The 144,179-nt window shown below is 39.2% G+C and overlaps 2 protein-coding genes across 2 annotated transcripts; both read left to right on the top strand.

The window, feature by feature from the left end:
• The first annotated feature begins 14,690 nt into the window (after positions 1-14,690).
• On the top strand, positions 14,691-58,225 carry ZNF507 (zinc finger protein 507). The gene is made up of 6 exons (XM_065899484.1): positions 14,691-14,812; positions 22,173-24,307; positions 25,955-26,072; positions 29,690-29,804; positions 57,588-57,722; positions 57,859-58,225. The coding sequence occupies exons 2-6, from the start codon at positions 22,175-22,177 to the stop codon at positions 58,223-58,225; spliced, it is 2,868 nt and encodes a 955-aa protein (XP_065755556.1). The 5' UTR covers positions 14,691-14,812; positions 22,173-22,174.
• Positions 58,226-74,995: 16,770 nt separating this feature from the next.
• On the top strand, positions 74,996-143,815 carry DPY19L3 (dpy-19 like C-mannosyltransferase 3). The gene is made up of 18 exons (XM_065899249.1): positions 74,996-75,098; positions 77,340-77,473; positions 97,990-98,080; positions 104,462-104,583; positions 105,565-105,710; positions 107,896-108,019; positions 108,562-108,696; positions 118,257-118,388; positions 119,759-119,860; positions 122,316-122,389; positions 122,553-122,711; positions 126,403-126,525; positions 127,123-127,234; positions 127,854-127,910; positions 131,851-131,933; positions 139,241-139,373; positions 142,010-142,168; positions 143,654-143,815. The coding sequence occupies exons 1-18, from the start codon at positions 74,996-74,998 to the stop codon at positions 143,813-143,815; spliced, it is 2,151 nt and encodes a 716-aa protein (XP_065755321.1).
• Positions 143,816-144,179: the final 364 nt, after the last annotated feature.

The raw sequence follows: 144,179 nt of genomic DNA, 5'->3' as shown, positions 1-144,179 counted from the left end.
TTTTTCTTTCATAAAGCTCACTTGGCTCTTTTCCTCTCCTTCTTAAATCTTTCCCAGTTGGTGACCTCTCTGAACCTGACTCTCTTCCAAATGGATTTATCGAAACTACCCTTAACACGAACGAACAGTTTACAGAGAAGGAAATGCCAAGGAGCCGACTCACTCAAAGAGTTACATGTTTTGCCTAACAGATTGTCAAAGATCAACTTTTGATCCCACTGGTTTGGCAAGGTGGTACTGTAAATTAGAAAAGAGGGAAATGTGGTGATATTTTTCAAATTTTAAAATGCATATACCCTCTGACCAGCAATCTCATATCTAAAGATTTGTTTTTCAGATATATACATACAAGTGCACCAAATGTCTGTACAGGGAAATTTATTACAGCCAAAGATTGGAAACAAAATAAATGTCCATCAACAGAAGACTTGTAAATTACAGTAAGTGCATAAAATGGAATACTGTGCAGCCTTTGAAATCAACAAGGCAGCTTTCTACGAACCAATATGGCACAATCTCCAAGATCATGTGGGGAAGTAGGGAAAAAAAAGCAATGTGCAAAACAGTGTATATAGTATGCTTTGTATGTATGTATTTGCATAGAATCTCTTTGCAAAAATTACAATAAACCATTAACAATGGTTCCTTTGTAGAAGAACTGGGGGACTAGCAATCTAGGTGGGGGAGACAGTTTTCCCTGTATAACCACTTTTGTCTTGAATTTTATACTGTATGTATGTGTTAACTACTTGAAATGTGTAAATAAAAATAAAACATTAGACTGTAATTCAAGGGGAAAGCCAAAATTATGAAGAGATAAAGAAGTTCCTGAGGGGGGAAGGGAGGAGGGACAGAGGAGGAAGGGTAGTCAAGGGAAGGTGCTAGAGGCACACCACCCCCTGGATGCTTCCTCTGCTCTGATCCAGCCTGAGCTTGTATTTCTTTTCTGGTCTCCACATTCCTTTCATTCTCCTCTGACTCTTTCCCTCGCTATCAATTATCATTTCAATTCCTCTGCAACTCCATGTGTTCCGTCTCTCTCTCTCTAGGGATCCTCAATCCCCATAGTCCCCAGTGTGAGGAGGACGAGAGCCAGCCCTCCTGTTCCTGGTGCCAGCACATGGCCAGGCTAGCCAGGGACACGCCGAGTGCACTCTGGACATACACAGCATGGCGGTGGACATCCCCATCGGCCATTGGCCATCTGCCCTCGACTGGAACTCAAAGTTTGGCAGAGATGGTGTGCATTTCGCTTCTTCTCTAAGCCTAGATACCACAAGGATGACCACTACATCTGCCCACTGAACAGCACTAGCCACGATGCAGAAAAATACATTTGGAACAGAATCTAGAAACCTGGAGCTATTCACAGTTTGGGAGCAGGTGATGGGTGAGCAGTCCTCCCACCATTTCTCAGAAATGGACCAGGGTCACCGGGCACTCATGGGCTGCCTGTGCGGAATACCTCAGTAGGGGTGGTGAGGGGCACCCAGCAGAGAGAAAAGGTAGGTGAAGAAAGGAAATGGATGCTTCCAGCTGCCCATCTTCATTGGTTTACTGGATTTCATTTGACTTTCTGTTTTCCCTTTTATTAAAACAAATCTCTTGCTATTTTTATAGCTCTTTCAATGACACATCATTAACAGCGAAGCCAAAATTCTGTTTGACATTGCTTAATAGTTCAAATTCCATCAAACATCCACCAAAATACTAAGACACGGATAGGCAGCATTTTAAAAGCACATGCATTTTGAAAACTGTAAAGCAAAATTTAAAGAATCTTTCATTCAATAAAAAAATTTTAATAAAAAAAATTAAAAATGGGAAATAAAAGCACATGCATTTCCCACTGAACCCACACTTGGGCTGGTTAGTTTCCTCTTGGTTATTAATTTGAAATGTTACGGCTGAAAAGATTGGGTGTTCCTACACTGACCCAGGGAATTTTACAAACTTTGTCCATTTGGAAAACAGACACCATCATTTTTATTATATTTGGAGGTCATGGAAAAAGTCAGAGGCAAAACAATAAATTGGAACTATTTAGTCTTAGAGGGATAACTTTGTAGATTTCTGACGTAAACTCCTCTCCTTTTTTCTCATAGAAAGGCACCAAGTGAAGGTAACGTGCTAAGCCCTGCCTCACCATGTGAGGGGGACCCCCCAGAAAGGAGGGTGGTGCAGAAACTGGGCACATGGCAGGACTGCTGAGTCCCTGCCTCTGCTCTCCGGGCCCCTCGGTCGCACAACCTCACTGATCTTCCCATTCCCTAAGATCCTTCCAGCCTTAAAATCCTATGACATTCATTCTGAGATAAACAGTGAAGGAAGAGAAAGAAGGTAAAAATGGGGAGCAACGAAAATGCAGTTTGGAAAACTTAAATCAAGCCTTGCACCTAGCCAGAGTCAGGCAATAAGCTTCCATTGTCTTTCCTCCCCCCACCCAGGGTTTTACACAGATATAAGTTAAGATAGATTATATTACCGAGTACTTCTGCTCCCAGGTCCCTTCTTCTACCTTCTGTGTAATTACCTGCAATCATCCCAAACATATAAATAGACACATTTAAAAATACCCCCACCTCGTTAGGTGTTCCCAACTTGGTTTTGAAATAGCAGCCTAGAAATCCAAGATCTCCTGAAACACTAGGCCTGCCACGAGTTGAGGAGGAAAAGGGCCAGATCGGGTCTCTGAAGTAGTGGCTGGAGCCTTAGAAATCCAAGCCCTTAACCAAACAAGCCAACATGGTGGCTGCAGAATAATGGCCCACAGGAGAAGGGAAAGGCCCCTAAAGACAGAACTTGGGGCTGGGGGAAGGAATTCTCTAGAAGAGAGGCACTGAAGACAAGGACTCCATGGTGAGGTTCTGACCTCGTCAGCAGGGATGTTGAGGTGAGGCTCGCCGTGAATAATACCCGTGATCACAGATCTGACGGGTGGTCTCCTGCTAACTACATCCCAGCATTGTACAAAAGTGGGTTGGGCAGGATTAATTACTACAACTGTTGACGTTATAGAGTTTCAAAGATTTTTATTTTGCATTTAAAAGATTTACAGGAAATCTCCAAGCAGTTAAGGCAAGGGGCTGAGCTTGTCTCTCAGCTGGCTTGAAGCCAGTCATTCGGAGGGTAACTTTAATTCCTGGGATAGGAGTCATACAGTCAGGAAGCAGCCCTGACCCCTGTAAGGTCAGTGTCGTGGCCAACTACCCCGGGCTCAATTTAGAGACATAACTATGGCAACAACTGTGCCCAATCGGTTATTAGAGGAGATTTATTGACGGATATGCTTGAATAGCAGAGCCATTAATTGCAATTACCAGACAAGACACTTTGTTCATCTCGGGGAACTAGATGCCAAAATGCCCTAACAACTTTAAAATCCCATTTGCTCTTGAGCTCCCAGCTGGCCTCACTGCACCTGCCTCAGCTTCCCAGTACTGGGAGGGAGAGGAGAAGGGGTTCAGCTTGACCTGGCACCAGCCGCAGAAAATGGCAAGTGCTGGGCTATGGGGCACAAGCTACAGGAACCTCACAGAGTCCCAACACCCTTCACAACAGTGAGGGAGGAATAAGCAGCACTTCTCCTGCTGGTGCCCCTTCTCTGGGTCCCACCAACAGAATAGAGAAATGCCTTCCTCCTTCACTCCCCTGGTCCCTGCCCATCATTTTCTTCAAGACTCTCTGGGTCGCCTCTTGGCCTTCCTGTGCCTGGTGTAGCTCAGCCCAGGCTCTGTCCACCTTGTGGTCCCCCGAGCCTGAAACAATCAATTCCCAGATTTCATCCTTCTGGTCTACCTCCAGGCAGCCTCTCCTGAACACTCCATTTCTCTACAACAGCGACTGACTCTTACCTCCTCCTGTACTTTCTAGCCTCTCATTTGCTCTTGTTTTTTCATAGATTGCAGTCATGCTATTTATTGGTCGGCCTGTTTACATGTTTATTTCTATCTTCCCTCACTAGATTCTAAGGTCCACGAGGGCAGAAATTTGGTCTGTTCTTTCCACCGCAGTACTCCTCGTGCCTACAATAACACCTGGCATACAGTAGGTGCTCAAGAAATATTTGTTGACTGAATAAATGGATTCGGTACATTCTGCAATTGTGCTTAAAGGGCTCTTCTCTCTCCAACTAGGTCATAACTTTCCTGAAAGCAGGGATGCTCCCTATAGCATCTTATTTAGCACCGCACATACCTTAGGTGCTTTAAAACAAAGCAAGTGGATGAGAGAGGTTGCAAACCACAAATTCTATCGGTGCATTGAAATAGGCAAAAGCACATCTCCCTCCACTTCTCATGGAAGAATAATAGCTAAGGCTGAAATATGCTTTCTACAGGGGCATGCTCGAAGCACTCTCTAGAGTATTCAGTCATAAAACCCACATGATACGACTGACTGTGAGATCTGGAATGTTATTCTCTGCATGTTAGAGGCAAGGAATTAGGATACAATGAAGCAAAGTGATGTGCCCAAGATTATACAGCTAGTGAGTGATGGAGCCAGGAAATAAACCCAGGCATGGCCCAGAATCTGTGCCCTTAACCTCTGTGCTTGCCATTTTTCTTGACTTAGAAATCTAGGATAAATACAAAAACAATTAGAAAATGCCCCAAGAAAAGCCTTTGGGCGCTAACACTACGTCCCCTTGAGTTTACTCCTATTTTTTTCAAAGTAGATTATAAGCAACAAATCTCTGCTCCAAATTAAGATTGCCTGATCATCTTTCCCTTATAAATAACACATCAAGACTATATCTACCTGAGCTTAGTGAGGCAAAGGATTTTTAGAAAATTCTTTCCAAGAGAGAGTGGAATGTATTATAGTTCTTCCCTAGAGCTGTGAGAATGCAACTCCCATTCTTGGACTCTGCCTGGGTTTGGGTCACAAGAATTCTCAGCTAACATAGATGAACTTCATCAATGCAAAACTGGCCATACCAGGTGCCTCTTTATTCTACAGCATCTCAGTGTTAATAAACAGGAGGACCTTTGATCAATGAGGCTACTCAAGTAATTGGAATTTTCTATACTCAACACTGAGACCCCATGATGTGAAGCATTCATTTAAATCAAATTTTCCTCAGTGGGTCTTAGAACTCACATAAATTTAACCCATATGGTCTACCATCTAGTTCTCTATTTTGCACAACCAAATCGAGTGCTATAGACTGAATATAACGTTCCCCCAACATTCATATGCTGAAACCTATCCCCAGTGTGATGGTATTTGGAGGTGGGATTCTTGGGAGGTACTTAGATTATGTGGGTGGAACCCTCGTGAATGGAATTAGTGCTCTTATAAAAGAGACCCCAGAGAGCTCCCTCGACCCTTCTGCAGTGTGAGGACACAGCAAGAAGATGGCTGTCTACGAACCAGGAAGTGGGTACTCACTAGATACCGAATCTGCTGGCACCTTGATCTTTGACCTCCCAGCGTGTAGAACTGTGAGAAATCAATCTCGATTGTTTATAAGTCCCCAGTCTATGGTTTTCTGTGATAATAGTCCGGATGGACTAAATCAGAGTGATTTGATATTGGACTGATGAATCTGAAGCACTACAAGAATCTCAGTCACTCAAGACAAACTCCAGCATGTTTATCATTCATTCATTCATTCATTCAATGTTTGTTTCTTCATCAGCATCTACTAGTCCCAGGCACTACACTAACACAACATGTTGGCTGACATCACAGTATCTGCCATTTATGAAGGGCGGTTGACATGGATGCTATAACCATACAGATAAACTACAGTGATGGCAAGAGCTGTGACCAAAGGCTCTAAGAAAGGGTAAAGGGATTTAACCTGGTCGTGAAAGTCAGGGAAGGACTCCCTGAGAAGACAGTACTTTGCTGAGACCTAAGGAAGAGTAAGAGATAATCACGTGGAGAGGAGTGGGAGGAGGTAGGAGGACACCAGGCTCGGTGCAGCTGGGAAACAAAAAAAAAAACACACCTAAGGGTGGGCGGTTGTGATGGGGTCGACGCTGGAGCAGTGGCCAGGGACATCAGGCCAGACATTGAAGGCTGGGTAAAGGTCTGGATCTTTATTAGAAGCGTTGGAGATTTTTAAGCACCACCAGAAAGGGAAAGATTTGAGGATTATTTGGAAGGTGAAACTGACAGCCTGGTGATGCATTGGTTCTATACACTCAGCTTGCTATGGCAGAAAACTGGACAAAGAGAGAAAAGGCAAGGTCAACGGCAAGGGTTGGAACAAAAGGATTTCCAGGCCCATCTTAAGATAATTGAAAAGTTAAACGATCAGGGTGTGCATTCCCAGAGTGGTACACTTGGGCCAGATCTCCCAACACTCAGCTTATTCTGTACAGTTCTGCAAACCAGAAATGAGCCTCACAGCTTGATAACGCTGAGGGTCAACTCATACTCACCAACGGAGATGAGTCCTATTTTGCATTGCTCTCACTAGAACATAAAAAAAAAAATTCTGTAATTCTTGTGCTGCTACCAACATCATTATGCATCAGTATAACAGAGTACTAATTTTAATCTGCACAAAAATCAGAGAATTTTCATGCTGTGAGGAACCTTAAACATTATCTGAATATTTGTGAATTTTTGCAGTATGTTCATAGATGTTTTCATGTATAATTTATTTCCTATTAACATGTATGTTTGGTGTCCTCTAAATAAACTATGTTTTTCATAGACTTAACCTAGGTGTATTGCCTTTGGGGCCCCTATCAATCCCACCTGAACCCCATGGGACACACACACACACACACACACACACACACACACACACAATGCACACATGCACATAGATAGGACTGTACCCAGAAGATGCTCAGTCACCACTGTTAGTTGACTATCTGACAACAGACCAAAAGCTCCCTCTGAGTCTGACAGTCAAAGCCGCAAAGCCAAGAGAATGGTCCATTTAAAAGAATCTGGTAAAATCATGGGGTAGACAAGAGGTGAACAGTCAGACTCCCTCCACTGGCTCATCAAAGAATGGAAAAACCTGGAAGGAGCTAGAACCTTGGTCCCAGCCCTTCTCCATGCAGGGAAGACAGTTCTGTCACCCATAGGAAGAGTGGTTGAGGCTCAAACAGGAGAGCTGAGAAGGATGCCATATCTCTGGTTAAAAAGTCGGGGGGAAATGAGTATATTCAGCAAACTGAGAAGTGCTGCAATTTTAGAAGGAAAGTCGCTTTCTTAGATGACAGCAGAAGTTACTTCCAGCTTTTTCCTTACTGTGATCCATCAGTGTTGCCCTGGCCACCGACCAAGTTCACATGGTCCAGACATTTTAAGTGGAATCAATGTGTTAGCACCCCTATTTTTCAAAACGTAGAGGACATATATCTAAGATTAAACCTGTACAAACCAACCCCTAGATGTCATTGTTGCTGCTAAAATATCAAATCTTGAGTCTTTGAAATTCTAAATCTGAAGAGATAGCAGTGTTAATCTGAATAAACCACTTAAATAATGCAAATTCAATTCACTTTCAATTTTTCAAAGCCAAGTCCAAAGTCTTCTGGACTTCTTAACCAAAATGTAACTACATCTTAGGGTGTTAGCACGCATTCTGATGCCAAAAAAATCCACATTTAGGAAAAATAGGCTGGAAACGCACATAGTCATATGTAACGTGACTAACTGGGCTCACATCAAATTCCACGACTGATGAGCTGATTGGAGCGTAGCTGGGTGATCCTGGCCTCTTCTTTTCCGTGTGTCCTCTGACTTCTGTGCTTGCCTCTGCCTTTGGTGTTGGAGCCCAGAGCTGTCTGTCCTTCCCACCCAGGACACACTGAAATAACAGAGGTGCTCATTGGCTCTCCACTGCACACCCTAGTTCCAATTAGCCTCAAATGCTACTTGTTCTCTGATCACAGTCTCACCTCCATCTCTTCCTTCCATTTCATATCATTCCAGTCTGAATCTTTGCAATAATAATACTTGTTGTTTATCGATCGGGTATATCAGTGCTTCCTTTAAATTTTTCAGTAGCCCTGCAAGATAGGTATCACTATCCCCATTTTACAGATGAAGTAGCAGAGGCACAGAGAGGTTAAGTACCTTGCCCCAGATCACATAGCCAGTGAGTGCTAATAGGTTTTGAAGCTCAGGGTGAGACCCAGTCCACAGCCTGGATTCTTAGAGCCTCTCTGAAGTCAACTCCCGGGTCCCTAACCGGACACCGTCTTTATTCTCTCTCCCAAGCCCCCAGCTCTCAATCAAATTGCTGCGATTCCCCAAAATGGCTTTCAAGTAGCTCCTCAAATAAAGCCCAGATCTGGGAGCACGTCTGCTGAATGAAATCACTTCTTCATTCAATCAACGAGTGTTTACTGAGTGTAACTGCATTCAGGGTCCTATTCTAGGCCAGGGGGAATATTGATGCATAAAACTGCCAAGCTCCCTGGGCTCTTGGAGCTCATTCTCTGCCAGGGTAGACAGTTGCTGAGGCAGGGATTACACACATAATTAATGACTGCAGAGCCGAGTCCACAAAGATGTGTGAAACAAGATAAGCAGAGCCCCTAACACAGGGCCCTGCACCACGAGGGCCCCCAATAGATGCTTGCTGCCTGTCTCTGCTCGGCCAGCCTCAGCCCCAGTGTGCCTTTCAGGGCAAAGCTCTCCCTACTCCCCACTCCAAGCCCTCCATGCCAGACAGAAGCATCTTCACACTCCAGACAAATGCCTTGTGTTCACTCTCACCGCACACTTCCGTTCATGTTGGTCCATATTCTTCCACATACCAAGCTGATTTATTCAAGACCTTAGCTCAGGCTTCTCCCCTCCGCTGGGCACAGGGTTCTCCCTCCATGGGGCCCAGAGGTGTGAGCTGAGGGAGAGGTGCTAGTGCTAGAGGGGTAGATGACATGGGAGCCTGGCCACCTGCTCATGAAGCTCACATGTGCCCTGCAGCAGGCCCACGCATGCCTGATTCTGGATATACCACTGCCATCTCACAACAGACCTAAGCTGGATCCTCCCAATCTTATGTCTTGCTGGAGCCAGTGAAGACTAGTTTCGGCCTCATGACCAGAAAAGGCATGACAATTACAGTGCAGACCGTCTCTGGGTGTCATATGCATTTTCCCTTCCCTTTCTCACTCATGTCTCTTTCTCAATGAAAGAAACACCCCAGAAGATCAAACAATGTTCCTCATGCCTGGTCTTCCATAGTATATGAAGAGCTCAGACTGGAGGACCTTAGAAGGTAGTCTACTTACTGTCTGTGGTTATCCATTTACTGATGTCTTAAGGAAGCAAGAGGTGGAACTCCCAGCCGGCTGATGGTGATGCTAGCAGCTTCTCCTAGTCTATCACCTCAAGAGGAGCTGTCAAAATAACAAACGACACATTTGGAGGTCACAGGATTACCCTTTAGCCAGGCCCTCTTGGTTTGATTAGCAGTTACTTTTCCTCTTAGTGTTTTTCTTCATCTTCTCCTTCTTCTTTTCATTTTCTTCCTCTGCCCTTCTCATCAATAAAGGTCACTGCGTTAAGGAAACCGTTTCTGTGAGAAGAATTTAACGGTACCCTATTAGAATCACACTGTCTTGTTCAGAAGCAGGTGGTATTACCTGTCAACGGGATTTTGGACATAGCAAATAGCTGACACCCAACTCAGCTGAGGCTCCTGGGCAGATAAAGTGGCCCAAGGAGACAGCTCTCTGGCGGCCTCAAAATCTCATTTTCATTGCCCTAGTAGAAAAGAGACTGACTTTATTGACAAAGACGACTGAAAATTGCTTGAGCGCTCCAATAACCAGTCTGCGTTGAAGCAGAGAGACAGTCTGGCGGAGACCAGCTCCCTGCTCCCCCGTGCAGCTCTGCCCAGCCCTGAGTCTGTGGCACATGCAGACCAGACTGAAGGGAGCCTGCCGACACCCTCACGGGCAGCCCCACTCCACCTCCACACCCAGCCTGCTGGTGCCTTTCCTGGACCCCAACCATAAATCAACATGAATTCAGGACAGCTCTGCCAGAAAGCAAACTCTTAGACTGATTCAGGGACCCGGGGGTCAGGCCTGAGTTAGCTGGAGAAGGCAAATGTCCTGCTTCCCACTGGAGTGTTCTGTGGCTTGACTGCACATCCCAGGTCGGCCACTAGATGTCACCACCATTGATTCTTGTCCTTACTCCCAGGTGCTGGTATGAGACAGAGTCCAGGGACCAAGGGAACTCTACAGAATTCCATCACCGCCAGGACTGCAGGGCTGCTTTAGGTCCTCTGACAGTCTGAGCTCCTCGTGGGCCTCTCCTAAACCAGTTAGCAGCTCAGACCCAAAACAGCTGAGCTGAAAGTTAAGCAAACCCCAACTCTGAGAATAGACACCCCTTGCTCTTTCTCCAATTCTTCCTGGTCACTATCAGTTGTGTATCCTTCTAGTTTATTCTGGCCCTCAATAAGAAACAAATTAGTATGTGTGCCTCGTAGTACCAGAGATTTTAGATGTCAATGTGCTGCTGAAATGATGTAGGTCTGTGGCTTTTAGCAGAGAATGAATGACAAATGGATAATTTATGATGATTCTTGAGACCTGAACTATAATTATGAAGTATTTCTAGGTGTACATTCAGATGCAAAGTGTAAGGAACCTAGCGCTAATATTAATTTATTACTGACAGCAGTATATATAATAATATATCATGTCTTTTAATCTTACATTCCTTCTAACTTACATCAAGCAATCTTTTCATTCATTAATAAAATCAAGCCTTGCCATTATTGTTAATGATGAAGTCCCCTTTTGAACCCAGAGGACTCCTATAATTAAACTCTGTACTTCCATGTACCAGACATTTGAAGCTAAAAAAAGAGGATAAATTGAACTTCTTGTCTTACAGGCAGGATGAAAACGTCAGAAAGATGCAGCCTACCTGCCCACAGTCCCACAGGAGCTAAATAGAAAGTCAGGAAAAATTTTTGTGTTTATCTTCTCCACTCACACCATCACATCCTTTTCTTTTCCCCTTTTAGTCCACTGCCTTCTCTGACCCTTCCACAATCTTTCCTTTCTTGTGTTTTTTTTTTAATTGATGTATAGTTGATTTACAATGTCATGTTAGTCTCAGGTGTACAGCACAGTGATTCAGTTATACATATATACATACATATATTCTTTTTCAGATTCTTTTCACTTATAAGTTATTACAAAATATTGAGTATAGTTTGCTGTGCTATACAGTAGGTCCTTGATGGTTATCTACGCTATATATAGTAGTGAGTATATGTTAATCCCATCCTCCTGATTTATCTCTCCCCTCCCCCCTTCTTCTTTGGGAACTATAAGTTTGTTTTCTATGTCTGTGGGTGTATTAATCTTTCCTTTTTTGAGGCAGTATATCCAAAGAATATTTTTTAAAGGTCACGATAAAAATTACAACTAAAAGAAATGCAGGTTAACATGTCTCCTCCAATTCTCTGTGCTGTGCCAAAAACCTACATGATTAATCCCTTCAAAAGAAATCTAACCTAATCCTATTACACCAAAGACGAGGTGTCCTTCATGAGTATCATGTCCGGGAACAAGTTGGTCTTCTCCACAAGTTTCAACAGGTTAATGTCTCATTCAGTTTATAACCAGTCATTGCCTTGGCAACTTATTCACTGCACTGTACTGAATGTTCCCCAAATTTAAACAGTGCTATGGTTTAAGCTGTCAAGCACACATCATGTATTATCAGGCAACCTGGTCACTTTAGAAGATACAAACCTGTGACAGTTGTAGAAGTGAAACCTTTAAGCTCATCAGCTAATTACTGATCCCAAAATAGAATAATGAGATGTGTGGAAGTAAGCATTCAGTTATCTGGGTCATCTCTCATCTGGAGACAAAATCTGATTCCACTGAGTAGGTACTAGATAACTGAGTAAGCAAGTTTCCTATCTATAATGCTAAATCTTAATATGATTGGTTAATTAAATCATGACAAATGACATTCTGTGGCAAGTGGAAGGTGCTTAAAAGAGATTCGGTGAGATATCCACAAGTTCAGTGGAACTATACCTGAATGTCTTTGTATTCCCCTGACCTAAAAACGTTTACTGCAATTTTCTGGAGACCTTCTGTGTAGGAAAGAGAAATACTGAAGTTTTGCTCCACTGGCTTTTTGAAGTTGCCTAGGTTTTTCTATTGGATTCTGTGTCTTATACCTTCTCTGTCTTCAGGTTTTTGTATTGGATTCTGTGTCTTATACCTTCTCTGTCTTCAGGAATGAAGGTCTTAATTCTTTTATTAACATTCCTATCTGCCTGTAATGGTTTCTTCTTATTGATTCTGTCTCTTCCAGTTACTTCAGTATAGGGAAGAGGAGTGTCAGTCAGCAGTGGTTATGTCATGGTGCGGTAACAAACAGCTCCAAAACCTCAGTGAGGTTTATATATATTCATTGTGGGTCAGCTAGGGGCTCAGCTCATCACCACCACTCTAAAATGTGGGCTGACAGGGTGGCCACCATTTCAAACATTGCTGGTTATCAAGCCAGCAGGGAAAGGGCACTCTGGAGGGCACTGCCCTGGCAAATAACCGTTCCAGGATGGAAGTGGCACCCCTCACTTCTTCACACAATTCATTAGCCAACACCAGTCAGAGGCCACACCTCTGAGCCAGGAAGAGGGCCAGGAAGTTTTGTCTAACCTTGTGCTGGAAGAGGTACATTGCAAAATAGCTGGTGAATATTAGAAAAGACAACCACAGGAAGTTCAGACAGAGATATACTTAACCTCTCACTTGTTTTAGAATTCCCTTATTTTCCCTAGATTATAGTTTCTCCACTTTGTTTTTGCACTCTGCTCTGGTAAAATAATTCTCTGATTCCTGTTCTGTCAACTTTCATATACATGGACATTACAGTTAAGACAGTACTAAAGAAAAGCCTCTCTTCAGGTAGCTTTAAACAAGGATTGTTTGTGTCAGTAGCTCAAGAAGAAAAAAGAAATTTGCACATTGTTTGTTCTCACATTCTTCCTTTTATGTATTTCTGGTTTTCCTCAATTTTTTTCCTTCCACCCTTCCATGCTAGTCTCCTGTTCAGTCTCTTTTATTGAAAAAAATTATTCAATCCTTTATTTTTCCTTCTTCTTAGCTATTTGGTCCAATTGGCAAAGAATTCTGTGGAATAGCAGAATTCTAAATTTGCTGGTTTCCCAACCCCCCAAATTCAGGTGAATTTGTATCCTGAGATATTTACTGTATCTCAGGAATTACTGACCTCTCTGAACAATGACAAGGTTTTGTTGGATCTTTCTCCCACTTGATAATTGAGAGTCCAGCCTGCTGCAAAGGTCTCTAAGTACACCTGGAAGTCCCCAAGAGATACAGGCATAACTCATTTTATTGTGCTTCATTTTTTCTTTTTAATGAATTTGCAGTTATTGCATTTTTTGCAAATTGAAGGTTTGTGACAACCCTGCATCAAGCCAGTCTATCAGTGCCATTTTTTTCAACAGCATTTGCTCATTTCATGTCTCTGCATCCCATTTTGGTAGTTCTCAAAATATTTCAAACCTTTTCATTATTATTATGTTCGTTATAGTGACCTATGACCTTTGATGTTATTATTGCAAAAAGATTATGAATGTGAAGGCTCAGATGATGGTTAGCATATTTTAGCAATGAAGTATTTTTTAATTAAGGCATGTATGCTGTTTTTTAGACATAATGCTATTACACACTTAAGAGATTACAGTATGGTGTAAACAAAACTTTTATATGCACTGGGTAACCAATTGATGTCAAATTCATGTGACTCGCTTTATGGCAGTGGTCGAGAACCAAATCCACAATCTCTCCCAGGTATGCCCGTATCTCAATGAACAAGTCCATTACTATGACTGGAATCTTCAGTTTTACTCCCTTCCTACTGTTCACGGCCCACATGTTCAGCCCGGATCCAAGCACCCTGCTGTGTAGTTCCCAATACACCAAACCTGTCCAGCATTCCTGAAGTTGGGTGGAACGCTTAACTAACATTGCATTTTACTCTGTCAGCAGGGGGATGGAAACAGGACTGCTTATAAAGCTGGCATGTATGTCATAAAACAGATCCAAATGACCAACACCATGGTGCCCTCAGAGGACTGAGGTTGTGCTACCAGGTGAAGCAAGCTACCAAGTCTGGTCCTACAACTCTCAGGATGACTTCTTTCCCTCAAAATCCTCAATCTCTCCAGCAAATAGATTTCCCAGGGCCAGCTCTGCCCCTCACCAGGCACACTTGAAGTCCAGCCATGAACTTAGGTAGCACCTCTACATTTTAGCCAAGAACCCCACAAAAAAGTATAGCCCAACCAAAAGCTGTAACAAATTCAGAAGCATAGGGCTGTAAAGAATGTCAACGCCCACTGCTGAGAGCCAATGAGGGAAAGGAAACCTAGCCCACAGCAGGTTTGGGAGACGTGGGGAGACTCCAAAGTGAGCACTCACTGACTTCTAGACCCAACGACCACTCAGAAGGCCACGCTTGGGCCGTGGCAGCCCAACAACCCGCGCCTTAACCTCACCCAGGAGCCGGGGATTGCAGTGAGCTGGCAGGGTATCCTCTTTGCGCCCGCCCAGCCGGCGTCCCGAGATGCCCATGGGCGGGGCCTGAGCATCGCCCCGCCCCCTCCGCCCGCCACTCGGGTCACCTGACCTGCCCGCGGCTCACGTGATCCGTCCCAAGCGCCGCCATTTTGGAGCTCCGGATGAGGAGGGAAAAGCGGGGGTAAAGAGGGAGAAGAGCAGGGAGAGAGGTGGGCGAGGACGAGGGTGAGGGCACGGCCGGGCTCCTGGCCAGCCAAAGGAGGCTCGCGGAAGCAGCAGCCGCCGCCCGACCGCAGGTACCGCGCCCCGGGGCCGCCCCTCCGCCTGCTGTTAGCGCCGCCGCCGGCCATGTGCGTCCTCCCCTCAGGCCTCTACCGGCGCCGGCTTCCTCCTCAGCCGGCAGACACCCGCCCGATGCTGGCCACATGCCCCAAGTTCCTTGTCCCTTTTCAGTCCTCTGTGCCGCCCACAGCAAGGCCTGTGGAGACGCCGGGCTTGCCCTGCACCTTGGGGGTGGGGGGGTGGGGGGGAACCTGCCGCTGCCCGCGTACTCACCAGCCTGGCCCGCAGGCAGGCCCGCCGGGTGTCGCTTCTCTACCCTTTGCACGTGTGAAACCGCGTAGGCCTGTTGGAATGGAGCGAACGACGGTGTCCTCACCGCGTCTGTTGATTACTTTTCTCAACCCGCATCTCCCAAGCCACTGATGGGTGTAGGAAAAGCTAGTACATAGACGCCGTTCTGGTGTTCTGCACCTATTTCGAACCTCCTCCATGAAGTGGTCTCCCCAGAGATCACGGAGATCATTGGGAAAAGCTCCCACCGTGTAAGACCTGGGGGCATCCGTAGTGAATGGTTTGTGTGTGGAAGGCCTGGACGATTAATTAGACAGAGGCCACCATCCCACCCCGTAGGCGATCTTTTTAGTACTGCAGTGGGCTGTAATTTGCTGCCAGTCTGCATCTCTCCTATCCGGCAATTACTGGATTTATCAGTAATTGAATTTGTTCTTTGAGTTTGTACTTTCTTCAGTACTCTGCTCTGATTCAGTGTATGGGTTGCATTACTGATTAAAAGAGAAAGCCTGGCCCTTCATTTCTTTACTTCACTAACTCGTTTAAAATTAATTTCAGGGGAAAGCCAAATACGTGCTTTCTGCCCTGGCAGTAAACTATTTACTTAACCATAATCGATAAAGTTGCATTCTAGGTGAAATGAATACCATTCTTTGATCTTTTAGATTCATTCTAGGTTAAGAAACAGTAGCAAAGAAATGTAGGACCAGGGCAGGAAAGTGCCTTAGAAGATACATAGGTCAGTCCACTGTGCTTTATCTTTCATGATGCCGTTCAGTTGTAGAACTGCTGGAAGTTTGCAGTCACCCTTTAGATTGTAGTTCTGGTTAAGATTAAAATGGCAATATACAATTTATTATTTATTAGAAAGTGTTATCAGTAAAACCAATAGTATTTTGAGTTAATTAGATAAATTCTGAGCTAAAACATAAAATGCACAATTATTGGAGAAGTTTCCAGAGCTATTTTTTCTAACTGGTGCAAAATCCTGAAATCTGCTTGTTAGGTAAATTATGTAAATTTGCGTCACGTAATGGGTTGCGTGGACATTCCTCTGAATTTCTTTTTGACATGCAATATTGGGCAGTTTTTCACTGTCAGAAAAAAAAAATCATTACTTTGTTTCACCAAGAAAGAGAAATGTTTGATACTATATACTTTCGTTCTTGGCCACAGCTGGATTTTGAAGATCGATCCAGGGGACTGTATTAATTTCAGGAATTGACTTGAAAGACACAGGCTCTGCCACTTAACAGCCATGTAACCTTGGGTAAGTCACTTAAACTGCACTGAGTGTTTCCTTATTTGTAGAATTGTGTAACACCCACCTAGCCTGTCCCAAAGACTTAATGAAGCTCAAACATACATGTTTGATACTGCCTAGCTGTAAGAGGCTGTTGCTCTTTTCATTATTTATACTTTATACATTTTTTTGTTCACACTGAGAATTAAGAGGAGAATTGGTGTATTGAGAAAGGATGGATTTAGAATCAGATAGGCTTGGATTCCAGTTCTTAAACTAGCTATTACTTTGCATCTGTGAACCTCAGATTCCTTATCTGCAAATAAAGAGGCCAGTATTACCAGGAATTTCATGAGTAATACACAGAATCTACACTGGCACTACTCTCTGGTCTGTGAGCACCTCAAGGGCAAGGGTTCCCTCTTCCTTATTTTGGTAGTCTCTCGCACATTGCTTGGCACGTTATAGGTGCTCAGTAAATGTTAAATCTGAATATTGGTTAACATTAGTTAGACCTTGTGTCTTAATTGCAGCTGCGAAATTCAAATATTCTCTCAGGCTAGATGCCAGCTAAGAATTTTATACTGTGAAATTCATATACTTTGATATTTGCACTTGGTTTTTTCTTGGTGGGCAATTAATAATTAAGCTAAGGAGATTTTAATTCAAGTAAATTACAGCTGACGTTAGTAAGATAAATCTATAAATAACGTGTAAGCAGTTTCAAGGTAACTTTTTATAGACAGTTTATAGGACAGGAACATGAAAGTTCATCCAGCACAACTCTTGTTTTACATCTGTAGAATGTAAAACGCTCAGAAACAGTGACTTGCCTAAGGTCACACAGCTGAGGTTCCTCTAGAAGAGGGACCCATGAGCTATGTCCCCTGCCTTCTTTTGGCTGGAGCAAAATGAACATTTTATATTTTACAATTACGATAATATGGAAGAACGAGGAATTGGCCGTTACTTCTATAGCACAATTTTTTTCTAATTGGAAAGAACAAATTCTTAGTCTGAAAGAAAAGGTTCTTTATATAACATACTGAACTGTCTTTGTACGTTCACAGAAAATTACGGCCTTTCTCTAGTTCTACCCAAGCCCCCATGAATTGTTCAACTTGATTTTACATATGATAACCATACTGCTATAACTGAAAGGAACTAATTAGATGTACAAATAAACCAAATAGCAAATTGTAAGGAAATAAAGACAACTGAAATAATTTGGCTCTATTTTTGGGAAAGACATTAATTATAAGCTTTTGCCTATGGGATTCCGTTGTTTAGGGAAGACTTGAGACTCAGTGGAGAAGGTTGTAGAACTTTTCTGGCTTGGGATACAACTTTTATTTATTTATTTATTTATAACAATTTGATATATTTGGTCAAATGTTATGTCTAAAGATCCCAAACGAGAAAACCCGTGTTTTGCTGATGCCTATAGTCTTTCCTCATCCTAGTAAACCTCATTGTTCAGCCATACTGATCTTTTCACTAATCCCTAGATAGCATGCTTATTCTCGCTTCTGAAAATCTAATGTTATGGCTGCTTTCTTGTCAGCAAATTCCAAGAAAGCAAAATGGCACTCTCAGATTAGGATAATTCAGAGAGGATGTATTTACAAAGATACTTATAAAGGTGTAGGATTTGTATAGGCAAACCACAGGAATAATTCTGTCATCTGGAGCTAGCAGCATCAGGAGAAGGGAGAGTCCTGTAGAATAACCTGCCTGGAGAGAATGGCCTTTTGTTGAGGAACACAGCCACTTCAAGGTGACCTAGAGGGAGGAAACCAGGGAAATGAATGTCGTGATCTCCCTTTGCTGCCTTCGTATCTCCTGTCATGGCTCCCCATTGGCATAACTCAACTAGAGGGCATGGGAGCGTAGTGATGTAATCCCTCCTGGGATAGAGAGCAGAGTGGAAAAGAGGAGACAGCCCAGAGGGGCAAACGGGTGACGTCCAGCATGCTCTTCTTTTGGAATACAGTGTGCATCTTACCTCTTCAAAAAGCCTTTTCTTCCCTCCCTAGACCAAAATGAGCTCTTCAGTCTCTGTTAGGATTTGGTCATTGGATGTTGCCTTCTGACTACTTCACCTTGTGTACAGCTGGGTTATTTTAAAACTGTTAATTCTTTTTAACTTCTAAATATGTTATTCTTATCCACTTAACTCAGTTTTAAACTCTGTGAGTATTATAAATTTAAAATTTTTTCAATTCTTCTTGGTACTTGGCTTGGTGCCTTGTAAAAAATGTTTTTTTTTTAATAAATTTATTTGGGCTTCCCTGGTGACGCGGTGGTTGAGAGTCCGCCTGCCAATGCAGGGGACACGGGTTCGTGCCCTAGTCCGGGAAGATCCCACGTGCCACAGAGCGGCTGGGCCTGTGAGCCATGGCCGCTGAGCCTGCACGTCCAGAGCCTGTGCTTCGCAATGGGAGAGGCCACAACAGTGAAAGGATCGCGTACCGCAAAAAAAAATAATAATAATTAATAAATAAATAAATTTATTTGTTTATTTTTGGCTGCATTGGTTCTGCGTTGATGCACGGGGGCATTCTCTAGTTGCAGCGAGCAGGGGCTACTCTTCATTGCGGTGCACAGACTTCTCATCACGGTGGCTTCCCTTGTTGTGGAGCATGGGCTCTAGGTGCACGAGCTTCAGTGGTTGTGGCATGCAGACTCAGCAGTTGTGGCTCGCGGGCTCAGTAGCTGTGGCGCACGGGCTTAGTTGCTCTGCAGCGTGTGGGATCTTCCCGGACCAGGGATCAAACCCATGTCCCCTGCATTGGCAGGCAGATTCTTAACCACTGTGCCACAAGGGAAGTCCTTTAACTTTTTATTTTTAAAATTTTTAAACATTTACACAAGTAGAAAGAATAATATAATGAACTCCTAGATGCTCATGATTCCAGCTAGAAAATTTGCTGTTCTTATTTTATATCCTGAACCTGTTCACTCGCCCCCCACTCCCCCTTGGTAATTTTTTTTTTTTTTTTTTAGGTTTCATTCACCTTGATCTCTTCTTGGAGGTCATGGATAGTATGCAGATTATCATAATCCAGGTTGTCGGCAATCTTGAGCCACTAGGATTGAATCTGTACTCCTTATTTTTATCTCTTTTATTATTCAAATTTTACTTCACAGCATGTAATCCCATATGTATTCAACACACACACACATACACGCACACGCACATTGGTGGCCTAAGTGAAATTTTGGTGAAAAATTTGAGTTGGCCAATATTCAACTTAACTTCCTCTCTGTGTATACTTTATTGTGAGCTGTTTATCTAACCTTTTTTAACAGTCTTTTGTTTTAATGAGACTTGTGCATTGACTTTGCCACATGGACCCCAAATGGTTTTTCAGGTGTTTCTTGATGTATTTTATGTTGTCATATGTGTTTTATAGGTGCCGTTTTCGTACTTATCCTCAAATGTATGCAGCCTCTAAAATGAGATACTTACATAAATGTTCAGGGAAAATTGGAGCATCTGCTGCAGATTTCCATTAGCTCTTAATGCCTGAGCAGACACAGCTTTAAAATCTGAATGTTTTGTCAGATTCTTTTGTATTAGTCTTTTTCTTGAGATAAGATGAACTCCTCTTCTTCATTTTGCTTTCTTTTTAAGGTACACACTGAAATATCCACGGGGAGCAAATTTGCACTGCTCTGACTTCCTCCTATTATGTCATTAAATAGAAGAAGGATAATGAGTCACCTTTGTAACCCTGTGGGTGTGCAAAGTCTGTTGAGCAAATATTCACTGGTTAACCTCCAGATTATCAGTCAGCCTGCGTGGATGTCACATTTCATGGGAAGGAGACCTTCCATCTATAGTAGTGCACCAAATCTTATGTAAGAAATTAAATGTTCAGGGATTCCTATTAGCTCTTAAATATGTAAGAAATTTGCATTTAACAATTGAAAGAAATAAAGCCTTAAGTGAATGACCCTAGAGGGAAATCAGTAATCACAAGAAGAGCCAAAGCTTCCCTTGGCCTAAAAATGTGGAATTCTCGGGCAGTAAGGTGACTTATGAAGTCACAAAGGGTTTTTCTAAAGAAACAAATTGTTTCCCCCACTGGTCCCTTCTTTAGTAACTTAAGGTTGAGTGTAGAGATTTAAAAACATTTCTGTACTTCGTACTTGAGAAAGGTGTAAAGGAGCTAGTCTTTTGAGGTAATGCCCTCAGGTTGTTTAGGGGAGACAGTGGCTAAAGGGCCACTGGCATTGGGGAGCTGGCACAGCTGTCATTGTTGTAATGGCTGTGGAATGCATTCCCTGCTGGGAGTGCAGCTACAAGTGGAAGAGAAAAAAGCTGATCGCACAGAGCAGGGTATCAGGACAGTGGGAAGAAGTAGTACTAAAGAAGCTGAGAGTAAAATGTTTACCTTTTTGCATGACATGGATCTGGGTATAGAAAAGTTAGTGTGCCACAAAGAGTAGAAAATAAGAGAGGAAAATCCATAACTGCTGTCAGTTGATGTGGGAGAACTGGGCCTGCAGCTGGCCAGAGCACTGGTGAGGTCTTGCAGGAGTTTAGGTATGATCTTGGCAGTGGCTAAAGGGCCCCTATATGTTGATTCAGCCATTTGAGGGAAGAGGAGCCATGATTCGCCTCCTGAAGAGAATTCCGAGCCTGTGACTGAGGTTTAAGAACAGTATGATCTTTGGTCTATAGCTGGTGCCACTAGAAATTTTGCTGGCATTTATTGAATGTTGTGAGTAAGATTCCAGAATGCACCTAAAATGTGGAAAAACAAAACTTGTTGCTGGAAAAAAGCCTAAACTTAAAAACGTGATCCAGGTCAACAAATGAATCTCACTTTAAGCCAAAGGAAATGTTTGCAGTGAAAGTACTGCCAAGAAATAGAGTGTTCAAGATTTAGGCTGAAAGATAAGCATTTTATGTTAATGACTTCCTCGGCCATAACACATTACTACAACCTACAGATAACCTGTAGGAAATGACTTTTTTAAGGCCTCTGTGCTTTTTTAGACCTATAACACGACCAGGATATCAATTTTTTCCTTCTCCGATACCCCTTTCCCTTTCAGAAAAGAAAAATGTATGTGTGTATGAGTAATAGTTGACCACTAATATGACCTCTAGAAAAAACCACAGCATAGTTTGTGGTTTATCTTCAGGAAAATAAATCAAAGGAAGTAAAAGAAGGAACTGGATCATTGCTTTTATTTAGTTTCATTTGCATAATACTTCTCAAAATACACTGTTCCCTTTACAATAGGTTACATGCCCATATTTTCACAATTCCAAAGATCTAGGGAGAAAAAAAAAACACATGCTTTTAGTAATAAAACCACAATTATATTTGGTGCAAGAAGTTGTCTCCCAAGAATTGTATCAGTCATGTGTTGGCTTTACAGAATAGTATTTCATAATAACTTGAGGTGGTTCCACATGCCCTGGGAATGGCTGTATTCCTTTGATAATGGAATAGCAGTCTTTTTTCTTTTCTTTTCTGGCATTGTGCAAAAGTGAAGGAGTACTGATTAGGTCCAGCTAGATGTCTAGGGGAAAGAAAGTGAAGAAAAAAGGAGATGTAGATTGTTAAAAGTCATTTCCAAAGAAAGAAATGAAGGATGGAAACACCTCAATCATCAGTCTTGATAGGGGACAGCATTCCAAAGAAAAATTGTGAGCAATTTAAGTCTCTGTTGAGGATAGTCAGGTGTGTTGATATGGAACTCCCAGGTTAGAAAATACTTAGATTAGCTTAAATCTAAGAGTAGTTTAGATTTCCTGAATTATATGCCTGTAATGATACTGTAACCTGGTGATTCTTTCTGTCATATATTCTCCTTTTTAGATATGGAAGAAAGCAGCAGTGTCGCCATGTTGGTGCCAGGTATTGGGAAACAGGAAGCTATGTTGACTGCCAAAACTGTCATCAGTCCATCACTGGAAGTTGATGAAAAAAGAAAAGCTAAAACAGATCCATTAATCCATGTTATTCAGAAGTTAAGCAAGATAGTGGAACATGAAAAGTCACAAAAATGTCTTTTAATTGGCAAAAAACGGTCACGTTCAAGTGCTGCAACACACTCTCTTGAAAGTCAAGAATCTTGTGAGATTCCAGCTAAAGTAACCCAGTCACCTGCTGCTGATAATAGAAGGGCTGAGATGTCACAAATACATTTTACCCCTGACTCTCTCGCCCAGAACGATGGGAAGGCTATGTCTTACCAGTGTAGCCTTTGTAAGTTTCTGTCATCATCTTTTTCTGTGTTAAAAGATCATATCAAGCAGCACGGTCAGCAGAATGAAGTGATACTAATGTGCGCAGAGTGCCATATTACATCTAAAAGCCAAGAGGAACTTGAAGCTCATGTGGTAAATGACCACGAAAACGATGCCAACAGTCACACTCAATCCAAAGCCCAGCAGTGCGTAAGCCCCACCAACTCTTTGTGTCAGAGAACCTCAGGAAGAAATAATGAAACCGTTCCTGACATCCCAGTCAGTGTGGACAGCCCACAGACTCATACCATCCAAACGGCATCTGTGGCAGAAATGGGTAGGAGGAAGTGGTATGCCTATGAACAGTATGGCATGTATCGATGCTTGTTTTGTAGTTACACTTGTGGCCAGCAGAGAATGTTGAAAACACATGCTTGGAAACATGCTGGGGAGGTTGATTGCTCCTATCCAATATTTGAAAATGAAAATGAGCCCCTAGGCTTGCTGGATTCTTCAGTGGCCGCTGCACCTGGTGGGGTCCACGCAGTAGTCATTGCAATTGGAGACAGTGAACTGAGTATCCACAACGGGCCGACAGTACAAGTGCAGATTTGCAGCTCAGAGTCATTATCATCTTCATCTCCTTTAGAACAGAGTGTGGAAGGGGGTGTTCATCTAAGTCAGTCAGTTACCCTTGACCCTAATGAGGAAGAAGTGCTGGAGGTGATTTCGGATGCAGAGGAGAACCTGGTTGCTGATAGCCTACTTTCGTCAGCACAGAAAATCATTAGCAGTAGCCCAAATAAGAAAGGTCATGTTAACGTGATAGTGGAGCGTCTGCCAAGTGCTGAAGAGACTCTTCCGCAGAAACATTTCCTCATGAATGCTGAAATTGAAGAGGGGAAAAACCTGAGCCAGACAGAAGCCAAGATTGCATGTGAAGGAAGAGATGAAGTCTATCATGCTGATAAATGCACTGTCGATATTGGGGGGCTGATCATAGGCTGGAGCAATACAGAGAAGAAAGACAGTGAGTTAATAAATAAAGGACTGGCTACTGATGAGAATGCCCCACCAGGCCGAAGAAGGACAAATTCTGAGTCTCTCAGACTACACTCATTAGCTGCAGAAGCCCTGGTCACCATGCCTATAAGAGCTGCAGAGCTAACGCGAGCCAACCTTGGGCACTACGGGAATATAAAGCTTTTAGATCCAGACACCGGACAAAGGCAAGTAGATGGTACATTGGCAGCGTATTCTAAAATGATGTCACCACTTAAAAGCTCTTCGGAGGGATTGACTAGTTTCAACCAAAGCAACTCTACCTTAGTAGCACTCCCAGAGGGTAGGCAGGAATTGTCAGATGGGCAAGTTAAGACAGGTATCAGCATGTCCTTACTCACGGTGATTGAAAAATTAAGGGAAAGGACAGACCAAAACGCTTCTGATGATGACATTTTGAAAGAATTGCAGGATAATGCCCAGTGCCAACCCAGCAGTGATACAAGTTTGTCAGGAAGCAACGTCGTGGAGTACATCCCAAACGCTGACCGGCCCTACCGCTGCCGCCTGTGTCACTACGCCAGCGGTAACAAGGGCTACATCAAGCAGCACTTGCGAGTCCATCGACAGAGACAGCCCTATCAGTGTCCTATCTGTGAGCACATAGCTGACAACAGCAAAGACCTGGAGAGCCACATGATCAACCACTGTAAAACAAGAATATACCAGTGCAAGCAGTGTGAAGAATCTTTCCATTATAAGGTAAACATTGGTTCATGAAATCATTCGGAGAACCTTAGAATTTTAGAGCATGGAGGGAGCTTTGTAGATACAGTCCACCCACCTCATTTTATAGGTAAGGAAACTGAGCCCCAGAAAAGTTTGGTAATCTGCCCATGGGATCCCAACTAATTAGTATTAAAGTTGGGACTGAAGGCTGGGTCGTCTGGTGTAGGACTTTTTCCCCCTGCCTGCCGCCTCCTTAACAGGCCCTGTTTTTATTGGTTTAGTGTTTCCAAGTGTATATCTTTTTTAAAGTGTGTTGATTTTAAAGTGCAAGGGAATTACAAGGGATGTACAGTGGAGGAACATTGTACACTCATTTGACTTACACAAAGTTAACCCTATGTGATCGATGCAAAAAAATACCTATTTTTCATCTTATGTGGCCCCAGAATGCAAGTCATTCACTTCAGCTGCTACACAACCAACCAACAGTGATTTATATCCTTGCACAAGCAAAAATGGACTGTATGGGACTTAATGAAAGACAGCACAGTGGAAATAGAGCCATGTATGTTATATTTTATGGGAAGTTTACAGTACCTTCAAGTATCGTGATTTTCATTTTAAGTGCTACCTAAAACCAACAACCAGTATGAAAATACTGTTTTTGTAAAGGCAACTTGTGTTCATTGAATCATTGGTTTAGAACTTTTCTTCAATATGCCAGTTGACTGTTTGCGGGGGAAAAAAGTGTATTGTAAAGGGCTGACTGGGATGTCGACTTTTTTCTCAGTTTAGCCAGAGTTGGGGTCCAGCTGGTAGTAAACAGGTAAGCAGGAATCAAAAAGCCTTTGATTCTGAGATTCACTGCCTCTTGGATTGCTCTCATGAAATTCTGAAATGGCCTCTGGCCACTGGACAAGTAGCCATTCAAATGGGCTGCAAAGGCAAGTTCCAGGAGCTGCTTTTGCTGCTGCACTCTTTTTTTTTTTTGCGGTACGCGGGCCTCTCACTGTTGTGGCCTCTCCCGTTGTGGAGCACAGGCTCCAGACGCGCAGCCTCAGCGGCTATGGCTCACGGGCCCAGCCGCCCTGTGGCATGTAGGATCTTCCTGGACCCGGGCACGAACCCATGTCTCCTGCACCGGCAGGCGGACTCTCAACCACTGCGCCACCAGGGAAGCCCGCTGCTGCACTCTTGATTCATGGGGGTGGGCGTAAGGGGGAAGATGTCCTTGGAGTCGCAGTTCCAACTAAGTTTCTTTTACAAATTTCGTTGATATTTAAAGGCAGAAATCATCTGAAGTGCAGAAGTTAACTGATTGGATTTATTTTTGTGAAAGTACTGAGTTATTCTGAACACTCTGCTCTTTCCTCTGGGCTCACCAGTGTTTCAGGAAGCATACACATGCCATGCGTAAGCACTCCCTAAGACAGTGGTGGCTTCCTTTCAGAGAATGTGAAAAGAGGAATTGCCTTTTTGATAAGATTGTGTTTTCCTTAGTGTATTTCTTTCCATAAGCTGTCAAACGTTTCAAGTAATCTTTTAACACGTTTGATTTTTAAATATTGGTAGTGTGTTCTAGGTACTAGGTGACAAAAGCAGTTAACTCCTTCTACAGCCTCCTAGTAACCGTAAATATGTTTATTGAAAATTACATATTAATTTCTCTCAATTTTTTAGAGTCAACTGAGGAACCATGAGAGAGAGCAACACAGTCTTCCAGATACCTTGTCAATAGCAACTTCTAATGAGTCAAGAATTTCCAGTGATAAAACTGATGGAAAATGTGTTCAGGAAGGTATCTGCATTTTCTTGTATAGATGATATTGATTAGCACATGAAGTAAAAAATGCCCTTCGTTGTCATGTGGGTTATTTTCAGGACTAAAGCTCCATCTATTTGCCTCTATTTTTAAGCTGTGTGAGTGAATTTTATCTCTGAGTACTAAATGAAGTACTGTATTAGTAAGTACTCAGCCTCAACCGTATAGGTAGATATACTCTGCAATGTATGCCGTCCTATAGGAGCCAGGTACAGCAGAAACCCTGAGATGACACGCCGGCAAGCCAGGGAAGCTGCAGCACAGAAAGAAAGCCTCCTTTCCCTTTCCTTTCTCAGTACCAGCTGACCCACTGAGAACGTAGCTTTTGCAGATGGTAGGCCCCCACCTCAATCTTTAACTGAGGCTTCCTGCTGTGATCTTATTCTTATCCAAGTGTAACTGCCAGATTTCATCTGCATTATTTAAAAAAACAACACAGGCTGTTTTTATGTACTGGTTAGGTACCAGTCAGCCGAGTTTCTGCTAATAGGAATATTAGAATCAAAAGATTTAATTAGAGTTCCATGAAAAGGCGGTTGCCACATCCGGAGAATTAAAGTGTAATAAGCTGTGCTTCCTTGCATCATCTCACTTAAATTGATATACTTTAAATGTCTCAAGTGTAGTACATAGTGTTTATGGGAAGTAAAATATACTGGAGTGACTTTCCTTTTTAGATTTCCTAAGAATTAAAGTTAGGAACAACTGCAGAGTAAAGTGTTTTACCATAATGTTTCATTAAACTGACCCCAGAAAGCAAAACTGGTTCTAGAATGTTTCTGAAAGAACTGATTTTGATACCGCTGCAGCACCAAAATTCCCTTGTCAAACAGATGTCATCCCTGTAAAACTATCCAAAACAAAAGGAGTTTATGACATAGCATCTGTTCCTGCCATAGATGGCTGAGCTAAAACTGTTTTGTTTCCTTTTTACAAAATAGCCCTAAATGCCTCCTTTTATGTTAATTCATTATGTTTCCGTATCCCATTTAAGGGAGACATTAAAACATTTGATATCTTTGGGCCATAAATCCCTAATGAAGGAATAAAGTAAGTACTACTCACTCAGTGGCACCAACTGTGGTTACCACCAGCGGTAGAATATGTCTTTTCTAGCACCATCTCTAAAAACAATTTTAAACTGGCCAAATGGGTTAACAAATTAAAACGCACAATTTGAATTAAAAATATTGAAATGTCAGCTCAAAATTAAAATAACCAATTTGAGCTTCATGGCGTTAGCATCTATCCACCACATTCCATTTTGCATCCTCTCTGTGGCGCATGCTCTGTTTCTTAGGGCTACACGTATGGATTTTAAATTGCTTGCCATGCCTCTCCTCCCCACCCCCACACCTCCACTTGGCTCTATCTGCTGTTCTCTGTCATGGTAGTGTAACAATTCAGACGGCTGATAACCTCCAGCGTACTTACATCTATACTGATACTTTATTGATTCGGTATTAGATCTCTCAAAATCTAGTTTTCAGGCCAAAGAACAAGTTTTTAGCTCACAAAGAAGATAAAAATAATTCATGTTTATCAAAACTTTTTTAACCCTTTAATAAACTAATTAAACAAGAGGTGAGATGCATGCTTCTGTGGCTTCCAGCCTTCATCCATCACAATAGGACAGATAACTTGTGGCACGTTTTTGACTCAGAGATCCAATGTAATAGTACCTCAGACATTTGTTCTGCCAGAAGGCGTGGAGTGCCCATCCTGAGCTGGATACTGTGCTAGGTGCTTGGAGTGCGGTGGAGGTGTCACTGCCTTCGAGGTACCCAGCCCAGTGAGGAACCCAAAACTGTACTGACAGGTATGTCAGCAAACACCACAGGTGCTCTGAGAGCTCTGGGCAAAGCACTTTCATATGCTGTTTCTTCATGAAATTTAATTAAATTGTTCTTTATTGTAAATCTGTAATTTGCCAAGTCCTGGGGATTCTGTGTAAGCAAAACAGGCAGATACCTACCCTCAGGGAGTCTGCAGCTAGTGATGGGTCAGACTTGACCCAGACATGCAGGTAACGTACAGACTGCGGTGAAGGAGGAGTACAACATGCTCCTGGGCTTACCAAACCATGCTGGGAGGTTCAAGTATTTCCGTTTCGTAGATGAATAAACTGAGTCCTTAAGAGGTGAAATAATTTGCCCATGATCACATTGGTACTAAGTGGCAGAGCAGAGACTAAGCCCAAGTTTTTGAAATTTAAATCCAATATTCTTTCCATTGGAAACAGTTGCTTGAAGTAGCACAGGCTCTCATTCTGTGCTATATTAAGTTTTTCCATCTGTCATTTTTATTAGTTGTCGTTGATCTGTAATATTTCTCACACAAAACCATTATCCAATATTTCACACTTCAGTTTTTCAGAGTTTGTTTTTTTTTTAACTGTATCTGGAGCAGTGCCACTTATCAAGCCCAAGTTTTTAACCTACCAATTAAGAGCAATACTTAGATTATAATTATGATTAGTGTGTGTATTAATGTTATAGATTTATACCAGGAAATCAGGACATTTTGTTCTGCCTGGCAAAAATAGTTACTAGCAAAAGAAATTTTAATTTTAGAAAGCTTAAATTTAACCTACGGATTTTCTTTGTTTTGCTAAAATTTCCATGTGGGTTTTCTTTTGTATCACCACTTTTACTTTTATGCAGTGTGTGCTGTGTTCTACCTAAGCTTTCTTCCTGTCGTGTCTTGTTCTTCAGCTTCTATGCTTGCTTTGTTTCTGAATATAAAGCAGTCAGGCTGTGAATAGGCTGTGGACCTTGTGCTGACAGAAGCGTAAATAAATCACTGAATATCTTCAGGAACAGTTTCCTATGACCAACTCATTCTGCTTGTATTGCCTCAAGCTTACCCTGATTTGAATTCCCCAGCCCTGTTGTTGCAGAGTGAGTTTAGTGACAAGGCCTGTTCCCATGGATCCATGTTTCCTGGATTTCGGAGAGCTGCATATTCATGTTAGTCCTTGTAAGCTGTCAGCTTACTAGGTATAATTATACTACATTAAATAGCACTTAATACTTTGCCATTGCTTTCCCTTCTGTTGTTGCTTTGATAGCTGACAGTTATAAACACAGGAAACCTACAGAGTGAAAAAGCTTTGGGCTTTTTATATTGAGTTTGTTAGATATGCTTTGTAGCCATACTTTATAATGTTGTATTATAGTATTAAATTACAGCTTGTTGGCAAATCAACGTTTCCTTAAGACAATATATCCAATATTGATTAGACTAACACCTTTCAAATTTACAGTGTATCTCTGGTTAATTCACCTGCTACACAATCAGCAGGGCAGCTGGCATCAGGTTCATTATATTTTAGAATTTTGTACAAGGTTATGTAGAAGCTAACCCAATGTATCTGTGTTTACAGATCAGATGATATTCACTTTATATCCACTGATAGTGCAGATGTAGGAGAACCTGTAAAGCTACATTCAAACTTGTTAACTTTATTAGAGAAAGCCTTCATTGAAATGTTAGTACTGTATGGTATAAATACTCGTTTATAGTGGAATGTAAATGCTGTCATTTTAATCTAATCAAAGCACGTCACTAAAACTGTGAAATACTTTGTCCAGGGAATAAGTCGTCGGTCCAGAAACAGTATAGATGTGATGTATGTGATTATACAAGTACAACGTACGTTGGTGTCAGAAACCACAGACGAATCCATAATTCTGATAAGCCTTATAGGTAAGTGTGATGATCCTAGAGTTTTAATACTTGTGTTACAATACTCTATAGTAAAGAAAAAAGTAGAAGTAATTAAAAATTCATAGCAGTTGTTTAAACATAGGTTAAGCACGAAGAAACTTTCACTTCCTGGTTTCATGAGTATTGCTGACTTTGTTAAAGAATGTGAATTTTAAGCTTGAGTCTTAGGATGATAGGCTTTTTTTTTTTTGCGGTACACGGGCCTCTCACTGTTGCGGCCTCTCCCGTTGCGGAGCACAGGCTCCGGATGCGCAGGCTCAGCAGCCATGGCTCACGGGCCCAGCCGCTCCGCAGCATGTGGGATCTTCCCGGACCGGGGCACAAACCCGTGTCACCTGCATTGGCAGGCGGACTCTCAACCACTGCGCCACCAGGGAAGCCCTAGGCTTATTTTTGACTAGATTTTGTCTAGTTGCAATATAAGAAGATGTCTATATCTGTCAGTTTCATGTGGGTATAAACTCATAGCAGTTTTCAGTGCTTAGAGTACATTTCAATAATTTGGCAGTTAAGTACTCAATATTCCAGCAAAAGATTCTTAAAAGTAATAAAATTCCCTATGAAAGATTCTGTTTCCGAAAATAAATCTATCGTGTAGAGTAAGGTCATTTAATTTAATTTTGTCACTTGATTTTTTACAAAAGCCAATTCTAATACGTATTCAGAAAATATAGGCATTCTCAGTTGATCAAGATAGGCTGATAAATAGAAATAATTACTTCTTAAATAAACTTTGCCCCTTGAGAATAAACTGCTTGTTGTTTAAGTATAGTAAAGATGCAGATATTTTTGCATAGTTTGTCCAGCTGTCACAGAGCAATTTGTTCTACTTGCAGCTGTGAGGGAACATCAAGCTTCCACTCAGAGTTAAGCCAGTCACCATAACCAATAGTGAGTGCTAGGCAGTGGCATGAGCTCTTTTAACCCCTTAACAAAACTTGATTCGTGTTTTAACACTCTCCCCAGGTTTTATACGTATGACACAGGTCACTGTGGTAAAGTTACTGTATTAATGTCTAAATGAAAACCTGACAGACTATGCCTTAAAATGCCATTGTTTGATCCCATAGTGTGGCTCTCTCTATATATATATGTATACGGTTTTAAATATTTAATACACACTTAATTCGCTAACCAGCAGACTTATTTATAATCACTTTGCAGGCAGTGTATCTCTTTGCAAAAAGTTTTGTAGCTCCATGGAAGCTGTTTGATGTTGTGTCATTGTCTCTATTTTTATTTCAAATATTTTTAAAACTGGGATTGCTAAGAAAGATTTTTCCCCTGAGTATTATTAAGGCCATTAACCATTATTAACAATAGCTCAATGCCATACATTGTAGATGAAGCATGCTAGGTAGTATTTAACATGTATCATTTATCATTTACACTAGGAAATATTTAGGAGAGCATGATGGAAATGGAGGACACTAGTTCATCTGATATGAGGAGAAAGCCTTATCTTTATATTTCAGGTGTCTGTTCTTAAATTTAATGACATACCATGTAATCCAGGCAAGAATAAGATAACGTTCTCTGGGTCTAGAACTAGACTGTTCGTTGAAATTCACTGAGAAATATTTATTGAGCAAATATTATGTTCCAGGGGCTGTGTTAGACTCTTAGACTGTTGTCACAATAAAAAGGTATCATCCCATCCTGATGGTGGCCCAGATTTCACAGAGGACAAAAAGGAAAAAAAAGGTATCATCCCTGCCATCTTGAAGCTTTAGACAATGAACAAGTAAACTCTCAAATATACAATTATGATAGATTTATGAAAGAGGTTAATGATTGATTCTGGTTCTGTAGAAGAGAGTTTCACATCCACCTGAATAGATTAGTCTTAAGCTAAAAGACTCATTTTGATAGCTTTTGCTATTTTAGGGATTATGTTTTCTCATGTTCTTAAAATACTCACACTCATAGGATTGGTTGCAAGTTGTCCTAGGGACTTCCTTCCAGTGGGCAACATCCTGTGAGAATCTTCTTCCTGTTACATCAGAGAAGTCTCAGTATGTTATTTTCCAGATTTGTTCACACCGTCTCACTGGGTTTGGCCTGAGTGCCTCAGAAAAAATGTTGTCATACCAACCCCTCCATGTAATTATTACCTTTCACGTAAGACGTATTTTCCAACTTTCGAACCTTGTGACTCTTCTTTTAACCTTCTTTAAATACTTATCCTTCTTTGTCTTCGTGGGATTTGCCGTCTACAGAGCATTATGGATTAACATGTTCTATTCCAGTATGTTTCTGGGACTTTCTCTTCATTGTCACATACTGTTTGCCTTAAGCTTAGCTAGGAAGCACAGCCTTCTTGATATCTAATTTAATCTCAGTAGTTTTTCTGGCTTATTTCATTTGTGCTTCACTCAGTTCTGCTGCCTAGTACACTTATGGTCAGAGTTGAGACTTGTTTTCTCAGGGTGCCTACCCTGTGCATTTTTCATTCCCTACTTTTTGTAAAGAAACGTGCTCACAAGTAGCAGTGATAAATTTCTTACAGAGTGAGAGTGCATCGCTACACCACATGTAGTCTTTGCATGAGGGCAGAACAGGTTGATTGTGTGTGTTTAGTGTGCCTGTTATATGTGCCTGTTTCTGCAGTATTGATAACTATTCTTTTCCCTTGCCTTTGCTTTTATGTTGCCATACTGGTCCTTCACTGAGCCCATTCGTGTGATCTGGGCAGTATAGCTTCATGTATCAGAGCCCTGGCTCTGGGAGCACATAGTCCTGGGACTGAATCTGAGCTCTCTGACTTATGGCATTTGTCCCCTTGGGCAAACTATCTCACTTCTCTATGCTTGGCCTTGTCATTTCTAAAATGAGGATAATTAAGACACCTGCTTTACAGGACTGTTGTAAGGACTAAATTAAATACCATATGTAAGATCCTGGCACATCATAAGCACCCCATAAATGGTAGCTGTCTAATAGTTATTGGGCCCAGTTTTTATCCTTATCTCTTCTCACTGATTCATTGTCTAACCATACACACAAAAAAACGTTGACCTCTCATCATTTGGGAAACAGAGTAATTCTGTTCGTGGACAGGAAGCTTACGAGTTTTTTTTTGTTTGTTTTTTTTAACAAGAGAGATGCTGTACCCAGGCAGAAATACTGTCACAGCTGAGGTCCCCATGCTGTGTTGACTGCCTTGGAGGCGACTCAGTGTCTTGGGGAGCACTCGTGCTCTAGTCTCAGGCCTGGACCATACACCACCTCTGCCCAGCCGGGTGACCCTGGGGATGTTATTCTAAGCTAACCCTCCTTTCCCATATGAACCTGGTGAGAATATTGCCCAGCTCATAAATTTTGGGGAGGATTGAATGAGATTATATGTATTAAGCGCCGATCATGTTACTTGGAGCATTGAAGGGCCTGGTTCCTTTCTTCTGCTCATCAAGTCATGAGGTCATCTCAGAAACCCTGTCCTCATTGCAGAAGGAAGAGAGCTGTTTTTCATTCCTATGTTAGGACAGGGAAAGATGAAAAAAGCATCATCCCATCCCAGTCCTACCAAATGCAGCAGACTTTGTTTTTCAGTGCTTTATTAAGGAACATTCTGAGTAAGCCACATACCAGTTATTGTTATACTTGATATTTATAACACTGACCCCAAAAGTTACTAAAAGGTCCATTCAGAATTTTCAGGTATTGGATCGTCTTCAGTTTAGTTTAATATCGCAGTACTAGAGTTCCCCCTGCTTTCCTTCCCCCAGTACCACCTTTGTGAATGACTGGCTAGAGATGGAAGATGGGACAACAAAACGTCTTCCTCAGGTTCCCAAGTTTCCTCCTGACTATGTGGCATTGAACCCATTTTCCCTTAGAAACATAATTGTATTGGAACTTAGGTTCCAAAACTACATGGCAAGGCGGAGGGTAGGAGGGACAACATGACAGAGGGAAGTACATGGTCTTTGGACTGAAGTACTCAGTACACTCCCTGGCACATAGTAGGTACTCAGTAAATGACGTAGTTATGTGTATACCTCAGTTTTTTTAATCTATAAAATGGCTCTGGTTGTATAAGTTTATTATATTTTGAAAATAAATATGTAGTAATATTCTTCCTTAAGTAGAAGAGCTACCCAGATATGTATGTTGATTTTTTAATACAAATCTTATTTTAATACCCAGCCCCAAAATACCCAATATTTCCTTAAATGTTTCAAAAGTATCCTTTTAGAGTTATTTTGTTTATATTAGGAGGTCTAAACATTGCATTTGATTGATAAGTCTCTGTCTCTTTAAAATAGACTTTATAACTTACGGCAGTGTATATCATGAAAATTGCATAAGTTAAAAACATACAGTTTGATGCATAAATTAAAAGCATACAGCTTGATGAATGGTCACAAAGTAAACCCATCCTTGTAACTCCTCAGACCAGGAAATAAACCATTGCCAATTCCTCAGCAGCACCCTCTTCTTGGCCCTTCCACTCACTAAATTCCCCCTATTCCCCACCAGGTAATCACCATCTTGACTTCTAACATCATAAATTAGTTTTGCCTGTTTGTGAACTTGATATAAATGAAACCATACAGTACATATTCTTTTATGTCTACCTTCTTTTTTTTTATGAATTTATTTTTGGCTACATTGGGTCTTCATTGATGCGTGCAGGCTCTCTCTAGTTGCGGTGAGCAGGGGCTACTCATTGCGGTGGCTTCTCTTTTGGCGGAGCACGGGTTCTAGGCGAGTGGGCTTCAGTAGTTGTGGCACGTGTGCTCAGTAGTTGTGGCTCGCGGGCTTCAGTAGTTGCGGCTCGCAGGCTTCAGTAGTTGCCACATGTGGGCTCAGTAGTTGTAGCGCATGGGCTTAGTTGCTCTGTGACATGTGGGATCTTCCCGGACCAGGGATCGAACCCGTGTCCCCCGCATTGGCAGGCGGATTCTTAACCACTGCTCTACCAGGCAAGTCCCTATTTCTAGCTTCTTTCACTCAACATCATTGTGTGTAATTCAGTGTAGAACTAATGCATTCCTTTTTATTACTGTATAGTATTCCATTGTAAGATTATACCACAATTTATTTTTTTATTGTACTACTGATGGATATTTGGATTATTGCCAGATGTTCCCCCATTGTGAGTAACACCATTTTGAATACTCTTTTACGTATGTTTTGGTGCATATATGAAATGGTTCCTTTTCCATTGGTTTATACCTAGGAGTGTAATAATATGTGGGTAATAAGGGTGTGCTATGTTCAGGTTTGGTGGATATTGTCAACAGTTATCCAAAATGGTTATACCAGTTTACAGTGGTTGTACCAGTTCATACCCTCATCAACACTTTGTATTATCAGTCTTGAATTTTGATCATTCTGGTAGGTGTGTATGTTGTTGTGGTTCTCATTTGCATTTTCTGATGATTTGTGAGGTTGAGCATCTTTTCATTTGTTAATTGCACATTTCTTTATTGGGTGGTCTGCCTTTTACTGACTGATTTGCAGCGGTTCTTTATGTGTTCTGAATACAAGTTTTTTTGTCTATTATGTATATTGCACATATCTTCTAAACTGTGGCTTGCCTTTCTACTCTCAGTGGTGTCTTTTGAAGAACACAGATTTCTAGTTTTAATGTAATCAAATTTATTAATCTTTTTCTTTGTAGTTAGGGCTTCTATGTCTTTATACTCTGAAGTTGATGCTGATTTTTCTGAATAGCCTTGTGAGTAAGGTAGACGATGGAGGGAGGGGTAAAAATGTGTGCTTATAAAATAATGACCCTGATTTTCAGGGATTCACATCAACTGGGTCAAAAAACCTGTGTGCTTATGTGTTAATGACTCTGATTTTCTAATATGACACAAAAAGTAAAAGAAAAATCTTTAAAAAAAAAAAAAAAATCCAGGGACTTCCCTGGTGGTCCAGTGGTTAAGACTTTGCCTTCCAGTGCAGGGGATGTGGGTTCGAGCCCTGGTCGGGGAACTAAGATCCCCCATGCCTCGCAGCCAAAAAACCAAAACATAAAACAGAAGCGATATTGTAACAGATTCAATAGACTTTAAAAAATGGTCCACATCAAAAGAAAAAAAAAATCCAGAAAGGTTTTAAGCAATGGAAATGACATTTGGAATGACAGGGTTGCCTCCTGTGTGTGGTCAGTCATTATAAAAAGTCTGGTCTTTATATAAATATAAACATATTACAAACAGTAATAATAATAGCTAACTTTTTTTTAGAACATTTTTCATGGACCAGGCAATGTGCTAAGTACTCAATATGTGTCAGCTCACTTAATCCTCATGACAGCCCAGTACTTAGGGATATTACTACCCCAGTGTTGTAGATATGGAAACAGAGGCTGGAAGGACTGAACAATTTTCCATTGTCTCAGAAATGGCAGAGCCAGGGCTTGAACCCTTGCTCCTGTCAGCTATGCTGTTCTGCCTGTACCTGCTTGGCCAGAGAGAACTCTTCGTGAGCCGCACTGCCGCTGCATGCCAAACCACCTCCAACTTAGTGGTGTGAAACAACAGCTCTTTTATTTTGCTCAGGGATTCTGTGGGTCAGGAATTCAGAAAGGGCACTATAGGGGTGGCTTGTGTCTGCTCCGTGAGGTCTGGGGCTCGGGAGGGAAGGCTTGAAGGCTGGAGGTGACTGAGACGGCTGGGGTTGCAGGCATCTGAAGGCTCCCTCACCAGTCTGGGGGTTGATGCTGGCTGTCAGCTGGGGCCTCAGCTGGGGCCTCAGCTGGAACACGTACATGATTTCTCCACGTGGACTTTCCAGATGTGCTAGTTCCAAAAGTGAATGCTTAGGTAAGAAGTAGACAAAAGCTGTATTACCTTTTATGACCTACCCTTGGAAGTCACATACCATCACTTCCACCATACTTGCAGACTTCTTAAATCTCTTTTAATCTGAAGGCATGTTGAATCGTTAGTCAATTGTGTTGGCTTGGGGAAAATCTCAAGTCTTTGAAAAACTTCAGTTTGTTTTAAGGAAAACAGTTTAGCTGATAGTTTAATTTGGAGGGAAAATACATGCTTTGTTCGGAAGGAATGAACTAAAGGAGTTTGTTTTTCTCAGTGGTATAAAGAGTTCTTGGGTTCCTCACAAAATTTGAAGTGGCTACTTCTCTGGGCCTTAGTTATTTATTCCTTTAAAAGCATAGAAAACTAATTGAATGTGGTAAGACAAACCCTATTGCAGAATTTCTCCTGCAGTCTTTTCATGTATGTTCAAGTCACACCTCGAATATTGCAGGACATCCACATTCTGCTTTCCTCTGCCTAACCTCTCAAGACAGTTGTTCCTAATTGAATCAGACCTGGAGTAATGTCCAAGTAAGGCCTCAGGCCAAGGAAATAGGGTAGTTTAACCACATCCTTATCTCTGTGGGGTTCTGGGACTAAAGTAACTGACTCTTTATCGATGGGAGAAAGCCTGTAGAAAAATTCAGTCCGTTTTTTAGCCAGATTGAGAAACCTTGGGTTTTCCAATGTCAGATGTTTTCCACACCACCAAGCAACTCAATTCTCAGCAGATATTAGCTGAGTGTTCTGGAAATTTAATTCAATTCTGACACTTTTCTACCTGGAGGTAGTATCAGATCCCACCAGTTAAGGGCCCAGTCCCACAAGACTGCCGTTACTTCAGATGCCAATCACAAGTCTAGGTTGTTACCTGTGCTTCTGACTGGCTGACTGTAAATCGGGTTTTAAATCAACTGTAAATGAGGTTCTCGTGACTCCCTCCTCAGGTTTGATTAATTTGCTGGAGAGGATATTATAAAGGATACAGATGTACAGCCGGATGAAGACGTACAGAGGGCAAACTCTGGAGAGGTGGAACTTCCATGCCCTCTCTGGACATGCCACTCTGCCAGCCCTTCCATGTGTTCACCAACCCGGAAGCTCTCTGAACCATCCTTTAGGTTTTTATGGAGACTTCATTACATAAGCACCATTGATTAAATCAGTGGCCTTGATGGCTGAACTCAATCTCCAGTCTCTCCTCTGGACTGAAAGTTCCTACCCTCTAATCACATGGTTGGTTCCTCTGGCAGTCAGCCCCAATCCTTAGTTTACCTAGGAGCGTTCCAAAAGTCACCTCATTAACATAACGAAAGAGTTCACTGCTCTCATCACTTAGGCGATTGATTCCAAGGGTTATAGGAGCCCTGTGCCAAGGACTGGGACTAAGACTAAATACATATTATTATAAATCACAGTATCACAGGTTTCTACATTGTTCTTTTTCTGACTCAACAAAACACGTGGTCATGGAATTTACATCTTCATAAAAGAATATAGATAATAAAAAAGTAAACTATACTTTCAGAAAATAAGTGCAGCGAAGTGAATAAAACAAGGTAGTAGTATAATAGTGGTTTGTTCTAATTTTTTTTTAACGAAGAGAATTTGGTTTGCTCCACGGAATTGTATAGGAAAAGTGGAGAAGGAATGAAAATGTGAAAATAATATTTTAGCTAACGGAAATATATTCTTAAGGGAGTAAAAATATATTTTAAGCCACCTTTACATAACTTCAAAGTTGAGGTTCTCTTATAGTATCCCTTCTCTAATCAGTTAAAAATCATTTTAGTAAATGCTTACCCTTATCAGATTGTTCCTACTTTTTTTTTTCATACTTAGATCTTTTAATGAATATTCACCACTATAAGTGTCCCTTCAGAATAACCTTTGTAACCAGGCTAAGGTAGGTACTCATAGAATTAGGACTTAGTTGTTCAGCACACTGCTCTTGCTTTATCTCTCCTTTCCTCTCCTTAAAAAAAAATTTTAAGGACTTCATATTAAGGGATACTGATTAACAGCAAATTTTACAGAAATAAGTCTTTGTCCAACAAAATGAGAGAGAGAAACTTGGAAAGTAAAAAGCTTCATCTATATGCATTGTTTACTTAGGAAAGCTAATGAAAGTGGTAGATTCTAGGTTAGCTCATAGATTACATTGAATTGTTAGAAAAGAGCATTTCTGACCATGCATAATATTTCACTGTAAATTTTAGCTTTTCTCAAACTTTAAGGTGTACTTGTCCTCCACACACTATTCTAAAAATAATTTGAGTGTTTACTTCTGGAATATGTGATTCACGACTTCTATAAATATCCATTATTTATTTATTTATTTTAATTTTTATTTTTGGCCATGCCACACAGCTTGCGGGATCTAGTTCCCCAACCAGGATTGAACCCGTGCCCCCTGCAGTGGAAAGCGCACAGTCCTAACCACTGGACCACCAGGGAATTCCCTCCATCATTAATTTAAATGTGCTTATTTCATCATAACTGGTGTCTCCCTAATGTAGTAAATGCTGACAGGTCAAAAGCCTTAAAAATGGCAATGTCCCACAGTTCAGGAACATTCTTACCTCTCGGAAAGTAAGAGGGGCAATCATTATGGGGCACACAGGGAGTTTCAAAGGTATACTGGTAATATTCTACATCTTAACTATGAGTGTTCATTTTTTCTTTATTATTCTTAAAGATTATGGGGGTTGGGGGATGGACTTTATCCTACAGAATAATCAGCAATAGATATAGAACATATTTGTTACAAGATTGTTTATAATGTTTAAAAGATCAAAAACATTCTCTGTACTAATAGTAGAATGATTAAGTGATGACACTTTCATAGGGTGGAACATTAAACCCCATTGAAAATGTATAACTTTTAACTTGAGAAAGTACTATGGAACATTGTCAAAAGTAGGATTAAAAATCTGTAGTATATTTCCACTTTTGCTTCAGATCTATATATGTACCTTAAAAAGATTGGGAAATTATGCAAGTGATTCTTTAGAATCTGTACTTAACTTGCCTGTATATTTTTTGTATAAGGGATATAGATTATATAATCAGGGAAATGTTTAAATAAAGACCGCATTTGCTGACCAGGTGAGTTAGGACAGAAATTGGCTTAGCAATTTTAACTAAACATCCAAAAGCAGGGGCTCCCGTTTTAGACAATATACCAAAGTAGATAAAGTGAACAACTCTCCCAATGACAATAACTAAAATGCTAGGTAAATATTTAAAACAGTGTTTATATGTATAGTTCATCTATCAGGGAAACTGAGAAACTGCAGAGGTAAAAATCAAAGTAAAGCAGGTAGCCTGTGAGGTAAATGAGCTATACTTATTAACATGAATGAATCTCAGAAACATTGAGCCAAGACAAAGAAGTCACACAAGAATACATAAAGTGTGATTCTATTTATATGCTCAAAAATATGTGAATAAACAATATGTTAGGGATACATATAGGTAAAACTAAGAAAAAGTAAACAAATCATATAATACAAAATTCAGAGAAGTGATGCCTCTTTTGAGGAGGAACAGGTATGAGATGTTGAAGGAACCCACAAAGAGCTCTTTAGAGGTAATGTTCTCCCTTAAGCAAGTGTTATGAACCCAGTGTTTATCATTTTTTTAAATTGCATATACACCTTATACCACTCTTTTACATGTTTCACCAAAAATCATTTTTCCAGTCATAAATGTAAAGTATTACAAATTCTGTGGGACAAATGCTGATAAGGAAATGAAGTTAAGTATGTGGATTTTGTGGGTAGTTCAGTTTCTTGTTTGAGGTTTTGATTGGGTAATACATATGTGCACAGATGAACTTAGCTTGTCATAGTTTTCTCTTAAAATAATTCTGTTGCTGTTTGTATTGGGATCATGTTAAGCTTCTAGATTAATTTAGAAAAAATTAACAACTTTATACAAACAAGGTATGGGCTTTTCCATTTTTTCAGGTCATCTATTCTGTCCCTTTAAAGTTTTTTCCATGTATATTATTGTGTACATTTCTTGTTTTGCCTGTGTGTATATCCACACACACATATATGTATGTATTAAGTACACAGATAGTCCTCGGTTTGTGCAATAGCGTGGGACTTTAAAAATGACCGTGCAAGCTGGAACCATGCAAAGCCATCTTAATTAACGGTGAAAATTACAGTTGTTCGATTACCTTTAAACATTTTTCTTAAAACATTAAAAACTCTTTTCTGTCAGTTATATAGGGAAATTAAAAATACTAAAAGTAATGTTAACCTAGTACACTGTAACTTAAAAACATCAAGAACTAAAGTGTTTTATTTCTTTTTTTTTTTTTTTTTATAAATTTATTTATTTTATTTATTTATTTTTGGTTGTGTTGGGTCTTTGTTGCTGGGCGCCAGCTTTCTCCAGTTGCGGCGAACGAGGTCTACTCTCCGTTGCGGTGCACGGGCCTCTCACTACGATGGCCTCTCCCGTGGCGGAGCAAGGACTCCAGGCACGCGGGCCTCAGTAGTTGTGGCGCATGGGCTTAGTCGCCCTATGGCATGTGGGATCTTCCCGGACCAGGGCTCGAACCCGTGTCCCCTGCATTAGCAGGCGGACTCCCAACCACTGCGCCACCAAGGAAGCCCTTAAAGTGTTTTATTTCTTGTAAGAAACTTCTCAAGAGTAGTTTGCGCGGTGCTTGCCTTCTCGTTGTAGGCCTTACAGCATGGGGTGAGCAGCTTTTCTGTGCATTGGCCAGTTGTCATACTCCTTTCTAAGTATGGATCAACTTTCAAAGACATTTTATCCTTTGCTCGTTAAATATCATGAAACATCTCCGAGAGTTTCTGTAATATGAAATTTTTCACTGGCATAAACTCCCTGGGGAAGAACTTTCCTTATTTATGTCGTTAAGTTCATCTTCATGGAGATCCTCTGGCTGCATATCCCGAGTTTCTTCAGTGGTGGCAGTGTCAGCATTCCTGTGGTCAGCTATTTGTTCTCTAACTCCATTTACATTTGAGTCTAATTTTACTTCCAGTGTTACCACTTTTCTGTTTCTTGCTCTATGTACTTCCATTTTGTTGGCCAGTTCTCTCTTTTGGATTATCCATTTTTGTAAAATGTCACATGGGTTTATCACTGGGATACAAGGAGGCAACGTAACTACATACTTTGCTGTCTGTGAGTGAATTAATAGAAGTGAGTGACTAATCACTGACAGACTTTGAAAGAAACAACATAATTAGTCACTGATCATAAAGCACCTTTGTTTTCATAGTGGACCAAAGAGTTCCCGGTGAAGTTTGTACTCTACAGTTACTCACAGTTAATGTACTATGAAATTTGAACAGTGTTGTTAGGAGACTCATTTAACTAAGCCATAGTAACCAAAATCCATGCATATCAGAACCATACACAGCAAGGACTGCCTACATACACACAAGCACACACATACACACATACTTATTGCTAGGCTTATTCCTATGTATTTTTTTTTTTTCCATTGCTCTTATAACTTGGATCTTTTTGTTCCTTTCCTAGCTTTCAGTATTGTTACTTGGGAAAGCTGTTGATCTATACAGGATGTTAGCTTTACATGCTTATTGAATTATCTTATTACTTGTAAAAGTTTTTAATTCCTGTTGGATTGCCAGGTATATAATTGTATTATCTGCAAATAATTTTCTCAACCTTTCCTTTATGATATTTGTACCTCTTCTTTTTTTTTTTATTTATTTATTTTTTTTTTTTTTTATGCGTTACGCGGGCCTCTCACTGTTGTGGCCTCTCCCGTTGCGGAGGACAGGCTCCGGACGCGCAGGCTCAGCGGCCATGGCTCACGGGCCCAGCCGCTCCGCAGCATGTGGGATCTTCCCAGACCGGGGCACGAACCCGTGTCCCCTGCATCGGCAGGCGGACTCTCAACCACTGCGCCACCAGGGAAGCCCTGTACCTCTTCTTTTATTATCTAATTGTACTGACTAGTAGCTCCACAACACTTAAGTAATAGTGGGGATAGTGACCATCCTTATTTTGTTCTTGGGCTTAATGGGAATGATTCTGGTGTTTCCTCATTAAACTTTATACTAGTTTTGGGGTTAAAAGAGATATATTTTTGAAGATAGATAGGTAGATAATTTGTAGAATTATTCATCTACTGTATTTTGGTGAGAAATTTTATTGAGTGTTAACTGGGTTTAACTGTTGTCAGCCTGATCCAAGTACCTCCTAAAATGTGGTAGGGTACACAGCTGTACCCATGAAGTATATTTGCAAAAAAAAAAATAGAAGTGAAAAAAACTAACGGTGAATCTAATGAAACCTCTACATCAGTAGTTCTCACCAGGTGAGACATTTGGCAGTGTCTGGAGACATTGTTGGTTGTCGCAACAGGGAGAGAAGGTGCTAGTAGCCAGTGATGCTGCTAAAAACATCCTACAATGCCCAGAGCAGCCCCCACAATAAAGAATTATCTAGCCCAATGTCAAGTGCTAAGGTTTAGAACCCTTTTCTAGATCTCACTACCAGTTTACAAAAACTGTGGGGAATACAGGAACATAACACTAACAGAAAGTAATTAGTGCAGTTCATAATATGAGAAATTCTAGAAGGCAGATGACCTGGTTTCTTCAACATATGAATGGCATGAGGGGGATGGGGGAAAGGAAGAAGAATTATTACAGATTAAAAGAGACTTAAGATATATGCCAACCAAATGCAATATAGTACTACACCATTTTATATGAGGGACTTGAGCATCTCAGATTTCGGTATCTGTGGGAGGTCTTGGAACCAGTTCCCTGCATATACCCAGGGACAGCTGTGTAGATCTTGTTTGGATCCTCATTCAAGTAACACATTTCTGCAAAAATCAGGGAAATTTAAGTTGGGGGAATACATGAAACAAGACTGGCAGAATGTCGATAATTATTGGAGCAGGGTGGTGGAGATTCATTATTCTTTCCTACTTTAGTTTTTTGCTTAAAGATTTCCATAATAAAACGTTTTGTTAAGATGGATACTGAATTTCTTTAGATTAACTTTCAGTGACAACAGTGAAAATATGACTTTTCTCTTCTGATCCTTTCAAATAGTGAATTATAATAATACTTTTCCTAATATTAAATTCTCTGTATTCCTAAAATAAGTGTCCCTTCTTCATGGTATTATTATTGTTTTAATGTACTGGAAGATTCTGTTTGCCAGCATTTTATATCTGCATTGGTAGTCATAAGTGAGATTGATGTGTAGTTTTCTTTTTTCTGTTGCCCTTGCCAAATTTTAGTATCAGTGTTATTCTAACTTCATAAAAAGACTTTGAAAGCCTTTTTTAACTCTGGAACTTTTAAAGGTTCAAGCTAATTTAAATACAGAGAAGCTGGCTACTCTATTGACTTCAGCCACTGGAATGGTAGGCCTTTAGAAAAAAAAAATTGGTTATTTCTTTTTCTTCTTTCTCTGTTTCTTAAAAGAATGAACATATACTGGTGCAAACATCACAGCTTATGGGCTGTGTTCTCAGTGACTTTTTTTTTTTGGCCACACCACGAGGCATGCAGGATCTTAGTTCCCTGACCAGGGATCAAACCCTGCAGTGGAAGCGTGGAGTCTTAACCACTGGACCGCCAGGGAAGTCCCAACTGTCAACTCTTTTTAATAGGCTATTTTTAAGAGGCAATTTAGGTTCATTGCAGTATTGAGCAGAAGTACAAAGATTTCCTATATACTCTCTGCCCCACACATCCATAACCTCCCCCATTATCAGCATTCCCCACCAGAGTAGGCCATTTGTTAGAATTGATGAGCGAATATTGACACATCATTATCATCCTAAGTCTATAGTTTATATTAGGGTTCACTCTTGGTGCTGTACACTATATGCATTTGAACAAATTTATAATGACCTGTATCCACCATTACAGTATTATAGTATCATACAGAGTAGTTTCACTGCCCTAAAAATTCCCTGAATCCCACCTTCATTCCCCCTCAGTGGCCCAAACCCTGGTGACCACTGATCTTTTACTGATCCCATGGATGTGTAGAGTCACACTGATCCCATGGATGTGTAGAGTCACACCTTCAACTTTGTCCTTCTCCAATATTGTGTTGGCTATTCTGAATCTTTTGCCTATCCATATAAACTTTATATGGGAATCGTATTGAATCTATAGATCAAGTTGGGAAGAACTGACATCTTGACAATATTAAGTCTTCCTATCCGTGAATATAGAATCTCTCCACATTTATAGTTCTTCTTTGATTTATCAGGGTTTTGTAGTTTTCCTCATATAGACGTTGTACATATTTTATTAGTTTTATACCCAAGTACTTTGTTTTCAGGACTGCTAATGTAAATGGTATTATGTTTTAATTTCAAATACTACTTGTTCATGGCTGGAATATAGGAAAGCAGTTGACTTCTGTATATTAAGCTTGTGTCCTGCAACCCTGCTATAATCGCTTATTAGTTCCAGGAGTGTTTTGGTGTATTCTTTCAGATTTTCTGCATAGACAGTCATATCATCTGTGAACAAAAAAGTGTATATATATTTAGCTAAGACTTCAGTTATGATGTTGAAAAGGAATGGTGAGGGAGGACATCTGTGCTTCGTTCCTAAACTTACCAGGAAAGCTTCTAGTTTCTTATTAAGTATGATGTTACCTATAGATTTACTCTAGATATTCTTTGTCCATTTGAGGAAATTCCCCTCTGTTCCTAGTTTGCTGACAGTTTCTATCATGAACGAGTGTTGGATTTTGTCAGATGCTTTTTCTGCTTCTGTTGATGTGTTTAGTATGTTTTTTCTTTACCTGTTAATGTGATGATTTATGTTGATTGATTTTCAAATGTTGAACCAGCATACCTGGGATAAATTACACTTGGTTATGGTATATAATTCTTTTTATGAATTGTTGGATTCAATTTACTGATACTTTGTTAAGGATTTTGCATCTATGCTCATGAAAGCTATTGGGCTATAGGTTTTTCTTTTTTTTCTTGTAATGTCTTTGTGTAGTTTTGGTATTAGAGTAATGCTGGCCTCATAGAATGAGTTAGGAAGTATTCCCTCTGCTCCTATATTCTGAAAGAAATTGTAGAGAATTGGTATAATTTATTCCTAAATATCTGGTAGAATTCACCAGGGAACCCATCTGGATCTGGAACTTCCTGTTTTGGACCTGATTCAATTTCTTTCATAGATACAGGCCTCTTCAGATTGTCTGTTTTTTCTTGTGTGAGTTTTGGCAGATTGTGTCTTTCAAGGAATTGGTCCATTTCATGTAGGTTATCAAATTTGTGGGCGCAGACTTGTTCATATTATTCCTTGATTATCCTTTTAGTGTCTGTGGGGTTTATAGTGATGTCCCCACTTTCATTTCTGGTACTAGTAATTTTTGTTCCTCTTTTTTCTTAAGTATCCTGTTTACTTTCTGGCTTATTGATTTTATTGTTCTTTTCAAAGAACCAGATTTTGATTTTGTTGATATTCTCTATTGATTTCCTGATTTCAATTTCATTGATTTCTGCTCTAATTTTTATTATTTCTTTTCTTCTACTGACTTAGAATTTAATTTGCTCTTTTTTTCTATTTTACCAAAGTGGAAACTTAGATGATTGATTTTAGATCTTCTTTTCTAATACATGCATTTAATGCTATAAATTTATCTCCAAGAAGAGAGAAAAGTACTGCTTTTACTGCATCCCACACATTTTGGTAAGTTGTATTTTCATTAGTTTAAAATATTGTAAATTTTTTTGTGTGATTTCTTCCTTGACCCATGTGTTATGTATAAGCGTGTTGTTTAATCTCCAAGTATTTTGAGATTCTCCAATTATCCTTCCGTTATGGGTTTCTAGTTTCATTTTGGTCTGAGAGCACATACTACGTGATTTCTATTCTTTTAAATCTGTTAAGGTGTGTTTTTTGGCCCAGAATGAGGTCTGTCTTGGTGAATATTTCATGTGTGTTTGAGAAGAATGTGTATTCTGCTGTTGTTGAATGAAGTAGTCTGTAGATGTCTATTATATCCAATTGATTGATGGGGGTGAGTTCAGCTATGTCCTTACTGATTTTTCTGCCTGCTGGATCTGTCCATTCCTGATAGAGGGGTGTTTACTACTCCAAATACAATAGTAGTTCATTTATTTCTCCTGGCAGTTTTGTCAGTTTTTTGCCTTACATATTTTTACACTCTGTTGTTAGACACATTCATGCTAAGGATCATTATGCCTTCTTGGAGAAATGACCCCTTTGTCGTTATGTAATGCACCTTTTTTCCCCTGATAACTTCCCTTACTCTCAAGTCTGCTCTGTCTGAAATGAATATAGCTATTCCTGCTTTCTTTTGAAGAGTGTTAATTTGGTATATCTATGTCAGTCCATTTACTTTTCATTGATACGTGTCTTTATAAAGTGGGTTTCTTATAGACAACATACAGTTGTGTCTTGTTCTTTATTCACTCTGACAATCTCCATCTTTTAATTGGTGTATTAAGACCATTGACATTTAAAATGATTGATATAGTTGAATTTATAGCTACCATATTTATTACTGTTTTCTATTTGTTTTCTGTTGTTTTGTTGTTGTTTTTTTTTTTTACTCTTTTTCTGCCTTTTGTGGTTTTCACTGAGCATGTTATATGATTCCATTCTCTCCTTTCTTAGCATATCAGGTATACTTCATTTTTTACTTTTTATTAATGGTTTCCCTAGCATTTGGCATATACATTTAAAGCTAATCAAAATCCACCTTCAAGTAACAATATACTGGCTTCATGGGTAGTCCAGGTACATTATAATAAAATAACCTAATTCTTCTCTTCCATCCTTTGCATCACTTCTTTCATTCATTTCACTTATACATAAGCGTGTGTGTGTGCGTGTGCACATACATAATCATACACATAATCGGATACATTGTTGCCATTATTATTTTGAACAAACTGTTACCTCTCAGATCAATTAAAAATAGGGACTTCCCTGGTGGTCCGGTGGTTAAGACTTCACCTTCCAATGCAAGGGGTGCGGGTTCAATCCCTGGTCAGGGAGCTAAGATGCCACATGCCTCCTGGCTAAAAAAACAAAACATAAAACAGAAGCAATATTGTAACAAGTTCAATAAAGACTTTAAAAATGGCCCACATTAAAAAAAAAAAATCTGAAAGAAATGGGAGAGAGGAGCTTCAAGATGACAGAAGAGTAAGATGGAAGATCACCTTCCTCCCCACAAATACATCGGAAATACATCTACATATGGAACAACCCCTAGAGAACACCTACTGAACACTGGCAGAAGACCTCAGACCTCCCAAAAGGCAAGTAACTCCCCACATACCTGGGTAGAGTAAAAGAAAAAGGAAAAAACAGAGACAAAAGAATAGGGATGGGACCTGCACCAGTGTGAGAGAGCTGTGAAGGAGGAAAGGTTTCCACACACTAGGAATCCCCTTCGCAGGCAGAGACTGTGGATGGCGGACGCAGGAAGCTTCAGAGCCACAGAGGAGAGCACAGCAACGGGTGCGGAGGGCAAAGCAGAAAGATTCCCGCACAGAGGATCAGTGCCGGCCAGCTCTCACCAGCCCGAGAGGCTTGTCTGCTCACCCGCCAGGACGGGTGGGGGCTGGGAGCTGAGGCTCCAGCTTCAGAGATCGGATCCCAGGGAGAGGACTGGGGTTGGCTGCGTGAACACAGCCTGAAGGGGGCTGGTGCGCCACAGCTAGCCAGAAGGGAGTCCAGGAAAAGGTCTGGAGCTGCCGAAGAGGCAAGAGACTTTTTCTTGCCTCTTTGTTTCCTGGTGCGCGACGAGAGGGGATTAGGAGCGCCACTTAAACGAGCTCCAGAGACGGGGGCGAGCCGTGGCTATCAGCGCGGACCCCAGAGACGGGCATGAGACAGTAAAGCTGCCGCTGCAGCCACCAAGAAGCCTGTGTGCAAGCACAGGTCACTATCCACACCTCCCCTCCTGGGAGCCTGTGCAGCCTGCCGCTGCCAGGGTCCCATGATCCAGGGACAACTTCCCCAGGAGAACACATGGTGCCTCAGGCTGTTGCAACGTCAGGCTGGCCTCTGCTGCCACAGGCTCACCCCGTACTCCGTACCCCTCCCCCTGGCCTGAGTGAGCCAGAGCCCCCAAATCAGCTGCTCCTTTAACCCCGTCCTCTGAGTGGGAACAGAGGCCCTCAGGCAACCTACACACAGAGGCAGGGCCAAATCCAAAGCTGAACCTCAGGAGCTGTGCGAACAAAGAAGAGAAAGGGAAATCTCTCCCAGCAGCCTCAGGAGCAGCAGATTAAATCTCCACAATCAACTTGATATACCCGGCATCTGTGGAATACCTGAATAGACAACGAATCATCCCAAATTGAGGCAGTGGACTTTGGGAGCAATGATATATTTTTTTTTCCCTTTTTCTCTTTTTGTGAGTGTGTATGTGTATGCTTCTGTGTGTGATTTTGTCTGTATAGCTTTGCCTTTACCATTTGCTGTACAGTTCTGTCTCTCCAGTTTTTTTTTTTGTCTGTTTTATACTTTTTACTGTTTGTTATCATTGGTGAATTTGTTTTTTGGTTTGGCTGCTCTCCTCTTTCTTTCATTTTTTTTTACTTTTAAATTTTTAATTATTTTTTATTTTAATAACTTTATTTTATTTTATTTTATTCTTTCTTTCTTTTTTTTCTCCCTTTTATTCTGAGCCATGTGGATGACAGGGTCTTGGTGCTCCAGCCAGGTGTCAGGGCTGTGCCTCCGAGGCAGGAGAGCCAAGTTCAGGACATTGGTCCACCAGAGACCTCCCAGCTCCACATGATATCAGCCGGTAAAAATCTCCCAGAGATCTCCATGTCAATGCCAAGACCCAGCTCCACTCAGCGACCAGCAAGCTACAGTGCTAGACACCTTATGCCAAACAACCAGCAAGACAGGAACACAGCCCCACCCATTAGCAGAGAGGCTCCCTAAAATCATAATAAGGTTACAGACACCCCAAAACACACCACCAGACGCAGACCTGCCCACCAAAAAGACAAGATCCAGCCTCATCCACCAGAACACAGGCACTAGTCCCTTCCACCAGGAAGCCTACACAACCCACTGAACCAACCTTGGCCACTGGGGGCAGACTCCGAAAACAACGGGAACTACGAACCTGCAGCCTGCAAAAAGGAGACCCCAAACACAGTAAGTTAAGCAAAATGAGAAGACGGAGAAACACACAGCAGATGAAGGAGCAAGGTAAAAACCCACCAGACCTAACAATTGAAGAGGAAATAGTCAGTCTACCTCAAAAAGAATTCAGAATAATGATAGTAAAGATGATCCAGAATCTTGGAAATACAATGGAGAAAATACAAGAAACGTTTAATTAGGACCTGGAAGAACTAAAGAGCAAACAAACTGATGAACAGCACAATAAATTAAATTAAAAATTCTCTAGAAGGCATCAGTAGCAGAATAACTGAGGCAGAAGAACGGATAAGTGACCTGGAAGATAAAATAGTGGAAATAACTACTGCAGAACAGAATAAAGAAAAAAGAATGAAAAGAATTGAGGACAATCTCAGAGACCTCTGGGACAACATTAAATGCACCAACATTTGAATTATAGGGGTTCTAGAAAAAGAAGAGAAGAAAGGGACTGAGAAAATATTTGAAGAGATTATAGTTGAAAACTTCCTTAATATGGGAAAGGAAATAGTTAAGTCCAGGAAGCACAGAGTCCCATACAGGATAAATCCAAGGAGAAACACGCCAAGACACATATTAGTCAAACTATCAAAAATTAAACACAAAGAAAAAAATATTAAAAGCAGCAAGGGAAAAACAACAAATAACATACAAGGGAATCCCCATAAGGTTAACAGCTGATCTTTCAGCAGAAACTCTGCAAGCCAGAAGGGAGTGGCAGGACATATTTAAAGTGATGAAAGGGGAAAAAACTTACAACCTGTAGCCTGTGCTCCGCAACGGGAGAGGCCAAAACAGTGAGAGGCCCGCGAACCGCAAAAAAAAAAAGCTGGAGGAGCACTTCTCATATCAGACAAAATAGACTTTAAAACAAAGACTATTACAGTAGACAAAGAAGGACACTACATAATGATCAAGGGATCAATCCATGAAGAAGATATAACAATTGTAAACATTTATGCACCCAACATAGGAGCACCTCAATACATAAGGCAAATGCTAAGAGCCATAAAAGGGGAAATTGACAGTAACACAGTCAATAGTAGGGGACTTTAACAGCCCACTTTCACCAATGGACAGATCATCCAAAATGAAAATAAATAAGGAAACACAAGCTTTAAATGATACATTAAACAAGATGGACTTAATTAATATTTATAGGACATTCGATCCTAAAACAACAGAATATACTTTCTTCTCAAGTGCTCATGGAATATTCTCCAAGATAGATCATATCTTGGGTCACAAATCAAGCCTTGGTAAATTTAAGAAAATTGAAATCGTATCAAGTATCGTTTCCAGTCACGATGCTATGAGACTGGATATCAATTACAGGAAAAAAATCTGTAAACAAACAGATACACGGAGGCTAAACAATACACTACATAATAACCAAGAGATCACTGAAGAGATCAAAGAGGAAATCGAAAAATACCTATAAACAAGTGACAGTGGAGACAAAACAACCCAAAACCTATGGGATGAAGCAAAAGCAGTCCTAAGAGGGAAGTTTACAGCAATACAATCCTACCTTAAAAAACAAGAAACATCTCAAATAAACAACCTACCCTTACACCTAAAGCAATTAGAGAAAGAAAAACAAAAAAACCCCAAAGTTAGCAGAAGGAAAGAAATCATAAAGATCAGATCAGAAATAAATGAAAAAGAAATGAAGGAAACAATAGCAAAGATCAATAAAACTAAACGCTGGTTCTTTGAGAAGATAAACAAAATTGATAAACCATTAGCCAGCCTCATCAAGAAAAAAAGGGAGAAGACTCAAATAAATAGCATTAGAAGTGAAAACGGAGAAGTAAAAACTGACACTGCAGAAATTCAAAGGATCATGAGAGATTACTACAAGCAATTATATGCCAATAAAATGGACAACCTAGAAGAAATGGAAAAATTCTTAGGAAAGCACAACCTTCCAAGACTGAATCAGGAAGAAATAGAAAATATAAACAGACTAATCACAAGCACTGAAATTGAAACTGTGATTAAAAATCTTCCAACAAACCAAAGCCCGGGGCCAGATGGCTTCACAGGCGAATTCTATCAAACATTTAGAGAAGAGCTAACACCTATCCTTCTCAAACTCTTTCAAAATATAGCAGGGGGAGGAACACTCCCAAACTCATTCTACGAGGCCACCATCACCCTGATACCAAAACCAGACAAAGATGTCACAAAGAAAGAAAACTACAGGCCAATATCACTGATGAACATAGATGCAAAACTCCTCAACAATACTAGCAAAGAGACTCTAACAGCACATTAAAAGGACCCTACACCATGATCAAGTGGGGTTTATCCCAAGAATGCAAGAATTCTTCAATATACGCAAATCAATCATTGTGATACACCATATTAACAAATTGCAGAATAAAAACCATATGATCATCTCAGTAGATGCAGAAAAAGCTTTGGACAAAATTCAACACCCATTTATGATAAAAACCCTCCAGAGTAGGCATAGAGGGAACTTACTTCAGCATAATAAATGCCATATATGATAAACCCATAGCCAACATCGTCCTCAGTGGTGAAAAACTGAAACCATTTCCACTAAGATAAGGAAAAAGACAAGGTTGCCCACTCTCACCACTATTATTCAACATTGTTTTGGAAGTTTTAGCCACAGCAGGCAGAGAAGAAAAAGAAATAAAAGCAATCCAAATCAGAAAAGAAGTAAAGCAGTCACCGTTTGCAGATGACATACTATACATAGACAATCCTAAAGATGCTACCAGAAAACTACTAGAGCTAATCAGTGCATTTGGTAAAGTTGCAGGATACAAAATTAATGCACAGAAATCTCTGGCATTCCTATACACTAATGATGAAAAATCTGAAAGTGAAATTAAGGAAACACTCCCATTTACCACTGCAACAAAAAGAATGACATACCTAGGAATAAACCTACCAAAGGAGACAAAAGACCTGTATGCAGAAAACTATAAGACACTGATGAAAGAAATTGAAGATGATACCAGTAGGTGGAGAGGTATACCATGATCTTGGATTGGAAGAATCAACATTGTGAAAATGACTATACTACCCAAATTAATCTACAGATTCAATGCAGTCCCTCTCAGACTACCACTGGCATTATTCACAGAACTAGAACAAAAAAATTCACAATTTGTGTGGAAACACAAAAGATCCTGAATAGCCAAAGCAATCTTGAGAAAGAAAAATGGAGCTGGAGGAGTCAGGCTCCCTGACTTCAGACTATACTACAAAGCTACAGTAATCGAGACAGTATGGTACTGGCACCAAAACAGAAATATAGATCAATGGAAGAGGATAGAAAGCCCAGAGATGAACCCATGCACATATGGTCACCTTATCTTTGATAAAGGAGGCAGGAATATACAATGGAGAAAAGACAGCCTCTTTAATAAGTGGTGCTGGGAAAACTGGACAGCTACATGTGAAAGAATGAAATTAGAACACTCCCTAACACCATACACAAAAATAAACTCAAACTGAATTAAAGACCTAAATGTAAGGCCAGACACTATCAAACTCTTAGAGGAAAATATAGGCAGAACACCCTATGACATAAATCATAGCAAGATCCTTCTTGACCCACCTCTTAGAGAAATGGAAATAAAAACAAAAATAAACAAATGGGACCTAATGAAACTTCAAAGTTTTTGCACAGCAAAGAAAACTATAAGCAAAACAAAAAGACAACCCTCAGAATGGGAGAAAATATTTGCAAATGAAGCAACTGACAAGGGATTAATCTCCAAAATTTACAAGCAGCTCCTGCAACTCAACATCACAAAAAGAAACAACCCAATCAAAAAAATGGGCAGAAGACTGAAATAGACATTTCTCCAGAGAAGATACACACATTGCCAACAAACACATGAAAGAATGCTCAACGTCACTAATCATCAGAGAAATGCAAGTCAAAACTACATTGAGGTATCACCTCACCAGTCAGAATGGCCATCGTCAAAAAATCTACAAACAGTAAATGCTGGAGAGGGTGTAGAGAAAAAGGCACCCTCTTGCAGTGTTGGTAGGAATGTAAATTGATACAGCCACTATGGAGAACAGTATGGAGGTTCCTTAAAAACTAAATATAGAATTACCGTACGACCCAGCAATCCCACTACTGGACATATACCCTGAGAAAACCATAATTCAAATAGAGTCATGTACCACAATGTTCATTGCAGCTCTGTTTACAATAGTCAGGACATGGAAACAACCTAAGTGTCCATCGAGAGATGAATGGATAAAGAAGATGTGGCACATATATACAATGGAATATTAGTCATAAAAAGAAACAAAATTGCGTTATTTGTAGTGAGGTGGATGGACCTAGAGTCTGTCTTACAAAGTGAAGTAAGTCAGAAAGAGAAAAACAAAGACTGTATGCTAACACATATATATGGAATCTTTAAGAAATAAATAAATAATGGTCATGAAGAACCTAGGGCCAGGATGGCAGTAAAGATGCAGACCTACTAGAGAATGGCCTTGAGGACACGGGGAGGGGGAAGGGTAAGCTGGGACAAAGTGAGAGAGTGGCATGGACATATATACACTACCAAACGTAAAATAGCTAGTGCGAAGCAGCCACATAGCACAGGGAGATCAGCTCTGTGCTTTGTGACCACCTAGAGGGGTGGGATAGGGAGGGTGGAAGGGAGGGAGATGCAAGAGGGAAGAGATACGGGCATATATGTGTATGTATAGCTGATTCACTTTGTTATAAAGCCGAAACTAACATACCATTGTAAAACAATTATACTCCAATAAAGATGTTAAAATAAACTGTATAAATAAAAGCTTTTATCCTTCTTATACCTTATCTGATGTTTTTTCCTTTGCGTGGATCCAAGTTTCTTTTTTTTAAATTAATTTATTTATTTTTGGCTGTGTTGGGTCTTCGTTGCTGCGTGTGGACCTTCTCTAGTTGTGCGAGTGGGGGCTGCTCTTCGTTGCAGTATGTGGGCTTCTCGTTGCAGTGGCTTCTCTGTTGCCGAGCATGGGCTGGAGGTGTGTGGGCTTCAGTAGTTGTGGCTCACGGGCTTAGTTGCTCTATGGTATGTGGGATCTTCCTGGACCAGAGATCAAACCCATGTCCCCTGCATTGGCAGGCAGATTCTTAACCACTGCGCCACCAAGGAAGTCCCCTAGTTTCTTGATCTATATCATTTACCTTCTCTCTAAAGAACTTCTTTAACATTTCTTACAAGACAGATCTATTAGCAACAAATTTCAAGTTTTGTTTGTCTGAGAAGGTCTTTATTTCTGTTTTTTTAATTTTTATTTATGTATTTATTTATTTGGTTGTGCCAGGTGTTAGTTGCAGCACGTGGGCTCCTTGTTGCAGCATGCAGACTCTTAATTGTGTCCTGCATGTGGAATCTAGTCATTATTGTTTAAAGTATTTCTTCTGTTCCTTTCTCTCTTCTAGTATTCCCATTACACATAGATTACACCTTTTGTAATTGTCCCTTTTTTGGTTGTATATTCTTTTCTGTTTTTTCCAGTCGTTTTTTTTTTTTTGTTTGCTTTCTAGTCTTGGAGGTTTCTATCTATTGAGATATCCTCAAGCTTAGAGATTCTTTCCTCAGATGTATCCAGTTCACTAATAGGCCCCATGATAGGCACTCTTCATTTCTGTTATGTATTTTTTATCTCTTTTTGGTTTTGGTCTCTTTTGATTTCTTTTTGGTCCTTTCTTAGAATTTCCATGTCTCTGCTTTCATTGCTCATCTGTTTTCCCAGGCTGTGTATTTTATTCATTGGAGTTCTTAGGATATTAATCACAGTTGTTTTAAATCACCAGTCTGATAATTCCATCATCCTGCTATATCTGACTCTTGTTTCTTTGCTTGCTGTGTCTCTTCAGCTTTGGTTTTTGCCTTTTAGTATGTCTTGTAATTTTTTCTTGATAGTCAGGCATGGTGTACTGGGTAAAAGGCACTGCTGTAGATAGGCCTTTAGAAATGTGGTTGTTAAAAGTGGGGAGAGAGGAAATGTTCTGTAGTCTGTAACTAGGTCTCAGTTTTTTAGTAAGCCTGTGTCTCTGGGCTGTGAACTGTACTTTGCAATCCCCTCCCTCCCCAAACCTTGGTGGACAAGATAGCTGGAGTGGGCTGGAGATGGCTGGAGTTGGGTATTTCCTTCCCTCCGGTCAGATATGCTCTGATAAAACTCCAGTAGGTTAGGCTCTGGTTAAATAATTTCTCCTGAGAATAGACCTTGCTAAGAAGAGAATGTTCTGGGACTTTTGTGACGTCCAGCAGTGAAGACTCCATGCTTCCACTGCAGGGGGCACAGGTTCAATCCCTGGTGGGGGAACTAAGATCCCATATGCCCCCCGCCCCCACCAAAACAAACAAACAAACAAAAGAACAGAATTCTCTGGCATATCCCAAAGTGGTTCTTTTACCCCTCTGCTGACTGTCTTGTTGTGAAGAAGAGTTCGGGTAAGTTACCTGATTTTTGTTAAGTTTGTAATTAAATATTTAATAAAAATGTCTTCTTAAAAGTACGTTTTCATTTTCCTAAAAAGATAAACATAATTCTGCTCTTAGGTATTTACCTAAATGATGAAAACTTATACTCACACGAAAACCACACATAAATGTTTAATAGAAGCTTTATTCATAATTGCCAAAACTTAGAAGCAACTAGAAGATGTCCTTCAGTAGAGAAATGGATAAACAAACTGGTACATACATACAATGTAATATTATTTAGCGATAGGAGGGAGAAAAAAGAGCTCTCAAGCCATGAAAAGACATGGAGGAACTTTAAATGTGAATGGAAAAGGGAAAGAAACCAGTCTGAAAAGGCTATATACTGTATGATTCCAACTATTATGTGACATTCTAGAAAAGGCAAAACTATGGAGACAGTAAAAGAATCGGTGATTCCCAGGGATTGGGGGAAGAGAGGGATGAATAGGTGGAGCACCGAGGATATTTAGGGTTGGGAAATTATTCAGCATGATATTATGATAGATTCATGGCATAATGCATTTATTAAAATACATAGAACTGTACAACACAGTGAGCCCTAATGTAAACTGTAGACTCTAGTTAATAATATATCAATATTGTTTCATCAGATGTAACAAATATTCCACACTGATGCAAGATGTTAATAATAGGAGGAACTGTATGCAGGGGAGAGAGTGGGTAAACCTTAAACATGCTCTAAAAATAGTCCGTTATTTTTTTTTAACTACTTCATTCAGTTCAGATTTTACAAAGTATACCCAATTGTGTGAAACAATTATTATTTTGAATAGAAACTTTAAGATTATTATTTGTTTTACTTATGAAATCTAAATTGTTGAAGCATTTCAGGACTACTTACATTTTCTATGAATCTGTAAGTAAGCACAGAGTTCATGTTGAAAATTACTTAATTCTTTTCTGCTTTCTTAAGAAATAGAGCAGTATAGAGTACTGATTTTGTGTATTTGTGTATGTGGGTGTTGTTAAATAATATAGAGCAAAGATTTTTCATATTACTATATTAAAAATCTTTCCAAATACTGTAATAGCTAAAGTAATTTGGGATGTTTGTCCTGATTCTTATAAATTCTTTATAATGTAAAATACTTTATTTCATTGATTCTGAGATATCCACCCTAGGACATTTTAGCCTCTGAAATCAGTATGTCTCTTATAATCAGTGGCATCTTAGATTCAGTGAAATGTGATGTCTAATAAGTCTTCAGGAGAATAAATTTAATAATTGTTACAGAATCATTGTAATTACTAAAAATGATATGGGATCATCTGATTTACTTCATATCTATCTTTCAGATGCTCTTTGTGTGGGTATGTATGCAGCCATCCTCCTTCTTTGAAGTCTCATATGTGGAAGCATGCCAGTGACCAAAATTATAACTATGAACAAGTAAACAAGGCTATTAATGATGCAATTTCACAAAGTGGCAGGTATTTGATCTTACTGTTATATATAAATAGGTTATTGTTTATAATTATATATGCATTATATATAAAGTTAGGATTAAATCTGCTAGTCTGCATTATAACCAACTCAAGGTTTGATGTGTTTTCTTTTGTTTTTAAGAGTTCAGGGGAAATCTTCCGGAAAGACTGTGTTAAACAGCAGTGAAGAAGGAGCCGATTCTCTCACTGGAAGTTCAGAAAATTTGGTGTCATCCTCAGAGCTGATTTCCCAGGTTCCCAGTGAAGTCGTAGGTACCAACGAGAATGAGAAACTAAACCCTACAAGTAATACCTCATATAGTTTAGAAAAAAACTCCAGTCTGGCCCCTCCTGGCGTGGAGTATTGCGTTTTACTCTTCTGTTGTTGTATTTGTGGTTTTGAGTCTACCAGCAAAGAAAATCTTTTGGATCATATGAAGGAGCATGAGGGTGAAATTGTAAACATCATCCTAAATAAGGACCACAACACAACTCTAAACACAAATTAGGTGGAATAGTTATCTGAAGAGGAAAACAGCAGAAGAGGAAAAGAGCAGAAGAGGAATCCTTTAAACCACAGTTTGCCCTTTGTGCTGTCCAGTAACTTACTAGGCACAGAAGAAACAGTTGGTGTGATTTTTTGAAGAAATGACAGATGTGACTTTGGAACGAAATTTGTAATGTAATAAAAGGAATTCCAAATGGATAAGAGGTAATAATATTTAAGCATTTTGAGTGAGGAGAAGTGGGGTTGAGGCAGCAAAGATGTACTCTTATAATAACCCTCTGTTACCTGTTAGTTTAAGTGTATTTATTATTAAAAGCTTGTTATAGTGTAGAAATGCAAGCAAAAGAGTTAAGAAAGGGCTTTTCAGGAACTATTCTAAAACTTACTGTTATGAAAGTGTCACAATCTTAAGCAGAGCTTAATTTTCTTCTCAATTTTGACATGAGTGACAACCCTCTTGTGAGAAACGGGAGGCACGTGTCTGAGGGTTTTTTGGTATCAACAAAGGAAAGAAAAGATCATTACAGGGCTTTGAGATGATCAACCTAAATCTTTAGCCAGATTGACAGGAACAAATCATATACTCAATCCGAGATATATTACTTTACTCTTTAGAAAGAAAAAAGAAAAGAGACCTCTAAATCCAAATCTAGGTTGTAAATAGGCGTTTACAAAGTAAATTATTGTCTTAAATTTACAGTGGATGTCTTGTGGGCAAAGGAGGAAAGAGGTGAATTCCCACCAGCCTCAAACTAAATCTCAAGGTTCATAAAAATGGTGACTGGTTGAGCACAGTGCACTTCTCAGAGGTTCTTTTCAGAGTGTTGATGGAACACCGCAGCTTCTCAATAGTTACATAGGCCTTCTTATCCACTCTTCTAAACTAGACCAAGCTTGTCTAAAAACAACAAAGTAGGAAAAATTGCATTTGCTTATCAGACCTTGGAAGTAGTTTGAACTGTTAAATAAAAATCATTTGTGGGAAGAGGAATGAAATTCAAAAGCCCCTTAAAAGGAGAACTACTATTGAGATTTTACTTCCTGGAGCTTTTTATTTAGTTATACTTAGCATAAGAGATACAACCAAATGTGGCTAAAATGTAGTAAAAATTCAGGTTGTTTATAAAACGTTTAAAAACAAACAAAAACTATTTGGGTTTCTCCTATCCAGGAAATTGTATTTTGTTGGTGTGCAATAGGACACATGGGAAGCCAACTAAAACTTGCCATCAAATAGATGTAATCTTATCATTAATTACACATTTGTATTACAGTGTATTTCAAAGAGTGAAGAGAACTGGGTTTTTTGGGTTTGCTTTTGTAGTTCTGATCATTTACGTATGCATTGTTCTGTTAATGTCAGTTCTGCCTACAAGTCAAAAGGCGGCCGGTGCACCACGCGGTGCACCGTCTTCACGGTGCTCTTTCTGAACTTGACTCTAACATCTTCTAGAGCTGAGGCTGTGCCTCTCATAAAGCTTAGAAAACATCGAAAACAGAATTTCTTGAATAGGATACTCTGTAGACACATTTTAGGAAAAGAATTCTCTTCCCGAAGTCCAGGTATGAATCGAATGAATTAACATTTTTCAGATAGCATTAGGAACTATTTAAGTGGGGCCAGGTAACTGAAATACTGTCTGATTTGTGTGTTTTTGTTTTGTTTTTTTGATTTGCTTTTTAAAATCTAATTTGATGATATTTGAACAAACAGAGTTGATTGTAACTTTGCAACTCTAATTTACGTAGCTTTAGTTTATTTGTGAAAGTTAATCCATTTCTGATATCTGGTTTTTAAAAGAGAAGATGAATTCATATATACTAAACTATATTCTGCAAATCCACATGCAGTGGGTTTTCTCATTTTCTCCTGTTTTCAGAATTAAAAGTTATATTTCATTTCAAATTCAAAAATAAACTAAAATATTTTAAATGGTTCCATTATTACTATATTGTTCCCACTTAGTTTTTTCATTACTGGTAGCTCTGACTCAATGTTCCTTTATAAAAATCTATTATTCTGAAAATTAACAACCTTAGAAGAGTTTTTGTTTTATAAATTTTCCTTGGCTTTAATTTTATATAATCATTTGGAAAATACTAATAACCAAAAAACATTCCCAAAATTTCAACAGTGTATTTTTAAATTAACTTTCTTCATTTCCTTAAACTACTTCCATTGATTGTTAAATCTGCCATTTGGAATCATGAATTTAAAATTTCCCTAGCTCATGGGAAAAAATTAACCCAGAAGTTCAAAAGTCTTTAAATATTCATCTGCTCCCAGCCTAAAATATCTTCAAAAGCTTTCTCTTGGCCTATAGGAGGAACCATATACCAAGGATGTTGTGCACATTCCCATTATGGTTTTGAGGCAAGCCTTAAGTTAACCCTCCTCACTAAGAACAATTGAATATGATGAAGACTAAATATGCAATTTTAATTATAGAATAGATATTAAAATAATCAGCAGGAATTCCCTTTATAGGAATAACATTTACTGGTACTAGATCTTTTTTTGCCATGTAAAAGCTCAGTATTTGTTTTCCCCTCTGAACACTTACAATTCTAAGATTTGACAGTGAAAATAGTTTTTAAAACACTTACTGGATAAGGCAAAGGTGGGGAGGGGGAAGATGATGCATTCTGATCATTATAAATAATACTTTTTCAGGGCTCTATCATTTTCTCTCTTTCTCTAATAATCCAGAATATGGTTGGTATCCCCAGTATTCTAACAGTACCATGCCTATATTCCACTTGACTTGTAGACTTCAAGTTCTGTGTCCAGCCAGTGCAGTGTAGTGACACTGACTGAAGCCTTTATTCTAGATCTTTCATCTATTTGAGGTAGCTGTCAGTGGCTTTGTTATTATTTTCTTTGTCTTTTCTCACAAAGCAAATGGTGGGCACCTATGTTTACATTGTATCTTCCTGCAGTGTACTTGGCTTGACAAAGACAAGCAGGCTTCTCTTTTGAGACTTATTATATTTTTAGTTTTCATAGACACTTATTTAATCTTTTTTTATTGTACAGCAAGGTGCTCTAAGTAATATTCTATAAAATATATTTAATAGAGATTTGAGTTTGATATTCATGGACATGAATACATGTATTTTTTTAAGAAATAAGTATTGTGTAACACTATGGCATTGCTTCTATAGCCAAAGTCTAAAAATTTCTGGAACACTGACATGTAAAGACTACAGTTAATTCTGACACTGTATCTTATTAAAATAGGATGATTTGCATTTTGTAAAATTATCCTGCACATCAAGCTGCATGCCTTAACGCCTAAAACTCTAGGATTATTTTCATGGTAGAACAGTTTATCTGTTCAACAAACAGTGAAGCAAGGTCTTAGCGCTACTTTAACTACCTTTGGAAATACTGTACAATGTTAGAATAATTTATTTTGCTTTACAGAAGTTTGTCATGTATTGACTTTAATATTGTATTTTGGTAATAAATTTTTTGTTAAAAACACTTGCCTCTAAGTTTTATTAACAAAAAGTTACATCCATTCTTATTTTGGAAATGTTGATTTAATCACTTAGAAATTTGGATTTAAATAATGAAGAACTTCCCCAGGCTTAAACTAAGGCTTATGATTACCCTTTGGTAACATGTTAAACTATTGATGACTAGCATTAAACTGTGTTACACAAAGGTAATTGAAAAAGCATTTAGATTGTTTTAATCTTTTAAAAAATTCAATCTAGGAACTCTCCTGGTGGCGCAGTGGTTACGAATCCACCTGCCAATGCAGGGGACATGGGTTCAACCCCTGGTCCGGGAAGATCCCACGTGCCTCAAAGCAACTAAGCCCACGTGCCACAACTATTGAACCTGCACTCTAGAGCCAACGAGCCACAACTACTGAGCCCGCGCCTAGAGCCCGTGCTCCACAGCAAGAGAAGCCACTGCAATGAGACGCCCACAAACCACAACGAAGAGTAGCCCCCGCTCACTGCAACTGGAGAAAGCCCACGCACAGCAATGAAGACCCAATGCAGTCAAAAATAAATTTTTTTTAAAAATTCAATCTAATTTTGTAGTTTTTCTCCTTGCTACACAGTTCTTCACTTTATCTTGCAAATCACATCCTTATACGCTTTAAATTCTGATGTATTCAAACTGCTAAAGTAGCTCTCTTAAAGGCAGTTAGCATTTTGCACTTGCATTGATCCGTTGCATTGGCAAGTGAAGCTAACATCATCTGACTGTATCATTGGTCTAGTCACACATCTGTGCCCTAGAATCCTGGGCTACCTTGGCTGCAAGTGTCTGAGGCCAAATATTTCTCCCCAAAAGGTTTAATCCCTTGTCGTGTCTCCCCAGGGGCAACATAATTATGTCCTATCTTTTAAGAGCCAGATCCCAACACCCTCACTAACCTCTGGACAGTTGTAGAAATCTCAGCATGAAAGATCCAGAACGTGCAGTTTGGTAGCCACCAGCCACATGCGGCTATTTAGCACTTGCAATACGACTAGGATGCTAAGTGTATAATATACAACAGTTCTGAAGACATCATTTTTTAAAAAAAGTATCGCATTAATGTTTTTTATATTGGTTACTTGTTGAAATGATATTTGAGATGTTTTGGGTTAAATAATATTAAAATTAAGTTCACCTGTTTTTCTGTGTAGCTACTATAAAATTTTAAATTGCATATGTGGCTCATATCGTATTTCTGTTGGACAGTGGTGGTATAGAAGAAGGATTAGTAAACTGACAGCCCTTGTTTCAAATCTGGCCTGCCATCCATTTTTGTAAATAGTTTTATTGGAACACAGCCACACCCAGTCATTTACATACTGTATATGGCTATTTTTGAGGTACAACAGCAGCACTGAGAAGTTGTTACAAAGACTGTATGCACCACAAAGCCCAAATTATTTACTATCTGCTTAATAGTAAATCGTTTGATAGAGTTTGCTGACCTGTGACCTAGAACAATGGTATGATCTGTGCTTTAAAGCTCCCAGGAAAAAAAAGCTTCTTATAAAGAAAGCCTTATATAGCATTATTTTATAAATATATTATTTCGTCTCCTGTTCTTCTACAGCCCTACCCATAATTTATGACTTAACCTATTTCATCATCTCCACTAAAGCCAAACACAATTTGTTTAAAATAACAACATAAATAATAAATAATGCCGCTTTTAAAAAGTATTGTTTTCCTCCTGACAACTTTATGGTGCTGATGGTACCCTCTCTCTGCTTCACCCTTTCTGTGATGTGGTCATGCCACCGGGCATATCTAACTGCGGTTGGGAGGTAACCGTGGCAGCTAATCCACTCAGCTGCGGTGACCATTGACTTGCATAAACCAGGATATAAAGGAAAGTGTTAGACACACCTCTTTATAATGAATAACTTGTCTGAGTCTAAAATCAGATTCTGGGGTTGGGTGGCGGTTGTAGTTGGCTTTGATGTAGAACTGTTGACTAAATTGGCAGATTAAGAAAAAGTCACAGTATTCGCCTACATAGATTCTTCTGAATCAAGCAGCAAAGATGTAAAATGAACATTTTTGGCCCTATAAATTCTCCGAGGAGTTTCTGTTTTTAATTGGTGCCATACAATAGATAGTATGTTTTGGTTTATATCTTAGAATTCAAATGACTGTAAGATGCTTAAACCATTAACAGAGTCCTCGGTGTGCAGCAAAGTCTGGTTTGTGTGTTGTGCTGGGGGCTGTAGACCTCATTTTTCTGGTGGTACATTAATATACTGCATCCAGTTTTCTCATTTAGACCATAAAGTGTAAGATTATGACATACTTGGTTTTTATCGATTTTTTTCCCCAGTATGAGTAATTCCTGTTTAAATTGTTTGCCTTACGAAAGTTGATTCTAGTAGATCTTCCTTTGAATTAAAAGTTTAATTTCAGGCATCTAATATAAAATCTTACCATTATAGAACAAAATCGTAAGATGTTGGTGTTGTTTTGTTTCCTAACTCAACCACGTTTACACCAGTTGTGTCACTTAATCCAGAGAGTAAAGCCACCATTCAGGAACAGTTTGCAAAACAATGTAAGACAGATAACTTCCATGATAATGCTGACGTAGATGGGGCCTTGGTTTGAAAAGGACATGATGTGTTAGGTGGACGGAGTTATATTTACACAAATCAGAAAATAATGAATCCTTGACCATGAGCTGATAAAATAGACCCAACTATTTTATCTTTCTGATTTCTCAGCTTTATCCTCTGTTAAAAGGAAAAATTAAGAATAATTGTCCATGTCATTGCCACTGGTATCAGTAATTGTAAAATGTTGAGTTATTAATAAAGTATGTCATCTTAAATATGTACACAATAGAAAATTATGACCTGAAGAGACCCTCAACAAAATAAAACAAGTTATTCATTTTTCAGGTCTTTTATTAGTACCTAATGTTATTTAAAGGCTTAGGGCACATCTCCAGATTTCTGGGTTTTTTCTACTTGTCATTTTATTAATTTTAGTATCCATACTTCAGCAATAATGTGGCTGCATTTTACTGAAACAGACACCTCAATCTACATCTTGCTTTTTTGTTTACATCTGCAATCCCATTTAAACTTAGTATTTCCAACCACAAAAGGTGTTAGAAAATTCTATTTCAGGCTAGTGAGAAAAAGTACAGCAGGATACAGTTAAGATCATAAGCTGTATTTATTTCTGATCCTCTACAGCTCACATTCTACAAAAAACAGTTATGCTGAAATAATTAAATAATTGCAAGAAACCAGCGGTTTCCAAGTTATCTTCATTTTCCAAGCCCTTCTCCATATGAAGCATGAGAATACAGCTGGTGAGGTCGTGCCTTTCCATAATGCTAAGATTGGAATCCATGCAGGGTATCACCCTGTAGGTTAAAAAACTCTAAAATGAGGCTCTTCAGAATCTGTGCCCAGCTGGAGCACCCCTGCGCTCCGTGTGCAAATGCTGATAAAGAGGCTCCAGTGTACTGTGACACTTTTTAAAACTCACTTTGTAATCACAGGAAAAAAGTGTGGATCTTCCTAACGGGAAAGCGGTCACTGTGTCCCATCTGAAGCAAGGGGAGGACATGGGTGGTGGACGGCCTGCCAGCTGCACACTGAGTGGGTATTTTGCTACCTCAGCTGGTTTGAAATATAGTTTGGCTTTACCTTTTTGAACCTCTTGTAAGTTCAGTTATGTCTTCTATTTTCTGAAATGTGAAATTGATTTTATAATACCAACCTCAGAGAGTTATGTGGACTAAATGAGAAGATCGTCTATAAGATACCTAGTTGAGTTCTGACAGTTCTGGATGGTGTTGGTTCAAAGCCATGTGACCTTGAGTAAAGCATTCAACCCTTTTTTGAGCCTCAGTTTCTTCATCAGTAAAACAGATGGTAATACTTAAACCTTGTAGGGTTGCTGTGAAGATCAGCAACCATGTGTATAAAAGGCCTGGCCATCTGTGAGCTCAAACAGTGGTTCCTATCATGGTTTGAGCACTCACTGTGTGTGCTGGGGGCAGGGACGCATTAAACGCTCTTATAAATCATGGTATCAAAGACTCTAAGAGCCATACTGCTTTGTGTTTTGAGGAAGGATACTCACAACAAAATATCATATCTCTTAAAATATACCCAAAAAAAGACAAACCTGGTACCTAGAATATTGTATACAATTCATGTCACATCTAAAAAGACAACAGCCTGGGAGAAAGTGTCAGAACATTACCCTGTTACCATCACATTAAGTTCATATAATCATTCTGTCACACCTATAAACCGCCATTAAGGACTATGTGGAAATGGCCCTTTCCCTAAATCAGCTGATGAGCGGGCAGCATTGGCAAAACTTAGGCCCAAGGAGAGAGAATGGTATTTCAAATTGTATACGCTCAGTATAATCAGCCACTAACTATACAGGATTGAGTGCCATGCAATGGACCATTAGAGAAAGGTAACAGTTCTTGGAAACAGTGAGAAATGGCCTGGCTCAGACCATGCAAAGCTCTCACACGGAACTCAGTCTTCTAACCATCGCACAAGGACTGTTTCACCTGCAGGACTCGGGTGCAGAGCAATCCTAATTCTGAAGCATACCTGCAGTCCAGCCCTAAAGCCAGCCTCTTCATATGGGGTGCTGTCCTGTGGGCCTGGGATGTAGCTCCCCTAGTTTCACCGAGGAGACTTATGACCAGGTAGGAAAACGGCAGAAGGGGCAAAGATAAAATCCAAACCAGCATTTGCGTTTAACCACTATCCACTGATGTAACTTAACATTATTTCCAGTCTCCCCCCACGCCCCCAACACACACACACATACACTTATGCATAGTGAAAATACAAGAGAAAAGTTAAACTCTAGAATTTTGCCGGTGTTCCAACCACCAAAACTTAACCTGTATCAGCGTTTCAACCTTTTTTTCATTACCACATCCCTAAGGAACTTTTTCTTAGACTTTTCCTGACCACCCCCCTCCATGAAATTTGAATACCTAAGATATACTGTATATCTACACTTTATACATTAAAAGAATAAGGTTTTTTTCAACCCCCAAGAGCCAATTTTCTCCCTGTTGGGGGCGAAGGGGGTAATATCACCACGGAGAATGTATGCTCATATAAATGAACTGGTTGGTGACAGTTGTGAGAGGAAACAAACTTTGTTTCCTGGTACCTTGACTGAAAAAAATTTAAAGCCATCAAGAGACTGTGATTAAAACCTCTCAGAGGTAGCTGTATTCGTTCCTCCATCATGTGGGGAGCACAAAAGGACAGAGCCTACCTACTCCAATCTCCACACAACTCTTGGGGTCGTTTGAGTCCTAGCAGCTTTCAGGCCTGGTGAGATGCAATCAAGCCTGTGAATTCCTAAGCATAAGTCCTTCAGGCTAGTTTATCAACATCCATGGGTGGACTCAGGAAGATCTGGGGACAGCACGTGGTTAAGTGTTAGTGAAAATCCAACCCAGTGCTAGATTAGCCATAATTTAAGGCATGATAAAATATCTGAATTTGAGGGTATTAGAACACATACATTTCTGGCTGAAAGTCCTACTTCGTCCTACAAAAAAAAAAAAAAATCCCAAGCCAGACTGTACACCTTGGCATCTGTTAGTAGGAAATGTCTATTTCTAGGGTTTTTAGACACCTGTTGTATATACCTGTGTTGTATATACCTGTTTTGCAGGGAATGACATTAGAGCAGTCCAAGGGAACAAATTGGAAAGACCAGCCAAGGCTGGTTTGTGGACTAGAAGAGCCAACATCTAGGAATCATCACACTTCGCCAAAAGCTTATTATGTGATAAAGCACCATCATCTGCTTTAATTGGATAACCTGACTATTCGTGTCCTTATTCAAAAACATACAATAGTTATTCTAACCATGGAAATGGAAAAGAAATGCGTAGGTGGAAACAGCAGACAAGTAGAGGGAAGAAGAGTACCAGGTGTTGAAGTAAATGAACCAACCTTGACAATGTTTAAATATTTTGTTAACTTTATTTAATAGAGTCCTTGGATAATTATACACCTATGCTAATCTGCCTATAAATTTCATTCTTCTAAACCATTACAAATCTAGTTAATACGAAGTTGATCAAAGGAAGAGAGAAAAAGTAACTAACAATATTACATAGAGAGAAAAAGTAACTAACAATATTACATAATACCTTTTCTTAAGAATCTCCCAGGGAAGCAGGCAAGTATTTTAAAGGCGGGGGAGGGGGGGGTATGGGGAAGGACTCAGGTGTAATGTTGATTTCTGTGCAACTCTGGAATGATCTGTGAGCACTGAGAAAGGTGATCTCCAGGACTCAGCATGGGTTGCCTAAGACCAAGAGTGTCAAACTAGGCTCGGAAGAATGCCGTAGACACGGCTGATCTCTGAGGTCTCTGACATGGGTCATACGCAAGGAGTGTATAAAACAACCCATGGGATGTAGGAAGAACATATTAGGATTTCCATATATTGCAATACATAATGTGTATATATATGTATACACACACATATACGTGCACACGTTCACACACAGAGCGGACAAACATTTTTGATTGATGAAGTTGTGAGATCAAAAAGTTTGGAGACCACTGTTCTGACTTTTATTAAGGCACTTGAAAAACCAACCCTGTGGACAAGGTGGCAAAATAAGATTGCATGAAACTACTGTTGCAAAAATATGTGTAAGTGGGCCAAACTGTCTTCAACTGAATATGTGCTTCTGTAAAAGAATACTCAGTATTGTAAAGATCTCATTTCTCTCAAAGACTTCTTTACCTTTTATACAATTCCAGTAAAACAATCTCCATGGATTCTTTTTTGGAAACTGGTAAAAGATTATAAAGTTTATATGAGCAAGAAAATATGCAAAACTTGCCAAAACGTGTTTAAAAGAAATACAGTATGTAGAACTGTTGCAAACGAGTTCTTTTTAAAAATCATTTAAACACAAGAAATGAGTTTACAAATATGCCATATACGTACTGGAATTAGTATGTGATACAGATAATTCAAATCAGTAAGGTAAGAATGATGGTGAAACAACTGATTCTCCAGTTAGAAAAAAAATTGTCAGATCTCTCTTATTAAAAAGGTGCAATATTTTTTAGAACTAGGAAAAAGTATTTTTAAAATTTTACAATCTTGGGATGGTAAAGGTTTTCCTAAGTATGTTGGAAAAACCCAGAAGCTTTTATAAAGGGAAGATGATAGATTTGATAACATAAAATGGAAAACCAATGCAAAGCGAAACACACTATATGAAGTACACAACACTGAGAAAATACCTGCAAGGTATACAACAGAAAGTTAATATCCAGGGACTTCCCTGGTGGTCCAATGGTTAAGACTCGCATTTCCATTGCAAGGAGCGCGGGTTCGATCACTGGTCAGGGAACTAAGATCCCACATGCCACGCGGTGCGGCCAAAAAAAAATGTTAAAATCCATAATTTATAACTAATCCCTTTATATAAAGATTAAATCGACGATTGGCCAAAGAACATGAAAACATAAATCACAGAAAAGAAATACAAACAGCCAATAATGTCCTGATATTATCTCCACCTCACTAATACATTTAAAATGATATATCATTTGTCGCCTAAGATTGGCAAAGATTAAAAATATCCATTGTTGACAAGGACACTGAAATAAGCCCCGTAATGCACATTGGTGGAGGTGTAAAGTAATACAATTTTTAACCTTTTGTAATGTAGTTTGCCAATGTTTATCCTAATTTAAATTCTAGCAATTCTATTTCCAGAAATATATCCTAAAGAATTACATAAATATAAGGATATTCTCTATGCACTGCATGTAACAGGGTAAAGCTGGAAACAATCTAAATGTCCAATTAGAGGAGAATATTAAATAAATGATGATACATCCATACAGAGGATGACTACTATATTGAATACCCATCATTGTATAACAAAATTACCCCTAAACTTAGTGGCTTTAAAACAAACATAAACATTTATTATTCTTACCGTATCTGTGCATGAGATATTTGGGAGTGGCATGGATGACATGGAGCTGGCAGATCTTCCTCCTAGGTGGCTCACTCACATGGCAGGCTGGTTGTTGGCCAGAGGCCAGGTGCCGCCCATGTGGCCTTCTCTACACGATGTTTGAGTGTCCTCACAACATGGTGGCTGGCATCCCCCATAAGTGCGCAATCCAAGAGAGGATAAGGCTAAAACTAGGATGTCTTTATGACCTGGCCTCAGAAGTCCCACACTGTCACTTCCACCGTATTCTATGCATCACACAGAAAAGCTATGATTCAGTGGGAGGGGAGTATATAAATATCAAGCAGCAAGGATCATTTAAGCTGAAATTTAAAGGCTGAATAGCAGTTAAGTCAGGCACTTATAAAAACTTGGAAATTTATGAATAGGAAGTAGGGATGAGGCTGGAGAGGTAAATGGAGCCTGACTCACAGCAGTACTTTCAAGCTTGTTAAGGAGCTTTTTATACAAAGCCAGTAAGCCACCGAAAGACTTATATCTTAGTAAGATCAGTATGTTTTTTATATGGAGGGTGGACTGAGTGGACAAGGCCAAAGGGCAGGAATGGAGGTAAGGCAATCGGTTAGCAGACTACTGAAATGATCCAGACAAAAAATTGTGCCTTGGATTACAGTAGTGGCAATGGAGATGGGGAAAAGTTGGGCAAGTTCTGAGATATTTAGGAATAAACCCAATGGGACTCAGTGTTTGACTGGATATATGGGCTACACAATAGGGAGGAATCAAGTTTGGCTCCTAAGTTATTGACAGCAATTAGGAAAAGGGGGCACATGGGATGAAAAGTAGGTTTGGGGATTAGAAAAAGTTTAATTTTTAACGAGTTGAGTTTGAGTGCTCTGCACACATGGAAATTTCCAATAGGCACTACATGTATGGGACCTGGCTGTCAGGAGCTATGCCTGGACATAAACACTTATGAGTGATCAGAATATCACTGGAAATTGGAGCCATGAGCCAGAGAGGCAGAGTTTACATGAGACTGAAAAGGAATGGCAGAAAGGTAGAGAGGAGGAATACTGGGAGCGTCTATTGCCACAGAAGGGAGGAGTGATCCAGACTGTTCATACTAGTAAGCCAAGCTATTGAAAACTGAACAAACATCGTACATCAGACAGGAAAAAGCCAATGGAGAAGGGGAGCTCTCTCCCTTGATCCAACGCAAGATGCTTTTATGGGAAGGATATGACTTCTAGTGCAGTGCTTCTCAAAGTGTGACGTACATACAAATAACCTGGAGATTATATCAAAATGCAGATTCTGATCCAGCAGGCCTTGGGGAGAGCCGGAGAGCCGACATTTCTAAGGTCCTAGGTGATGCCAACACAGCTGGTCCACAGACAATATTTTGAGTAGCAAGGTCCTGCTATGGCTCTCAAACTTTGCTGAACACAGACCCACATGGAGAACTTCTTAAAACCAATTATTTGTCCCTGACCCCTACAGATTATGATGCGGTAGGTATGACTAGAACCTGGTAATTTCCAACAAGCTCCCTTATGATGTTGATAGTGATGCCACAGGTTTCCAGGCCATACTTTTGAGCTGAACTGTTCCAGCACAACTTAACTATTGCTGGCCCCAACAGAGGAAAAGCCAGATCCCACTGGGTTTCAAAACACAATGCAGACAAGTATTCCTGTAGACCTCTGCAGTCACAGCCCATGACCAGAGGTCAACAGGGGCAAAGGTCTACCGCTCATTACCCATCACCCTCATGGTTGCTGTATCAGAATGAATTCATTCTTAATTAACTTATTTATTACCAAGACTTACCCTCAGCAGTGGATGTCTATTTCTCTCAAAGCGTTATTTTGCTTAGTAAAGCCATTTCATATGAAAACAAGCAGCTGCTAACAAGTACTATTTCCTTTACTCAAGGGACGCATGTTTCACAACAGACATTTTTTTCCCCAGTGCGCAAGACAGTTTAAGAAAAAACCCTACATAATAAGGTGGGGAGGAGAGGGGGAATTCTACTTAAGGAGGAATCAATTCACATATGTATTTATTAAACACACAAATGTATTTTATGTAAGGCATCTTAAGGTGAAAGAGAAAGATTATAAATATACAGTCCCTGTTCTCAAGTCCATAACATGAAAAAAGACACCAACAATCATGTTAAACATGACAAATGCCACCTGAAAAAACAGCTGACATTTATTTTTATTAAAACCACCAGCAGATACCTCAACCCATTGGCACAGAATTTGTGTCTGTTATTAAGAGCAACAGACACACAAAGGAGGAGGAAAATATCAAACAGGGGAAACACGGAAAGGCACCTGGCTGAAGTAATTCCTGGAATTAGACAGATGAGCAGTCCTCTTCCCAGGTGGAAGACCCAGAGGACCATTCCTTAATAAAAATCAATTAACATGTGCTCTGAGAATCTGCTAACAAAAGGCTTTACCTACTGTTCATCAAAGTGTGATTAAGAAAGATATCCACGTATACAACACAGCAACTGCCCTCCGAAAAGGCTTACACTCTAGTTTGGAGACGGAGTAACGCAGGAGCCTAAGAAGACAGAGGAACGTATTCTACACAAAATTTGGAAGAAGACAGCGCGCCCTGCCCCCCCTCGCCAAAAAGAGGCGCGTCTTTGGAGATGCGAAAGTACCTCACTGGCAGTCGGTAAAAGACTTCCAAACACAGATCACCGGCAGTTGGGGCCTGGGGGTGTTGCCAAGACCCGAGAAGGGGGCGCGCCAGGCCTTGGCAACGCGGTTAGCTGGGAGATGTCCGAGTGGTCGGACTGCTTCCGTCCACCGGGCCCTTACTGACCCCTCCACATGCACCAGCACAGGAGACAGGAGGGCACCGGCGCAAGAAAGAGTTTTTCGCGGCCCCCGGCCCGTCTCACCCTCCCCACCCGGGGTCCGAAGTGGTGCCACCACCACGCGGTTCGACTTGAGGCCACCCTTACTCGCATCCCGGCCCTCTTCCCCCGAGCAGCGCCGCTCGCTCTGGCCTGGGGGTGGCGGGAGTCTGCGTAGGCGAAGGTGGCCTCGGGCTCCTCGGTCGGTGACGGGGTCCAGTGCTCTTCGAGGGACACAGCGGAACGGAGCAGAACTCAGCCGACATAACAGCCCGGCGGCCGGAAGTGCGCCGCTTCCTTCCGGCCGGCGCCGCACGAGACGGGGCGGGGCGCCCCGAGAGGGGGAGGTGGCCCGTGCTGACGGACGGCTCCCGGGACCTATAGGCGCGGCCTCAGTGGCCCAGCCTCCCCGGCGCGCCCCCTCCCCGGGGCGGTGACTCCCCCAGCCCCCCATTTCCAAGGTGCAGCACAAAGCTCCGCGGCTGCTGGGTTTTAGCTTTCCCCGCGGCGAGTTGCTGGCCGTAGTGCGGCCCCGCCCCCGCGGCCCTCTGCGACCCCGGCCGGCCGGCCGGCTGCCCCCGTTCCCGGTCCGGAGCCGCGCGCGAGGACGGCTGAGGCCGCAGGTCTGTGGCTGCGTGTCGGGCCGCGGGCAGCGAGAGGGGACGCACGGGCGCGAGGCTCCGTCGGCGGCCCCGGACTGTCCGGCGGGCGGGTGGCGCTCCGCCCTTGAGTGGCGGCGTTCGGCTGAATCTGCCGCGAAGACCGAAAGCCCGCGGGCCGCCCCGCTGCGTCGCTCAGGGTGGGGGCGCGAATCCGGCCCTCGCGGCGTCTTCGGAGACCCGGTGTGGGACTGGGCGCCCCCTTGTCCTCCCGACGTGCGGGGCTGGGGGCGGCAGCTTGGGAGAGAGCAAGTTTGCCGAGGGCGGGGCGCCTTCTCGGGCGACTTCTTGCTTTGGCCACGCGGGCGGAGGGAGGGGCTGGGTGGTCTCCGGCCTCGGCGGCCACGCCACTTCCTAGGTGAGCCGGAGCGAGTTACTGAACTTATCCGGCCCCTCAGCGTCTGGCGGGGACTCCTGTGGTGTAGATTGGGGTGCGGAGGTGAGCTGAATAATGTGCCCTGCAGCGCCCCGGGATGCCCAGTACGTGCTGGTTCTTCTAAGCAATGGAGAAAAAACCCACCCGCTCTCATTTCCCTTTTCAAACATTTAAGATGGCTTTCCTTGTAATTTGATGGGGAAACTTTTGTTTCTTGGGTTCATGCAGTTATCACACGTAGTTGGCACTTAAACATTTGTTGCCCTTCTGTCCTAATGTGTTACGTTGTATCAGTTGTGGGATTTTTACAACTCCGCTTGGGGCCCTTAGAAAGGTCATGATTCTAGGATGAGGTAATTTGGGGGTAAGCTCATCTCTAGAGGTACGACTTTGCCCACACTCCTTTTCTCCCTCGTTGCTCCAGAGTCTCCATTTTCGGTGCTTGCACCTTTTTCCTCTCAGATTTTTTTTTTTTTTTTTGTATGAATGAATGAATGGTATAACGTTGATTGGTGTGTTCTTTTCAGTAGAGCAACTTGTTTACCTTTAGGAATTAATAAACTGCCCCGACAGTCGTGTCCGGCAACCGGTCATAGTTAATAAATGGTTAAACGCTGTTCATTCGTCGGAGGAGTGACGCCAGATGTTCCGGGGGACTGTAGCCAGCTTACTCACTGCCACCACTCCCCTGCCTCCCACTTACTGCTTCCAAACCAGGCCCCTGCTCCCTGCCGTCACTCCCACTGTTGCTGCCTGGTGTAGCAGCTGCCCTGATTGGCACACCCCCGCTGCCATCACCACTGAGGCATATTCCTAAAGCTTCCAGTGTGAATTGTTTGAAGGAGCACCAGTATCAAAATCCAGATACCGGAGACAAAACAGTGTTTCAGTTCTTCAAAATCAGACCATCAACAATCAACAAATTTACTACTTAATACCTTTTCCATGGTTGGTACTATAGAAAATAATATAAAACTACCTAATTATGTGACAAAATGCATGGTAACTGCTATGACTCGGGAAGGGGAGAGATCAGTAGGGGTTGGTGCATCCCAAGAAAGAAGGCTTCCTGGAAGAAGGGCAGGGGCTTGTCTGTGATGCTCACCTGTGCTCCTAACTCTTGGCAGTGCCTGCCACAGGACAGGCGTTTCATAAATGTGGTTGTGTTAAAGAAATATTTGTGTTGTGTCTTGAGAGTAGCTTTGAAAGCCGGTTAAGGTTTGGATGGGAAAATGGGAGGGCGTGCTAAGCAAGGGAAAATGGCTCAGGTAAAGTCTCCAAAACACAGATGAGCACAGGCTGTATTTGGCTGAGAAGGTACGGACATATGGATGGTGACTTAATTCTGTGTTGTTTGTAGGAGTGGTTGGAAGAACAATGCATGTGAGTCTTTGACACCATGATATCCATCAGGCAAAGAAAAGGAATACAAACCACAGAAGTTTCAGAGGATTACGTGGCACAAGAAGAAAATGTGAAGTTGGAAAATAAATTGCCATCTAGTAGGTGATTTAAATTAAAGCAGCATTTGGGATTGCTTTTTTGTCTGCATATTGAAATAATCAATCTCCAATAGGATAAAAATTTGGTGAGACCTAATAGGTGAAGAAACTTATTCTATTACCCTGATATTTTAGTTTTACAAATGATTTGATCGCAGTGTGATAATATTTGTTTTACAGTTATGATTAGATAAAAGACCTCTGATTAGAGCCCTTTGCTTCTTAGCTGCCTGTTCAGTACAGTTATGCCAATCTGATCCTTTGACTTTGAGAGTAATACTTTTTCCCACTGTTCAGATTTTAGTCTACTTCTAATTTTTCTGGTTTGTGTATGCTGTTCACAACTAGACAGCCTTACCTTGGGTGAGTTTCTCATTTCATTAAAGTATTGAAAGATGAATCAAACTTTCTTTTATTCTTTATTTTCAGTTAAAGTCCTGAAATTTTCTAATTTGCTTTTTTTTTTGGTGGGAAAAGTGGTCAGAATTTGGTAAATTGTTTAAATAATGTTGAAGACTCTTGCTAAGCCATACATCAAATGGCATTAATTACCAAATTCCTGCTACCCGAGTTGCTTTCTTAGGCTAAGCATGGTCAGGATTTTTTAAAGTAAGCATGAAAAATTCCATGTCTGTCAGCCATTTTGGATATCTGACAGAGTTTACATCAGCTGCAGCTAGAGCTAGTAAAGTAATTTGGGGTAACAGTTTTATTTTTTTTTATTTATTTTTTTGGTGGGGGGGTGACAGTTTTATAAAATAAAAGTAATCTATATTGAGCAGTCATGCCACCCAACTCAACTATTAGCAATTTGGGACAATACAGAGTATTTTCTGAAAATCTTATATAAAAACAAATACAGGTTCAAGTTTGTCCTTTTAAATTAAAACATAACTTTGAGGACTGTTCATTTTACCAAAGTAGTATTTATTCATGTCAGAAAAAAAAGAAGAAAACTAAAGAGAAGCAAAAATGAAGGAAAAAATACTCCTGCAAACCCACTCATCCTGAGATTACCACCTATGACACTTTATCTTGTTGTCTAAATGTTGTTCTCCGTACATGTACACCTACAAGCATTCAGGTGTGTTTTTTCTCAAAATGGAGATCCTACTCGCTGTTGTGTAACTTGCTATCTTTCTCTTGTTGTGTTATGAACATGTGTCAGTCAGTGTATTTTTAAAATTTTGTCAGTGTGTAGTCACTGTGTGACTGTAGCATAATTTATTTAATTTCTTATTGAATATTTAGATGATTTTTAACCTTTTACCTATACAACCTGAACCATAGTGGACAAATGTTTGTTTAAAACTTTATTTCTTTGGGGTGTATGCCTAGATTTGCAATTATTGGTCAAATAGGGTGCTCATTTTGGTGGCTTTTACTTCCTGTTGCCATGTCACATTCCAGAGAGGTATCCATTTATTCTAACACCAGCAGTGTTTAAAAAATGTCTATTTAAAAAAAAAAAAAGGCAATATTTTTGTATCCTTACCAAAACAGAGTACTAAGCATTTTTAAGCTAATAAATTGGCCACTATTGTAAAAGTTATAGCTCTTTGTTTTGGTTTGCATTTCATTAATACTAACTTTTTTTTTCTGTTAAGTTTATTGGCCATTTTTTCTTCTGTGCATTGCCTATTCATGTCCTTAATCAGTTTCCTACTGAAATATTCATTTTTTTATTATCCTGAAAGTATTTATCCTATATTAAGGATATTTAACCTTTCTTATATGTACTATAAATATGTTTCTTAGTTTATATTCCTTTAACTTGTGTGATGGGGTTTAAAATTTTAAGTAATCAAGTTTGGGAGTAGCTTTTAATGAATAAACCACAAATTGTAAGTAGATCATCTAAAAGACTGTTTATATTTTAGATCTGTAACCCATTTATTCCTCTATTTAAGAAACTTAGTAGTTAAACTAGGTCAAGCACAGGTCCTAGGTGTTAAGATGAATAAGATAATATGCTGGTCCTCAAGATGCTTACATTCTAGTTGGCAAAATGGACAAATGAACAGTTAGATACAGTGGGGGAAAAAACTATAATAAAAGTATGAAAAGTATAAAAAGGTCTGTGGAATCACAAAACGGAACCCATAACTGTCTGCTGGAGACACGGAAAGCTTCACCACTAACAGGTAGCTGGAACTTGGCACGTTTGACAGTCTGAAATAGAACTATTAACTGCTAAATCCTTCACTGACTTGGTTTTTCATCTGTTCATTTTTCTAAAAGGTTGTACCAATAGAAGATTATGGACGATTCTTTCAGTTACAGTTGGTGGAACTGTTGCCCTTTGCACTGGACTTCTTACATCTGTCTACCTGGCCACCTTACATGAGAATGATTTGTGGTTTTCTAATATTAAGGTATGAACATTGTATGATTTACCCATCAGTGTCTCCAGTAGTTAGCCATTTAGATGAATGACCAAGACAGTTCCGTTTTGCCATAAAGAATCCAGTCTCTTGAAAAGTTTGGCTATAGAGTAAAATGACTTTTTCTTTGTTAGTTTAAAATAACATCAGAATTTTTATAATCAAGTGAGTTTTCCATTTTCGTTAGTTTATTCATATTATGCATCAGTTACTCTAAACCAGTATTTTTCAAGCTGTAGATTGTGAAATTGGTGTAGTAGGTCATAAGTAGCATTTTTCATAATGAAATCAAATATAAGAGAATACTGTCACATGGTAAGGTTGATAATAATTTGTGAAACTTTTAATTATATGTATGTGTGTACAAACTGGGTCACAGTATAAATTTTTTTTTTCTGTTGGGTACAGTAAAAAAAAAAAAAATGAAAGAAAGAAAAAGAAAGCGAAAGCTACTGTTCTAAACCAGGGAATTTTAATCTGGCTCCATAGATGAGCTTGATGTGGTGTACCGTTCTAATAATATATGCAGAAGATTGAGAGGAAGCCATAACTGTCATCAGATTTTCAAGAGAGTGTATGACTCTTTAAATACCAGTTCCCTTGTTGTCTTTCCCCTCCCTCCCTCCCTCTCTCTCTCTCTTTCTCTCTCTCTCTCTCCCCTCCGACATCCTTTAATTTGGCTTTGGTTCAGAGCAAGTATATCACTTAAAACTTACACATTGCCAGTGGTTTTCATCCAAATATACCTTTCTTTTCATCAGAAATGTCATGATCTTTGACCTTATTTCCCACCATGGCTTTTAATGATTAGTTGCTTACAAAGGTAAAATTGAGTTTCACAGGGCAAAGATTTATCATCTGTGAGAATATTCAAAAGTATCTATGCAGAATGTGAAGACAGTTCCCAAAGAGAATTTTCCAAAATATTTTGAGCTTTGGTTCCGTTATTGGGATGAGTCTCCAAAGGAGACTGCTTTGAATGACAAATTTTATTTTTATGAGTAATTTCTAGTATGTTTATTTTTAAAACCTGTCATATTACTTTATAGGTACAGCATGGATATATCTTTATACAAATAATCATGGTACCAAAAAATAATAATTCTTACCCTTCAGTGACAGTTGGTAGTTTTTCTTGTCAAGAAACATTTTACTCACCTGTCTCTTTAAAATTGAGTACCTATAAACAGATTCCCTGGAATTGAGAAATTTAAAACTTATTTATTAATACAAGTATTCTGAATAAAGCCTGGAATTTCCCCTTTGTGGGCATAAAATCAAAATTAAATGCTAGTAACTCTATAGCAAGGAGACATGGTGAAAGAGATCACATAATTTTAAACTGTAAGTTTAGCTCTTTAATTTAAAGCTTATATGTGGCCCTACTAGCACCCTTAAATAGATATAGCCCATCATCAAGAAACCTGAAGAAAAGGCCAGGTCATGTATGGCTTTGTAGACTGGGCAGGAGTTGGAAGGATGTACTGATTCATCGTTTGTGTGGAGTGCAGTTGAGGGGGAAGAATTATCAGTGATGACCTTCTTTTCTCCCGTTAGTAGAAGGATAGATGGGTAGATCTTCATTCGCTATGATCTTGAACCCTGTGGGAGGAGCAGATCTGAAGGGTACAGTGACTTCCAACCAACTGCCCGGAGTTAAGCCACACTTTATAGGTTGAGGGCACAGTCCTCCCCAAAACTGACCCTTACTTCAGAAGCCAGTCACAACTTTGGGGGACCCCAGGCTACTCTCACTTCTGACCAACTGGCTATCCATTCACTAAAATGACACAGAACTCAGGAAAGCTCTGTACTTATAATTACAATTTTATTATAGAAATAGGATACAAATCAGAACAGCCAAAGGGAGAGGCACAGTGGGAAAAGTCTGGGAGAGTCCCAGACTCCCAAGTTTCCATTGTCCTCTTCCTATAGAGTCAGGATGCATTACCCTCCTGGCACATCAGTGTGCGACAACGTGTAGAGTATTGCCAGCCAGGGAAGCTTACCTGAGCTCTGGTGTTGAGAGTTTTTACTGGTGTTTCGTTATGTATGCATGATTAATTAAATCATGGGCCACAAGGTTGAACTCAATCTCCAGCTGCTCTCCACTTGCCAGAGGTCGGACTGATATCTGTTGGCTCAGAGCGCCAACCCTCTAAGCATACGGTTGGTCTTTCTGGCTTGTCCAGCTCCCATCCTGAGTCATCTCCTTAGCAAAAACCATCTAGGGGCCCGCCCTGAGTCACCTGTTAGCACAAGCTGTCAGATGTGGGCCAAGGAGCCTACCATGAATAACAAAGATACTCTTGTCACAGGGAAATTCAAGGGTTTATTGGCTACCTCTCTGGAACTGGAGACAAAGGCCAATCACATTCTTTTTTATGCAGGAGGCAGCGAGGCAAGAAATGATGAGTTCAGGTTTGGATACATTGTGAGTCACTTTCAAAACAATCCAAGTAAAGATATGGAGTAAGGGGAGCTGGATTTACGGATCTGAAGGCAGGAGTTCCATGTGTGTTGGAAACGGACCTTTTCATGTTACCAGCTTATAGCTGTGTGGGCAGGATTGTTTGAGGAGTATGTAGCGTGAGAAGAAAGAGACCGGAGGCCAGATTCTGTCTCTGCCTCAGACACAGGCTGGGAGAAGCTGTGAGACAGGCGCACCCTCTCACAGGCCTCCCCACACCACCTGCACCCCTTACACTTAAAGCTGAGCTCAGAGTCTTGGTGCGTTTTTCCCTCTCTATTCAAGCTCTCTGGTTTTTTTCACCCCTGTGTCACAAGAGGAATCCTCAGATGTTGTAATCATTTCTCAAACCAGATGATAGGCTGGCTTATTTTTCATCTTAGAATTATCTAGACCCAGTGGTCTCCAACAGAACTCTACTGAAGGAAATGATCTAAATCTACACTGTCCAGTACAGTAGCTGCCAGCCAGATGAAGTGATTGAACACTGGAAATGTGGCTAGTGCATCAGAGGAACTAAATTTTAAATTTTATTTAAATTGAACTTTAATTTTAAAGTGCTTATACATTTTCTGTGAATAAACCAGTGAAATCAGCCATTACTGATCAACGGTATTACTTAGCCAAAGGGAAAGCTCATTTTCAGAGTTTATACGCCTTCCTAAATTTACTCCTTTACATCATTTTCATCTTGGGGGATGATGGGAATATTTGAGAAGTGTAAATCTATTTCCCTTTTTTATTTGAGTTATAACTTATCAAAATTGCCAGGCTAGTTTTTTATGTAAATACTTTGATCTTTTGAATACTTTGAATTAGTTGTAATTATTCAGAGAGTAAAAATATTGCTAATAAAATAGACTAATCATACATTCAGTTTATGCATTCAAAGTAATTTTTTTAAATGTTCATAGCAGTGTTAGTATTTCATATGTGGGAACCCTGGGACAGAGAAACTTGGAGCCGAAAAGAAGAAGATGTTGGTTTAAATGGTCACAGAAAATGTGTATGTAGTATCCTTTCCTAGCATATTTTTTAAATTAAAAAGTTAGTTTCCTGTTGTCTTAACCATTGTGTTATATTGCCCTTGCTGTGAAATTTAAAGTATAAGAGATTTTTTTAAATATCCTTGATTGAATGTCTGCTATGTCCTTGGCACTGTTATAGGTGCATTTTACATTTATTTTATTTAATCTGGTTGTTTCCAAAGCCCAAACATTTAACTCTAACTTGTCCTTTAAATGCAACCTGCTTTTTTTTTGCTGCTCTTTATTACAAACAAAACAAACTAAAGGGTTTAAAGCCCATACTCTTACTTGCTGTGCTTCCCTTACAGTGCCTGGCACATCGTCAGTGCTGAGTAGACAGTGGTCTGTTGGAGTAGAGTTAATCTCTAGTGGGGAGGGAGTGGTGTAGGCAGGGGAGGCAGGGAGACACCTGGCTGCTGTAAAGAACCTGGGTTGGAATTGGAGCAAAAGGATGCAACTTTGGAGCTTGCCTCCAGGGATAGGACATAGTTAGTACTGGCAAGTGGGGAGCCAGTCATTGCATTTTTAATGATTTGTGTTTCGTAGGTGCTGGAGTAAATCTCTGTATGGTCTTGATTGTTTTTCTTTTTGGAACATTGTGTTTTTTATTGCACAGACTATACTGTGACAACAACAAAAACTTCTTTTAATGAAAAACATTACTTAGTATTCATCCCTTAACAAAAAACAGTTTTCATTTTTCCCTTCCATTCTTCATCCTGTACATGTATATATTTTACTTATTTATGACCCCAATATAGATAGTTTTTACAATCATCGTATGCTTTTTCCATATACAATTATATATTTTCACAAACACAGTTATTATATAAATGAATAGCTATATACTTTAATATTTTTGACATTTTTATACTCTTGGTCATTTCACTATTTCCATGCTCCCAACTTGGGGTAGATTGTTTCTAACTGTGTGGTTAGACCCCTAAAATTGCTTACTTAACTTCTTATTTTAAAGCGGTAGGATAAAGATGTCAGTTCCTTCTTTTGTTTAGAATTACCTCAGAGCAATGAAAGAAAATGAAAAACAGTCAGATTCCTTCTTTGATGAAACTAAGAGAGGTCTGTAATCTGGAACCACAATATATGAGGAAGGGCTGCCAAATCCAGTGAAACTCCAAGGAGTGTAGAAAGATGCTGAGAGAGAACTCCTAAAGCTGCAGATTTTAGGTAAAGCTGCTGAAGTTTAGTCCTCCAAAGTCACTGGCATATTCTGAGGGATAAACCAGTGGTCCCCTGTGTGAGACCATGGGACTAGATGTGAGGAGTAATGACAGAAGCTTTCCTGTATACACTTTGGTGTGAAAGAGAAACAAGGTAGACAGGCTGAAAGGAGTAATCACAGAGACAAACCATTCTTGTAAAAGTAGAGTTTAAGCAGACCAGGATAAAGAGAGAAAACTTGCATTTTCAACAGCCCTGAAGCTGCCGATCTCTGAAGACTAAAATGAGGAAAAGACTAAAGAGCTCACTCTTGTAATCCACTCTGTATCAGCAGAAAAATTCTTGCTGGCCTGAGTTATGTCCCAGCCCTCTCCCCTACATGTAGCTGATTTGGTAAGAACTTGCCACATTTAGAAATGACTAGTAATCAGAAAGGAACTAGCACAGGATCTGTACAATAATACTGCAAGAAAAAGGGAAGAGAAAAACAAGAACAAACGATACATGAAGAACCAGAAAACTTTTACAGCAGAGACGTGAAGATTGTGGCCAAACATGTCACATTAAAAAACAAACAATAAAGCATTTGCCACTGTAGAAGGTGAATTCAAAGCAGGAATGTAAGAATGTATATACCATCTTCAAAGAGATTTGTAGGAAGATAAAAGGAAATGAAACATGAGCTGGCAGAACTTAGTCAAGAAATAGAATATTTAAAGATATAACCATAATAGAAATCATGACTATGTTAGAAGCAACACACAGGAGACCAGAATCTGCAAAAAGCACAGAAGAGAAAAGTTGGACAGGACTGATGAAAGTAAACAAAATGAAATAGAATTAGTAAAGTTAAAATATGAGAAGTGACAGCTAAGGAAGACAACAGAAAGATTGCATTATTTGTGTCCCAAAGGAAACAAAACCATGAAACAGGGAAAAAAATGTTTAAATCTGTAATTCAAGAAAACTTTCCAAAAATAAAGGAAAACTTGAATCTACAAACTGAATGGACACGATGGGTCCCAGGAACATTTGGCCTAGAAAAATCATTAGCAGGATATAGCTATGAAATTCCTGTACCTAAATAGTAAGAAACCTTTGGACATCCAGACAAAAGATCAGGTTACCTATATGAGGAAACAAAGATCAGTCTGGCTTCCAAGTTTTCCAAGTAACATATAGTTACCCAAAGACCTTGAATGATGTCTACAAAGGACTCACGTAAAAGAAAGTGATTTATGTATTTTAACCCAGTTATTCCATCATATATAAAGCACCATTCAAATGTTTTTGACTCTGAGAAATACGTATTTTTAAGAACACCTGGAGAAATTGGCAGAGCAAAAACTTTATCCAGTCAAGAGATAAAAGGCAAAACAATGTTAGAAAGATTGTCAAATTTATTTAACTGTGGAACTAAGACTAAATAGATACAGAACAAAATATATATGATATGAATAGTATAATAACATAATGTTATTATGTAATAGTAACACAATAGCAGTGTAATAATTACATAACACAAGTTAGAAGAGGAAGGAAAAGAAAAGGTAAAAAAGTGGTGGAAAGGGCTTCCCTGGTGGCACAGTGGTTGAGAGTCCACCTGCCGATGCATGGGACATGGGTTCGTGCCCCAGTCCAGAAGGATCCCACATGCCGCAGAGCAGCTAGGCCCATGAGCCATGGCCGCTGAGCCTGCGCGTCCGGAGCCTGTGCTCCACAACAGGAGAGGCCACAACAGTGAGAGGCCTGCGTACTGTAAAAAAAAAAAGATGGTGGAAGTATCCTGATGTATCTTCTATAGCTAAAAGTCAAAAAGTTACAACTAAAAGTGATGTCAAGAAACAGACACACAGTATATATAAAGAAAATTCCAAGAAAAATAATATCAAGTAAAATTGGGCAGGGGAGAAGTATAAATTTCATAAGATTGTCATAACTTGTTATAGGAAGTCAGTAGATACTAGCCATAGAAACAAAGAATTAAGTTATTCTCTGAAGTTATAAAGAAAGGTAACCCCTAGAACAAAAACATCAACCTTCCAAATTAAAGAAATGTACACACACATATTGAAACAAGCTGACACAGATCATGTAGTGAAGGATTTGTTCTAAAGAGCAGTAAAAAGCATGATACAATATGTATTAACACAAGTATGTCTAATTATTTTTGATTAAATAAGTATCAGTGGGTTTTACTCACCTAATAAAAACTCTGGATCACAAAGCAAAATCCAAATCACATCATATACGCATAAGATCCTCCCAGAACAGTAAGAATCCTCCTTAGACAGATTAGGCCACAGGTGTGGATAAGGACTTAATAAATGCAGAAAGGGGAGAGAAAGTATCAGACAGAAAGTATTAAATGAGGCAAAGAAGGGCAATATTTCAGTGATAAAGATACAAACTGTGACTATCCATGCATCAGATAATCGCAATATTTACAAAGCAGAAACCACAGGAAATGTAAGAAGAGTATAGAAATACATTAGTATTGAGGAGTTTTAATTCTTTCCCAGTTCATATAAAAGCAAGTGGACAAAAATAAGTAAGGATATAGAAGACCTAGTGAAAATATTGAATATGATAGATCTAATCTGTAAATATCTAAAGATACATTCATTTCCAGTATCCACAGAACATTCACTAAAACATTGATAAATTAAGCCATAAGGAAAAATCTCAGATCCAAAAATACAGAAATTATATGGACAATATTCTCTAATCACAGTGTGATAGCGCATAGTCTTGGCCTGTTCCTGACTTTGGGCATAAAGGTCACAGTATCCTCTTTTGTTAATTTATTCATTCACTTAAATAAAAATTGCAGATAACTAATTAAAAAGAAAAATTGCTTACTATCTAGAAATTTTAAAATATTTAAAAAGTAACTTTTGGGCCACAGGTAATTAAAACTGAATTTATAGAAATTATAAATGAAATCTAGAAAATGATGAAAACCATATTTCAGGATTATGGAATATACCTAAGAGAGTACTCAGAAGAAAATTTGTAGCTGTAAATACTATATTATGAAATAATTAATATATTGTGCAATAAATGAATTATTCCTCTTATGAAATCTCACAACAGAAGGAGCGATAAAGGTAAAAGAAATTGATCACCTAGAAAGTAGGAAAACAGTTCATAAATCAGTGGTCATTTGGGGGGGTGAAAACTAAAGAAACGAAAGAAAGATAAAGATGGGGTAGGAAATGAAAATATCCAAAATAAGAAATAACACAGAAATAATTATGGAGATGGAACTTCCTTGGAGGTCCATTGGTTAAGACTCCGTGCTTCCACTGCAGGGGGCACAGGTTCGATCCCTGGCAGGGAAACTAAGATCCCACATGCCGTGCAGCACGGCCAAAAAAAAGAAGAAATAATTACAGAGGTCATGAAATATGGTAACAGAGAAATAACCATAGAGACCATGAAATAAGAAAGAGCCACATGAGACTATTTTGTTTGATTTTATGCAAATTAGATGAATAGATGAAATGGGTGATTTCCTATAAGAATATATTTTTTAAATATTTATTTATTCTTATGTTTTGGTTGTGCTGGGTCTTAGTGGTGGCACGCACGGGATCTTTGTTGCAGCATGCAGGATCTTTAGTTGTGGCATGTGGACTTCTTAGTTGCAGCATGGGAACTCTTAGTTGTGGCATGCATGCGGGATCTAGTTCCCTGACCAGAGATCAAACCCGGGCCCCCTGCATTGGGAGTGCAGAGTCTTACCCACTGGAACACCAGGGAAGTCCCTAGAAGAACATTAATTACCAAAACGGTCCCAGTAAACACAATTATTTCTGTAGATGTGATAGAGAACACTTGAGAAATATTATACCTACCTATCCCCCAACCCCAAAATACCAGACCCTGTTGATTTTATGGAGGAATTCTACCAAACTTTTAAAGAACCAAAATATTCCAATGCTATTTGAGCCATCCTAGAACACTAAAGAGGAAGAAAACTTCCAAATTATTGCTATAAATCAGGTATTACACACCAAAACTGAGAATCAGACTATAACTACAGTCAGTTCTTATTCCCACCAGTTATGTTATATAAAGTCACTGAGAATAGTGAATTAGTGAATAGTGAACCGTGACTCCTGGGGAAATATGTACATATGTATAGACACACTTATATCACACATAGGTTACAATCTTAAATCCTAAGAACTCCTCCTGGTAGATTCTATTTTCTTTTTTTTCACAAAAGAGAAAGTGAGTTTCAGAAATGTTAAGCGAGTTGCCTGAGGCCATCCACTAACTGGTGCCAGAGCTGGGATGCAAACCCTCTGCGACTGGCCCCAGAGCTAGGGCTCCTCGCGCTGTGCTGCACTGCTGCCCCTTACTGTCTTTATCCTCTGATCATCTCTGTGTGAGAGCTGGAGCAAGAGGCAGACCACAGCTGGGAACTGTGTACATCAGGCAACTCACATGTCTACAAATGACTGCAAAATACAGCAAGTATTGATTTTTGTCATTTTTGTTGTTACAAATAAATTTTAGCTAGTAGGCAAATTTGCAAATAGGAAATCCATGAATAATGAGGATCAACTGCATATAATCCAGATAATATTAAAAAAATGAAACTCAGAGACTAATCCCACTATCTATATTGGACCCAAAATCCTAATTAATGCTAGTAAAGAGAGTCCAGTAGCACATTAAAGCATGCCACACCATGAAAAAGTCATTTTTCTGCCAGGAATGCAAAGGAGATTGTTGGGAAATATATACTTTTTTTTTTTTTGCCATATTAGTACCTCAAGAGATGTAAAAAAAGGTATTTGAAAAAAATTCAACATCAGTTCTTTGTAATGTACATAACTCAAAATAGGAATGGACTAGGTGAGCCCATCACATCAGTAGAATACACAAATAAAAACCATGTGATTATCTCAAAAAACACAGGAAAAGCATTTAACAAAGTTTGACAACCTTTATGATAAAAATGCTCAACCATCTAGAAATAGAACTTTAGCCTCATAAAGGGCATTTGTCCAAAAGGGCATTTGTCAAAAACCCACAGTTAAGAGCATACTTAATGATGAAAGACTAAGAGCTTTCTCCCTGAGATCAGGAACAAGACAAGGATTTCTGCTGTAGCCACTTGTATTCAACATTGTACTAGACAGTTTGTCAGGGAAATAATGGCAAGGAAATGAAATGAAAGGCATGAAGTAAAACTCTCTCTTTGTAGATGACACGTATATAGAATCCACTAAAAAAAACTATTAGAACTAATGAGTTTATCAGGGTTGCAGGATAACAAGATCAATATGCAGAAATTAATTGTATTCCTATACAGTAGCAATGAGCAATCCAAAAGTGAAATTAAGAAAACAGTTCCAGCACTTCCCTGGTGGCGCAGTGGTTAAGAATCCACCTGCCAATGCAGAGGAAATGGGTTTGAGCCCTGGCCCGGGAAGATCCTATATGCTGTGGAGCAACTAAGCCCTTGTGCCACAACTATTGAAGCCCACACGCCTAGCGCCTGTGCTCAGCAACAAGAGGAGCCACTGCAATGAGAAGCCTATACACCGCAACAAAGAGTAGCCCCTGCTCACCACAGCTAGAGAAAGCCCATGCGTGGCAACGAAGACCCAGCACAGCTAAAAATAAATTTATTGAAAAAAAAAAAAGGAAAGCAATTCCACTTACACATCAACAAAAAGTAAAATACTTAGGAATAAATTTAACCAAAAAGTATAAAACTTAAACCATGTCCATGCATTGAAGACAATATTGTTAAGCTGGCAATACTCCCCAAGTTCAACATGATTCCTCTCAGAATCCCAGGTGGATTTTTTGCAGAAATTGACAAACTGATCCTAAAATTTATGTGGAATAAGTGACCCAGAATAGCCAAAACAGAACAAAGTTGGGAGACTCACACTTCCTGATTTCAAAACCTGCAATATCAAGGCTACAATAATCAAGAGAGTGTAGTGCTGTCTTAAGAATGGACATAGAGATCAATGGAATGGAATTGAGAGTACCTTACGTTTATGGTCAATTGATTTTCAACAGAGGTACCAAGACAATTAAATGGAGAAAGAATAGTCTTTTTAACAAATGGTCTGGAGACGACTGGGTATTTACATGCAAAAGAATGAATTTGGGCCCTTTTCTCATACTACATGCAAAAATTAACACAAAATGGATCATAGACCCAAATGTAAGGGTTAAAACTATGAAACTTTTAGAAGAAAACATGAATAAATTTTCATGGCCTTGGGTTGGCTAAGCTTTCTTAGATACAACACCAAAAGCACAAGTGACTAAAGGAAAAATAGTTAAATTGGACTTCATCAAAGTTAGAAACTTTTGTGCTCTAAAGTACACCATTAAGAAAGTGAAAAGACAACACTCAGAGTGGGAGAAAATATTTACAAATCATGTCTGGTAAGGGATTTGTATCTAGAAAATATAAATAACTATTACAACTTAATGATAAAAAAAAACCTAATTTTTGAAATGAGCAAAGGACTTAATAGACATTTCTCCAAAGATGATATACATATGGCCAACAAGCACATGAAAAGATGCTCAGCCCCATTAACTACCAGGGAAATTAAAATCAAAACCCACAGTGAGATAACACTTCACACCTACTAGCAGGGTTATTATAAAAAGACATAATAACAACTGTTGACAAGGATGTGGAGCAGTTGGAACCCATCTACCACTTTGGAAAAAGTCCAGCAGGTCCTCAGTCAGACACAGAGTTATCACATGATCTTAGCAATTCTACTCCTAAGGGTACACCCAAGAAAAAAGAAAACATATCCACAAAAAAATTGTAAACAAATGTACATAACAGCATTTTTCATAATAGCCAAAAAGAGGAAACAACTCTAATGTCATCAGTAGATGAATGGGTAAAGAAAAGGTGGTATATCCATACGATGGAATATTATTCAGCAGTTTTGAAATGAATTACTGATACATGCTACAGCATAGATGAACCTTGAAAACATGCTAATTGAAAGAAGCCAGGCGCAAAGGACATATTCTGTGATTCCAGGAGAGGCCAATCTAAAGAGACAGAAAGTAGATTGGTGATTGCTTAGGGTTAGAGGGCGTGTGGAATTTGCAGGGTGACAGCCCAGGAGTGTGGGTAATGAAAATGTTCCAAAATTGATTGTACTGATGGATTCATAACTCTGTGAATATAGTAAAAGCCACTGACTTGTATACTTTAAAAGGGTAAATTGTATGTGAATTCTATCTCAGTGAAACTTAAAAGACTAGATGCATACTTTTTGTTTAAATATAGCATGCATACGTCTAAGACCAAATGTTAAGACCTTACTGATTAGGGAAACACTAGAAAAATGATGTTCAAAAGAAATTTCTGTTGGCTGAAGAGTTCTTTATCTGTGCTGTGGTAATACTATAGCCATTATCCAAATATGCTCAGGAACTGAGAAAATGAACTTTTAATTGTTTTTTTAAATAAATTGATGTATGTATGTATTTATTTGTAGCATTGGGTCTTCGTTGCTCTGTGCGGGCTTTCTCTAGTTGCATCAAGTTGGGGCTACTCTTCGTTGTGGTGCGAGAGCTTCTCATTGCGGTGACTTCTCTTGTTGCGGAGCATGGGCTCTAGGTGCGCGGGCTTCAGTAGTTGCGGCATTTGGGCTCCACAAAAGCCCAGGACCAGATGGCTTCACAGGCAAATTTTACCAAACGTTTAGAGAAGAGCTAACACTGAGCCCTCTCAAACTCTTCCCAAAAATTGCAGAGGGAGGAACACTCCCAAATTCATTCTATGAAGCCACCATCACCCTGATACCAAACCCAGAAAAAGATATCACAAAAAAAGAAAATTATAGACCCATGTCACTGATTAACATAGATGCAAAAATCCTGAACAAAATACTTGCAAACAGAATCCAACAACATATAAAAAGGATCATACACCATGACCAAGTGGGATTTATCCCAGGGATGCAAGGATTCTTCAATATATGCAAATTAATCAATGTGATACACCATATTAACAAATAAAGGAATAAAAACCATAGGATCATCTCAATAGATGCAGAAAAAGCTTTTGACAGAATTCAACACCAATTTATAATAAACTCTCTAGGAAGTGGGCATAGAGGGAACCTACCTCAACATAATAAAGGCCATATATGACAGACCCACAACAAACATACTCAGTGGTGAAGAACTGAAAGCATTTCCATCAAGATCAGGAATGAGACAAGGATGTCCACTCTCGCCACTATTATTCAATGGCGAAGTCCTAGCCACGGCAATCAGAGAAGAAAAAGAAATAAAAGGAATACAAATTGGAAAAGAAGTAAAACTGTCACTGTTTACGGATGACATGATACTATACATAGAAAATCCTAAAGATGCCACCAGAAAACTACTAGAACTAATCAGTGAATTTGGTAAGGTTGCAGGATACAAAATTAATGCACAGAAATCTCTGGCATTCCTATACACTAACAACGAAAAATCAGAAAGAGAAATTAAGGAAACAATCCCATTTACCATCGCAACAAAAAGAATAAAATACCTAGGAATAAACCTACCTAAGGAGGCAAAAGACTTGTACTCAAAAAACTATAAAACACTGATGAATGAAATCAAAGATGACATAAACAGATGGAGAAATATACCATGTTCTTGGATTGGAAGAATCAATATTGTGAAAATGACTATACTACCCAAAGCAATCTACAGATTCAGTGCAATCCCTATCAAACTACCAATGGCATTCTTCACAGAATTAGAACAAAAAATTTTACAATTCATATGGAAACACAAAAGATCACAAATACAAAAGCAGTCTTGAAAAAGAGAAATGGAGCTGGAGGAATCAGTCTCCCCAACTTGATACTATACTACAAAGCTGCAGTAATCAAGACAGTATGGTACTGGCACAAAAACAGAAATATAGATCAATGGTACAGGATAGAAAGCCCAGAGATAGACCCATGCACGTATGGTCACCTAATTTACGGCAAAGGAGGCAAGAGCATACAATGGAGAAAAGACAGCCTCTTTAATAAGTGGTGCTGGGAAAACTGGGCAGCTACATGTCAAAGAATGAAATTAGAACACTACCTAACACCATACACAAAAATTAACTCCAAATGGATTAAAGACCTAAATGTAAGACCAGAACTATAAAACTCTTAGAGGAAAACATAGGAAAAACATTCTTTGACATAAACCACAGCAAGATCTTTTTTGACCCACCTCCTAGAGTGATGAAAATAAAAACAAAAATAAACAAATGGGACCTAAATAAACTTAAAATCTATTGCACAGCAAAGGAAACCATAAACAAGACAAAAAGACCACTCTCAGAATGGGAGAAAATGTTTGCAAATGAAATGATGGACAAAGGGTTAATCTCCAAAATATACAAACAGCTCATGGTGCTCAATATCAACAAAAAAAACAAAAAACAATCCAATTAAAAAATGGGCAGAAGACCTAAATAGACATTTCAGCAAAGAAGACATACAGATGGCCAAGACGCACATGAAAAGCTGCTCAACATCACTAATTATTAGAGAAATGCAAATCAGAACTACAATGAGGTATCACCTCACACCAATCAGAATGGCCATCATCAAAAATCTACAAACAGTAAATGCTGGAAAGGGTGTGGTGAAAAGGGAACCCTCCTGCACTGTTGGTGGGAATGTAAATTGATACAGCCACTATGGAGAACAGTATGGAGGTTCCTTAGAAAACTAAAAATAGAGCTGCCATATGACCCAGCGATCCCACTACTGGCATATACCCTGAGAAAACCGTAATTCAAAAAGAGTCATGTACCACAATGTTCATTGCAGCTCTATTTACAATAGTCAGGACATGGAGGCAACCTAAGTGTCCATCAACAGATGAATGGATAAAGAAGATGTGGCACATATATACAATGTAATATTACTCAGCCATAAAGAGAAACGAAATTGAGTTATTTGTAGTGAGGTGGATGTACCTAGAGTCTGTCATACAGAGCGAAGTAAGTCAGAAAGAGAAAAACAAATACATACATGGAATCTAAAAAAAAAAAATGGTACTGATAAACGTACTGGCAGGGCAGGAATAAAGATGTAGACATAGAGAATGGACTTGAGGACACGGGGAGGGAGGGGGAAGCTGGGGCGAGGTGTGAGTAGCAGCAACATACATATACTAGCAAATGTAAATGGTTAGCTAGTGGGAAGCTGCTGCATAGCACAGGGAGACAGCTCAGTGCTTTGTGACAACTGAGAGGGGTGGGATAGGGAGGGTGCTAGGGAGGCTCAAGAGGGAGGGGATATGGGGATATATGTATACATATGGCTGATTCAGTTTGTTGTACAACAGAAACTAACACAGTATGGTGAAGCAATTATACTCCAATAAAGATCTATTAAAAAAAAAACTTTCTGTTTGCTGAAAAGTTCTTTATCTTTGCTGTGGTAATACTATAGCCATTATCCAAATATGCTCAGGAACTGAGGAACTGAATTTTTAATTTTTTTAAAATATACATTTATTTATTTTTTGGCTGCGTTGGGTCTCCCTTGACTGAGTGCAGGCTTTCTCTAGTTGTGGCAAGTGGGGGTTACTCTTTGTTGCAGTGCGCAGGCTTCTCATGGTGGTGGCTTCTCTTGTTGCAGAGCACAGGCTCTAGGCACGTGGGTTTCAGTAGTTATGGCACAGGGGCTCAATAGTTGTGGCTTGCGGGCTCTAGAGTGCAGGCTCAGTAGTTGTGGCACACAGGCTTAGTTGTTCCGCAGCATGTGGGATCTTCCCAGACCAGGGCTTGAACCCATGTCCCCTGCATTGGCAGGCGGATTCTTAACCACTGTGCCACCAGGGAAGCCCCTGAATTTTTAATTGTAATTAAATTAAGTAGGCACATGTGGCCCACATTAAATCCTTCAAGAAATCCCAATCAGTTTTCTTTTGACAGTGTCTAGAATCCGATCACCTCTCACAACCTCCGCCTTTGTCTCTACCAGGATTACTTCAGCAGCCCCCTTCCTGGTTTCCCGGCTTTGCCCTTGTCCCGTAGAATCTATTCTGAACACAGCAGCCAGTGCGATTCTTCTAAATATATAGCAGTGTATGTCTCTGCTCAAAACCCTTCACATTCAAACTCAACATGTCTAAAACCAAACTCCTGACCTCCCCACCTCCTGCACACACACCTTGTAACTCAGAGTATGAGCCCAGAGTCCTTGTGTCTCCCAGACTCAGTGGTCCAGCCCCTAACCCCATATTACATCTCAGATTCTACTTCTGTCCCTACAGCCCCCCGACCTTATTACTGCCCCTTCCTTGTTCCCTCCACTCCAGCCACACTGTCTTCCTCGCTGATCTCCAGGGTGCATGTGGGCTGTTTTGCCTGACTGATGGGCTCTCCCCTCAGACATCCACATGGCTCACTACCTCACCTCTTCCGCTCTCTAGTCAGTGTCACTTCATCAGCGAGGCCTTCCCTGTCCACCTCCAGGATCATGGCACCACCCCCTTCCCTCCCTATACCACTTCTCTGCTTTCCTTTGTATATTTTACTTGTTTACTTGTTCCCTTCTCCTTCTGCTCTAGATTATAAATTCCATGAAGGCAGAGATCTGTGTCTCTTTTCTTCCCTGCTAAATCTCCCAGCAAAAGAATGCTTGTCAATTGTTGGTGGTCAGTAGGTATTTGTTGAATGAATAAATGAGTGGATGGGTGGATGAATGAATGAGTGAATGACGAAGATCTACTGGAGGAAGAAGATACCAATTAGAAGCACAGAATCCAGTGGGGAGGCTAGTTTAATAGGCAAAGAATTGTCATTCCTTCTAATTGATACCTGTCTTTCCTTGAACAGTCATTTTCCTTTTTAAAAAATGCATTGTTCTTTCTCATTGAAACTTAAACTCCTTGGAATCAAGGACTGAATTCTTATACCTTTTTGTTTCCTCAGAAAATAAACGTTCAGTTATAAGGAAAGGTAATTCTCATTTGGCCAAAAGTACTCAAGTCACTCAATTTTTTTAAGTCTTTTTTCTTTATGCTAACATTTTTTTCTTATTTATTTGATTTTATAGAATTTGCACATCTTCCCATTGAATACTCCTGCAAAGCAAGGAGTCTTTAGACCAAATAGGGTTAATCCGCACAGTGGTAACTATGGTAGAACCACAACTGATAGATAATTGCTTCAGCCGAGCCCAGTGCAAATACTGTCACTTCAACAATAGTCTAACCTAGTCACAAACACTGCTTGGCAGCTGTCATATGTCATGGCTTTTAATCAACTCTAGGGCAAGAATCATTCCATTCTAACAGATGGACGTGAATTTAACCAGACAATAAACCATGTATGTGCCATAAATATGTTTGCTGAGGGCATGATTCCCTGTACAGAACTTTAAGAACAGCTGTCTTATCATGAGCTACTGTTGCTTAGCGAGATGATTTGTTAACTTAATTCTGAAAGATTACATTTGTCTTTAATGTAATCTTTAATGTGAATTTTACCTTTAATGTTAATCTTTCAATGGCTTCCCCACTACCAGTTGCCTAGTTGTTTTGGGGGGGGGGGCAAATTTTATAAACAAAGTTATTTACATGAGATTTTTTTAAACTAATGATATGGTTCCTTTGCAAATTTGGTGTCATTTGTCTAAAAGGGCTTATTACCTTTTGTGTGTTGCCAGGGCATGCAAAACATTAGTTGCATGCCCTGGCAACATTAATTAGTCATTTTCTTTTCTTCATGCTTATTTCCTTTTAGTACTTCTGTTAAATTACTATATTAACTACTACTTAAATGGCTTTAGCTGTACAATTTCTTAAAAATACAATTATTTTGTCTTTCTGCTTTTCTCTGTCATCTTCAGAGACAATGTTTTTTATTCTCTCAACAGTGCTTCCCCTGTGGAACTTGTGCAATTTAAAATATGAAGTATTTGTTCGTTTTGTGTTCTTCACAGGGTAACTTCTACTGATGTACCTTTTCATTGGCACTATCCACCAGGCAAAGTATAAATTGCTGTATAAAAACTGGAAAAGTGTTTTGAGTAGAGCAGATGTTCTCTTAGCATGAAGCAGATGTAAAACTTGCAAGTGTCTGTCTAATAAAGTATAGCATTTGGTTCTATACAGCTGGTGCCAAGATTACCAATTAATCATGTTGAAAGGCATTTTTACTAATCAGGATCCCCTCTGTTCTTTACACATTCTGGGTATGTTAAAATAGAGAGAGATGGGGCACAAAAGTGGCTTTCTACTTTTAGTACTTTGAGCAGTTTTTTTTCTCTTTCTGCATCTTCATGAAGTCAGTCTCCTTTTAGAACCATGTCCGATAGGGAGCCCCCTACATGTGAATGACTGTTTTCATTCTCCAGTTTGGTTTGGGCATGAGTGTTTGGTGTTAGAATAGTCCATTGAAGGCAGCTGGAGAGAAGGAAAGGAATGTAATATACTTAATGTGGTTTTTTTTCTTATTTGCGTGGGCAAAAGCTAGTATTTGCTTAGTTAATGTCAATTCATAGTTTCTATGGTTACCTGACCACGGAGGAGGTTGAACATTCTGGAAACAATTAATACCAATTTAGTTTTATGTTATCAAAAGCAGTGGAGCAGTTTTTCCCAAAGATTAAAGGTGAATGGATTAATGTGACTGCCAAAAGATAAAACTTTACAGGTATGAAAGACACAACACAAATCAGTAGCAAATGTAAAAGCTAAAAGAGCTACATCATTTTCTGTTGTCCTTTTTGTAAAGCAAGTGTGCTAATGAAATTAAATTTCAAAACCCAATGAGCCTTTTTTTTCTTATGTTTGATTTCCCAAGGATAAATTTGTTTTCTGGGCTCCCCTGGTTGCGCAGTGGTTGAGAGTCCGCCTGCCAATGCAGGGGACACGGGTTTGCACCCCGGTCCGGGAAGATCCTACATGCCGCGGAGCGGCTGGGCCCGTGAGCCATGGCCGCTGAGCCTGCGCATCCAGAGCCTGTGTTCCGCAACGGGAGAGGCCACAACAGTGAGAGGCCTGTGTACCGCAAAAAAAAAAAAAAAAAAAAAAAAAAATTGTTTTCTGTGAAAGGAAGCTCATTATATAAGATGGTTTGCTACCCTGTGCCTTCTGCTTTTTTAAAAAAGAGTTAATGATGCAACATAATTGTTTTAATATCAGTAAGTGGATGTTTATACTCTTTGATAGTTGAGTATTCAATGCTCTATTCGTGAATTAATTTATAATACTTTTTTAAAGGGTAGGAGAAATGTCTTTAAATATCTTTCTTTTATTATTTTTATTTTTGGCTGTGTTGGGTCTTAGTTGCAGGCGCACGGGCTCTTCGTTGGCCCACGGCATGTGGGATCTTCGTTCCCCCACCAGGGATCGAACCTTCATCCCCTGCATTGGAAGGCGGATTCTTAACCACTGGACCACCAGGGAAGTCCCTCTTTAAATATCTTAAGGGCAGATCTGAAGATAAATAGCATGACTGGTTCTTTTAATGAAATGTTTATTACTATTTGAAAAATAATTGGAGGTAGGGGAAAACAAAGATGTGCTAAAAAAAGTTTATCCACTAGAAAGTAAGATATTCAGTGTTTATCATCCTCCACCAGTAAAGTTGGGTTTGTGGAATATGGATCCGCTGTATAGGAAAAAACATAGATGGTATTACATTTTAGACAGTGTGTTGCAGAACCTGGTTTTTTCAACACTGGTATAAAAGAATCTATAATGACATAGGTTTTATATATATATATATATTTTTTTTTTTTTTTTTTTTTTTTTTGCGGTACGTGGGCCTCTCACTTTTGTGGCCTCTCGCGCCGTGGAGCACAGGCTCCGGACGCACAGGCCCAGCGGCTGGCTCACGGGCCCAGCCGCTCCGCGGCATGTGGGATCCTCCTGGACCGGGGCACAAACCCCCGTCCCCTGCATCGGCAGGCGGACCCCCAACCACTGCGCCACCAGGGAAGCCCCAGTTATAATTTTTTGTTCACTTATACTGTTATATATATATGAAATATAGGATCTAAGAATATTAATAGGATTATTCCAGAAAGTCTTCCCCATTCTTGTTACCAGTTGCCTCCATATTTTATATTACTGATTTAAATCTTAAATTTCATAAAAGCACGTTACAACCAAATTGACTAATAGCTACTACTTTAAATTTTCAGTTCTTCTAAAATTGAATATTTATATAAAAGCAGTTTAATATTTCTTGTAGCCATTTTCCTACATGAACATCTTTCCACCAAGGTTACACTTGTCAAAGTAAAATTCACATGTAAAAGGTCTGCCCCATTTTACTAAGAATACCTTGTATTCTTAGAATAAAAAGAAAATTATTAATCTTATATAATATTTTTAGCTTTTAGGCAGGTGTCTAATGCAGTTATAGTTCTTTTTATTTGAGAGACTTTTTTCTACTGTCCCTATTTTGTTTTTCACTAATATTACATAAGAATGGTGGTACTTCTTTAAGGTTTTAATTTGTGTGAAGTTAAAAACGTTAACTCTGAAACATTAACTTAAATGGAACTAGTTTTCTCCATTGTTAAAAATGGTTTGTTATAGGAAATTTTAAACATCCACAAAAATAGCGAGAATAGTGAAATAAACCCCTATAATATACACCCAGCTTCAATAAGTATCAGCCTTTTATTGTTTTTATTTGCCAAGATTTCTTAAGACTGTTGTCAGAGGTTTTTGTTTTTGTGTTTTTCTTTTAAGTTGTAGTTCTATATCCTGTTTCTACAGTGACAATAGATATCTAAACAAAACTAGGTCATGTAAACCCAGTAGACCTAACTTTATTTCAGGAAGTGGAGCGAGAAATCTCATTCAGAACAGAATGTGGACTGTATTACTCCTACTACAAGCAGATGCTGCAGGCTCCAACCCTCATGCAAGGTAATCACAACTGATAGTTTTATTTGGGGTCTACTGCATTCTTTTCAATATTTCTGCTAAAATATACTTCTGCACTAATACATTCTAAATGCTTTATAGATCTTGTGTAGTTTTTCCTTGAACTTGTATAGTTTTTTTCCTTGTTAACATAATCAGTCCATGAAAATGTTTTGCTTTGGAAGAAGTTATGTAATATTTTATGTAGTTCTCCTCTCCTTGCTTCTCAGCCCTACTCCCTCCCTAATTATCTGTTCACAGTTTCTTGGTTTTGCTGTTAATTGTTTTCATGGTCATTTTGGAAAAGGTCTTTGTATGTGAAAGGAGTATTGTCTGAAAACAGGAGACGTTTTGGTAGTACAAATGAGAATTACAGTTGTCTTTTTTGTCCCCAGTGCCCCCATTCATTCCTTTATTTTGCAGTTACCATTTTCCCATGTTTTCTGTGTTTCTAAGTGGTTTAGAGCACATACTCTTTACCTTTACTCCATTTAATGGAACCCTCCAAAAGGGTCTCTCCTACTCAATATATGCGTTATGTGCTTCATATGGGTGCATATAACAGAGAATTGCCTTTTTCTAGGCTTTGTTTGGAATCAGATATATTTTTGGCAAGAATTCTTCATGGGCGATGTTTTGTACTTCTAATTTTATCACGATAGGAGACATGAAATTTTGGTTGCCTTTCTTTTAGTGCCATAAAAGTTAATCAGTTGATTCCTGTGTGGATAGTTGCATTCACACATAATAAGGTTAATTACTCACCAGCCTTGCACTTAATGGTTTTAGCAGCCATTGATGACTATTGCCTCTGTCCATTATTTCAATAGAGTTACAGAAGTGACTCTCATTCCTCCTGCATTTATTAGCTGGAACTCTGTTAGATAGAAAACCTTTTTCTCATCAGCTATTTGATTACCCCGAGCTACAGTTTATCAAAAAAGGCAGGATAAGTGTTGATTTTTCCCCCATACAGTTGATCCTCATTATTCATGGATTCTATATTTGCAAATTCACCTACTCTCTGAAACTTATTTGTAACCCCAGAATCAATAGTCCTGGTGCTTTCACAGTCATTCATGGGCATGTGCACAGCAGTGAAAATTTTTAGTTGCTTCATTTGTGTGTTTCCAGCTGAGGTCAAATAAAGTGATGCAGTGCTTTTGTGTTTCAGCTCAGACTACAGAGTCCTTTTCACAATCTGTTTAGTGCCATGTTTTTTTTGCATTTTTGTGGTTTTCGTTGGTGATTTTCCTGTTTAAAGTGGCCCACAAGCGTAGTGCTGCAGTGCTGTCTAGTTTTCCTAAGTGCGAGAAGGCTATGGTGAAGGCATACAGAGAAAATAACGTGTGTTAGATGAGCTTTGTTCACGTGTGAGTTAGAGTGCTGTCGGCCATGAGTTAAATGTTAATGAAACAACAATATATACTAAAGGTGTCTTTAGACAAAAACTCATATAAATCAAGGTCATGTGTTGATCAGTTGATGAAAATGCATGACCAGAAGCTTGTAGGAAAGTAACCCTGTATTTCCTCCTCATTCAGTAATGCTAATACAGTTTTCATTGCAATTTTATAGAACATAACTGTGGTGAGTAATGAGAATCAGCTGTACTTACAAGTTCTCAAAATTATGAGTTGCTTCTCTAGCATTCCCCAAAGCAGGGGTTCTTATTGAAGGGCAGTTGTGTCCCTGGGGGACATCTGGAATGTCCAGAGATGGTTTTGATTGTTACACTTTACGGAGGAGAGGGTGAGTGTGCTACTGGAATTAAGTGAGTAGAGGGCAGAGATGCTGCTAAACATCCTGTAGTGCTCGGGACCAAAATGTCAAAATACTGGTAGTGTTGAAGTTGAAAACCTCTGCTCTAAAGGTGAATAATGAGTATTTTCTTTCTAAGTATCACTATGAACTCAGTGGTTGATCTGTTTCAATTCATTTAGTTATTTGTTAAGATTATTCTTTTAGAAACTTTCAAACATATAAAAAGGTAGAGAAAATCCTCTAATGGATTTGCACTCAAGTATCACTCAATTACAGTGGTTACCAGTTTATGACCAATCTTGTTTCCTCTCTACCCCCATCCTCAACCTGGATAATTTTGGAGTAACTCCAAGACATCATATTGTTTCATCTGTAAATATATCAGTATAATTTTCTAAAGAATGGCAATTCCCTTTTTTTTTTTTTTTTTTTTTTGCGGTACACGGGCCTCTCACTGCTGTGGCCTCCCCCGCTGCGGAGCACAGGCTCCGGACGCGCAGGCTCAGCGGCCACGGCTCACGGGCCCAGCCGCTCCGCAGCATGCGGGATCCTCCCGGACTGGGGCACGAACCCGTGTCCCCTGCATCGGCAGGCGGACTCTCAACCACTGCGCCACCAGGGAAGCCCATCCCTTTTATAAACATAACCAAGTTGTCATTATCACAATTAAGAAGTTACTTAATATCAAATATCTATTCAATATTCTCATTTTCCTCTTACAGATTTTTAATGTAGTTTTGAAATCCAAATAAAGCTCATACATTGCAGTCTTTCGCTATGTCTTTGTTTCTTTTAAGCTATGGATTTCTCACCATCTTTTTTTTCTTGTAATTCTTCACTGGAAACACTGATTGCTTTGTCTGAGTTTTCTACTTTCTGGATTTTGGTGGAGCCCCAATGGTGCCATTCAGTGTTTCTCTGTTGTCTGAATTTCCTCTTAATTGGCAGTTAGATCGAGAGGCTTGCTCAGATTTAGGTTCTGCTTTTTAGCAAGAATACTTCCTAGGTGGTGTTGTACACGTCCACATCAGGGGTACATAATGTGCAGCTCATTCTTGTGGAGTTTAGACTGGGCCATCCATTATTAAGTTCTTAGTTAGCCTTTCACCTAGGTTTATCACCATTGATGATCATCACTTAAATCTGTTCATTACATAAGGACTACAGCATGGTGATATTCTGATTCTGTAATTCCTTCCCTCATTATCAGATGGACTTCCTCTCTAAATAAAAACGTTTTCTCATCAACTATTTGGCAACCCAGAATGTCAGTTCCTAAAGGAAAGGTGGGATAAGTATTGATCCTTTCCCTTTGTTTTAGAATGAGTTACCTCTCTAGCATCCCCTAAAGGTTTGCTTTTTAAATATTATCATAAACACATGGATTTCTAACATATTTCATGCATTTCAATCTTTTGCATTATTCTTCTTATAACAAGTTGTCCAGTCTTTGGCCAGTGGGATGCCCTTCAAATCAGCTGCTGTCTTTTTTTTTTTTTTTTTTTTGGCTGCATTGGGTTTTTCGTTGCTGTGCAGGCTTTCTCTAGTTGTGGCAAGCTGGGGCTACTCTTCATTGTGGTGCACAGGCTTCTCATTGCGGTGGCTTGTCTCGTTGCGGAGCACGGGTTCTAGGCATGCAGGCTTCCGTAGTTGTGGCTTGTGGGCTCTAGAGCGCAGGCTCAGTAGTTGTGGCACCTGGGCTTAGTTGCTCTGCGGCATGTGGGATCTTCCCGGACCAGGGCTTGAACCCTTCTCCTCTGCATTGGCAGGTGGATTCTTAACCACCAACTGCTGTCTTTTTGACATGACTCCAGTAGCCTTTGAAAACTCCTTTGGCATGACAAGATGTTTCAAGCCCATTTTGTGTATTTCCTACCCATGACCCAGAATCAGCTGTTTCTCCAAGGAGCCCCAGTTCTCTTTAGTGGCTATTTAGAGACCACAGTCTGGGTACTAGAGGCACTTATTGCTACTAGTTTGGTCCTTATTTCCAGACCTTTAGTGAGCAGAGTAGGAAATGTGACTTTTTTTTCCTAAAAGAAAATATGAATAGAGCTATTTTTAGTTCAAAATTAGGATAACAAGGTTTTTACTTTTTTGACTTTATATTTGTATCTTGTTTTCTTTAAGTTGAAAATTTTGGCTTCTATGACATTATCACTTATTTGTTTTATGCTGCTATGTAGAATACTTTCAGTGTAGCAATGATAATATTGCTACTAACAGTATGATTGCCTGAAAACAGTTCAAGCTGTCTTTCTAATTCTTTTTGTCCTTAGGATGTAGCCTACTAGGAATTTACAGTCATATTCCTCTATTCCCAAGAACACTGGAAAGAGTTCTTTTTATGTGACCAAGCTACCAACTCAGTAGGTTTCTTTGTTTTATCTTGCTTTTGGTTTTCAGTGATTGCTTTGTTAAAAAATTTTATATATTTTTTATACTTATTAAAAAAATGTTTACATGGTTCCAAAGTCAAAACGCTAAAACAGGGAGCATTCAGGGAAGTCCACCTCCATCCCTGTCACCTCCACCCTGTTTCTTTCCTCACTATTTAGGTAACTATTTGTATTCGTTTTTGGTTTATTCTTCTACCATTAGTATTTTCAATATAAGCAAATACTTTATATATTCATATTTTCCCTTTTATTACAGAAAAAACCCTGCTTACTGTATACACTGTCCTCTGTCTTGCTTTTTTCACTTGACTGAAATCTCGATCACTCTATAGTAGAGTATCATGATATTCCTTATTTATTTACTTACTTATTTTCTTGCAGTTGCATAGTACTTCTTGGTGTGGGTAACCATAACTTTATTCAAGTAGCCTTCTTGTCCTTGTCTACTCAGGCTGCCATAACAAACTAACATTGACTGGGTGGCTTAAAAAAACAGAAATTTATTTTCTCACAGTTCCAAAGGCTGGAAGTCTAAGATCAGAGTACCAGCACAGTTGGGTTCTGGTGAGGACTCTCTTGGCTTGTTGCTGGCCACCTCTCTTTGTATCCTCACATGGAAGACAGAGACAGAGAGCAAGCTCTCCAGTGTCTCTTCTGATAAGAGCACTAATCCCATTATGAGGGTCCCCCTCTTATAACCTTTGTCTCTACCTAATTACCTCCCAAAGGCTCATCTTCAATACCATCACATTGGAGGGGGGCGGCCTTAGGGCTTCAAAATAGGGGGCCATATAAAGTCTCAGTCCATAACACTCCTGTATTAGTCTAGTAGGACTGCCGTAACAAAATAACACAGAGTGGGTAGCTTAAACAGTACAAATTTATTTTCTTTCAGTTCTGGAGGCCAGAAGTCTACGATCAAGGTACTGTCGGGGTTGGTTTCTGGTGAAGCCTCTTTCTGGCTTGTAGATGGCCACCTTCTTGCCATGTCCTTACAAGGCCTTTCCGCTGTGTGTGTGCATAGAGGGAGGGAGAGAGCCCTCTCTTGTTGGTTCCTCTTCTTATAAGGACACCAAGTCCTATCTGATTAAGGCCCCACCCTATGACCTCACTTAATCTTTTTACCTCCTTGTAGACCCTGTCCAAATACAGACACATTGGGGTTAGGGCTTCAACATAGGAATTTGGGGGGACACATTTCATTCCAAAACACCTCCTGTTGATGGACTTTGGCATTGTTTCTGATCTTTTGCTTTTACAGATGGCACTGCAGGAATGACCTTGTACCTATGTCATTTTGTCTTTTTGCCAGTCTGTCTTTGGAATCTGTTCCTAGACATGGGCTTCCTGGATCAAAGAGTAAATGCACATGTAATTTTGCTAGGTGTTGCCAAATTGTCTTCCATAGGGATTATACCATTTTGCATTCCCAGCTACAGTGTATGAAAGAGCCTTACAGCCTCGCTAACAGAGTATATTGTCAAACTTCTTGATTTTTTCCAAGCTGCTAGGTGAGAAACAATATCTTAGTGTAGTTTTAATTTGCTATTCTAGTAGGAGTGAGGTTGAGCATCTTTTCAGATGTGTAAGGACCGTGTGCATGTTTTCTTCTGTGAACTGTTCATACCTTCTGTTAATTAGTTGGCTTGGTTACAGTAGCAAATGACCTCAGTATAACAATGGAATTCTATAACAACAGATTTATTTCTCACTCTCATTATCCAGCCCCTATGTGGAACATACTGTTACCACTGCAGAGGGAAAGAGCAAGATTGCTGGTGGAAGCATGCATTGTCTCTTAAAGATTCTGCTCAGATGTGACCTGTGTCACATCCACTCACCTGCCATTGGTCAGAGCAAGTCAAATGGCCAAACCCATCCCTGGGGGTGGGAGGGAGGCTTCATATACTCTCCCAAAGGAGGTACTACAGGTCTCATGGCAGGAAGGCAGAGCAGGGAAATATAAAATCCTCTTGCCCAAATTTCTGTAGAAGAATCATACGGTTCTTCTATTACATCACAGAAGTTATAATTTACCTATGTTTGTGTAAACATTTAAATAATGTCCATCTAATATATGGTATGCTTTTCATGGATAGGACTATTATATCCGCAACACCTAGCACATTCTCTGGCGTATTACTAAAGAATCTATGAATAGTTTTGAATGAATAATTTAATTATAATTATCTTTTACTGAATTTTCAAATATCAATCTTAGGTTTTCATGGCTTAATATATGATAACAAAACCGAATCTATGAGGACAATTAACCTCCTTCAACGAATGAATATTTACCAAGAGGTTTTTCTCAGTATTTTATATAGAGTTCTACCCATACAGGTATGTTGTGTTCTGTGACATTGAATTTAATATTAGATGAAAGTCAAAGTCTGACATTTTAAGTTGAATGTTTCACATATGTTTTTCTGATCTTCAACTGGCTTGGTATAAAAACAGTAGTATCCTAATTTTCTCCATACATATTGTGAATTTTGCTTTTTATTTATATTTTGTAAGATATTTTTACATATAGATGCTTCCAGGCTTAAAGTATGCAGTCTAGAAGCTGATAAATATTTTCATTTGGAAACATGTGATCACTCCTCATTTATCTTTTTTTTTTTTTTTTTTTTTCTTTGCGTTAGTAGGGCCTCTCACTGTTGTGGCCTCTCCCGTTGCGGAGCACAGGCTCCGGAAGCGCAGGCTCAGCGGCCATGGCTCACAGGCCCAGCCGCTCCGCGGCATGTGGGATCCTCCCAGACTGGGGCACGAACCCGCGTCCCCTGCATCGGCAGGCAGACTCCCAACCACTGCGCCACCAGGGAAGCCCCTCATTTATCTTTGAAATAAAAAAACAACAACCTGGAGAGTTAGCAAATCACAGTGACCACTTCTCATGTGAATAAGGTAATACTGGATAAAGTTAGCTGTAAAACTCGTCTAAAGAATGAAACTGGGGACTTCCCTGGTGGTCCAGTGGTGAGGACTCCACGCTCCCAATGCAGGGGGCCTGGGTTTGATCCCTGGTCAGGGTACTAGATCCCACGTGCCACAACTAAGACCCAGGGCAGCCAAATAAATAAATAAATACTTTAAAAAAACAAAAAATGAAGCCAGAATCCTCAAGGACTTCCTTTTCTGCTTTTGTATTGAGAAGAAAGGCTGCTAGCACACTTTTACACAGGAAGGAGTGATGTACGCTTATTTCTTGGAATTAATACCAAGCTTCTGAATATTAAATTTCCACTGTCATATTTTGTAAATGGCAATGAGAAGGAGTAGGGCTTCTTTAACAGACTTTTTTTTATCATTCCCTTACAGAAATATATAGAGCCAGTTTATTTTTATATTTACACCTTATTTGGACTCCAAGCAATGTATGTCACAGCTCTTTACATAACCAGCTGGCTCCTGAGTGGTACGTGGCTGTCAGGACTCTTAGCAGCTTTCTGGTATGTCACAAATAGGTGAGTTGGAATCAGTATTCCCTTCTCCCTTTTTAAGGTATAAGTTAAAGTGAAGTTACTTCATTTCCAGTTTAAAGAAGGTTGTTCTGCCACATTTTGTGTGGAGTATTTTCTCTTTGGGTTACCTAGTGGAGGTTTTCTTATTTAGTAAGGTAGAAAGTCCTACTTTTATATGTATATCTACAGCTGAGGAACAAAACACTGAATTGTAAGTCAAGAGAATCATCTATAATAATCCCAATTCTATTACCAGCTTGCTGTGTGATCAGTATTTCTCCAGCCACAAATCTCATCTCTTAAAAGGTTTATTAATATCTTTATTATCAACCTCAGTAAGATTGTATGCAGCTCATAATTAGCAAAGTATAAAGCACTGTACAAGTGTAAGGAAGTTCTTACATTATTTAATTAATATCTATTAATTTCCAAACCCTGGAGCATTATGAAATAGCATTTTTAAAAAACATATTCGAGATAAATCGAATTATTGCCTGACCTATTAAAAGCAACACCAATAGTCAGTAGCAGTCTTAAAACTTGAACATGAATTCTGATGTTGATTTTATGTTGTAATCCTCAACAAATTACTTCTTATTATAACTTTACTGAGTGCTTACTATATGCCAAGCACTTTACATCATACTTTATATGTATGATTTTAACAACCCTGTAGAGTGGGTACTATTATTATTACTTATTTTATTTTATTTTATTTTGTGTGTGTGTGTGTGTGGTATGCGGGCCTCTCACTGTTGTGGGCTCTCCCGTTGCGGAGCACAGGCTCCGGACACGCAGGCTCAGCGGCCATGGCTCACGGGCCCAGCCACTCTGCGGCATGTGGGATTCTCCCAGACCTGGGCACGAACCCGTGTCCCCTGCATCAGCAGGCAGACTCTCAACCAATTGCGCCACCAGGGAAGCCCATTATTACTATTTTAGAAGTGAGGTAATTGAAGCTTAAAAGGTCATTTTATACATATACATATACATTATATGTATAAATATATAAAAAGGTTATGTGTGCATGTGTGTGTGTATATATATATATATATATATATATATATATGAGAATATTTATATAGGCATATATATTTATATATAGATAAAGGCATACACACACACACACACACACGTGCACACATGGAGCTAAGTCTTGGTCAGAATTCAAATGCAGAGTGTGAGACCACTATGTTATGCTGCCTCTTAACATTTTATTTATTTATTTATTCTTTGCGGTACGCGGTCCTCTCACTGTTGTGGCCTCTCCCGTTGCGGAGCACAGGCTCTGGACGCGCAGGCTCAGCGGCCATGGCTCACGGGCCCAGCCGCTCCGCGGCATGTGGGATCTTCCCAGACTGGGGCACGAACCCACGTCCGCTGCATCGGCAGGCAGACTCTCAACCACTGTGCCACCAGGGAAGTCCGCTCTTAACATTTTAATCTAACATATTATTCCTGCTAAGAGTAAATTAAAGTCTGTAATTCAACTCTACTTCAACAAAAAATAAATTTAAAAAAAGAATAAATTAAAGTCAAATTTATTGTTTCTATTAAAAGTAAATAAAGACATTTATTGGATTCCTAGTATGTATAGGGATCGTTCTTGGTACTAGGTGTACAAAGTTGAAAACTTAACTACACTTGCCCTCTGGGGGTACACATTTTAGGGGAGTCAAGGAGCTTTTAAAAGTTATTAATCAGGGCTTCCCTGGTGGTGCAGTGGTTGGGAGTCCGCCTGCCGATGCAGGGGACACGGGTTCGTGCCCCGGTCCGGGAGGATCCCACGTGCCGCGGAGCGGCTGGGCCCGTGAGCCATGGCCGCTGAGCCTGCGCGTCCGGAGCCTGTGCTCCGCAGCGGGAGAAGCCACGACAGTGAGAGGCCCGTGTACCGCAAAAAAAAAAAAAAAAAAAGTTATTAATCAATGACAAAATTAAGACTCAAGTATAAAGCACTACCAGTTCTACCCCAGTTCTACCACTGCATACCTGTGGACAGGTTAGTTAAATTTTCTCAATGCCAGTTTTATGTTGCAGGCGTTATGATGATGATGATAAAGGCAAATTATTGAGAACCAAGAACCAAAATCTAAATATACTTAACATAATATGTCTTTCACTTTAGGAAATCTTTGAGGTAATGATAGTAAAAATTACTACTTTGGTCCTTTGTGTTTTCCTTGTGCAGAATAGATACCACAAGGGTTGAGTTTACCATCCCACTGAGAGAGAATTGGGCGCTGCCATTCTTTGCAATTCAGATAGCAGCAATTACATATTTCCTGAGACCAAACTTACAGCCCCTTTCTCAAGTAAGTTTTTATAATACTTTGTATATATTTTTAGTTCTCCAATTTTATCTTAGAAGCTTCAGAAAATGTGATGTTCATAGTGTCCAAGTGCATGTTAATAGTTATTATTCCATGACCAATTTTTTAACTTGAGTTAAATTGTTTTCTTTTTCTAAACCTGTTCCTACTTTGCAAAGAAAATGTTTTCATTTTTGATGTTAAAAATGTACTCTACATTATTTGCCCTTAAACAATTATGGCAAACCCACACAAAATTTCTACAGAACTGTCAGAATTTTTAAGCCATTGCTCTTGAGATGTGATTTGGTGCATTATCGCCTCCATGATAATATGGAATACACATACCATATGTGAATATTTATATGCAGAGTGTCACGTCAGGCTATTTAGAACTTAAATAACAAATGCAAGAGTTTTCAGAGCAACAGTTCATAGTTTTTCTGTTTGGTTTATAGAGATATTGGCTGCTCTTCAGAACACTTGTCTGAGAGGCTTTTTATTACTAGAGACATGTAAATTATACAAAGATTTTCTTTTTACAGAGGCTGACACTTCTTGCCATTTTCATATCAACTTTTCTCTTTAGTCTAACATGGCAATTTAATCAATTTATGATGCTGATGCAAGCATTAGTGCTGTTCATACTGGACTCCTTGGACATGCTGCCAGCAGTGAAGGTAGGGTTTGCTCTCTTTTCTCAGTTGAGATGGTTGTTGTTTAATGTTTTATATGATAGAATGAGCTCAAAATATGCACATGCTTAATGATAAAGTTGAAGCTGCTTCTTAGCTATAATGTAAATATGCTGTAGTCAGTTGAAGCTGAGTAATTTATGCAGCCTAGTTTGACCATCTTAATTTTTATTCTGCTTATTTTACATTAAAAGATGGATTTATTTTGGGACTTCCCTGGCAGGCCAGTGGTTAAGACTCCACACTTCCACTGCAGGGGGCACAGGTTCGATCCCTGGTCGGGGAACAAAGATCCCACATGTGGCGTGGCCTTAAAAAAAAGATGGATTTATTTGGAGCACAAATGTCTAAATCAGTTGTCCTTTATAGAGTTGACTTAAATTTTAAAGTATAAGATAGCTATTTTAAAATGTATTACTGTGTACTGTCCCACCTCTTTTTCCCCAAGGAAATCAATGGGTGTATAACAGCTTTTCTGTGGTACTTTGTAAAATTTTCATAGTAACATTTACCAGTACGGGATGTGAATCCCTATTGATTGGTCAGAGGTCACATATGAAATAAGGAAATTATAAAGGAAACCATTGTTTGTCTCCCAGTGTGTGCTGCTGTCATTTAACTGTATGGTTTTTGTCATGTGCAGAAATATGTTTTAATGTGTTGTATATGTTTTTAAGTTGCTCATAGTTACTATTCCAAAGTAACAGTAACTTAAATATTTTCCAAGTATAATAAAATATTATCACCAGCTCTAAGGCAGCAATATAATCTAATAGAGAAGAGTTGTACTCACATATTCCATGTCAAAAGAGATGCAACAATCTTTGGAAACTGACTGAATCTGAATTAGGAAACATTAAAGTCAACCAACACACATATATTATCTATCTACTGAGTCATAATAATAGGATAGGCGCTATAGAAAATTCCAACCTGTATAAGACCTTGTCCCATCCACAGGGAGTTTGCCATCTAGCTTGGGAAATAAAGATGTCTATACAATTAAAGGGATGTCTGTATATCTATAGATGTCAATTTGTAGTAACAGTAAGTGCCAGAAGTCTAGAAGAGGAGACTTCTTTTTCGGCTAGAAAGGTTTCACAGAAAAGAGATGCTAGAGGTGGGCCAAAAATGAGGAGACTAGAATTTGGATGGAGTTTGAGAGGGGAAGATATGAAGGTAAAATACAGTAAAGAAAGCAGGTGGATAAATGGGAAAAGTATGTGAAAAAGAATGGATACTTCTATGGGTATAACTGAATCACTTTTCTGTATACCTGTAACACATCATTTATCAGCTATACTCCAATATAAAATAAAAATTAAAAAATTAAAACTATTTTTAATTAAAAAAAGAAAGCAGGTGGATAATCCAAAGTTAAAATGTGTATATATGTGTGTGGGTGTATAATATACGTATGTGTGTGTATATATATATGGTATTAGATAATGATAATAGAGCCCACATGCCTCTAAAACCTGCATGTACAAATGAAGCTGAGTCTGTTGCTGTCTGTTTATATTTGCTTTCCTGTTTTGTAAACTCTTTATGCTTTGTTCATGGAGACTTGCAGGCTAAGGGGAAGAGGTGCCTAGATACCTTTGTATTTCTTCTTGTCATACACGCTTAGGCCAGTTAGTCTCTTCATATGTGATATCACTTTTCCCCCCTTTCTAACAAGTATGTTCAAAAGAACATTGTACATTTTAACATAAAAAATAAATTAATTAATAAATGAAAGAATAAATAAATAAAAATAAATAAATAATATTGAGCCATTTTGAATATATATATATAAAAATTTTTTCCTAGTGTATAATTTTTCTGTAGTGTATTTTCACAGTAGGTATCAAAAGCCTAAGAAAACATGTATGTCTTTTCACCAAATTTTGACCTCTTGAAATTTATCCTAAGGAAATAATCAAACATGTTCATTTTAGCTGGACTGTAATAAGAAAAGTCTGGAAATGACCTAAGTCAATAGCAATAGGGTATTGTTAAACAAACACGTCTTAACTGTGTAACACAGTGTTAGTTATATATAACCATTAGTTTTCCTTCTCCCTGTTTTAAAAATAAAACATATGTATAGAGAGAGGAAAGTTTCCAGAAATATATGCATTAAAGTATTAGCAGTCAGCTATGTGATTGATGCTCTTATTTTCTTTTTGTTCTTTACATCTCTTGAATGTTTCTGTAATGAACATCTTTTTCTTTTTCTTTTTTAAAAAATTGGAAAACAGAATAAAAGGTACTATTTTGGCACACACACAAAACTAAAGAATAATACAGCTAATTTATTTCATATTCAGTTCTAAGCTTCGTTGAACTTTTATATTTGAAACTCTGTTGGCGTTAGAAGTAGTTATAACTATCAGAATTAAAGGAGGAACAGTATTATAATGAAAGGATCCTGGGTTATAATACCAGGTTGCTACTATCAACTCTGAAAATAACTAGCTCTTTAAACTTTGTCAAGTGATATAACTTCTTGGAGCCTTAGTTTCTTCATAAATTGGAATCACTGATCTCTAATCATATTGAATGGGAAAGAGTCAGTATAATTGATATAGAAAAAAGTAATACAAATTCAGAGCCTGATGTGGTGACAAGAAGCAATATATTTTTCAGTACACATCATCTTCTTTTCATGGATGATGGAAAATCTCTTACCATCAAAAGATCAAGTTTTCAGTGAGAAATGTGTACAGGGTTTTAAAATATAAAACAGAACAGTAAATGTTATTACTAAGCATATAATTCTGTTCGATTAAAGACTAAGAATGTGGAGACTACCTGTTGTGAAAACAAAACACATTAGTGATCAGTGCCTAAGAGGCAATTTTAAAGTGCTCCACGTGGTTCCAGACAAAATGAAGGAAACGCACTTCTTATTCTTCCTACTAAGTACAATTAAAAGCCCTAGACAATATGTAAAAAACAAATATAAGAAAATTTTGAGAGGTGGAGAAAAGAAAGTAGACTACACCTAGAGACCTCGAAACCAGAGGAAGAATATGGCAGTGAGTTCACTGGGTTTTCTTTTTGCTGCATATATCTCAGACTAGGTACTGGGAAAGTCAGCAATCAGGAGAAACCAATGGACTCAAACCAAAAAAGCCCCAAGAAAAGCCAAAAGGACAAGAAAGGGTGAAGCATGAATGCCACGTGGAGAACCTTCAACTTCAACCTATTGGTAATGAGACAGCCCTCCCCATCTCTGCCAGGATGGTGTCAGCAGAGAGCCTAAACTTTCATCTTCACCCAGCAGTAATGAGACACCTCTTTCTTCTGCCCCTCAAAAGTCAGTGGAGGTCAAATGTCCAGGTCACCCTGGACATCCAAACCCATCTGGAAATAATGAGGCAGTGTCCTTTCCTCAGTGGCATGACGCTGGCATGGTGTCAGAGGAGGTCTGCTGACGCAGAAGATTTACATAAGATTCCGAGTTCCATAACATAATACAATACAACTGAAGATCATTTGTTAAACTAAGAACCAGGAAAATCTCTTGAATGAACAGAGACCATCAGCAGGTGCCAAAACCAAGGCACACAAAAGTTGAATTACCTGACAAGGAATTTAAAGCAGCTATCATAAAAAAATTCTCATTGAGCAATTACAAACACACTTGAAACAAATGAAAAATAGGAACTCTTAACAGAGATTTAGAAGATAAAAAGAAGCAAATGGAAATTTTAGAACTGAAAAATTCCAATAATGAAAATAAAAACCTCAAAAGATGGGCTTCCCTGGTGGCACAGTGGTTAAGAATCCCCCCCAATGCAGGGGACATGGGTTCAATCCCTGGTCCAGGAATATCCCACATGCTGCGGAGCAACTAAGCCTGTGCGCCACAACTACTGAGCCTGCACTCTAGAGCCCGCGAGCCACAACTACTGAAGCCCACATGCCTAGAGCCCGTGCTCCACAACAAGAAAAGCCATTGCAGTGAGAAGCCCACAGACTGCAGTGAAGAGTAGCCCCCGCTTGCCTCAATTAGAGAAAGCCCGCACACAGCAACGAAGACCCAATTCAGCCTAAAAAATAAACAAATTAATTAAAATAAATAAATTTTTTAAAACCCAGAAACTCAGTAGATGGACTCAACAGTAGACTGGAATGGACAGAGGAAAGAATCAGTGAACTTGAAGACAGAACAGTTTAGAAATGAACTAATTTGAACAAGAAAATAGGCTGGAAAAAAATGAACAGAGCTTCAGAGACCTATGGGACCGTAACAAGAAGTCTAATTCATATAATCAGAACCCCAAAAGGAGAGAAAGAGAGTGAGGCTGGAAAAAGTATTTGAAAAAAATACTTTTTGAAGGAATGTCAAAAACTTCCCAAATTTGTCAAAACCTACAGAATCAAGAAGCTGAGCTAATGTCAAATAGGGTAAACCCAAATAAACCAATGCCAAGATACATCATAATCAAACTTCTGGAGAATAAAGATAAAGAAAAAAATCTTGAAAGCATTCAGGGAAAAATGATACCTATAGGGGAAAACCAGTTTGAACGACAGTGGGTTTCTCATCAGAAACCATGGTGCTGAAAGAATAGAATGGTCAACCCAGAATTCTATAGCCAGCAAAAATATCTTTCAGGAAAGAAAGGGAAAGCAAAACATTCTCAGATGAAGGAAAACTAGCAGAATTTGTTACCTATGGACCTACTGTTAAAAAAAAAATGGCTAAATGAAGTTCTTGAAATAGAAGGAAATGATAAAAGAAGAAATGTTGGGACATCAGGAAGAGAGAAAAGGCAATTAAAAGTAAAAATATGAATAAATATAATAAACTTCCTCTCTCATCTTGAGTGTTCTAAATTATGTTTGATAGCCGAAGCAAAAATAATAATATGGTCTTATGGTTCTCAATGTATGTAGAGGAAATATTTATGACAGTTGTAAATGGGAAAAGTAAAGGGAATTAAATTGATGTAAAATTTCTACACTTGATTCAAACTGGTAAAATGTCCACACTAGTAGACTGTAGTAAGTTATGAATGTATAATGTAATAACCCAGAACAACCACTAAAAATCTGTACACAGAGATACATTCAAAAATACTATAAATAAGTAAAAATGGAATTCTAAGAATATTCAGGTTACCCACAGGAAGGCAGAAAAGAAATGGAAAATGGAGTGAACAAACAGCAAATGATAAAATGGCAGATTTAAGACCTATCATATCAATAATAACACATATATACAATAGAATATTACTCAGCCATGAAAAGAAACGAAATTGAGTTATTTGTAATGAGGTGGATGGACCTAAAGTCTGTCATACAGAGTGAAGTCAGAAAGAGAAAAACAAATACCATATGCTAACACATATATATGGAATCTAAAAAAAAAAAATGGTTCTCAAGAACCTAGGGGCAGGACAGGAATAAAGACGCAGACATAGAGAATGGACTTGAGGACACGGGGTGGGGGAAGGGTAAGCTGGGACGACGTAAGAGAGTGGCATTGACATATATACATTACCAAATGTAAAATAGATAGCTAGTGGGAAGCAGCTGCATGGCACAGGGAGATCAGCTCAGTGCTTTGTGACCACCTAGAGGGGTGGGATAAGGAGGGTGGGAGGGAGATGCAAGAAAGAGGGAGGGGATATGTGGATATATGTATGCACATAGCTGATTCACTTTTTTATACAGCAGAAACTAACACAACGCTGTAAAGCAATTATACTCCAATAAAGACGTTTAAAAAATTACATTAAAGGTAAATGATCTAAATACAACTATTTAAAGACAGAGATGGGTTAGAATAGATTAAAAAAGCACAAACCAATTGTTTTCTACAAGGAACTCACTTCAAACAAACAGTATAGGTAGATTGAAAATAAAAGGGTAGGAAAAGATACACCATGCAAATATTAATCAAAAGAAAGTAAGAGTGGCTATATTAATATCAGGTAATGTAGGCATGAGAGCAAAGAAAATTACCAGAATAGTATATACTAATAAAAGTATTAATCCACCAAGAAGACATAGCAATCCTAAATGTACATGTACTAACCAACAGTGCCACAGTATATGTGAAGCAAAAACTGTGACAGAACAGAAAGGAGAAACAGACAAACCCAAAAAGAATTGAGGACTTCAGCACCCCTCTCTCTCAACAATTGAGAACCAGACAGAAATCGTTAAGGATATAGAACTCAACAACACCATCAACTAACAGGATCTAACCAACATTTATAGAACATTCCACCCAACAACAGCAGAATACCCAATGGATTGAATCAATGGATTCAAACTAGAAATCAACAAAAAGATAAGGAAATTTCCAATATTTGGAAACTAAGCAGCACACTTCTAAATAATCTATGGGTCAAAGAGGAAGCCTTGAGGAAACACTGAACTCAGTGGCAACAAAAATGCAACATATCAAACCTTGTGTGGTGCAGCTAAAGCAGCACTAAGAGGGAAATGTGTACCACTACACACATTATAAAAGAGGAAAAACCTAAACCATAACCAAGCTCCCACCTTACGAAACTAGGAAAGCAAGAGCACAATAACCCCAACTCAAGCAGAAGGAAGAAAACAATAAAGAAAAGAACAAAAATCAGTGAAATTGAAAACATAAAAACAACAGAGAAAATTAGTGAAATAAAAAGCTAGTTCTTTCAAAAGATCAGTAAAACTACAGACCTTCCTAATTCCCTTGGAGCATTAAACATTCAATGTTAGCACACTTTGATACCAAAGTTCTGATTCTCTGTGGCAGTACTTATGTTCTAGCCAGTTAAGAACATAGACTCTAGAACCAGCTGCCTCGATTTGAATGAGTTGATATAAGTGAGTCATTTATCATACTCCCTGATATTTTATGAATGTTAAAAAATGTTAACAATGTTTAATTATGAATGATAATGAAGAGCATGAGCATGCCATTGAAGAAAATTTTGATTGTTCTGTGTAGGAAGACAGTATTATTGCTGCCTTGTTTCTAAACCTGAACTAATAGAACCTGAGAAGGAACATCAAAAGTACCACTGGAAAAAAAAAAATACCACTGATAATCCACAACTTTCCAGTATACAGTACTGCTCAGTATTACATTTCTAGCTGATCACCCACAGTGTTTCTCTTGAACCTAGGATACCATTACAGTTGACCCTTAAACAACATGAGTATCACTGCGTGGGTCCACTTATATGCAGATTTTTCCAATAAATATATACAGTCCTCTGCGGTTGGTTGAATTCATGGATGCAGAAGGCTGACCATGGGACTTGAACATCCAAGGATTTTGTTAATCCACTGTGGGTACTGAAACCAGTCCCCCACAGATACCAATGGATGACTGTACATTTATAAAACTGTGCAATCTTGTAACACAGACTGCTCTTTTTTCTCTAAATATTCCTACTTGGTGTAAAAAAAGACTGCCAGCATCAAAAAACATCGTAATCCAAATAAAGACAAAAAAAGTTTTATTTTAAAAAAATGTATTCCTGAATGAGTCATTATGCTTAAAGAGTTCCTACAGATTTAATGAGGAAAATATTTACACCCCTATGGAAAAGGGAGCAAAAGATACAAATACTTCGTAGAAGGAAAAGCATCAAAAGGAATAAAATATGTAGGTATAAATTGAACTAAAGAAGTGCAGACTTATACCCAGAAAACTACAGAACACTGTTGAAAGTTTTAAAGACCTGCATAAATTGGAAAGATTTCCCATGTTCATGGATTGGAAGACTTTCTATTGTTAAGGTGGCAGTACTCCCCAAATGGATCTACAAACTGAACATGGTTCCTCTCAGAATCCCAGTTGCAGAAATCGACAAGCTGATCCTAAAATTCATATGGCAACTCAAGGGACCCAGAATAGCGAAAAAGATCATGAAAAAGAACAAAGTTGGAAGACTCACACTTTTCAATTTCACAACTTAACTTCCAAGGTAATCCTTCCAGGAGGATCCCACATACTGTGGAGCAGCTGAGCCCGTGCACCACAACTACTGAGCCTGCGCTCTAGAGCCCACGAGCCACAACTACTGAAGCCCCCATGCCTAGAGCCTGTGCTCTGCAACGAGAAGCCACCGCAATGAGAAACCCACGCACCACAACAAAGAGTAGCCCCCGCTCACCGCAACTAGAGAAAGCCCGCACTCAGCAGCGAAGACCCAATGTGACCAAAAATAAATAAAAATTAAATTAAAAATTTTTTTTAAAAATTGGAAAACCCCATTTTAAAAAATGGTGCTGTGATAACTGGATATCTATATGCAAAAGAATGAAGTTGGACTGGACCCCTTCTTCTTACCATACACAATCATGAGCTCAAACTAGATCATAGACCTGATTTTAAGAACTAAAACTATGAAATGTTTAGAGGAAAAGATAGGAATAAATATTTATGACCTTGGAGTAGCCCAAGCCTTCTTTGATATAACACCCAAAGCACAAGTGACTAAAGAAAAAATTAGATGAATTGGACTTCATCAAAGTTAAAAACTTTTGTACCTGGAAGGATACCATCAAGAAAGTGAAAAGATGGGCTTCCCTGATGGTGCAGTGGTTGCGAGTCCACCTGCCGATGCAGGGGACACGGGTTCATGCCCCGGTCTGGGAGGATCCCACATGCTGCGGAGCAGCTGGGCCTGTGGGCCATGGCCGCTGAGCCTGCGTGTCCGGAGCCTGTGCTCTGCAATGGGAGAGCCCACAACAGTGAGAGGCCCACGTACAGCAAAAAAATAATAATAATAAAGTGAAGAGACAACTCACAAAATATGAGACAATATTTGCAAATCATATATCTGAATAAGGATTTCCAGAATATATAAAGAATTCTTACAACTCTTTCAACGTTAAAATATGGACAAAAGATTAGATAGATATTTCTCCAAAGAAGATATATAAATGTTCAATAAGGACCTGAAAAGATGCTCAACATCATTAGTCATTAGGGAAGATTGGGAAATAATGGAGTACGGTAAAAATACTGATTGTTGGGCTTCCCTGGTGGCGCAGTGGTTGAGAGTCCGCCTGCCGATGCAGGGCACACAGGTTCGTGCCCCGGTCTGGGAGGATCCCCCATGCCGCGGAGCGGCTGGGCCCGTGAGCCATGGCCGCTGAGCCTGCGCGTCCGGAGCCTGTGCTCCACAACGGGAGAGGCCACAACAGTGAGAGGCCCGCGTACCGCAAAAAAAAAAAAAAAAAATACTGATTGTTGGAATACAGTAAAACACTATAGGCCATAACTGTAAAGAAATTTAGAAGAAAATTAAAGACTACAAACAGCATTTGCCTATTCCTAGAATATATTTATACCATTGTTTGCTTCCTCTACTTCATATATCCCTGTTCTTCTTAATGTTATAAAGTTGAAAATGTTCTGTAATTAAAAGGTAAATAAAGAGTTACTATCTTCCTTTCTTAGACTGTATTACTTGATGCTAGGTGTGTTTTCTGCATTATTTATAACTTGAGATGTATCCAACTAGTGACCAACCTGTCAGCATGTGGGAGTCTCTTGATAAAAATCTGTTTAACCATCTAATCCTTGGTTGTTGCAGGTGACATGGCTGTATGGTATACAGCTAACAGGTTTATTCCTTGTCTGCATTCTTCAGTTTTTTAATTCCATGATTCTCGGATCATTGCTTATCAGTTTTAACCTTTCGGTGTTAATTGCAAGAAAACTTCAGGTAGGACTTTTTTTTGTCCTTAATCAAAGTAAATTTTTTTTTTAATTGTGTGGTTGTTTAGACCTTGTTTTCATATAGTATACAAAGGAACATTTATAACCAAATTTCCACTAAAAAGCAGTAGGGCCATTATTTGCTTTTTTTGAAGTGCATGGTATAGCATTTGTTTTCAGGCTTTCTGATCTGCCATTCCTTTGTTTTGACGTTTATTATTTCTTAGAAAATTGGAATCTTAATTAAATTCAGGATTAGCCAGAGATACTTGTTTGACTGCCATTGGTTTAAAGTTGGAATAAAAGAGAAAAAAATGTTGACTTTTTTCATGTGTGAACTCAAGAGTGAAAAGAACATATTGCTTTGTGGAAATGTGTTTGTCACAGTCTTTAAAGTTGGTGGACACCTTGTTATTTGAAGTAGTAACACCACTCTTTCCCCCATCCTTCCATATCATATTATTGATTTTTAAGTGAGTTAAAATTAACTCTGTTTTGAGAATTTTGAGATTCCAAATAAATACCTTTAGAAAAAAATGGGACATTTCCTAGAATAACATGTTTTGACATTGGCCTCATCTTTTGACTTTATTATATAATTAAAATCTCTTAAATTTACATAAAATTTAAGAGTTAGTTGTTTTTCCTTAATAATGTTGCAAAGCCTGTTTTCTGTCTTATAAGCATATGAGAAACATTTCTCATAAGCACTTTTATATCAAGAAGCTGTTTTGTTTTCCATTTTGGGAAGAATAAATACATTTTGTTATTAGTCTTTTGAGTGAGAGCTGCTATGGACAAATCTTCACAAAATTTAAAAAAACAGGCTTTTAGTTGACTATTAAAAACTGTACTTCTCATTTATCCTTTTAACCTTAATTATAAATAAACATCACTTATATTTGAACTGTTTAGATATTATATTTGATAATCCATAAAGTTATTTAAGGGTTATAAGAAAACTATTATGTATCAAAGAGCACAATTTACTTTTTTTATATAGGTCTTTTATTTAATGGGTTATAGTCTGTGATATATGAATCAGTGGATAAAAAGATGAATCAGTGGATCAAGTTCAGTCAGTATATGCTGAGTACCTTCTAAGTGGCCGACTCCATACTCTGGTTGAAGAGGTCTTTAAAAAAAAAAAAAAGGACTAGGATACATTTCCTCATCATATGGAGCTTATTATTAAGTGATTCATTTACTATTAGAAAAAGACAAATTTTAAGACAATGTAACCTCATGAAAATTAGGTTATATTTTCCCTATATGTTGTGTGACCCAATGTTTTAAATTCTTAAGTAATCTCATCTTAAATGTTTATGAAGTTATATTAAAATTAAAAAATTGAAACTCAACTCTTTTAATTTCTAGAAAAACCTGAAAACTGGAAGCTTCCTTAATAGGCTTGGGAAACTATTGTTACATTTATTTGTGGTTTTATGTTTGACACTTTTTCTCAACAACATTATTAAGGTAGGTTAATAAAATGACATATTTAATTTAGCATTACTAAAGAGTTACCACTTTTACTTTAAACAGACTCAGTTTTACCTTTGTTTCAGTAACAGGATTATTTTCTTGATTTTAGTCCTTGATTTCTATTTGCTCTTAACATGTTCTACTTTGAACCCACCTTTTGAGTTATTAAACTTTTTAAAAACTCAGCTTTAAAAGCATTAAACAAGTATTTCTCCAAATTTAAAGCTTCTACTTTTTAGAGCGTTTTCTGTACTACGGTACTAAAAAAAAAAAAATGACATGATTTTTATTGGGGTAAGTTCATAAATAAACTGGGTTTACTGTCGGAACCACATTGATTAATTGAGATGATTTCGCCCCTCTGGGAAGGCTGGTCTCAGGACAGAAGACAGCTGCATGTACATGACAGACTCCTCTTCTGTAAGAGAATGGCAGTCTCTCTCCCTGTCTGTTGACTGTCAAAGAAAAAACAGATCCTTCACTCAGTCAACCACATTAAACACCTCCACTCCAGGTCCTTGTCACTATTTTCTTAAACTCTATATAGTTCACTACTTATCAAAAACTTATTTGAGGGACTTCCCTGGTGGCTCAGTGGTTAAGAATCCACCTGCCAATGCAGGGGACATGGGTTCGAGCCCTGATCCGGGAAGATCCCACATGGTGCAGAGCAACTAAGCCTGTGCGCCACAACTACTGAGCCTGTGCTCTAGAGCCTACGAGCCACAACTACTGAGCCTGCGTGCTGCAACTACTGAAGTCCACATGCTTAGAGCCCATGCTCCGCAACAAGAGAAGCCACCGCAATGAGAAGCCTGCACACCGCAACAAAGAGTAGCCCCCGCTCGCTGCAACTAGAGAAAGCCCACGTGCAGCAACAAAGACCCAATGCAGCCATAAATAAATAAAATTTATTAAAATAAAAAACAAAACATTTGAGCAGAACAACCAGCATTTCTGAAAGACTGGCTGAAAGATATGCAGTCCATCCATTTCACCGCTCTACATGTTCAGTTATCTGTGCCTGGATTAAGCCAGGAGAGAGCTACTTGTCTGGACCACTGTTTTTTGACTCCCCAAAGAATAATGTCTACTGAATTGCACTTGATGTTCTGCCAGCTACCTACAATTAGAAGAATTTTAAAAAATAGTCTTTGAGACTGTTTGCTGTTTTTACTGTACCCATGGGGAAAATTTCTCTTGAGTCTCAGTTTTAGGATTATAAGGATGTCTCTTGAGCAACTGGTTTGTTTTAATCTTATGACCCTGTGCGTAGCATAAATGCTTTTATTTCCCTCTTTGTATTTGCTACTAGAATGCATGAGCCCGGATTTGTGGCTCATATCTACTGAATATATTTTGTGTACTAACCTCAGTTCTGGATTAATCTTATTTTCTTTTCTATCGTCATTTTTCTTCTGATACAATTTCTTCACCCATTTATGTTATATGAATTTTTGTCAGCCATAAATTAAAAATAAAATAATGTGAATTAAAATTATACTCACTAATGATAAACACTGGCATTTGTCTCTTCACCCCTTGAGGGTTATTGCTGTGTCTTGAATTGTCTTTGAAAGAATGAGTCTTATATCAGTTGTATCTGCAGACAGAAAAACCCAAAGCAAAATAGGCTTTGTGGGCTGTGTTCCTATTTGAGGTTTCAGATCATGATTTTAAAAGTTGTACTCACTGGGCTTCAGCTGTCTCCCTCTCCCTGAAACCAAAGAACCTCATCTTTTATCTATTTTGCACGTTGAACTTATGCCGAGATTTTGTTTGCAAAAACGATTCTGCTAAAAAAAAAAAAACATAGGAATGGAGGGTGTTTGAAAATCCCTGCTTTTGAATGAAATAATGCCATTTGCAGCAACATAGATGGATCTAGAGATTATCATACCAAGTGAAGTAAGTCAGAACAAGGAAGACAAACACCATATGATATCACTTATATGTGGAATCTAAAATATAATGCAAATGAACTTATTTACAAAACAGAAACAGACACAGACATAGAAAACAAATTTAGGGTTACCCAAGGGGAACAGGGTTGGAGGAGGGATAAACTAGGAGTTTGGGATTAGCAGATACGTACTACTATATATAAAATAGATAAACAACAAGTTCCTACTGTAAAGTACAGTGTACTGTATTCAATATAAACCATAATAGAAAAAATATATATGTATAACTGAATCACTTTACTGTACACCAGAAACTAACACAACATTGTAAATCAACTATACTTAAATAATTTTTTTTAATGAAAAAATCCCTGCCTTAGAATTTCTCAGTTCTAAGACCTATTGTAAACATTTACTAATTTTACACATACACATACATACAGTCCTATGAAATGGAGTGCTGAAGATTAGTATTCAATGGGAAATTATCAGAAAACCATGCATAAAAAACTGATAGCAATTTTTATTTTCTCCCTCCCCGACAGAAAATTCTTAACCTCAAGTCAGACGAACACATATTTAAATTTCTGAAGGCAAAATTTGGATTTGGAGCAACAAGGTATGACTGAATTTAAAGTCTGTGTTTGCTTTTTATATTAAATCAGCAGGGTCTTTAAAATGTAAGTTATCAGTTCTTAATTTCAGGCTTATTTTGAGGAAAAGTTGGAGGTTTACTTATCTTGTACTTGAATTTAATACTTTGCTTTCCCTTTGTTTTCTAGAGATTTTGATGCAAACCTGTATCTGTGTGAAGAAGCATTTGGCCTTCTGCCTTTTAATACATTTGAAAGGCTTTCAGATACTCTGCTTTTTTATGCTTATATATTTGTTCTGTCCATCACAGTGATTGCAGCATTAGCTGTTGCCTTCCGTAATCTCAGGTATGGCGTATTTCAGAAATCTAATTCTATGCTTTAATGAACTTGTTCTGTGTTGCAGAAAAATTGCTAAATTGAAAATCAAAACATCAGATACAGAACAGAGTACAGTCATCTTAAAGGGGGAACGTACCCAAGTTAGCGTGGACTGTACTCTCAGTTGGTAAGGGTGGAGTAGTTAAAAGACAGTAAAAAGTAGTAGCTGCCATGCACACAGTCTGGGTTGAGGTCCTGGCTCACATACTTGGGAACAATGTGATCTTTGAGCCAGTTACATAACCCTTCATTATTTCCATTTCCATTTCTGTAGAATGAGAGCACTAAGAGTACTTATTACTCTACAGGGTTTTGTGAGAAATAAATAAACGAAAATTACATAAAGTACTTAAAGCAGTGCCTCATGCATAGAGTATATTGTGTAGATTTCAGCTATCATTAGCAAGTGTTATTGACTTGTAGTCTCTCTGTTTTGTTCCCATTAATAATTTCCTGTGTTTTTCTACCTTTTTTCTCCAGCTACCTTTTTTATTTCTCATGAACTGTCAAGAGTTAACCATTGTTTATTTGTTTTGTTGCATCTTGTTTAAGGGCTTATAAAGTTGGAATGGACCATAATTATTAGCATCTACTAAAAGTCTTAAGTATTAGTTGACAGTGTTTTAAAACTTAGGATGTCTGCTAATCTACTTAAAAGAGAAAGTCAGGGAGTATGAAGAACACCTACATATCAAGCTGATGGAGGTTTTTGCATTTACTATCCATGTTAAATTGAAACAAGATTAAGTGTAAGAAGTTGAAGCTACTGTCATTTGTGGAAAAGTAATGAAGCCCAGAAGGAAGCCCTTTTCCTGTGTAGTTACCTTGCCAATTAAGGTGCTGGTGAGCTGTGATTCGCAGCCACTGGAGAGCTGTGCTGGGAGAAAGTCATTACAATGAGCCCAGATCAGTTGAGGTGTTTTATGATTATTAAGAATGAAGCAACATTGAACCATGAAGCTATTTCACTGACTATAAACTATTTTAGTATCTTTCAGAAGTGTTCTTTTTATACCGAGTCCAAGATAAAAATTTAGCCCCATGAAAATAGATGGAAATTATTCTAGACAGTGTAACTTAATGTTATTCCAGACACACCAGGTGTCAACAGGACTCTAGACAGCATGCAAAGCAGGAAGTTCAGTTGGCCTGCAGTGTTGTGTGAAAATGTCTGCCATGCTCAGCATGAACCTGTGGGCCGTCCTTGGAAGCTTATTTGGTATATGATTATAGATAAAGATTTTACCAGGTAGGGATATTAGGACTTTATTAGAGGAAAGCACTACATTAATTAAAGTCATTTAAGAATTATAGTGTCTCAATGTGAATTAACGTCTAAGTAATTTGAAGGATATATTATCAATGCCAAGTATTTAAAGTATTTCTACCTTCTAGTACTAGGAAGGATGGTACCATTACGTTTATACACCACATCTACATTAGTGTGTAGTATATAACTGAAAAGGATACCCTGTTCTATACTCATGGGATTAATAGAGCTTTCCAGCTCAGTTGTGGGCACCGGGAGAGGTGTTGCAGAATTCTCCCAGGTATCAAGGGAGGATGAGAGGGTATGTTCTTGTCTGGAGTAATCTTTTAGTATCAATGGAAGCCAGAGTTTGGGTTGTGATATATAACGTTTAAGTAAAGATTATCACCAGTGGTGAAAATTACCATAGAGTATCATTTTAATTTTCTTATGTATCTAGGGTGGTGAAAAAGAGGATTTCCAGGAAATAACAGGTCTATAGTTACATAGAAGCATTGTACATATCCAAGTCTATTGGATTTGTGTGAAGGATAAGTGGGGCCTTTATAGAAGTATTATTTTTATCCTAAGCTGGCAGCCCTTACTGTTGTTTCCTTTTCCCCTTGACAACAAATTGTGCAAATCTGAACCCACTCATCCATCTCAACATCATTCAAGTGGGGACAACCAGACAGTACGTGCTTCCCAGTGTGATGCAATATGGAATACATCATATCCCCATGAAGTGTACTTGCCAAAATAAATGAACTTGACTCTAATAATTAACCTCTAGATCTAATTACAAGTTTATAAGAAACATGGGAATAGAGAAATAATATAAAATGGCACCACGAGGAGACAATCGGCCAATTCCAGAAGGTAGGAACAGTTATAGGACAAATTGTGCATTTTCTTCAAAGAGTAAATGCCCTTAAAAGTGGGGAGGGGGGAGTACTTATATTGATTGAAAGATAATTTAAAGAGACACTGATGAAATGCAGTATGAAAGCTTTGGATCCTCATTCAAAGAAACCACCTGAAAAAACCTATTGTTTTTTCAATTTCTATTGTTCTAGAAAATAGAACGTGAACTGGGTGTTAGATGATGTTGAAGGGTTATTGTTAATTTTATGGGTGCAGTCATCTTAATGTAGCCATATTTGATTTTTTAAATCACGTTAGGGTACTTGCCTGGTGACGCAGTGGTTAAGAATCTGCCTGCCGATGCAGGAGACACGGTTCGAGCCCTGACCTAGGAAGAACCCACATGCCGCGGAGCAACTAAGCCCGTGCGCCACAACTACTGCGCTTGCGCTCTAGAGCCCACAAGCCACAATTACTGAGCCCGCATGCCACAACTACTGAAGCCCATGTGCCTAGAGCCTGTGCTCCGCAACAAGAGAAGCCACCGCAACGAGAAGCCTGCACACCGCAACAAAGAGTGGCCCCCACTCACCGCAACTAGAGAAAGCCCACACGCAGCAACAAAAACCCAGTGCAGCCAAAATTAAATTAACTTTTAAAAAAATCATGTTAGTTATATGTAATGAGGTATTGTGGTAGGTTAAAAATGTGATCATTGGTTCGTAAAGGAACTGAATTCCAAGTTCATGGATACATTTTTACTTATTTGTAAAAACTAGAAAGATATGAGTAACTACTATGACATCTCTAAAGATCTCTTGTAGTTTCAGTGATTCCAAGATAATATTTTTTTGCTATCTCTTATAATTTAAAGGATTGAAGGACTTTAAGGTTTTGCTTAAATTAAAATGAAATTTGTTCAGTTTTAGTTACTCTAATTATTAATGCATTTATATTATGACACTTTTAGCCTCATAAACAAATTCAAAATTGATCAGAGCTGATTCACTTTATCTTAGGGAAATAAAACATTTCTAAATATATGAAGGCATAGGTTTCTTCTTTTTTTTTTTAGTTATTATTTTTGGCTGCGTTGGGTCTTCGTTGCTGTGCGCAGGCTTTCTGTAGTTGTGGCAAGCGGGGGCTACTCTTCATTGCAGTGTGTGGGCTTCTCATTGCTGTGGCTTCTCTGTGGAGAATGGGCTCTAGGCACGTGGGCTTCAGTAGTTGCTGCACGTGGACTCAGTAGTTGTAGCATGCGGGCCCTAGAGCGCACAGGCTTGAGTAGCTGCAGGGCATGGGCTCAGTAGCTGTGGCGCGCGGGCTCTAGAGTGCAGTCTCAGTAGTTGTGGCGCATGGGCTTAGCTGCTCTGCAGCATGTGGGATCTTCCCAGACCAGGGCTGGAACATGTGTCCCCTGCATTGGCAGGTGAATTCTTAACCACTGCGCCACCAGGGAAGTCCTTCTATCTTCTTCTTTAAGAAAGATTTAACTAAAAATTAGTTACCCAGCTTTAATTTTTGTATATGTACTATTTTATGCAGTGATTCTACAAATCAGCAATCCATGTATAAAATGGGAGAGTACAGAATCGGCCTGAAACCAGAAACTGCCTACAATTTAATACATACGATTCTGTTTGGATTCTTGGCATTGAGTACAATGAGGTATTTTTGTTTTATCTGTTTATTTTTTTATTTGACCACTCTTTACCTGACATAGTTTAGCAATATAATTTGGGAACTGATGATCATCTTCATTAATGATTATGGTTCTCAAAAATTGTCCTTGTTGGGGCTTCCCTGGTGGCGCAGTGGTTGAGAGTCCGCCTGCCGATGCAGGGGACGCGGGTTCGTGCCCCGGTCTGGGAGGATCCCACATGCCGCGGAGCGGCTGGGCCCGTGAGCCATGGCCGCTGAGCCTGCGCGTCCGGAGCCTGTGCTCCGTAACGGGAGAGGCAGCAGCAGTGGGAGGCCCACGTACCGCAAAAAAAAAAAAAAAATGTCCTTGTTTACTATCTTCTCCCAGTACAAAATAGTATTTATAACCAGTTTTTTCCTAATTGCCAATATTCCTCTACTTTTACTTATATGATGGTCCTCAAAAGGCAATGGAATTAATAAGTAAGCCCTTGGCAACGGTTTCTGCATAGTTTTAGTAAGGTTTTACTATCACAAATAATACAGCTGTCTTTACAGCTGTCTCAGACTCCAGGTTTCTACACAGCTAGCACTGTTGACCTTTGCCTGCTTCTCTTCTTACAGAATGAAGTACCTCTGGACATCACATATGTGTGTGTTTGCATCATTTGGCTTATGCAGCCCTGAAATATGGGAGTTACTTCTGAAGTTGATCCATCTTTATAACCCAAAGAGGGTCAGTGCTATCTCTTTTTCCATTTCATTTTTATGACTTCTAGTATTTCTTTAATTATCAATTCTGTTGGGTTTTTTTTTTCAGTTGTCCATACATCAATTTGATAAAATGGATACTAAAATTTAAAGCTACAAATAATTGATACATTATGATTTTATCAGGAATTATTTTAAAATAATTTTGTTTAATTTTAGCTTTATTTTCTAAATCATTTTTTTCCAGACCATAAGTTAGATATGTTCATTATACAGAATTTGGAAATACTGAAAAGCACAAAAAGGAAAACTAAAAATCACCAATAATCCCATTATCCAGAGTTATCGCTATTATTATTGTTAATTATTATAATATAAACATAATTACTACTAAGTGTACAGTAATGATTAATGGCCCATAAGTGCAGTTCTGGGTTGTTCTGCCCTGTAAATTCACTAGATGGCAATATGGTAGGAGCTACAAATAGCTTATGAATGATTGACTCAGTTGTCTTGCATATCGGAGACTCATGCTCTGTTAAATTATATTTTTGTTGTTTAAAAAAAATGTATTTACAAAGCAAAAATGTAAAAGCAAAAATATTCCAAACACTTGTAATCTAAATAATGTCTTTCTTATATAGATATGTATAATGCGATATTCAATACCGATATTAATACTGCTGTATCTGTGCTATAAGGTAAGGTTGATTGTCCTCATTCCTGTCTTTAATCTATTTAGCAGAATAATTGCTTTGACTCAGTGTACTTTGTGTGTCATTGGCAAGTAGAGTGCTTTGCAGAACTTACAAGTAGCTACTTAGCTGCTTCTTATGGCAGTTGACATCGATAGGAAGACTGATGTTCTTCCCAAAATGGGATTTAACAGGTAAAAACATTATAACAAAAAATACTACAATTTAATTATTCTAATTAATTTTGGTTTTGACTTACTAGTCAGCTGATGCAATTTCTGAAAATAAAGATGTTTTCAGACTTATTTTGAGGTGAATAAAGGAGAAAAATTAGTTTTCCCTGTTACCTGCTTTTTATAGAGTAAGATCCTAAGATGCATCTTATGTTAACCTACATATTTTATTAGATGCTTAAAATCATCTTTGTAAGAGGGCTGGGCACATATAAATACAGTCTAAGTTTAGCCTTCTTATGTCCTTCAGTTTCAGTAGGAAATAAAGAAATTCTTCATATTCTCAGTTGACTGATTTCTGAAACAGCATTAACTGTGTTTCAATTCTGAGACTCCTCCATATGAGACAGTGAGTCTTTTCATCACACCTCTGAGATTTAGAGGCTTGAATTGTTACCTGGGCAGGTAGCTTGGATTGTTTTATCCAATTGAGCTCTTATGCTCTCCTTTAAAAAAAAAATCTTACATATTTTTTAAGTTTAGATTTTTTTCTTCAAACTGTATTTTAAGGTAGAACAATGGATTTCAAACTCTACTGTGTACAGTTCCTGATTTGGGAGGGCAGCTAAAGGGAGTGGGGAGGTGGGTGGGACTCTCCTACAGAAAGGATCAGCTATGGCAGCTCAGCTTCTGGGTTTATTTGCTTATATTTTCATGTAAGATTTTATTTGAAGCAAAGGTTTTAGGCTAAAAGAAATGTTTGATAATCACTGTTAGACAATTCTCTTGTAAATATTTCCAAAAATTATGTTCTATCGTGTTCCTATCTATCAAAACATTTGCTTTTATGGGTGGACCACTGTGCCAACTCCCAGATACTAGAAAACACAGAAATAGGTCATTTCTGCCACCATGCCTCTGGGAATTTTATTGCTCTATGGTAAATAAATGAAACTTCTTACAAACATCTGGAAAGCAACAGTTAAGGATTAGGCAGAGTATATGTTCAATGATGAATGAGGTAGCTTTATTACACATTGATTCTGAGGGATAAAGCACCCTCCTCACAGAAAAGATGCAGCTCATCATCATTCCTGTCTCACCACTAAAGACATACACACAGTCCTTTCCCACTGTCCTTTCCCACTGTCTCTGTGTGTAGGTTGAGTTCCTTTATGTCTCAAATATTTGAAAATTTGTTGATTTTTTAATAGCTACTTGAGGACTTAAGTCTCTTGTTCTTGATAACATTGAGGAAGGACATTATAGAAGAAATAAGCAGCATCAGCATCACCTGGGAACTTGTTAGAAATACAGATGTTTGGGTCCTACTCCAGACCGACTGAATCAGGAGGTCTGGGAGTGGGATCCAGTGATCCAGGTTTTAACCAGCCCTGCAGGTGGTGCTAATGCACCATCAAACTTGAGAACCCCCTGCAGAGAACAGGGATTCTCAGCAGCAGCACTGTTGACATTTTGTCTAGATGATTCTTTGTCTTAGTAGCTGTCCTGTGCATTATAGGACACTTAGCAACATCCATACCTTCTACCCACTACATGCCAATAGCACCAACTTCCAGTTGTGACAATCAAAAATGTTTCTAGACATTGCAAAATGTCCCCTTGCGGGTGTGGCAGAATCCCTCCCCCAACCCCTCTTGAGAACCAGTGCTATGGAAGAACCAATGATAGCACTGAAAAGGCCATCATTTCCTCAGGGAATCTTTGTAGATGTACCCTGAGTAAGAGAGTTAGTAGTCATTCTGAAGAATCCTTCTGAAGACAGATGGCCTCGCCTCTCTCAGTATTGGACTTCAGGAGAAATCTTAACGCATCCAGCTTTCACTGTATAAAACAGTTTACGTATTTCAGCTTCTCAAAACTGTATTTGTGTTTTAATACAAAATCACAAAGAAAATAAAGATCTTATGTATGAAACTGAATATGTTTTCCAACTATTGAACAGATTTATCTGTAAGAAATACGAACTAATATTTCAAAGCCTGATTTAAGTTTCACGTAGCACTTATAATGAGGATTTCAAATTTTCTTGTTCATAATACTTATTTTGCTATATGTCTGCTTAGGATAATCCTGTTTAAAAGGGAAAAGTATGTGCTAGTCTCCACTCTCAAATCAAGAGTTTAATAACATTATTGCTCTCATGTTAATTAACTTATTTGGATACCTAAAATCTCATATAAACACTGCTGATCATTTAGGAACAGCATTTAGTTAATTCAACATTTGTTTTCACGTTGTTTAAGAAGTTTATCATAAGACTGTGTTACCAGATATTAACATTTTCAGAATTAACAGCAAATTTCAAACTAGAAAAATATCTAATAACCACTGAATTCACAGATTTCAAAATATGTTTTATACGAAAATAATTAAAACATCATTTAAAAGTTGGTATTCTGTTGTTATCAAAATTAATAGGGATAATGGATAATTGGAATTTTATAGAGGTATCATTTAATCAGTAATTTTTATTACATCTCTTCTGAAACCTAGGACTAGTAGTGAGTGCTGACACCTGATTTTCTGTCACCAGCACCAGCAATTTTCCTGATTTTACCCACCCAGGAGACAAGATATGAATGAGTAGTAAAAATGGCCAAAGATGAAATGACAAGATAAGAAAGTGATAGGGATAAAAAAACATCCACAGACCAGTCAGGTGCCACTTTGCTTCCAGTTAGTGGTTCTTAAATAAAAAAGATTATACTTGCAACTTTAATGAAATGTAGATACATTATCACTGGGCTTCTATTCCAATGTAGGAAATGAGTTCTGCAGTTCACCTTAGCATGTATTTAGATGATCAGGTCTTTTTAGCCAACTGCCATTTGATAAAACAGTGAACATTTACTTAGTTGTTGAATTACACAGACAAGTTATATTAGAAAAGCAGTGGATTCAGAGTGTATTTTTACATTATATCTGCATAGCTTAAGTTACTCAAGTTGAGTAGGAGGCACCAGTGGCATAAATATAATACTCAGATGTACCAGATTTTCCTGGACCGTCCTACTTTCAAATATTCTTCTCGCCCTTTGTACCTGTAATTATGTTAATATTCATCAAACCATTTGTCCAGATTTCTAGTTTAAACAATATAATCACCATATCACACAATGAAAAGTTTCCAGTTGTGACTCTGCCACTGTGATCTGAGCAACTCAGGTTATCTATCTCTCTGAGCCGAGGTCTCCAGACTAGTAAAATGAAAAATAAATAGCCATGGTGAGGATGCCTTCTGCATCATCTGTCTCCCTGAGGAGTTGTGAGGATAAAATGAGATTCTGTATTCCAAAGCATTTTTGCAGCTCTAAAATGGTGCTGTCTTCTACAGGGTACATTCTACATTTAAAGATAAATTACATGAAGTTAGTTAGTCACATTTATCTCATATCCTGTGCACTTTCTCATGGTTGCTACTCCTGTCATATCCAAATTAATGTTTTACTAGATATTAACACCACATACAAGAGCATTTTTATTAGTGTAAAATAAAAGCTCATTTTTTAAAGTTGGCAACACCTCTACTTCTAATTAGCTCCAGCTCACAATAATTTTGGAAACTTTTCTCAGACTTCATCTCACACTAGAAGGGTTGACTGCAGAAGTGAAGTAGTTCTAATATTCCAGTTACCACGTTTATTTAGTTCACAAGTTATATGCAGTTTCTCCTTTTTCACTTTAATCTAGTGATAGTTGTGGGTCTGGGGGTGGATTTTGGTTTTGTTTAGTTTTGTTTTTAATTTCAGTTCTGGCCAGGAATGATGGATGAGCTCTCCGAGTTGAGAGAATTCTATGATCCAGATACAGTGGAGCTGATGAACTGGATTAAGTAAGAGGATTTTTTTTTTTTAACTTTTAAATTTAAAGTGCCTTTTAAGAGTCACTGTAGACCTCATTTGGTTTTTGGTTTTTTGGTTTTTTTCTGAATCTAATTATGAAGATACATTCATTCTCAAGTTTTTCTTTAAAACTCTATATTTGCAAATAATTTCTTTCCATTCAAAAAATATTCTCTCTAACCACAATCCCGTGAAGAAGGGAAGGTACCAATACGGAGAGGGAAACAGAATCAGAGGATGCATTTCAAACCAGTGACAGCAATGGAAATAAAGTTTTATATTCTCTGCCAATTTTATCTTTATCATTTCTTTCATTTTAATACCATTCAAATTTTCTATTAATACTGACACATAAAATATTCTTTCCTTGTTAATGACTTAAAATTATACTGTAAACTACAGTTAATTAGAGTCATACTAGCTCAGTGCAGATTTCATTTTAACTGATCATGTTGCCCAAGATTAGGCCAGAGAAAATTTAAAATTCAAAAGCTGGAGCTTTTCCTTTCTTGAGCACCATAATGCTTTCCTGTTATGTTGGTTTGTATTTTTGCCCGCACCACTGCTTTGCCTCAGCATTCAGCATCAGAATGAGACTTGTGTTTTTCAAAGTTTTGTTAACGAAACCTGCCTCCCGCCAGCAAAACTAAACTTTTTTACCCAGAGCAGCATTTCTGTGCCCTGTAATATTGTATTTCCCTATTTTATAACCAAAAAGCAGCAGTGTAATTATTCACACTTAAACAGGTGTCGCAGATCTTATGTGACATATTCTGAAAGCATCGGCTGTATTGTCTCCATCACTTAGAATTTTAGTAGCTGTATTGGCACTTGCTGGTGACTAATGTTTACTAACCAGTACAGTTGAGCACTGCTTGTGTATTAAGAGATGGTAAGTGTTTGATAGCTTAGGTCTCTTGAGTACAATACATGGATTTTATAGAGCTTTGTATCTAAAATATATATGTGGCTTTGGTCCCAATGTTGGACTGGGTTGACTAGATGCAATGAGTATAATTTTTCATCTTTTCAGTGCTGAGGGTCTGAAGTGGTGCTTTGTCTTTATATATTTATTTAACTTTAAATCATGGCAGACAATTATAGAGTAAGTAATTCCTTCACTATTTATTGTGTAAGGGAAAAGAGGGTTACTCATATAAAGAAAAGCTAATTACTTTTGCATTAGCTATAGTCAACTGGAAATTTATGACATGTGCATCTGAAGGTGAGGCTGATATTTTCTGTTTTTCAAATTGCACCATTGATAGGAATGGTGTAGGGTACCCAGTCTGGTAGAATCCTGAAGGTGGCAGATCTGCTGGATCTACTTGGATTGACATTTTAAAACATCTCACCTCTACTCCCCAGCCCTTTAGGAATTAATTGTAGTGTCATTAAAATTTTATCCTAGCAGAGTTGTCTTTGGCTGTGTCAGACAGGATATACTTTTTGTAACGCCTTTATTTTCATGCTTTTGCTCACAGAAAATTATTTAAAATAACATTTCTGGTTCTAAAAAATTATGGATGAGAGCTTATTCCATGTGTAAAGAAGATAATCTTTCACTCTGCATTTGGGGAAGTGGTCTTTGTTCTTACATTCTCCTTTTACTAACAGTTCTTCTCCCTGTATGTAGACTTACTCTTTTCACTTTTTAAAAATTCTCAGCAGCTGAAGGATTTGTATTGTTCCCAAAAATTGGTTCTATTGTGATCTAATCTTGCCTGTTTTCCCTTCAAAGTCTTCAAATCTAAATTATTGTTTTTGCAAAATAACTGCTAGGCATGTTTGTGAAATAAGCTTAAGTGATGATGAATGTATGCCAAAATAGGGTCTGTTTAGACACAAAGTGTATTTGTTTAAATCAACATTTAAATCAGCTCTGGTCTGTAGACTTCAATTCCAAACACAAGTGCATGCATTTATCATTCTTTTAACCTGCCCTGATTTCTTCTGTTTTTAAAACATAAAGTATGACCTTCTACTTTCACTCCACTACCTTGATTAGTCACACAGTGTCTGTGATATTAGTAGGTCTGAGCTGTGCTAGAGAAAAGGCTGTGGGCTAAGGATACAGAGTGTATCTAAAAATCTGTTTGAAATTGTCTAAAGGCAGCAGCCAGACCTCTGGTCCCCACCCAGCACTGTTAGTGAGGAACACCTCCTCCCCATCCTATCTGCTTCTGTTCTCAAATAACCAAAGTGATACACTCACATCTGTCCTTTGTCAGGGCGGTCGTGACAGCATCTATTGGGGTGGGAGCGCAGCTTCCCTTACAGGATGGCTGCCTGCCCTCCGGGATGAGTGAGAACAAGGAACAGTGACCTGCAGAAACTCGAGGGGACACAAATGACCCTCCACTTTGGCACAGGGCAACTCTTGCGTAAAGTGTTGAGAAGCTACCGCCATCTCCCAGTCTGCCTCGTGTACTTGATGCTGGGGCTTCATGGTTGATGCTTCGGGATTAAATTCTCTTTAATCAGCAAGGATCTTTTGTTGCAGTCAGGCCCCCAGAGTCTTCCCTATGAGAAGTAGGGCGACATCCGCATGCCTTCCACAACCCCGGCCCGTGTGTTCACCGGGCTGCCTGCCTGCCTTCCACGTTATACTAAGGTGCTGCACGCCCTGTTTCCCGGCAGATTTAAATGCGTGTGTTCACATTAACCCCTTTTTACTGATGATGTTTCCTGAATACAAAGATTAAAAACCTGGTTTTTTGTTTTTGTTTTCTTACTTTCTGGTATCTCTTTCAGCAAAACCCAGGTGGTACTTTTATAGGTTTTATGTGTGATTAGAAAGCACGTTTACCTCATCAAGGCCAAATGTCACAGCAATTGGTAGTTCATACCTCGTTCCTTAGAGTGTTTCAATTTTGGCTCCTGAAACATTTCTTTGACATTGTGCAATTAAGACAGACTGTAGATTTGACTTTTGAAGTGTGACATTTGACCTACTTGGCTTTAGGAGATTTTCACTAGAAATAGTTTCTTTCCGGTGATGAAGCCTGCGTGTGCAGTATTTTCTCAATGGGCCTGAGAAAATGGACCAAACTTCCTTCACATTTAATCAAAGCAGAGAGAATTACCGTATATTTTAAACATGATGTAGGTTAAGTTCAGACCTTAAATGCCTGTAAGCCTCTTTGATACTTAATGAATCATTTTGTGGCATTTGCATAATTCTATAAACTTTGAAGTGTCGATAAAACAAATGTTCACGCATTATATTATAATGCTTAGTTTCCCCATTAGTTCAACAGTAATTAACTTGTTGAAGCGTAGAGCTTCAAAAATAAATGAGATTATTTGTTCAAAATGCCATCAGGTCTTCCTGGAATGACATTTAAATTATATAATGTAAATCCATTTGACCTGTGAGTCCTTGTCATTATTTAGTGACATTTCTTACAGAATAAATTGTTTGCAGGTTGGGCAGCCTGCTATGGAGCTTGGCAGAGAACTATAAAAACAAATTATTCTTTCATTTTATACATCATTTGTTCAAACATTGGTAAAAATTGCTTTGTTTTTCTATAATAGAGAAGTGTCATTCAGTGGATAAAAGCACATTAGCTATTTTAGACACAGACCACAGCCTGTGTCAGCAGAAGTATCTGAAGGAAGAACACCCATCATTACATCTGTCATACTGCACATTTTAAGTTAAAAGACAAAGAATCCCTTCTCCCTTTGCCTACTGAGTTTACCACAGAGAATGTAAAATACTGCGAATCTAGGTTTTTAAAGTCTAGGAAAATGTGATTTTTTTTTCATTTTGTTTCACTTTGCTTGTTTTACTTTTTGCATTTGCTTTATGGATAAACTTAAATATTTAAGAGAGCAGTTAAATATCCCAGATTTACCGTAGGGCTAGCATATACAACCAAATTAGACAATCAAGTGAATAAACATCATCTCTAGTATGCTTGGAAGTCAGTCGTTTTCAAAGAAATGTATCTAATCCATTAGGGTACTTGTATTTTGCTATTTAAAATAAAACCAAGAACCTTTAGTGAAAGACTGTTAAAAATCCAGAGGATTGTAGCACTGGCAGTTGAGACGGACTGCGTTTCTTTTAAACTTCCTGACTCTACTAATGAGGCCAAACGTTAAAACTTGTCACAATCGAATGAACTTTGTTCCATTTTTTCCTCAACTCCTCTAAGCAGTCATGTGACATGACTTGCTCACCTGGTGATGGCTGCTGTTGCCTTGGGGACCGTACCCACTGGGGCGGCAGGGAGCAGCAAGTGCTCTTAGAGCCTACAGAGGAGAGACGCCGTATTTACTGTGTCTGATGTGTTCCATTTCCAGCATAGCTGCAGGCCCACAGAAAGCAGTCGTCGGTATGTGGTGGACTAACTATGGGCTTGTTTTGAAGTGTTTGCCTGTAATGAGAGCTGAGTCTCTTAGCCAGTAAGCTTCTTGAAGACCAGGTATCACCAGCCCTGCACATAGCAGGCCCTCCGTAATAACTTTTAGCTGAATAAAGAATAACCTTATAACTCCCCAGCAAGCAGTTTAGGATTTTTGACATTTTAAACCTTTGTGAACTGTATAACTCATCAAAGTATTGTGATGATGGCCCAGGAAGTGGGGGGGGGGGGGGGGGGGCGTGTGAGAAACCTTTGTCATTAGCCATGAATAGATACCAGGCCAGTCATCTATCTCTGCCACAACTAGAAACAGCTCTGTGCATCTCCCTGATGCTGAATCCTGTTATATATTCAAAATGATGATGCTGAGACAGCCTAAAGATTTGAATGGATGCTATCAGTTCAGCTGCTGGATTTGTTGTTTGTGAAGAGAGACAAGTTTGGCACTCTTAGGCAGTAAGACTGTACAGACCAGGATGGTTCTCTCTCTGTTAGCTCTCCCCTCTACCTCATGCTTTGCCAGACATGGAGACCAGACTCATCTTCTCCCTGCATTCTAAATCTCTTTGGTTCAGAGGACCCAAAGGCAGCCACTTTGTGGCATTAATTTTATAATTTATTGCAGTAGAATGGTTTGTGCCAGTTAAGAGTATTCGGAAGGAAAGAAGACTGGTTTGGAAAAATAGTGATACATTTTCTTTAATTTTATTTGTTCATATTTATTGTATTTAGCAATTACGGTCCACTATAAATGAGGGCAGCATTGTATATATGGCACAGACTAAGCGTTTAGTAAGTATTCATTGAATAAAATGGAATTTTTATATAAACCTTTCACTGAGGAACTCAGTATACCTCTTTTCATTTAAACCCTCCTATTTCCCTGACCACATGGGACACATGTCAAGAACTCCTTATAAATTGCTGGTTCAGGGGGACAGAGCAGACATCTATTTATGCCTGTGTTTCCTGGGTCTGGTTGTCAGAATGATGACATCCTATGAAGCACAGCCAAGTTCACATAAAAGTTTTTCTCTTGTAATCCATTCTGGGGTCTGACAGGAGTAAGGGAGGGTGAAGATTGTGTCATTCCCTGTGTGCTCCTTGTAATTCTATCCACTTTTTTTCATCACTTAAAGCTTATTGGAATTTGAGTGAACGAGAGTGTCATTGTTAGAAAATCTTGCATTTTCCAAAAGTAAATTACTTGTAACTGTTTCAGCTTGAGCTGTAGGATGCCTTGCTTGTAGACATCCAGAGGCCTTTGTTGGGTGGCATTCGTGCTGTAGTCTTAGCATTAAAATGGAGTAAGTAGAACATCCTCATGGAATATGTGAATATGATGAGGCTTCTCTTAGAAACTTGAACACTAGAGCAAGTTTCATGCCGTAATGTCCAGAAACATTGAGGAGAAGGCCTGCTGTGGCTTTTTCTGTAAAGTATGTTGAGTTTTAATGATTTCAGTTAGACTCCTTCTCAAAAAAATTATGTCCATCATTTTAACTCACCCTAGCAGCCACACACTCCTTGTTGTTAACACAGGAAGGGTGAGTATACCTTGCAGTATTAATACTGGGCCTGTATCGGAGATGGTGCATCGAGCAGAGTCCATGGAACAGCTGTATGTTCTTCACAATAAAACGACACCTCGTTGATTTGCAGGTGGCTCCCAGGTCTTAAAAAAAAATGGAAGGGAATTAAATGAACTACTAAGATTCTTTTTTTCCGGGGGAAAAGGAAAAATGCTTTCACAGAAATCAGGAAGTCTTTCCTTGGCCCTCCATCACTGTCCCTCGCATCCCATGGAGAGGCAGAGAATCACAGCTTGGTGATAATTGGAAAGTGAGATCTTAATTTAATACCAGAATACCTTGTGTTCCTTAAGATGCATGTAGTCTTTCATAATTAGGACTAAAGGAAAGGAATACATAAAATACTTCTGCTTCTGCATCAGAAATATTGTACATCTTCATACTGAGTATAAGATAAGAAGATATCTTCTAGTTCAGAATCTTCTTTCCGTGTTTTTTTGTTTTTACTAATTCTTTTTTTCTAAAAAGTAATTTATAGTAATATCTGTGATCTTTTTTTCTTGTTTTAACCAAAAACCCTTGGAATTGACTCACGGCAACTGCAGCTTCTGGCTTTATAGTTTGTTTTACTCTAGGCAGCCCTTTGAGTTAAGTTTAATACAAAAAGCACGGGCAGTCTTCTAAGGCCTCGTGTTAGAATCTGCCTCTTTGGAACAAGAGCAGGAGAGGGTTGTGGGTTTTAGCCTAGAAGACTCAGGAGATACCCACATCCTAAGACAACTCATTATATAAGAGTAAACCCATCAAAACAGTAAATGAGAAGCTTCCCAGTCATTGTCAAAAACAGACACAAAAAATTTCATAAAATAGTTTGAGTGCAAATCAGAATCTCGAGCAGCCTCCTGTGTTCTTCCCGACTCATAGCCCTTCCTAAAATAGCTGGGTGATCCTGAGTGTGTGATGCTATCTTCGTGGAAGCCTTAGCAGTGAGGTTAATTTAGACTCTAAAATCTTTTTTTTAAAAAACATCTTTATTGGAGTATAATTGCTTTACAATGGTGTGTTGGTTTCTGCTTTATAACAAAGTGAATCAGATATACATATACATATATCCCCATATCCCCTCCCTCTTGCGTCTCCCTCCCACCCTCCCTATCCCACCCCTCTAGGTGGTCACGAAGCACCGAGCTGATCGATCTCCCTGTGCTATGCGGCTGCTTCCCACTAGCTATCGACTTTACATTTGATAGTGTATATATGTCCATGCCACTCTCTCACCTTGTCCCAGCTTATCCTTCCCCCTCCCCATATCCTCAAGCCCATTCTCTAGTAGGTCTGCGTCTGTATTCCTGTCTTGCCCCTAGGTTCTTCATGACCTTTTTCTTTTAGCTCTAAAACTCCGAGGAAGGCTGTGTTTGCTGGAAGCATGCAGTTACTGGCCGGCGTCAAGCTGTGCACGGGAAGGACCTTAACCAACCACCCACACTACGAGGACAACAGCCTGAGAGAGCGAACCAAAGCGGTGAGTGCCTCTCCCGGCTGGCTCGTGTCCGGTAAAGCCGGGGCTCCTGCTTCCTGCAGGTTATGAGGGAAAGGCAGAGCTGAAGTGCCTGTCAGGACTTGCGTCTCCAGAGTCTAGACCTTGGCCTGCCCCGTCTGTTAAAGGCATGCTGTTTCGGCCTTCTGTTCCTCTTGGGTAGAAGAGTAAACTGAGGAGAACACCTTGAGATGTACAGAGCAGAGTGTTTGAGGACAGAGTCCTCAGAGCTTTGAACTGGAGAAGGAAAAGGGGGAGAGACATACTGGTCATATTTTTTAATGGGCTGTTTCTTGTGTGTGTGTGTGTGAGAGAGAGAGACAGAGAGAGAGAGGGAGAGAGAGAATAGGCAACACGGCCACACAGTTAAAAAAGCTCAGAGCATGCAAAAGAGAACATAGTGAAAAGTCTCCATCCCACCCCTGTCTTCCAGCTACTGGTTCCCCTCCCAGGAGGCACATAACATTACCGGTAATTTTATGTATGTACAAATGTGTGTGTGTGGATATATACATGAATTCATATTATTTTCCCCCCTTTTTACAAAAGAACTAATTACATCTTGCTTTTTTTGGCACTTCATGTATTTTGGAGATCACTCCACATCAGCATATCGACAGCTTCCTTGCCATTTTTAAAGCTGAATAATATTTTGTTACATGGATATGGCAAATTTTATTTGACCATTTAGGTTGTTTCCCTGTCTTCTGCAATTATACAGCAATTTCCCAAATAATACGCCTGTATAAGCATCGCTCTGCACAGGCACAAAGTATCTATCCACACATGAGGTTCTTAGAAGTGAAGTTGCTGGGTCACAGGATGTGGGCATTTGTAATCGAGATGGAATTACCAAGTCTGTACGAATTCTGCCAATTTACACTCCAGTCAGTGCTACAGAAGTGTACCTGTCCTAGTCCTCGCCAGCAGTGGTTTCAAACTTTTTTTTTTTTTTAATTTATTTATTTTTGGCTGTGTTGGGTCCTTGCGGGCTTTCTCTAGTTGCAGTGAGCGGGGGCTACTCTTGGTTGCGGGTTTCTCATTGCAGTGGCCTCTCCCGCTGCAGAGCATGGGCTCCAGGCACGTGGGCTTCAGTAGTTGTAGCACACTGGCTTAGTTGCTCCACAGTATGTGGGATCTTCCCGGACCAGGGCTCAAACCCATGTGCCCTACATTGGCAGGTGGATTCTTAACCACTGCGCCACCAGGGAAGTCCCTCAAACTTTTTAATGTTTTATATCAGTCACTTCTTAATCTTGGTGGCTGAAAATTTGTTGAAAAGTCTTGTTTGGGGGGTGAGATTTAACTAGCCTAAAAGTAAATGATTTTTACTAAATACTCCATTTTTAAGAGAATCATCTTAACATAGATTCCTGCTAAAATGGGAATTTTTCAACTAGCCCAAGTGTTCCAGATGGCCCTGAGTTAGCTAGAGGAGGATCGGAGGGTACCTGGATCACCAGAACCCAAAGTTCAGCTGGGAGGTGGCCACCACTTTGACTTGAGAGAGATGCAGACAGAGACATGTCAGAGGCACAGGGAGTCCTGTGTTCCATCCTCTCCGAGATCCAGTCCCTGCCTAGGTGCTGAGTTTTATGCCCTAAAAACTGATAACCTTGAAGGTCCTAGTGCCCTTCTTCAGTCATGACCTTCAAATCCTTGGAATGCCTTAGCCTGAGGCTGGTGCTGGACTGTAGGGAGGATGACCTCACAGTGTTAGCAATAGAAGCAGATAACCCCCCACCATTTCAGCATATCCGTTAAGACATGCTGACCTAGGCTCTCAGAACCCAGTCTCTTAAGTCAGAGACATATCATTAGAAATCAGTGACGACAGAGGAAGCAGCACCCCTCTTCATTACCCCTCCCCCAACACACACACCCCATTCTACCTTTCCCAGCGCCAAGTCCCAGGATATAGGCCACTCACCATCTGCGTGTATTTACTTAATGTGTGTGAAGCTGGTGGTGACTGGGAAGGCGTGCCTCCTGTTGAACTGCCACTGGGCGCTGCAAGTTACTCTTCCTCCAGCAAGGACGAGAGAAAGAGAGATAAAGTGTAGGGTCTCCTGGTCAAGCTGAGTGCAGCAGGACAGCAGTAGAGCAAGGGTGCTGCCCCTGCCTGGGACCAGGGACCCTATGGGGGTCCTGTTCCCCAACTGCCACTGTCAGAAGCTGGGTCTCCTTACAAGTATCTGTGCCTCCAGACTGTACCACCACCCCTAATGGACCCTTTTAGTCTAAAGGTCCCCTTTTTAAAGGTAGAGACTGTGTTTTATTTCCTTAATCGCATTATTTACCTTGGTGAAGCATTCTTAGAATCGGCATCTACTGGTGAATATATTCATAACTCAATACCTCCTGAATCTTTGGTGTCTAAATCCAGATGTATTCAGCATGGCTCACTCTCCCCCATCCCAACAACTTTTTTTTGGGGGGAATTTCTCACATACACTCCAGGACTACAGGTGAACGAGCAACGTGCACAGGAAGAGGTGAGGGGAGCAGGGTGTCTGCGATTAGGCTCCACCCCTGTGCGAGGTTGCAATAGATAGTCCTTGACGAACTTCCCAGCAGTTAAGTGGTATTTTGCCCTATTCCATTTTTATCTTGTTTTGAAGGTCTATCAGATATATGCAAAGAGGGCCCCAGAGGAAGTGCACGCCCTGCTAAGGTCCTTTGGCACCGACTACGTGATCCTGGAAGACAGCATCTGCTACGAGCGCAGGCACCGCCGGGGCTGCCGGCTGCGGGACCTGCTGGACATCGCCAACGGACACGTAAGCATGCCTTCCGCCCCGTGCGGGGCGTCCCCTGGGGAGGAGAGGGTCCAGTGTGAGCCCTAAGGAGTGTAACTTTTATACCTTGTAGAATTGCACAATGGATCAAGCATTCACCTCCGTTGCGTTCTGCAGAACCCCTACCTTGGCACGTTAGTGACTTGCCACGGGGGCTGGAGGGGCGGGAGAGATGGGAAGGGGAGCTCTTGTCCCCACTGTCACACCAAATAGAGCAACTCTGTCTTCAGCTGGTCTGTGTCATGAGGCTCTGCATAGAATTTATTTTTTAAGGTTTTGCTACTAAAGTGAAAAAACCTCAACCTTTAAAACCTCTGCTCCAAAGCATCATTTTGGCTGATACGAGTGTCCATGAGGGCGGTGCGCCAACCCAGCACCCCCACAGCCTGTGTGGTAGAATCTCACTCCTCTCCCTCCTCTCTTGTTGGGTGTCCCTTTTCGTCCACTGGCACACTTCCACAAAGATGGCTTTCTATGGCCAAGCTTACACTCCTGAGCAGGAAAACAAGCTACTTCTCTTTTCTTCTTTCTGAGGAAAATGTTTTTGGAGATATGCCAGGTCTCAGGTAGAGAAAACATAAGATTTTCACCCTTTAGAGGTGGTGTGTGCTGTAATTATTGGTATAAAAGCTGATAGATATTTCTAAAATGAGTGGGGGGAAAAGTGATAAACCTAGCCTACATCTGAAAAAAATAAATAAAACCTTGACTGTACAGAATTTGAGATTCAGAACACTTAAGATCTACTCTCTCAGCACATTTCAAGTGCAGAGTACAGTATTATTAACTCTAGTCACCAAGCTATACATTAGGTCACCAGAGACTTACTCATTTCATAACGACAAGTTTATACCCTTTGACCAACATGAATGTATTGGTTAACTTGATTGTAGTAATCATTTCACCATGTATATGTATATCAAATCATCAGATCGTACACCTTAAATATATACAATTTTATATGTCAATTATGCTTCAATAAAGCTGAGGCAAAGAAAATGAGATTTGATTTTTGCTCAAGGAAAAATAACTGTCCATAACTATCTTGAATTCAGAGGAGGTGCAGACCAAATACATTTAAATTTTGCTTTGTGTGTAACTTTTTCTAACTAGGCCATCTGATGAGTTGCAGAACTTTCTCTGGTCATAGTAATTCTTCTCTGTGTTTCATTTTTTGAGAGGGAATGGTGAGTATGTTCCTCAGGACAAGGAGATCCAAGTTCTGCTTCTAGCTTTGCCATTAAAGGTGAACATTGTTTGACACCAAACTCTGCTCTTCAGCCTTGGATCACACTTCCAAAGGGGAAAGGCATGGACCAGATGGCCTCCAAGCAGCCATTGACATTCGTTCAGTTTAAGTTCACTAGCATGTCATTCTTAAAGAAACCCAATCCCTATTCCTATTTCTGTTTGTCTTTTGTAAATACGATTTTTTTCCAAATTGTATTGGTTTTGTTTTGGCTTTAGATGATGGATGGCCCAGGAAAGAATGATCCAGATTTGAAACTTGCAGGCCACCCTCGCTTTTGCGAAGAGATAAAAAGAAACCTGCCCCCCTACACAGCATACTTCACTAGAGTGTTTCAGAACAAAACATTCCACGTTTACAAGCTATCCAGAAACAAGTAACAGAGCTTTCTATTTAATCTCTATTTTTGATATGTGAAACTCCATCATAATGAAACTCAATAGATAATGTTTCAAATGTAATTAGGTAACCGGTACCTTAAAGCTGTGATATGATTAAGTCTACAAATGTTTACACAAGCGTTACCATCTTTGAAAGTATCTTATACATGCTTCAGTCTTTGTCTTGTTTCATTAATGTTCTTTAGCCTAAATGTTTTCAACTTTCTAAAAGTGATCTAGAATTTTGTTGTTGGGGAGAACAGTTAAGTGTTCCATAGGTAGCCTGAACAGCTGCATATCATGTTGGAAATCTAGAGCCTGTTTCAAGATTTGAAATACTTCTAATTTTTAATTGACTTACAAC

This window comes from Phocoena phocoena, chromosome 20, assembly GCF_963924675.1.
Source record: "Phocoena phocoena chromosome 20, mPhoPho1.1, whole genome shotgun sequence".
Lineage (NCBI taxonomy): Eukaryota > Metazoa > Chordata > Mammalia > Artiodactyla > Phocoenidae > Phocoena > Phocoena phocoena.
The sequence above is the reverse complement of the archived record's forward strand: the minus strand, read 5'-3'. Positions and strand labels throughout refer to the sequence as shown.

What these genes read in the sequence shown, in the direction of transcription:
- DPY19L3 (XM_065899249.1), top strand. Translation starts at nt 74,996, where the DNA reads ATGATATCCATCAGGCAAAGAAAAGGAATACAAACCACAGAAGTTTCA. An exon ending in TTTGGATTTGGAGCAACAAG is followed by an intron (nt 122,390 to 122,552) that starts GTATGACTGAAT and finishes TTTGTTTTCTAG; the next exon opens with AGATTTTGATGCAAACCTGT. An exon ending in TGGACATCGCCAACGGACAC is followed by an intron (nt 142,169 to 143,653) that starts GTAAGCATGCCT and finishes TTTTGGCTTTAG; the next exon opens with ATGATGGATGGCCCAGGAAA.
- ZNF507 (XM_065899484.1), top strand. Translation starts at nt 22,175, where the DNA reads ATGGAAGAAAGCAGCAGTGTCGCCATGTTGGTGCCAGGTATTGGGAAA. An exon ending in AAGAATCTTTCCATTATAAG is followed by an intron (nt 24,308 to 25,954) that starts GTAAACATTGGT and finishes TCAATTTTTTAG; the next exon opens with AGTCAACTGAGGAACCATGA. An exon ending in AATTCTGATAAGCCTTATAG is followed by an intron (nt 29,805 to 57,587) that starts GTAAGTGTGATG and finishes TCTATCTTTCAG; the next exon opens with ATGCTCTTTGTGTGGGTATG.